The 109,248-nt window shown below is 46.3% G+C and overlaps 4 protein-coding genes across 8 annotated transcripts; 3 read left to right on the forward strand and 1 right to left on the reverse strand.

Moving 5' to 3' along the window:
* The first annotated feature begins 5,637 nt into the window (after nt 1-5,637).
* On the forward strand, nt 5,638-14,959 carry TUBB3 (tubulin beta 3 class III). Its single transcript, XM_073659213.1, has 4 exons — nt 5,638-5,785; nt 11,540-11,648; nt 12,099-12,209; nt 13,172-14,959. The coding sequence occupies exons 1-4, from the start codon at nt 5,729-5,731 to the stop codon at nt 14,242-14,244; spliced, it is 1,350 nt and encodes a 449-aa protein (XP_073515314.1). The 5' UTR covers nt 5,638-5,728; the 3' UTR covers nt 14,245-14,959.
* Nucleotides 14,960-37,402: 22,443 nt separating this feature from the next.
* On the forward strand, nt 37,403-50,967 carry DEF8 (differentially expressed in FDCP 8 homolog). Of its 2 annotated transcripts, XM_073659215.1 has the most exons (12): nt 37,403-37,604; nt 39,615-39,737; nt 41,086-41,183; nt 41,286-41,435; nt 41,889-42,030; nt 42,435-42,599; nt 43,758-43,885; nt 45,449-45,562; nt 45,773-45,853; nt 45,935-46,075; nt 49,870-49,979; nt 50,213-50,967. In XM_073659215.1, the coding sequence occupies exons 2-12, from the start codon at nt 39,626-39,628 to the stop codon at nt 50,310-50,312; spliced, it is 1,341 nt and encodes a 446-aa protein (XP_073515316.1). In that variant the 5' UTR covers nt 37,403-37,604; nt 39,615-39,625; the 3' UTR covers nt 50,313-50,967. The 2 variants fall into 2 exon arrangements, with proteins under 2 accessions (XP_073515316.1, XP_073515317.1); XM_073659216.1 differs by lacking the exon at nt 45,773-45,853.
* Nucleotides 50,968-53,335: 2,368 nt separating this feature from the next.
* On the forward strand, nt 53,336-75,282 carry LOC141174342 (mitochondrial inner membrane m-AAA protease component AFG3L1-like). 2 transcript variants are annotated; one of them, XM_073659217.1, is made up of 17 exons: nt 53,336-53,432; nt 57,146-57,420; nt 58,691-58,778; nt 59,959-60,050; nt 60,676-60,825; nt 61,293-61,361; nt 62,076-62,200; nt 62,424-62,694; nt 65,044-65,181; nt 65,271-65,424; nt 65,586-65,693; nt 66,306-66,431; nt 66,524-66,634; nt 66,869-66,984; nt 67,618-67,818; nt 73,222-73,416; nt 74,532-75,282. In XM_073659217.1, exons 2-17 carry the CDS (start codon nt 57,322-57,324, stop codon nt 74,733-74,735), a joined length of 2,247 nt encoding a protein of 748 aa, XP_073515318.1. In that variant the 5' UTR covers nt 53,336-53,432; nt 57,146-57,321; the 3' UTR covers nt 74,736-75,282. The 2 variants fall into 2 exon arrangements, with proteins under 2 accessions (XP_073515318.1, XP_073515319.1); XM_073659218.1 differs by lacking the exons at nt 53,336-53,432; nt 57,146-57,420 and adding an exon at nt 57,536-57,852.
* Nucleotides 75,283-94,912: 19,630 nt separating this feature from the next.
* DBNDD1 (dysbindin domain containing 1) lies at nt 94,913-108,983 on the reverse strand. Of its 3 annotated transcripts, none has more exons than XM_073659221.1 (4): nt 108,720-108,983; nt 96,600-96,752; nt 96,007-96,147; nt 94,913-95,132 (listed from the first exon to the last, which is right to left on the reverse strand). In XM_073659221.1, exons 1-4 carry the CDS (start codon nt 108,832-108,834, stop codon nt 94,975-94,977), a joined length of 567 nt encoding a protein of 188 aa, XP_073515322.1. In that variant the 5' UTR covers nt 108,835-108,983; the 3' UTR covers nt 94,913-94,974. The 3 variants fall into 3 exon arrangements, with proteins under 3 accessions (XP_073515322.1, XP_073515320.1, XP_073515321.1); XM_073659219.1 differs by having other exon boundaries at nt 108,736-108,920; XM_073659220.1 differs by lacking the exon at nt 96,600-96,752 and having other exon boundaries at nt 108,736-108,921.
* Nucleotides 108,984-109,248: the final 265 nt, after the last annotated feature.

Below are 109,248 nucleotides of genomic sequence, written 5' to 3' on the forward strand. Positions count from 1 at the left end.
TCCCTATTCCCACTGACCGAGGACTGAGAGCGGTCATTCCTTCCTAATACCTGGCCGAGGACTGAGAGCGGCCACCTCCCCTTGTATATAGTTGCGCTTTTTAAGGCGCCCCCTACTGGTTTTATAGGAAACTACAAGAGACTGTCGCACTTTACCCGGTCACAGGTTGCACCGTGGCCGGAGGTACAAGAGTATTTATAATGAAAAGTTTTATGATGTTTATATGTTTTATATGTTTATGATGTTAAAAAAAAAAAATTGTATGTTTTATGTTTTTGCTCTTTTACAGCCCGAGGACGTGCTGTGATTTACCAGGGGGGAATGTAGCACCCTGAGGATTCGGCTGCTACAGGGGTATTGCACCTCAAGCCAGAGGTGTGATATTCCACTCCCGGGTAAGGATGGAGTGTGGAACTGAGCTCAGTAAGCTGCATACACTACATACATCCCATTTCCGGGGGACAGATCGACGGTACTCCCACCAGTTTATGTGCAGGTACGACAGTGTCTGTCCCTGGCTGGAGTGGGAGGGGGGTGGAACATCCCAGTAGTGTAGGGGCAGATAGGGGGAGCAGTCTGGGTAAGGCTAGGAGCTCATTGGGTGCTGGTCACCTGAGCTCACACATAGAGGGAGTATATAAGGTGGGCACCATCTTAGGACAGGGTCAGTCAGTCAGTCAGTCAGCTAGTCTTTGTAGAGCAAGAGGTGCAGAGCAGAGAAGCTCAGCCAGGAGGGCTGACAGGGAGCTGTGGCTCCGGCTGGGCCCAGCTCCAAGGCCAAGTCTGCAGAGAGAGAGAGGAGAAAAGAAGGACCCAGAGAGGGGTAGAAGAAAGAACCCCAAGATCCCTGAATAAGGACAAAAGGGTGAAGGGTTGGCGCACAAGGGTACCGGATCCCAAGCTGGCAGAGGCCAAAGCACACCTTAGCCAGGAACCGGAGGTCGTGGACAGGATCTGCCACGACCCTCACCAAATCCACTAGGAAGGCACACCGAGCATAGGGTCAGGGGACCCAGAAGGGGTCCAACCAACAAGAGACCCGAGGGAGCCGGACATAAGTGGATCCCTGGTGGGAATGGCCAGTAGAAAGGGAAGTCAGAAAGGAGCTCAGGACCACGCTCCAGAATTGCTTGGGGGTTGGCCGAGTCCAGGACCTGGTGGACGCAGCACGGCTCGGGTGGTCACTCCAGGCCAGAGTGACCAAAAGGAACATCAGTAAGTAAAAAACCCCTGAACTGCACAGCCCGACTCTGAGTCTTCTTGCTTAACTCTCCTGCACCTTCACAACCACCATCCTCTACATCTGACCCCCTGAGGCTATACCCCTCCCGTTGGGGGTTATACTACCACAGCTGCACACATACCACCAGCCTCAGCGGACCCTTCTGCAGCGGCGGCCTTTTGACCGCAAATCAACGGGTGGCGTAGTCGACACTAAGAACATCTAACAACATCTGCAAAGACTGCCGCACACTGAGTTTGACACCCTGGGCACGGACCGGGTCGCCGCCACTCGGAGACTACAACCCCCATCTGATCCGGCTCCGGGTGTCCCCAAACAGCACTGGCCCAGGGGGCGCGTCACATGCATTTCACTTGTTAAAGACTAAACTTCAGACAGAAAGGCCCACAAACAAACAGCAACTGAAAACCACTGCAGTGAAGGCCTGGCAGAGCATCAAAAAGGAGGAAACACAGCGTCTGGTGATGTCCATGAGTTCAAGACTTCAGGCAGTCATTTCTAACAAAGTGTTTTCAACCAAGTACTAGAAATGAACATTTTATTTACAATTATTTAATCTGTCCAATTACTTTTGGTCCCTTTAAAAACAGGGTGGCACATGTTAAGGAGCTGAAACTCCTAAACCCTTCATCCAATTTTAATGTGGATACCCTCAAATGAAAGCTGAAAGTCTGAACTTCAACTGCATCTGAATTGTTTTGTTTAAAATTCATTGTGGCAATGTCTAGAACCAAAATGAGAAAAATGTTGTCTCTGTCCAAATATATATGGATCTAACTGTATATATATATATGTACAGTACAGACCAAAAGTTTGGACACACCTTCTCATTTAAAGATTTTTCTGTATTTTCATGACTACGAAAATTGTACATTCACACTGAAGGCATAAAATCTATGAATTAACACATGTGGAATTATATACTTAACAAAAAAGTGTGAAACAACTGAAAATATGTCTTATATTCTAGGTTCTTCAAAGTAGCCACCTTTTGTTTTGATGACTGCTTTGCACACTCTTGGCATTCTCTTGATGAGCTTCAAGAGGTAGTCACCGGAAATGGTCTTCCAACAATCTTGAAGGAGTTCCCAGAGATGCTTAGCACTTGTTGGCCCTTTTGCCTTCACTCTGTGGTCCAGCTCACCCCAAACCATCTCGACTGGGTTCAGGTCTGCTGACTGTGGAGGCCAGGTCATCTGGCGTAGGACCCCATCACTCTCCTACTTGGTCAAATAGCCCTTACACAGCCTGGAGGTGTGTTTGGGGTCATTGTCCTGTTGAAAAATAAATGATGGTTGAACTAAATGCAAACCGGATGGAATAGCATGCCGCTGCAAGATGCTGTGGTAGCCATGCTGGTTCAGTATGCCTTCAATTTTGAATAAATCCCAAACAGTGTCACCAGCAAAGCACCCCCACACCATCACACCTCCTCCTCCATGCTTCACGGTGGGAACCAGGCATGTGTAGAGTCCATCCGTTCACCTTTTCTGTGTCGCACAAGGGCACGTTGGTTGGAACCAAAGATCTCAAATTTGGACTCATCAGACCAAAGCACAGATTTCCACTGGTCTAATGTCCATTCCTTTTGTTCTTTAGCCCAAACAAGTCTCTTCTGCTTGTTGCCTGTCCTTAGCAGTGGTTTCCTAGCAGCTATTTTACCATGAAGGCCTGCTGCACAAAGTCTCCTCTTAACAGTTGTTGAAGAACTGTGTCTGCTGCTAGAACTCTGTGTGGCATTGACCTGGTCTCTAATCAGAGCTGCTGTTAACCTGTGATTTCTGAGGCTGGTGACTCGGATAAACTTATCCTCAGAAGCAGAGGTGACTCTCGGTCTTCCTTTCCTGGGGTGGTCCTCATGTGAGCTAGTTTCTTTGCAGCGCTTGATGGTTTTTGCAACTGCACTTGGGGACACTTTCAAAGTTTGCCCAATTTTTCGAACTGACTAACCTTCATTTCTTAAAGTAATGATGGCCACTCATTTTTCTTTACTTAGCTGCTTTTTTCTTGCCATAATACAAATTCTAACAGTTTATTCAGTAGGACTTTCAGCTGTGTATACCTGACTTCTGCACAACACAACTGATGGTCCCAACCCCATTTATAAGGCAAGAAATCCCACTTATTAAACATGACAGGGCACACCTGTGAAGTGAAAACCATTTCCGGTGACTACCTCTTGAAGCTCATCAAGAGAATGCCAAGAGTGTGCAAAGCAGTCATCAAAGCAAAAGGTGGCTATTTTGAAGAACCTAGAATATAAGACATATTTTCAGTTGTTTCACACTTTTTTGTTAAGTATATAATTCCACATATGTTAATTCATAGTTTTGATGCCTTCAGTGTGAATGTACAATTTTCAAAGTCATGAAAATACAGAAAAATCTTTAAATGAGAAGGTGTGTCCAAACTTTTGGTCTGTACTGTATATATATATAGATAGCCTTGCAGCGCTGGGGTCCTGGGTTCAAATCCCACCAAGGACAACATCTGCAAGGAGTTTGTATGTTCGCCCTGTGTTTGTGTGGGTTTCCTCCGGGTTCTCCGGTTTCCTCCCACACTCCAAACTGATGGGGAATCTAGATTGTGAGCCCTAATGGGGACAGTGCCCATAATGTCTGTAAATGGTCTGAATTGTAAAGCGCTGCAGAATATGTTGGCGCTATATAAATAAAAAGATTATATATATATATATATACTCATATACATATATATATATATGAATATATTAGAGCACTGGCCGCACCCTATTGGTAATTTATTTCTTTGTATATATATATATATATATACACGCACACACACATCTGCTGGAGAAAGGTTCTCATATGGACCGAAATGTCATTATGGGCTAGTAGGTGATTTTCTAATTTTTCACATTGACGTGCGCCTCTATTTTATATATATATATATAATATATATATATATTATATATATAATATATATATATATATATATATATATATATATATATATATATATATAGTTTTAGATTAAAATGATCTCTGTACAACCCTCCAGTGTCTGTATATCAGACCCTTAAACGGGTTGTTCACTTTCAAATCAATTTCTCCTCCGGCTGCAGTTATATATGTGTATATATATATATATATATATATATATATATATATATATATAAAAGCGCATCGTACTCACCTACCCTGGATCCACTGGTGAGTCTTCGCTGCCGCTCCCGGTGTCTGGCATTGGCTGTGCCGCTTACGTCACCTTGGCTGCCAATCAGTGAGAGGAAAAGTCCAAGTGGCTGTTGGCCCAAACTTCTATTCATACTGGCATCCCAGCTTGTATTACCCTCCGGGCATACATATTGTGTGCCATCTATCTGCCTTGGTGCATGTGTGTTAGATCTATTGCAAGGACTTGCAGCAGATCTACAACAGGTTGGCAAATGGTCACCCATGGCGCAATGATGTTATGCTCACACTGAAGTCACAAAATGACCCAAAAACGGAGATTCTGCCATTTATATTATTTATTTTTATTTTTTTTTCATTTTGGCGTCTAAATAGACCATACGCTGCAGGCTGAACTTTATAGGTTAACAAACATGGCAGACCAGGGGACCATCAGTAGGTCACTGACTGGCTTGACAATGCAATCGGCATCCTATTTCCGACCTCAAACACTAAGGGTATGTTCACACTGAGTTTTTTTTAAGTCTTTTGGACCGGATCTGCTCTGAAAATGCCCGAAAAACGCTCAAAAAATGCTTCAAAGTGTCGTCCTATTCATTTCAATTGAAAAAAAAACCACCTTGCTGTCATAGGGTCAGTCTATTGGTCATTTGTAATTAGCTTCAGGTTTGGAAAAACACAAAAAAAAGTGAGTGGACCATTCGTCAGGTGCTCCATACTTTGCAACTGAAGTCAATGAGAAAGCTGCAAAAACTGAGTTTTCTATTGGAAACCGCTCCTTCTTTGGGACATTTTTGGAGTTTTTTTGTAACTTTTTGATTGGCCGGGGTCTAGTTTGGAGCGTTTTCTATCACAGAAATGACCTGCACTATTTTTTTTTTCGTTTTTATTGAACCTCAAGAGGAAAAAAAAAAATCTCAAAACACTAAATAGATGAACAATAAAATTGGATTTTACTATAGAAATGACTAGGAAGAGTTATTTAGCATATTTTTATTTTTCAGGCGATTATTTAAAAAAAAATCCTAAAAAAATCCATATGCACGTATTTTTAGGGGTTAAACTGCTGCAGTATACTGTGGCAGTGCAAGTTCCAGCAAGCCCCCTCTGCCTACATTACAGGAGCGCGCACAGTTAGAGCCTATGGAGGAGGAGCTGGGCGTGTCGTGCGCGTCCCCGCCGCCGGTGCTGATGCTGCAGAGATGTTGCGGCGTGTCGCAGGCGGCTTGTGATTGGCTGCTGGGATCGATGACATCACGCAGCTGCCTATAAAAAGATCCGTTTGCGCTGCCACCTCCTCCAGTGCCCGCATCCCAAACAGACCTGAGCCAGCATGAGGGAGATTGTGCACATCCAGGCCGGCCAGTGCGGCAACCAGATCGGGGCCAAGGTAGGTGCCCATTGTTGCAGCCTGGCTTATATATTATATTACTGTGCAATTATAAAGTTCATTTTTCCAGCTTTGCATTGATTAGCCCTGCACATGCCACCCTAGTTCTACCCCTGCTAACCATTAGTTTTTGCATTCTTATTTTTTGCATCTATTGCACTGGCTCCACCTGCCAATAATATCCCTACAGATCACCCAGGAAATAGAATATTTTTTTGTAAAAAGTCAATGCCCCTCTATGTCCTTGAACCTTTTATTCTGCACCCAGGGTGCCTAATAATTAAGATTAGGGACCCTAGGCGCAGAATTGTGAGTGATGGGCACGACACCAATTTGCAGTATTGGGCTCCTGGTGTCTGTGTCATGTCTGTGTCACCAGACGGCGATCAGATGTTGGGTGGGCGCAGCGGTTGAAGCAGCCCATTGCTGCAAAACCACACCCATCACTGCAGCATGGGAACAAAGGGTGAAGTGGGTATGGCAGCAGGATGGGGGGCATTAGATGGAAGGGAGTGGGGGGCATTGCTTAGGCGCTGCGAGTAATTAGTGCATTTAAATGGCAAATGTAATGCAATCCTTTCTATTCCCAGCACAACGGCACTGCATCTATAATGGGATGATGATCATCATACACTATTTCCTTTCCAACAAAGCCCCTCTTTGTTTTGGGGGGTCCTCCGTTTCATTCACTCATTCATTTACAGGCCTTTGCTATTGATTTCAATGGAACTTGCTCCATCCATTAAATTTGTTGTCCGGGAAGGCAGCTAAAGGGTTAACGCATTTCACTCCCGTTCATGAGCCGAAGCGTGTAAATCCTGTTTTAATTAAAGGGATCTGCAGGCAAAAGGGAGGTGTCATCACCATCAAAAGCAGAACGGATAGGAGGGGAGGGAGGGGATGAGATGTTGGCGATTAGGACCAGGATGTGTCCTGGGATGGATTAAGCCGACACCAGAGGACAACGCAGCAATTTTTTCCATATGAAAATGACAGCATTGTCCAAATTTTAACCCGTGCATTGCTGGACCGGCGTGTTCGTGCATTGTTCGGCTATACAGGACCACTCCCCAACCCCCCTGTTCCTGCAGCAGCAGTGTAGGGAGGTGATGTCATCGACAGGCCTTAATTATAATACCCTCCTAGCAGACAAAGAATGGGCTGCCCAGAAGACCTACATGGTGTAGTGATGTCACTTGCAGTGATGTCACGTCTGGTGTGGAGACAGACAGATGCTTTGATCACCCTGTGGACATTCTCCGCAGACATCAGCAGGTCCCAGGAGTCAGAAGATGACAATTTTAACTCCTGCAGCAGGTCTTTTTATTGTCACCGGGGGATGGGGGAGCAGGACGGAGCAGATGTCACCAGACATTAGGCTTATTAGATTAATTACACAGCGCAACAGTTTGTGCAGAGCTTTACAATGTCTGACGGCACAATGGCCACGGGATGGACAAGGTGATGGACACTAGCTGACTTCTAAGACGTGAGAACATATATGGGAAGGATTTAATTTTGGATCTACCTAGTGGGTGCAGTATAATATAATAAATTATCCTATATAACAAAGTGATCAAAATATTAAGGAATTTAAAAAAATAAAATTAATGAGAAAATGCAATAAAAAAATGCTCCCAACTAGCTTTAACACCACTTTGGTGCTCCCTTCCAGTCTTTGATAATTTCCTGCAGTGGTCTCATGCTGTACTTAAATCCACTTCAAAATTTGCAGTGAATCTGCAACAGATTTTTCTTGGTTGCAGTTTACGATTCATTTGTTTACATATAGCTGTACAGGTCTTTGTCCCCCCAATAAAAATGACACCTTTTTTTCAGAGATCCAATGTTCCAATCATGAGAAATCTAATGTAGAAGCCACATGCAAATAAGGCTGGAAGTGCACTTGGGTCGTGTCAGTGTATTTGGCCTGCTTCTTCATTGACACATCCCCAGTGCACTTCCAGCCTGATTTGCATGTGACTTCCAAGCTAGATTTCTCATCACTGGCACATCTGATCTCTACAAAAAAGGTATGGTTTTGATTAGGGGGGGCAGCAGTTCCACTACGTCCATATATAAAAAATGTGTTGACAGCCTCTTTAAGTCTCCTTAAAGGGCTGGTTGATAAGTCCAAATTTTATAAAAGGGCAGATAAATGTAAGCTCTCGGCGCATAAAGACAGAATTTTTTTTCTTTATCTTTCTAGCAGTCATCTTATTAAAGAGCACTTCAGTCAGCTGCACCCCAATTTATCATGACTGATAACAGAGAACAATAGAAAGCAAAAAAAAAAGGGACAGAGGGTCCGAGGGATGTGATGAACAATCGCTGCTTTGTTTTATGTACTAACCATATTGCACATTAAATAGGCCTCCTTTGTAGTTATGACTTGTAATGGATTATTGCAGCGTCCGGAGAGGTTACGGGGTGTGGGGGGCTATAATCCTGAAGGATTTGCTTCCTTTGATTTTTGTCTGATCACTGTAATTTCAGTTCCTTTCATCGTTCCTCTTTGTCATGATATTTTCGCCTCCTCCTCTGGCAGGGTGCTCCACCCTCCCATCCTCGCCCCCTCGCCATGGAATGTGCTTGCAGGGTGTTGCCAGCACGGAGGCCTGGCTTATGGCTTTGTTGCTTTTTTCTATAATAACCCAGTGATTTCCCCGCAGACAAAGGACGCAGAACCCTGTCTGGTTTAGATAGTCACTGACCTCAGGGTCTATGATGGGTCACGCCAGGTTATGCCCCACGTTGTGAATCTCAGAACAATAATGCCACCATGTGCTTTGCAAAGTGATGATCAACAGTCAGCTTATCTAATTTTTTTTAATAACTATATCTATTGTTCTCTGTTATCAGCCCATTCAGGCTGAGAGGACGGCTGTGATGTTTGCTAATGAGATGAGTAGTAAAAAAACAAAAAAATCTTTGGGATAGAAATTTTACCTTCCTTAGGATCAGTACAAAGGACAGCTCCATCTGTGGATACAGCTCATATAGGAGTCAAAGATAAAGATCTGCATATGTTAGCTGGGTATATACAAGTCCTATCGTCCTCTGTAGCTGCTGAACTACAAGTCCCATCATGCGAGGCGGCTTGTGTATATACTATAGATATGTACAGTCATGGCCGAAAGTTTTGAGAATGACACCAAAATGATATTTTCACGTGATCTGCTGGCCTCTGGTTTTTATTAGTGTTTGTCTGATGTTTATATCACATACAGAAATATAATTGCAATCATATTATGAGTACCAATAGGTTATATTGACAGTTAGAATGAGTTAATGCAGCAAGTCAATATTTGCAGTGTTGCCCCTTCTTCTTCAAGACCTCTGTAATTCTCCCTGGCATGCTCTCAATCAACTTTTGGACCAAATCCTGACTGATAGCAGTCCATTCTTGCATAATCAATGCTTGCATTTTGCCAGAATTTGTTGGTTTTTGTTTGTCCATCCATCTCTTGATGATTGACCACAAGTTCTCAAGGGGATTAAGATCTGGGGAGTTTCCAGGCCATGGACCCAAAATCTCTGTTTTGTTCCATGAGCCATTTAGTTATCACCTTTGCTTTATGGCAAGGTGCTCCATCATGCTGGAAAAGGCATTTTTGGGCACCAAACTGCTCTTGGACGGTTGGGAGAAGTTGCTCTTGGAGGACATTCTGGTACCATTCTTTATTCATGGCTGTGCTTTTAGGCAAGACTGTGAGTGAGCCGATTCCCTTGGCTGAGAAGCAACCCCACACATGAATGGTTTCAGGATGCTTTACAGTTGGCATGAGACAAGACTGGTGGTAGTTCTCACCTCTTCTTCTCCGAATAAGCTGTTTTCCCGATGTCCCAAACAATCGAAAAGGGGATTCATCAGAGAAAATGACTTTGCCCCAGTCCTCAGCAGTCCACTACCTGTACCTTTTGCAGAATATCAGTCGGTCCCTGATGTTTTTTCTGGAGAGAAGTGGCTTCTTTGCTGCCCTCCTTGAAACCAGCCCTTGCTCAAAGAGTCTCCGCCTCACAGTGCGTGCAGAAGCACTCACACCAGCCTGCTGCCATTCCTGAGCAAGCTCGGCACTGCTGGTAGTCCGATCCCGCAGCTGAAACAGTTTTAAGATACGGTCCTGGCGCTTGCTGGTCTTTCTTGGGCGCCCTGGAGCCTTTTTGACAACAATGGAAGCTCTCTCTTTGAAGTTCTTGATGATGCGATAGATTGTTGACTGAGGTGCAATCTTTGTAGCTGCGATACTCTTCCCTGTTAGGCCATTTTTGTGCAATGCAATGATGGCTGCACGTGTTTCTTTAGAGATAACCATGGTTAACTGAAGAGAAACAATGATACCAAGAACCAGCCTCCTTTTAAAGTGTCCAGTGATGTCATTCTTACGTAATCATGACTGATTGATCGCCAGCCCTGTCCTCATCAACACCCACACCTGTGTTAATGGATCAATCACTAAAACTATGTTAGCTGCTCCTTTTAAGGCAGGACTGCAATGATGTTGAAATGTGTTTTGGGGGTTAAAGTTCATTTTCTGGGCAAATATTGACTTTGCAAGTACAGTAATTGCTGTTAAGCTGATCACTCTTTGACATTCAGGAGTATATGCAAATTGCCATTACAAAAAATGAAGCAGTAAACTTTGGAAAAATTACTATTTGTCTCATTCTCAATACTTTTGGCCATGACTGTAGTATCCTATCATGTATAAAACACAATTGCCATAAATCACAGCTGATGTGGACCCACTGATCCCATCAGGTGGGGTAGATTTGGACCCACCACTCTTATCAGGTGTTGTGGATTTGGACTCACTGATCCCATAAGGTGTGGTAGATGTGGACCCATCAGGTGTGGAAGATGTGGACCCATCAGTCCCATCAGGTGTGGAAGATGTGGACCCATCAGGTGGGGTAGATTTGGACCCACCAGTCCCATTGGGAGGGGTAGATGTGGACGCATCGGGAAGGGTAGATGTGGACGCATCGGGAGGGGTAGATGTGGACGCATCGGGAAGGGTAGATGTGGACCCATCGGGAGGGGTAGATGTGGACCCATCGGGAGGGGTAGATGTGGACCCATCGGGAGGGGTAGATGTGGACCCATCGGGAGGGGTAGATGTGGACCCATCGGGAGGGGTAGATGTGGACCCATCGGGAGGGGTAGATGTGGAAGATGTGGACCTGTCAGGTGTGGAAGATGTGGACACATCAGTCCCATCAGGTTTGGTAGATGTGGACCCATCAGGTGTGATAGATGTGGACCCACCAGTCTCATCATATACAAAGATTGTGGACATACAAGTCTACCATGGTTGAATTGGTATACGTTGTGACTGGTTACATTTACTATGAGCGGTTCCTGGGCTATAGGACAAGCAGGAGAACACAGCATCTGCATCTTCAGCGTAGCTACATATGACACTGTTATCGATGGGAGGGATGTGTGTCCTGACTTATGGTCCCAGCTGCTTCCCAGAAGGGGCCCCTCATGTCAGTTTAAATTTTCATCTGTAAAATCTGTACTGCCTGAGGGGGCAATTAACCCACCCTGCCCTTCTCCAGCGCTCGCCTGCTGTCATGTCAAGTATCTGATTGCACAAAACTCACACCCTGTCCTCCATCTGTACAATGAAGCTTTACATTGGTTCTGAACACTTTTTTTTTGGTCTCCAAACTGGTATCTCGTACACCCATGGCAGCCATGTGTAGTGCTGCATCTGAGTTGTCTCCTTTGTTCTACTTTGTCCCCAGTTCTGGGAAGTGATCAGCGATGAACATGGAATTGACCCTACCGGAAACTACGTTGGGGACTCGGATCTGCAGCTGGAGAGGATCAGTGTCTATTACAATGAGGCTTCCTGTAAGTGCCTTCAGCCCATATGTATTACATTGTGTTTCTAATTACTTGTCCAAAATTATTCTATAAAAGTTGTCCATGGTCTCTATACTCGAACAAATCTGAGTCTGCCAATTGGATGAAGGGAATAAGACGCCGCCAATAATTTATCTCCCCTAACAACAAAAGGGTCGGGCATGTTGAAATCCATCTGCCTGTTCCCTCCTTCAGTTAGACCTAGCCAATGGGATTCGTATTGGCTGTCGTAATCAGTGCAGGACTGCTTACCCTTATTTAATATCTATAGGGCCTTTTTAACCTTTTGTTGATACATAGACAAAGTTGCACTCTTTGGTTGTTAGTAATTATAATTCTATTCTCTCCTACGATGGGAGAAGAAACTTAATAAAAAGTTACAGGACACTAAATTCTAGAAATGATCACCTAACGCTATGCCACATTTCTTCTTTTCAGCACACAAGTACGTGCCTAGAGCCATCTTGGTGGATCTGGAACCAGGGACCATGGACAGCGTCCGCTCTGGAGCTTTTGGACACCTTTTCCGGCCAGATAACTTCATTTTTGGTATCCGGAAGTTTGTAATCACAATTTATTCTGGGATTTGGAAGGCTGATACGTCACTCCAAGAGCTTGCTTGACTTTTTAAATGTAGCAGGCAGAGGACTAGGGACACACCGTGTTCCTGTTCTTCTACTTTAGTTGCACACACGTCATTTACCTTTGCATTTCAACCATGTCATTTGTAGCCTTGTATATGCAATTATTGCTGCTGTCAGTACAGATGGTGTCCACACCCTTTACCCGTCATGTTTTTAGATCATCCAGCTCAGGGAAACTAGCATTAAAAGGGGTGTTCTGGTTCTTCTTCCCCAGCTGCATTTTTTTAGCGCTTTACTCACCCTTCCCAGGTCTACGGTTGATCCCTGTATATGTTAAGGTCTGTAGCGCTGCAGCCAAGAAGTAAAATCAGTGGCTCAGCCCGAGTTGATTGCTGAGCTCACTGATTGGCTGTTGAAGTGATGTTAGCGCTGCAGACAATAATAGACACCGGAAGCAGCGGCTGAGACCCAGGGAGGGTGAGTAAAGCACAGTTTGTTTTTCTAGAACAAACTCCAGCCGGGGGACAAAGGATTTCTGAAACTGGGAGAACCCTTTTAACACCGGTTGTATGCTTTAGGCAGCGGACGGCGAAGCAATTGCTCCCAAATGTCGCCCATTTACATTCACATGTGGCCAAGTTTGCGTATATTCTAAAATGGATGAGAGGAGAAAACCATTGCAAGACACCTCTGGAGGCGACTTATCTCTATAAAAACTGGATGGAGCATGTTGCAAGTCATTATGCCCAACCTTTGTTTCCCCATACACTTTATGGCTGTTCTCATTGAAATTCATGTAATGTTTAAGATGTTCTTAGGTCGGCATTTAAATCCCAAAAGTAGATGGCACCAGACCTTATAATTAGCCATGTCTCATATCAGATCACTCCTATAATCTCACACCTTTGTCATCTTTTTCCTTCTTAGGACAAAGCGGTGCCGGTAACAACTGGGCAAAGGGTCACTACACAGAAGGGGCTGAATTAGTGGACTCTGTGCTAGACGTGGTGAGGAAGGAATGTGAAAACTGTGATTGTCTTCAAGGCTTCCAGCTCACACATTCCCTGGGCGGCGGTACCGGCTCTGGCATGGGCACCCTCCTCATCAGTAAAGTCAGGGAGGAATACCCTGACAGAATCATGAACACTTTTAGCGTAGTCCCTTCTCCGAAGGTGTCCGACACAGTGGTTGAACCATACAATGCAACTCTGTCCATCCATCAGCTGGTGGAGAATACCGACGAGACCTACTGTATTGACAATGAGGCTTTATACGACATCTGCTTCCGCACCCTTAAACTGGCCACTCCAACCTATGGAGACCTCAACCACCTTGTCAGCGCCACAATGAGTGGAGTAACCACTTCTCTGAGGTTCCCTGGACAGCTTAACGCTGATCTCCGCAAACTGGCCGTCAACATGGTGCCCTTCCCTCGCCTCCACTTCTTCATGCCCGGCTTCGCTCCTCTGACTGCCCGTGGTAGCCAGCAATACCGAGCACTGACTGTTCCAGAACTCACTCAACAGATGTTCGATGCCAAGAACATGATGGCAGCCTGCGATCCACGCCACGGACGGTACCTGACAGTGGCTACCGTGTTCCGTGGGCGCATGTCAATGAAGGAAGTAGATGAGCAGATGCTGGCCATCCAGAGCAAGAACAGCAGCTACTTTGTGGAATGGATCCCCAATAATGTAAAAGTCGCCGTCTGTGACATCCCACCGCGTGGCCTCAAGATGTCTTCCACCTTCATTGGCAACAGCACAGCCATCCAAGAGCTCTTCAAACGCATCTCCGAGCAATTCACTGCCATGTTCCGGCGTAAGGCTTTCTTGCACTGGTACACAGGAGAGGGTATGGACGAAATGGAGTTTACAGAGGCCGAGAGCAACATGAATGACCTGGTATCTGAGTACCAGCAGTACCAGGACGCCACAGCAGAGGAAGAAGGTGAGATGTATGAAGACGATGAAGAGGAATCGGAAGCTCAAGGAAAGTAAGAAGCTCATCCTGGAGCCGGAGACATCGATTAGTGCCCCCCTTTTTCCCTCTTGAGGTTTAGAAATCCCACTCATACTGCATCATGTGTCGCTTCTGAGTTAGGATTATAGTACCGGTCAGGATCCATCTCCCTTATTTATTTAGATCTCCGCTGCCAAAGGAACCTGCAGGATTGAATGTTCAAAAGCACGTTATTTGCTGACGCAAAAATGGAGATTGAATGTGCAACAACATGTTATTTGCTGATGCAAACATGGAGCTTTCTGCTGGCAGAGTCCTGTAATATATTGTGCATGGTGTACATCACTTTGCAGGCACTTCTGCAGCAGGGAAACAAATGTTAAGGGTGTCGTAGGAACAAATTCAAGAAAAGTTTAAAAAAAAAAAAAAAAAAATGAAGGTGATGATGTCTAGATAGAGTCGGGACAGTGGAATACAAAAAGCTGAAAGAAACTGAAAGAAATGAACGAGTCTTGGTGAAGTGCATGTACAGGGTTAGGGAATTACATACATGGAGGGAGATGTCCCGAGAGAGAATCTTAAGTGTTGTGAAACTCTAGCAGCTGAGACGCAGGATTTACTCCGTGTCTTATCATCTTTCTCTTGTACCGTCTGATTTTTATTTTTTTTTTTATTTTTTAACGTGCTCTTATTTTTATGTCGGTTTTATTGGATTATTTATTTTTAAATAAATAAACTTCCTGCTGTCCAACATGTGAGCGTGAGACTCTTAATGTAATTATAGAACAGGCCGCCATGTGTTCTCCCTTAATAGTCTGGGTAATGTATAATATCAGATCTGCCCCCAGGATCATTCATCTCGTCTGTCATCAGAGGCCAATGTCAGACAAGCAGAAATTAGAAACTTGTGAAGAAACCATTTAGGAGCCTTCTGATGAGCAAGTTCAATAAAGGCGCCCTTGTACTGAGTGCACGACCCAATGTGAATACACAGAAATACACTGTATTGAAGAGAGTATGTGACCCCCTTCACATTACACCTATAGGAGCTTCTCTGACCTCCCATAGACATTAATATGGAGTCGCTCCTCTGCAGATATAACATCTCCCGTTCTTCTGGGAAGACTTTCTACGAGATTTTGGAGGCGTCTGTGGGAATTTTTGCTCCTTCACCCAGAAGAGCATTTGTGAGGTCAGACCCAGATGTTGGAGGAGAGGTCGGGCTCACAATCTCCATTCATCACAAAGGTGTTGGGGATGAGGTCCAGGCTCTGTGCGGCTAGCCATGTTCTTCAACCAACCATGTCTGTGTAAGGCGATGGACATACTGCCCATGTTCCCCCTTGAAGACACGTATATTATTATAATGTGTATTGTGACGTGCGTTATTAGTGACTGCATTGTAGATTGACTGATAGTAGGGAAAATTATGAGTAAATGATTGGGACTAGCCCACAGTGGGAGGGGCTAAAGTGCAGGGACAAAGACAGTTTCCTGTAAGGAAGTCAGATAGGGCCCAACGTGCAAGAGAAGCAAACCTATGGTCTGACCAGTCACCAGAGCCGCATGATGTGGGTGGAGACCGAGGCAGTGGATAGCGAGATCCGGAGTAGGAAAAGGGACAGAAGTGATGCATTGGAGATGTGTCCTGGCAGTACGGCCCCGAGTTTACAATTCAGAGAAGTAAAGGGCCAGGACAGAACAGTGAATGTGAGACGAAGAGAGTGCCCCGGGCAGGAGTTCCAAGGTGTCAGCAAACAGGGAAGATAAGCAGGGGTGGACTAAGAGTAGCCAGGGCCCCAGGCAGTTTAGAAGGCGCCCCCCCCCCCACCTCCCGGGTACCTGATGTGTCACGTGACATGTCACATGACCCCCTTTGATAAATCATGTAATAGGTCATGTGAGCAACACACAGGTAGTTTGGTGCATATCTGTAGATGGAAAAAAGCAGATAGCGCACATTTTTTCCTTGTGTACAGCATTATACATAACATAGAGTTATACAAAATAGAGCAGGAGTGGGAGATCAATTTTCCCAAGAGGCCACATGAGAGACCGTGATTGTTGTGGAGGCCGTACCAATAGGCTGAAATTCATTGTGCTCAATATTAATATATTAATTATAATTATTTGTTTACATTAATTGTATAACTTAATATTGAGTACTATATGCTGACATCCCCCTATATACAGTATGAACCCCCCATAGCTGGTTATATACAGTATGAGCCCCTCCTATAGCTGGTTATATACAGTGTGAACCCCCCTATAGCTGGTTATATACAGTATGATCCCCCCCTATAGCTGGTTATACACAGTATGAGCCCCCATAGCTGGATATATATATATATATATATATATATATATATATATATATAATTAAAAAAATAAACACAACACATACTCACCTCGTTCCTGTACCCCCGACGCTGTGCTCCAGACGGTACCCGGGGCCATTCCCGCTCTGCCTGACGTCATGAGGCAGGGCGGGCCCAGCATCTGCGCGCGATGGAGACAACATGTGTCCGTGGTGGCCGGCTAGGAGAGGCTGCGTCGTGACGTGAGTGGGCATAACTGTTAAATAGACCCACCCGCGCTGTGTATGCTGGGTCCGCTCGCCTGATGTCATGCGGCAGGGTGGGATCAGCATCATTCAAGCCGCCTGTGGCCGTGGGCCCGTGGCGGTGACAACACATGGGATTGTGAATTATAATGGGGGCAATTCATGGGCCCCCCGGAGCGTCAGGCCCCAGGCAGTAGCCCAGATTGCCCTCATTATAATCCGTCTTTGAAGATAAGTACCGGCTATAGTGGCAAACTATGATGATGAATCACCATTCATCATTTTCATTCATACGGGCATTGTGATGTATTACTGATTAACACATCTTCTAAATCTACATTGGGACTTGTACTCGGCCATTTTTAGATTCAAACATGTCTGCACACAGAGGAATATGGAAGATTTGGAGAGGCAGGTTACATTACAGAGGAAGACCTATGAAAGGGAGAGGAAGGAATGTACTCAGTGACAGAAAAAGCATCCCAATGAGAAGCAATATGGCTGACAAGAGTATCAGTCAGACAGCTATTTCATGTTCTTTAAATTTAAAGAGAGCCTGTCGCGTTAAACGTGTTGTCTAATCTGCAGGTAGAGAGAGTATAGCAGAGGCCGGGCCTGTTCAGTGACTAACAATCTTCCCTGTATGCACTGACATAAGTGTCAATCACTAAGTAAGACCGCCCACTGGACTTCTAAGCATAGATCTCAGAAAAAAGCTGCCTCTAGAGATTATTTTAAATAAAAGGGAGAGTTACTAGTGTGAGACATGTAATGACTGACGGTCTACTCTCCTGATCTACATGCCTCACACTGGTAATGTCTCCTTTCAATTATAATAAGCTCTGGAGGCAGAACCTCAGGGAGATCTATGTCCGGCCCATAGATCTTAAAAGCTCATTTACATATTAAAATGTGGATTTCTCTGAAATAAAACATTGGATCACAGATATTAAGGTATCATTTTATTCCATTTTCTATTACCTGCAGCCCCATATAGACGGCTTAGGAGGGTTGATCCTACTGACAGATTCCCTTTAAGGAGTCGGACATGGACCTCGAGGAACTTTCCATTTTTTCCTTGCACTTCACATCAGTACAATTCCTGTCCCAAATTAAGCTACTGGCCCTCTACACATTATCTTTGTTTTCCCATCTTCATAGATGGATATTGTTTGATAGAGCTTGCAAATATAAGCCCTTTTGCTTACCTCGTTAAAATATTAACACTTTTCTTTTGTTTACAGCTGGTTTCTTAGGTGACAGATCACCACTGCTGGCTACACATGCACAGTGTTTACAAGCTTATTTTTATAAAGCTTGTAAGCGCTGCTTTGAAGCTGGCAAGGACCACTGCAGTGAGCTGCTATATCCTAATACTTCCAGCATCAGGGCAGTTCTTACAGGCTAGATAACAGCGGTGGTCGGTCTCCAAGGCAACAAACTGTAAACAAAATGAAAAGTGTTAATATCTTGAATGGCTGTAAATTTTAATAAACAGTAAATTGCAAAATTGCTTCTTTTTACGAGCACTATCCAACAATATCTTATCTACTAAGATGGGGGATAACCCTTTAAAGCAAAACAGGGAATATCTAGTATTACATGAAGTGGCACTGAACTGAATGGGGGTCCTGAACAAAAATGTAATAGTTTGCATTCACAATTCTATCCAAATGGAAGAAGGATCATTGATATCAGACTAGTGGGGGGTCTGATTCCTGGCACCCCAACCAATCAGTTTAGCTGTTGGACAGATGTAAAAAGTGATTGGAGCTGAAATAGAACAGCTCCATACCCTGTGTAGTGGCCATTTTTGGGTATTGCAGTTTATTTCCTATTGAAATGAATCTGATCTGACCTGAAGTACCGAGAATGGCCACTACACAGTGTACGGCGCTGTGCTGTCCTGGCTTTGTACAATGTGTACAGTCATGGCCAAAAGTATTGAGAATGAGACAAATAGTAATTTTTCCAAAGTTTACTGCTTCATTTTTTGTAATGGCAATTTGCATATACTCCAGAATGTCAAAGAGTGATCAGCTTAACAGCAATTACTGTACTTGCAAAGTCAATATTTGCCCAGAAAATGAACTTTAACCCCCAAAACACATTTCAACATCATTGCAGTCCTGCCTTAAAAGGAGCAGCTAACATCGTTTTAGTGATTGATCCATTAACACAGGTGTGGGTGTTGATGAGGACAGGGCTGGCGATCAATCAGTCATGATTAAGTAAGAATGACATCACTGGACACTTTAAAAGGAGGCTGGTTCTTGGTATCATTGTTTCTCTTCAGTTAACCATGGTTATCTCTAAAGAAACGCGTGCAGCCATCATTGCACTGCACAAAAATGGCCTAACAGGGAAGAGTATCGCAGCTACAAAGATTGCACCTCAGTCAACAATCTATCGCATCATCAAGAACTTTCAACAAAATGTACTTTTCAGGTTATCCCCCCTGTACCCTCCCTTATCTTCCCGTCCTTTGAGGCCCACACAGTCAGACTCTACCGGCCCTTCTCCCTGCGAGTGGCGGTTGTCTATCGCCCCCCAGGTCCCCCCCGTCAATTCCTGGATCACTTTGCTGCCTGGCTTACAAATTTTCTATCCTGCGACATCCCCACAATAATCATGGGAGACTTTAACATCCCAATTGGCGATCCTCTTTCCCCATCTGCCACGCATCTTTTATCATTAACCTCCTCCTTCGGCCTTTCACAGCTTGCTAATTCTCCTACACATGAGGACGGGAACACATTGGACCTGATCTTCTCCCGGCTTTGCTCAGTACATGACTTTACTAACTCTCCCCTTCCACTCTCTGACCATAATCTTCTTTCATTCTCTGTCAAGAACTGTGACTCTACTCAAGACACTCCCACCGTCCACACTTATAGAAATTTACGCGCCATTAACACCCAGAAATTTATAAAAAGGTTGCAATCATCATTGGCCCCAATCTCCTCCCTCTTATGTCCCGAATCTGCATTGAAGCATTATAACAAAATAATGCTATGCGCCCTGGATGAAGCCGCACCTCCTACACAAAGAACAATTCGGCATAGACGGCGACAACCCTGGCACACGCCTCAAACACGTCTTCTCCAGAGGTACTCCAGGTGCGCTGAACGGCTGTGGAGAAAATCAAATCTGCCCGAAGATTTCCTCCACTATAAATTTATGCTGAAAACATATAACTCTGCCCTTCACCTCTCCAAACAAACCTACTTTAACAACCTCATCATCTCACTTTCCAATAATCCTAAACGACTCTTTGACACGTTTCATTCTCTCCTCAATCAAACAGCACAGGCCCCGACCACCAACCTCAGCGCTGACGATCTGGCTAACTATTTCAAAGAAAAAATTGACCATATCCGACAGGAAATTTTCTCCCAATCCCCAAATGTTATGCATGCTCCCCCCCACCACATTGTATCTTGCTCATTTTCTGACTTCGAACCAGTCACGGAAGATGAAGTGATCAGGCTCCTTGCATCTTCTCGCCCTACCACCTGCACCAGCGACCCTATTCCCTCACATCTCCTTCAGTCCCTTGCTCCAGCTGTCACCTCTCACCTAACAAAAATTTTCAACCTTTCCCTCTCATCTGGTATCTTTCCCTCTTCTTTTAAACACGCCAGCATACAACCATTACTTAAAAAACCATCCCTCGACCAGAACTGCACGGCCAACTACAGACCTGTTTCCAATCTTCCCTTTATCTCTAAACTCCTGGAACGCCTGGTCCACTCCCGTCTAATCCGCTATCTCTCAGACAACTCTCTTCTTGACCCTTTACAATCTGGTTTCCGCTTTTTACATTCTACTGAAACTGCCCTCACTAAAGTCTCTAATGATCTACTAACAGCTAAATCTAATGGTCACTACTCCCTGCTGATTCTCCTGGATCTCTCTGCAGCATTCGACACTGTGGATCACCAGCTCCTCCTCACTATGCTCCGCACTATTGGCCTCAAGGACACGGTTCTCTCCTGGTTCTCCTCTTATCTCTCTGACCGCTCCTTCTCTGTGTCTTTTGCCGGCTCCTCCTCCTCCCTACTTCCTCTTACTGTCGGGGTTCCTCAAGGATCAGTCCTCGGCCCCCTTCTTTTCTCCTTATACACCGCTCCTATTGGACAAACAATCAGTAGATTCGGTTTTCAGTACCATCTCTATGCTGATGACACCCAATTATACACCTCTGCTCCGGACATCACCCCTGCATTACTACAAAAGACCAGTGATTGTCTTTCTGCTGTGTCTAACATTATGTCCTCCCTCTACCTAAAACTGAATCTGTCAAAAACTGAACTACTCGTCTTTCCTCCCTCCATTAATCTACCTGTGCCCGATATTGCCATCTCCGTTTGTGGCTCAACCATTACTCCCCAGCTACAAGCCCGCTGTCTTGGGGTCATTTTTGATTCAGATCTTTCTTTCACTCCTCACATCAAATCACTCGCTCGTTCATGTCATCTACACCTCAAAAACATCTCAAGAATCAGGACTTTTCTCACCTTTGACTCGGCAAAAACTCTTACTGTCGCTCTTATTCATTCTCGTCTTGACTATTGCAACGCTCTACTAATCGGTCTCCCTCTTACTAAACTCTCCCCTCTCCAATCCGTCCTGAACGCAGCAGCCAGGATCATATTCCTCGCCAACCGCTACTCAGATGCCTCTTCCCTGTGCCAGTCATTGCATTGGTTGCCCATCCAATATAGAGTTCGTTTTAAACTTATCACGCTTACCCACAAAGCTCTCCATGCTTCAGTACCCCCCTACATCTCCTCCCTTGTCTCAGTCTACCACCCTACACGTGCCCTCCGTTCTGCAAATGACTTGAAACTAAAATCCTCCATAATCCGAACTTCCCACTCCCGTCTCCAAGATTTCTCGCGTGCTGCGCCAATTCTCTGGAATGCACTACCCAGGACAGTTCGATTAATTCCCAATACCCACAGTTTCAAGCGAACCCTAAAAACACATTTCTTTAGACTGGCGTATCACCTAAACACACTCTGTCCATCCCAGCTTTCCCCCATATTAAAATCTTCTTCAACTTCGGGTTCAAACCAACCATGCACATAAAAGCCTCTGTCAGGACTGCACACATACTGGCTGGCGACCAGTCCATGTATTATTATTTATCCTATTCAGTATATCAAGGCTGCATTATACAATATATGTACTTTTTACCTTTTGTGTCTCCCCCACTTCCTCATAGACTGTAAGCTCGCGAGCAGGGCCCTCACTCCGTTCGATATGAGATATGCTTATTCTGTATTGTCTGTATAAGTCCCCCCTAAAATTTGTAAAGTGCTGCGGAATATGTTGGCGCTATAAAAATAAACTATTATTATTATTATTATAAGAACTTCAAGGAGAGAGCTTCCATTGTTGTCAAAAAGGCTCCAGGGCGCCCAAGAAAGACCAGCAAGCGCCAGGACCGTATCTTAAAACTGTTTCAGCTGCGGGATCGGACTACCAGCAGTGCCGAGCTTGCTCAGGAATGGCAGCAGGCTGGTGTGAGTGCTTCTGCACGCACTGTGAGGCGGAGACTCTTTGAGCAAGGGCTGGTTTCAAGGAGGGCAGCAAAGAAGCCACTTCTCTCCAGAAAAAACATCAGGGACCGACTGATATTCTGCAAAAGGTACAGGGAGTGGACTGCTGAGGACTGGGGCAAAGTCATTTTCCCTGATGAATCCCCTTTTCGATTGTTTGGGAGATCTGGAAAACAGCTTATTCGGAGAAGAAGAGGTGAGCGCTACCATCAGTCTTGTCTCATGCCAACTGTAAAGCATCCTGAAACCATTCATGTGTGGGGTTGCTTCTCAGCCAAGGGAATCGGCTCACTCACAGTCTTGCCTAAAAACACAGCCATGAATAAAGAATGGTACCAGAATGTCCTCCAAGAGCAACTTCTCCCAACCGTCCAAGAGCAGTTTGGCGCCCAAAAATGCCTTTTCCAGCATAATGGAGCACCTTGCCATAAAGCAAAGGTGATAACTAAATGGCTCATGGAACAAAACATAGAGATTTTGGGTCCATGGCATGGAAATTCCCCAGATCTTAATCCTATTGAGAACTTGTGGTCAATCATCAAGAGACAGGTGGACAAACAAAAACCAACAAATTCTGGCAAAATGCAAGCATTGATTATGCAAGAATGGACTGCTATCAGTCAGGATTTGGTCCAAAAGTTGATTGAGAGCATGCCAGGGAGAATTACAGAGGTCTTGAAGAAGAAGGGGCAACACTGCAAATATTGACTTGCTGCATTAACTCATTCTAACTGTCAATATAACCTATTGGTACTCATAATATGATTGCAATTATATTTCTGTATGTGATATAAACATCAGACAAACACTAATAAAAACCAAAGGCCAGCAGATCATGTGAAAATATAATTTTGGTGTCATTTTCAAAACTTTTGGCCTTGACTGTACTTCAGCTGAAAACAGCTGATAGGTGGGGGTATTAAGTGTCGGACCTCCACCGATCTGATATTGATGACTTATTCTAAAGATAGGTCATTATTATTGTAAGCCTAGATAAAGGCCTTTAAGAACCCCCTCATTAACTAAGAGTATGTTATTGTATATGAAAATATTTTTCTTATCCTAGATAACCCCTTTAAGGGGTCATCTATTTTGCAACCCAACGTGCATAATTTTTAACATTTTAAATTTCCAGTTGACTGAATCAAGGAGCAATAACGAATAGAGAATTCTCACTTTGCTGTAATACATCAGGCAGAACGTATTTAATGTTCTCTCGCAAAAAGATCACATAGTTCAATATGGCTACGGATGTCAACAAGGGTCTGGGTGGGGGGATCTAGGTGGAGACCCTGATATAAAGCGTTTGCATAAACTAAACAATACATGACAATGTCATCTTTTTTTTTTTTTTTTTAAAGGGAAATTCCTAAGGATAATCTATGTAATTCTAAAATTTTACTATAATTACATCCTTATGACTGTAAATCTCAAATCATTTACAATGCAGGATGCTGTTAACTAAATCAGCCTAAAAGATGCAGGAGGAGCCTCAGAAGTCTTAATAACGTAAGTCCCGTGCGCAAGTATCAGCCTTACATAAGCAATGATGTGGCAAGAGTAATATGTGAAAGGGGCTGACTTACTTCTTATTTCCATAGCTAAGCCAGTCCCCTTCTCTGCCTATGCATCAAATAAGCAGTCAGCCAGCCCCCTTCATATACTGCTCAAGTTACGTGTCAACAGTGGAGACCCTTTGCTGTATTAAGCATCTGGGACTTGGGACGAAGCAGTTACTAAGGAAACTGGGTTAGTTATTCAAATTTTGTGGATATCTAGCAGAGCCCAGTAATGTAGCAGGGTTGAGTAGGTCATTGTACTGGTGTAGCAGAGGCCAGTGATGTAGCAGAGTAGAGAAGGTCAGAGCGCTCAGTGCAGTGTAAGAAGATGGACGTGTTGTGTTACACGCACGCCGCTAGGTTCAGATAGGGGCAAGACGGGTTTTATGAATTCTTTGGAATCCTGGGGGCACCGTTACTCAGGGCGACCATAGGTTGCAGCTTCTCTCAGGCACATGATAGATTCAATTGCTGACCAGACACATCTCTTTTTCAACAGTTTAGCAGTGGAATTTAATCTGAAGCACGGCCAGTGCAATTCAGGGATATTACAGCAAAAATCTTCACTACAGTACAGTCTGAGTTTCTTGAGCAACCGGCTCCTGTAACAATACAGTAGTTTCTTCACAAGGCACAGTATTATAGTCTCTTCAGTAGCATAATTCAGCATAGATTAGATCTCTTAGCAGCACAATTCTATGCATACACAACCACAGGCTTTTCCTTCACAAGGACACAATAGTACACAGCATTCTTTATCCTGCATGGAGATGGAGGGGGGAGGGTTTGATGAGGGAGATGATCCCTGTGACACAATTCCTTCCAGTCCTTATCTTCCTGCCCAATAATGCTCTGCACTGTTAGTTCAGGGATTTTATCTGACCTGTGTTTATTTTCTCTCCTGATCTGAATCCTGTTCAGTTGCCTTCTGTCAGATACAGATAACACAACACCTTTCTCTTTGGCTTCAGCCAGACTACAATAATAAGTTCCCCACAATCCCCCTGAGGCTCTGCTAAAACACTACCTGTCTCCTGTGACTGTATTAACCCCTCTAGTTGCTGGATGCTTCTGAAGCACAACACTTCTTGACTCCTGTGCTTGTGTTATTTGTAACAGTTGCTGGATGCTTTTGAAGCAACAACACTACTTCTGCATGTCACAGTTGCCCAAGTTCCCCCTTGAAGACACGTGTATTGTTATAATGCATTTTAATGAGTGATGTGTGACATATGTTATCAGTAATAGAGTAGCAGTCTGCTCAGCACTAAGTAGTTGCTAGGTACAGTTAAAGTTAATGGCTGGGACTAGCCCAGAGTGGGAGGAGCTAAAACATAGGGACTAAGGCAGCTTCCTGTCAGGAGGGCAGATAGGACCCAGCGTGCAGCAGAAGCAGACCTATGGTCTGACCAGCAAGCAGAGTGTAACATACCTGGCGGCGCCCTTGCATGGTGGTCCATCTCCCACTGTGCAAGAGCGCGCACTTGATCTCCGTCCAGAATGTCTCTCTGGCTTCCCTCCATGCTGTCTGTTTGTGTCTGTTTCTGCTGCTTAAGGGCGGCGCCCAATCACTTCCTGCTTTTTGTACCTGCTGTGGGTCACACCCCTTGTGCGTCCTCAGCCTATTGCTGTCTGTCACCTGGTATATAACCCAGCTGCTCCAATCAATCCCCTGAGCATTGTGTTTCATTCAGTGTGTGCTTGCACTCTGAAGGTGCCAGGTCCCGTTCTGTGTTTCTCTTGTCTGCCTATCCTGGAGGCTGTATTTCCAGGCCTGTCTGAACACGCTCCTAGCCTGTTCCTCCCGCCTTCTAGGGGCCGATTACCTAGACCCGCTCCTGTATCTTGTCTGTCCTGTCTGAACACGCTCCTTGCCTGTTCGTCCCGCCTCTCTGGGGGCCGTATTCCCAGACCCGCTCCTGTATCCCGCTGCAGTGTCGGTCTCTTCCGTACACTCAGTTCCAGTCTGAACTCTCTCCTATCCTTTACCTGTTTTGCCTCTATGTCCGTTCCTTTCCTTTTTCTGCAGAGTCTGAACTCGTTCCTAACTCCTGCTTGTTGTCTCTGTACTCCCGTTTGTGAGTTTGTGGTCCACTTGCTACTTCACTGCAATTACCCTGTGGGTATCTGGCTCTGCCTTTCCCTTCCTGTCTGTTCCGTGTGAACAGAGCCCTGTCCGTCCTGCTCTGACTCCTTGCTCACTGCTCCGGCAGCCTTGCTCCGCTCTGACCCTTTTGCTCACTGCTCCGGCAGCCTTGCTCCGCTCTGACCCTTTTGCTCACTGCTCCAGCAGCCTTGCTCCGCTCTGACCCTTTTGCTCACTGCTCCGGCAGTCTCGCTCCGCTCTTATCCTTTTGCTCACTGCTCCGGCAGTCTTGCTCTGACTCCTTGCTCACTGCTCCAGGCGGCCTCGTCCTGCTCTGACTCCTTGCTCACTGCTCCGGCAGTCTCGCTCAGCTCTGACGCTTTGCTCACCGCTCCTGGCGGTCTCGTCCTGCTCTGCTCTTGCTCACCGCTCCAGGCGGTCTCGTCCTGCTCTGCTCTTGCTCACCGCTCCAGGCGGTCTCGTCCTGCTCTGCTCTTGCTCACCGCTCCAGGCGGTCTCGTCCTGCTCTGCTCTTGCTCACCGCTCCAGGCGTTCTCGTCCTGCCCTGCTCTTGCTCACCGCTCCAGGCGGTCTCGTCCTGCCCTGCTCTTGCTCACCGCTCCAGGCGGTCTCGTCCTGCCCTGCTCTTGCTCACCGCTCCGGGCGGTCTCGTCCTGCCCTGCTCTCGCTCACCTCTCTGGGCGGTCTCACTCTGGTGTGTTTGTCCGCCACATCTGTGGTTCTGTTCCAGAGTCCCAGTGTGTACTGGGTCCTATCCCGCCTGTGTTCCTACCTGCTAGTGCCTTCCTGTCTGCACTCTAGCCGTGCTTGCCTGTACCCCCCTGCCTGCATACCCGCCTGCCTGCATACCAGTCGTGCCTGCCTATTCCCACCAGTCTGTGTGCCAGCCTAACCAGTCTGTTCCTGTATTCCCCTGTGTGGGTCAACAGCCGTGTCCGGGGTCTGTCCTGGAGTAGCACCTGGTCCCTCTGCTCGGTTCCTCCTTGGTGCACTGGCGTCGTATGCCGTCGTGCGACCCTGGTCGGATCGGGTGAATACCTAGTTACGCCCCTCCAGGCATTCACTCTCCGGCACGGTCCAGTGGAATCACACGCACACGCCGCTCAGCCCGGGCGTGTGCATTACACAGAGCTGCATGAAGTGGGTGTCACTGAAGTGAGAGGAGACCGAGATAACGGAAAAGTGATAGAAGGAGTGAGTGATTCTCTGGAGACGGGATATGGGGTAGGAGGCCTAGCGGGACAGTCCCGAGTTCGCAAGCCATAGAAGTAATGGGACGAATTGAGGCAGAGAACGCGAGATGAAGAGAGCGCCCTGTGTGGTAGGTCTGAGGCGTCGGCAAGCAGAGAAACTAAGTAAAGTCCATAGTGGCAGAAGTAGCTCCCCTATGAGGAAAAGGATGCAGAATTAGGACTCTCGCTTACTGTATGGCAGTGCCATTATTGGGGACGAGGGACGCTCCCAAAGCACAGTGCTGGGTTGTGGCGAAGGCAGAGGAACTGAGGCAGAACTGTGCGAGTTTAGGATGTAAAGAAAGAATGTGTATCAAGATGTTTTAAGTGGTGGTCTCCTTCATTGAACTCTATAACATCCGGTCCTGGCCAGCCTAAGTCACCGGCACCATGCGGCCTGCACGGACTAAGCGCCCAAGTAGATAAAGTCCACACACCCAGTCAGCACCTCCATTTTCATGTAGTGTGCCAGGGTGTGAAACAAGAGTACCTCGCCCACGGCTACCGCCACGTGCCATGTTACACTAGTCTCGCAACAGAAAAAACTGAATAATTCATGGAAGACTTGAGTTACATGGAAGTTCACAACCACGACGTGGTCTAAAATGGTGTTGAGAAAAACCTCTGAGATGGTGGTTAGTGGTGCAGCACGAAAAGGAGGACCCACTCATCATGGGTGTAGAAGAAGGGCACAAAGAACCATCCAGCCTTCCAGAAGTTTCACCTACCGAAGGGAGTGTCCTACCAGGAAACACCAGCCTACAGTGAGTGATGGCCGTCTAAGGAGAGTGAGGTGGAAGGAAAAGGTCCACCCATTCACCTGTGATCAGGGAAAACGGACAGACATATTCGAAAGCCGCTATCTATCAACCCAAATTTCAGTTCTCATTTTTTTGTTTTATAATTGGAAAAGTAAGCAACGATGTGATTGGTCACTACACTCCCCATTGACCAATTTTGGTTGAAATCCACTGCCGTAAACGAGGCTGAAAACGCAAAACTGAAATGAACGCCAAAGTTGTCACCAAGAGACGTATTCCTGGTTCTCCTGTCCGGCACGTGCCTAATACCATCCCCCCTTACAGTCTATTTGAGGCTCAGTAATTGATAAATGACCTGATCCAATTTAGTATAAATCCTCCTAATTGTCTGTCTGTCCCGTGACACGGCCCGAGATGGGAACTGCCGCAAGATGAGCGCACGGCTCACATATTTTAAGTCACGCACCGGCCATGTACAGAGCTGAAAGAAAATACAGAAATAGTAGAGCGCTCTGTAAGAAAATAAAGGAGGAGGTGAGCTGTGACATCACCTATTGTGAATGGTGGATCCTGTGTTATCTACTGTATATAGGGGTGTTATCAGTCATTGTACAGGAGGAGGAGGTGAGCTGTGACATCACCTATTGTGAATGGTGGATTCTGTGTTATCTACTGTATATAGAGGTGTTATCAGTCATTGTACAGGAGGAGGAGCAGGTGAGCTGTGACATCGCCTATTGTGAATGGGGGATCCGGTATTATCTACTGTATATAGAGGTGTTATCAGTCATTGTACAGGAGGGAGAGGAGGTGAGCTGTGACATCACCTATTGTGAATGGGGGATCCGGTATTATCTACTGTATATAGAGATGTTATCAGTCATTGTACAGGAGGAGGTGAGCTGTGACATCACCTTTTGTGAATGGTGAATCCTGTGTTTTCTACTGTACATAGAGGTGTTATCAGTCATTGTACAGGAGGAGGAGGTGAGCTGTGACATTGCCTATTGTGAATGATGTGTCCTGTGTTATCTACAGTATATAGAGGTGTTATCAGTCATTGTACAGGGGGAGGAGGAGGTGAGCTGTGATATCACCTATTGTGAATAGTGGATCCTGTGTTATCTACTGTATATAGAGGTGTTATCAGTGATTGTACAGGAGGAGGAGGTGAGCTGTGACGTCACCTATTGTGAAAGGTGGATCCTGTAATCCAGCTCATCCTATGCATGATGAAACTGAAGCCTCAGTATGCTGCGAGGGAAGCTGAACATATTCACTTCAGTGGTGCATGGCATTCGAGAATAAGCTGATATTCCTCTGTGATATCCTACATTTCTCAGTAGGCAGCAGCTTCCTAGAAGTATGTCTTGAAAGAAAAAATGTTTCAGCAAAACTACGTGCACCTCTGCTTATTCTAGCTCCATCTGTGCAAGAGTTTTATGGTTAGACCACATTCACACGTTCAGTATTTGGTCAGCATTTTACATCAGTATTTGTAGCCAAACCCCGTCCATAACACGTTCACAGCAGAGAGAGGCACAGAGCGGTTATAACCTACGGTGGGGTACAGACCATGTCTCCAGCAAAATGGTCACTGACAACACCCCACAGGACCCGCCGTATACCGGAAACACACCACAGGACCCGCAATATACCGGAAACACCCCACAGGACCCGCCGAATACCGGAAACACCCCACAGGACCCGCCGAATACCGGAAACACACCACAGGACCCGCCGTATACCGGTAACACCTCACAGGACCCGCCGTATACCGGGAACACCCCACAGGACCCGCCGTATACCGGGAACACCCCACAGGACACGCCGTATACCGGGAACACCCCACAGGACCCGCCGTATACCGGGAACACCCCACAGGACCCGCCGTATACCGGTAACACCTCACAGGACCCGCCGTATACCGGGAACACACCACAGGACCCGCCGTATACCGGGAACACCCCACAGGACCCGCCGTATACCGGGAACACCTCACAGGACACGCCGTATACCGGGAACACCCCACAGGACCCGTCGTATACCGGGAACACCCCACAGGACCCGCCGTATACCGGAAACACCCCACAGGACCCTCCATATACCGGGAACACCCCACAGGACCCGCCTATACCGGAAACAACTCACAGGACCCGCCGTATACCGGGAACACCTCACAGGACCCGCCGTATACCGGGAACACCCCACAGGACCCGCCGTATACCGGGAACACCCCACAGGACCCGCCGCATACTGAGAACACCCCACAGGACCCGCCGTATACCGGAAACACCCCACAGGACCCGCCGTATACCGGAAACACCCCACAGGACCCGCCGAATACCGGAAACACCCCACAGGACCCGCCGAATACTGGAAACACCCCACAGTACCCGCCATATACCGGAAACACCCCACAGGACCCGCCGTATACCGGGAACACACCACAGGACCCGCCATATACAGGTAACACCTCACAGGACCCGCCGTATACCGGGAACACCTCACAGGACACGCCGTATACCGGGAACACCCCACAGGACCCGCCGTATACCGGGAACACCCCACAGGACCCACCGTATACCGGAAACACCTCACAGGACCCGCCGTATACCGGGAACACCTCACAGGACCCGCCGTATACCGGGAACACCCCACAGGACCCGCCGTATACCGGGAACACCCCACAGGACCCGCCGTATACCGGGAACACCCCACAGGACCCGCCGCATACTGAGAACACCCCACAGGACCCGCTGTACACCGGAAACACCTCACAGGACCCTCCGTATACCGGGAATACCTCACAGGACCCGCCATATACCGGGAAAACCCCACAGGACCCGCCGTATACCGAGAACACCCCACAGAACCCGCCGTATACCGGAAACACCCCACAGGACCCGCCGAATACCGGAAACACCCCACAGAACCCGCCATATACCGGAAACACCCCACAGAACCCGCCGTATACCGGGAACACACCACAGGACCCGCCGTATACCGGTAACACCTCACAGGACCCGCCGTATACCGGGAACACCCCACAGGACCCGCCGTATACCGGGAACACCCCACAGGACCCGCCGTATACCGGGAACACCCCACAGGACCCGCCGTATACCGGGAACACCCCACAGGACCCGCCGCATACTGAGAACACCCCACAGGACCCGCTGTACACCGGAAACACCTCACAGGACCCTCCGTATACCGGGAATACCTCACAGGACCCGCCATATACCGGGAAAACCCCACAGGACCCGCCGTATACCGAGAACACCCCACAGAACCCGCCGTATACCGGAAACACTCCACATGACCCGCCGTATACCTGGACACCCCACAGGACCCGCCATATACCAGGAACATCCCACAGAACGCGACGTATACCGGTAACACCTCACAGGACCTGCCGTATACCGGTAACACCTCACAGGACCTGCCGTATACCGGGAACACCTCACAGGACCTGCCGTATACCGGGAACACCTCACAGGACCTGCCGTATACCGGGAACACCTCACAGGACCTGCCGTATACCGGGAACACCCCACAGGACCCGCTGTATACCAGAAACACCCCACAGGACCCGCCGTATACCGGAAACACCCCACAGGACCCGCCGTATACCGGTAACACCTCACAGGACCCGCCGTATACTGGAAACACCTCACAGGACCCGCCGTATACCGGAAGCACGCCACAGGACCAGCCGTATATCGGAAATACCCCACAGGACCCGCCGTACACCGGAAACACCTCACAGGACCCTCCGTACACCGGGAATACCTCACAGGACCCGCCGTATACCGGGAAAACCCCACAGGACCCGCCATATACCGAGAACACCCCACAGAACCCGCCGTATACCGGAAACACTCCACATGACCCGCCGTATAAATGGACACCCCACAGGACCCGCCGTATACCGGAAACACCCTACAGGACCCGCCGTATACCAGGAACACCCCACAGAACCCGCCGTACACCGGTAACACCTCACAGGACCTGCCGTATACCGGGAACACCTCACAGGACCTGCCGTATACCGGGAATACCTCACAGGACCCGCCGTATACCGCGAACACCCCCACAGGACCCGCCGTATACCGCGAACACCGCACAGGACCCGCTGTATACCAGAAACACCCCACAGGACCCGCCGTATACCGGTAACACCTCACAGGACCCGCCGTATACCGGGAACACCTCACAGGACCCGCCGTATACCGGAAACATCTCACAGGACCCGCCGTATACCGGGAACACCCCACAGAACCCGCCGTATACCAGAAACATCTCACAGGACCCGCCGTATACCGGGAACACCCCACAGGACCCGCCGTATACCGGAAACACCCCACAGGACCCGCCATATACCAGAAACACCCCACAGGACCCGCCGTATACCGGAAACACCCCACAGGACCAGCCGTATACCAGAAACATCTCACAGGACCCGCCATATACTGGGAACACCCCACAGGACCTGCCATATACCGAAAACACCCCACAGGACCCGCCATATACCGGAAACACCCCACAGGACCCACCGTATACCGGAAACACCCCACAGGACCCACCGTATACCGGGAACACCCCACAGGACCCGCCGTATACCGGTAACACCCCACAGGACCCGCCATATACTGGAAACACCCCACAGGACCTGCCATATACCGGAAACACCTCACAGGACCCGCCGTATACCAGGAACACCTCACAGGACCCGCCGTATACCGGAAACATCTCACAGGACCCGTCGTATACCGGGAACACCCCACAGGACCCGCCATATACTGGAAACACCCCACAGGACCTGCCATATACCGGAAACACCTCACAGGACCCGCCGTATACCAGGAACACCTCACAGGACCCGCCGTATACCGGAAACATCTCACAGGACCCGCCGTATACCGGAAACATCTCACAGGACCCGTCGTATACCGGGAACACCCCACAGGACCCGCCGTATACTGGAAACACCCCACAGGACCCGCCGTATACAGGAAACACCCCACAGGACCCGCCGTATACCGGTAACACCTCACAGGACCCTCCATATACCGGGAACACCCCACAGGACCCGCTGTATACCGGGAACACCCCACAGGACTCGCCGTATACCGATAACACCTCACAGGACCCGCCGTATACCGGGAACACACCACAGGACCCGCCGTATACCTGAAACACCTCACAGGACCCGCCGTATACCGGGAACACCCCACAGGACTCGCCGTATACCGATAACACCTCACAGGACCCGCCGTATACCGGGAACACCCCACAGGACCCGCCGTATACCGGAAACACCTCACAGGACCCGCCGTATACCGGAAACACCTCACAGGACCCGCTGTATACCGGGAACACCCCACAGGACTCGCCGTATACCGATAACACCTCACAGGACCCGCCGTATACCGGGAACACCCCACAGGACCCGCCGTATACCGGAAACACCTCAAAGGACCCGCCGTATACCGGGAATACCTCACAGGACCCGCCATATACCGGGAAAACCCCACAGGACCCGCCGTATACCGAGAACACCCCACAGAACCCGCCGTATACCGGAAACACCCCACAGGACCCGCCGAATACCGGAAACACCCCACAGAACCCGCCATATACCGGGAACACACCACAGGACCCGCCGTATACCGGTAACACCTCACAGGACCCGCCGTATACCGGGAACACCCCACAGTACCCGCCGTATACCGGAAACAGCCCACAGGACCCGCCGTATACCGGGAACACCCCACAGGACCCGCCGCATACTGAGAACACCCCACAGGACCCGTCGTATACCGGTAACACCTCACAGGACCCGCCGTATACCGGGAACACACCACAGGACCCGCCGTATACCGGTAACACCTCACAGGACCCGCCGTATACCGGGAACACCCCACAGGACCCGCCATATACCGGGAACACCTCACAGGACACGCCGTATACCGGGAACACCCCACAGGACCCGCCGTATACCGGGAACACCCCACAGGACCCGTCGTATACCGGAAACACCCCACAGGACCCTCCATATACCGGGAACACCCCACAGGACCCGCCTATACCGGAAACAACTCACATGACCCGCCGTATACCGGGAACACCTCACAGGACCCGCCGTATACCGGGAACACCCCACAGGACCCGCCGTATACCGGAAACACCCCACAGGACCCGCCGCATACTGAGAACACCCCACAGGACCCGCCGTATACCGGAAACACCCCACAGGACCCGCCGTATACCGGAAACACCCCACAGGACCCGCCGAATACCGGAAACACCCCACAGGACCCGCCGAATACTGGAAACACCCCAGAGTACCCGCCATATACCGGAAACACCCCACAGGACCCGCCGCATACAGGTAACACCTCACAGGACCCGCCGTATACCGGGAACACCTCACAGGACACGCCGTATACCGGGAACACCCCACAGGACCCGCCGTATACCGGAAACACCCCACAGGACTCGCCGTATACCGGAAACACCTCACAGGACCCGCCGTATACCGGGAACACCTCACAGGACCCGCCGTATACCGGGAACACCCCACAGGACCCGCCGTATACCGGGAACACCCCACAGGACCCGCCGTATACCAGGAACACCCCACAGGACCCGCCGCATACCGGGAACACCCCACAGGACCCGCCGCATACTGAGAACACCCCACAGGACCCGCTGTACACCGGAAACACCTCACAGGACCCTCCGTATACCGGGAATACCTCACAGGACCCGCCATATACCGGGAAAACCCCACAGGACCCGCCGTATACCGAGAACACCCCACAGAACCCGCCGTATACCGGAAACACTCCACATGACCCGCCGTATACCTGGACACCCCACAGGACCCGCCATATACCAGGAACATCCCACAGAACGCGACGTATACCGGTAACACCCTTCAGGACCTGCCGTATACCGGTAACACCTCACAGGACCTGCCGTATACCGGGAACACCTCACAGGACCTGCCGTATACCGGGAACACCTCACAGGACCTGCCGTATACCGGGAACACCCCACAGGACCCGCTGTATACCAGAAACACCCCACAGGACCCGCCGTATACCGGAAACACCCCACAGGACCCGCCGTATACCGGTAACACCTCACAGGACCCGCCGTATACTGGAAACAACTCACAGGACCCGCCGTATACCGGAAGCACCCCACAGGACCAGCCGTATATCGGAAACACCCCACAGGACCCGCCGTACACCGGAAACACCTCACAGGACCCTCCGTACACCGGGAATACCTCACAGGACCCGTCGTATACCGGGAAAACCCCACAGGACCCGCCATATACCGGAAACACCCTACAGGACCCGCCGTATACCAGGAGCACCCCACAGAACCCGCCGTACACCGGTAACACCTCACAGGACCTGCCGTATACCGGGAACACCTCACAGGACCTGCCGTATACCGGGAATACCTCACAGGACCCGCCGTATACCGCGAACACCCCCACAGGACCCGCCGTATACCGGGAACACCGCACAGGACCCGCTGTATACCAGAAACACCTCACAGGACCCGCCGTATACCGGTAACACCTCACAGGACCCGCCGTATACCGGGAACACCTCACAGGACCCGCCGTATACCGGAAACATCTCACAGGACCCGCCGTATACCGGGAACACCCCACAGAACCCGCCGTATACCAGAAACATCTCACAGGACCCGCCGTATACCGGGAACACCCCACAGGACCCGCCGTATACCGGAAACACCCCACAGGACCCGCCATATACCAGAAACACCCCACAGGACCCGCCGTATACCGGAAGCACCCCACAGGACCAGCGTATACCAGAAACATCTGACAGGACCCGCCATATACTGGGAACACCCCACAGGACCTGCCATATACTGGAAACACCCCACAGGACCCGCCATATACCGGAAACACCCCACAGACCCGCCGTATACCGGAAACACCCCACAGGACCCACCGTATACCGGGAACACCCCACAGGACCCGCCGTATACCGGTAACACCCCACAGGACCCGCCATATACTGGAAACACCCCACAGGACCTGCCATATACCGGAAACACCTCACAGGACCCGCCGTATACCAGGAACACCTCACAGGACCCGCCGTATACCGGAAACATCTCACAGGACCCGTCGTATACCGGGAACACCCCACAGGACCCGCCGTATACTGGAAACACCCCACAGGACCTGCCATATACCGGAAACACCTCACAGGACCCGCCGTATACCAGGAACACCTCACAGGACCCGCCGTATACCGGAAACATCTCACAGGACCCGCCGTATACCGGAAACATCTCACAGGACCCGTCGTATACCGGGAACACCCCACAGGACCCGCCGTATACTGGAAACACCCCACAGGACCCGCTGTATACAGGAAACACCCCACAGGACCCGCCGTATACCGGTAACACCTCACAGGACCCTCCATATACCGGGAACACCCCACAGGACCCGCTGTATACCGGGAACACCCCACAGGACTCGCCGTATACTGATAACACCTCACAGGACCCGCCGTATACCGGGAACACACCACAGGACCCGCCGTATACCGGAAACACCTCACAGGACCCGCCGTATACCGGGAACACCCCACAGGACTCGCCGTATACCGATAACACCTCACAGGACCCGCCGTATACCGGGAACACCCCACAGGACCCGCCGTATACCGGAAACACCTCACAGGACCCGCCGTATACCGGAAACACCTCACAGGACCCGCTGTATACCGGGAACACCCCACAGGACTCGCCGTATACCGATAACACCTCACAGGACCCGCCGTATACCGGGAACACCCCACAGGACCCGCCGTATACCGGAAACACCTCACAGGACCCGCCGTATACCGGAAACACCTCACAGGACCCGCCGTATACCGAAAACACCTCACAGGACCCTCCGTATACCGGAAACACCTCACAGGACCCTCCGTATACCGGAAACACCTCACAGGACCCGCCGTATACCGGAAACACCTCACAGGACTCGCCGTATACCGATAACACCTCAAAGGACCCTCCGTATACCGGAAACACCTCACAGGACCCGTCGTATACCGGAAACACCTCACAGGACCCGCCGTATACCGGGAACACCCCACCAGATCCTGGTATGAGGGCATCACTTTCTTAGGATGCTGCATAAAAAATATTGAACCCCCAAAAACTGCTTTTTATTATTACACGTCTATATAATATGTGTAATACACATGTGAGGCGACATTCTGCTCTCCTGGCCCGGGGAGGACACCGTGCGGCCGCTACAAGGAGCCGAAAGAGCCGGAGAGTCCCCGGAGGAGGCGGCTCATCCCTGCAGGGAGCGGCCTGCAGTGCCCGCATCCTGCCGCCAGAGGGCAGCCCGCCACCACAGAGGCGGAGCCTCCAGCGTCTGATGACTGAGCCCGGTGCTAGCGCTGGTGGCCCCGCCCCGTCTGACAACCGGAGACACCGGCACTGGGGGGACAGTGGTCACCGGGCCGGCAGGAGCACCGGGGGAAGGCCGCTCCTGCACGGGGAGGCCTCAGCGTGACGGGACATGCCGAGGTGAGCGCTGGAGGAGCTGTGTACAACAGACGGGAGGTATAAGGGGTGACAGAGGGGGGATATAGGGGGTAACAGGGTGTCATCGGGTAGTATGGGGTAACCTGGTTTAATATAGGGTGTTATAGTTTAATATGTGGTGTCATGGTGTAATATAGGGTCTAGGATGGGGGTAATTGGGTAATGTAGTGTGTAATATGGGGTGTCATTGAGGAGTACAGGGTCACCTGGTTAATATGGGTTGTAATGGGGTAATATATGATATACTCTGGGGTGTTATTGGGTAATAATATGGGGTGTTATTGGGTAATAATATGGGGCGTTATTGGGTAATAATATGGGGCGTTATTGGGTAATAATATGGGGCGTTATTGGGTAATAATATGGGGCGTTATTGGGTAATCTGGGATGTCGGTGGATAATATTGGGTGTCATGGTGTAATATAGGGTGTAGGATGGGGGTAATGGGGCAATATAGGGTATAATTTGGGGTGTTATTGGGTAATATAGGGTGTAATGGGATAATATAGCGTGTAATATGGGGTGTCATGGAGTAGTACAGTGTCACCTGGATAATATAGGGTGTTATGGGTTAATATGGGTTGTAATGGGGTAATATATGGTGTGATATGGGGTGGCATGGAATAATCTTGGGTGTACTATGGGGTGTTATTGGGTAATCTGGGATGTCAGGGTGTAATCTGGGGTGTTAAAGCAAAAGAAGAAAAAGGTCCGCTTCACTTCCTCAGACATCAGGAGCAGGGAGCAGCCGGCGGTGCCCAGGAGATTAGAAGGAGAAAACAACAAGGAGCGATCCAGCATCTAGAAGTCTTTAACATCAATAATATTTTATTGGAGAAATATTTTAAAAAACACATGCACAGAAGTCACAGCCCCCACGGGGGGAGAGGGTGTACAGACGCGTTTCAGACCTTATGGTGTGATAGGGGGCACCTTGTTGCCAGTGGCAGTCGCTGTGCCCCCGCTATATCTTGCATTATATATAAGGACACTTCTTACTATTTATAGGGAATGTATCGGATTATTACAATCCACCATCGGATTATTTCCGCTGGATTCTGTTATTTTCTGGCTACAGATCAGCGAATCGCATGGTAACTAATGGATTTGGTTCTGGATTTCCTGAAAACTTCAGAATCAACAGAATCCAACATTTTCAGGATTCAGCTTGTTGGTGTCCAGGATGACGCCATTTTTTTTTGGGGACTGGATACCTCCGTTAATGGACAGTGAGGCGATTCATACCGCCTGGTGGTTTTCGAGTTGGAGCTCATTGCGAAAAAAAATTGTCAACATTTGCAGCAGTTTTACGCCAATTCTCTGGGGCAAACGGCTTGATAAATCGGGTGCAAAGCATAATAGAAAGTTGTGAAACCTTTCATACGGCCACCATGTACTGTAGACCTATGTACATAATGCTGGAAAACCCCTATACCGGGATGTGCGGGATTTTTCAGAAAAAGTAACAAACAGAAGCAAATGTGCTGAATTAATAAAAAAAAAAAAAAAAGTCCCCAACCATGAACAGTCCTCCAACAATCCCTGCCAGTCAGTGTCAGCAATGGCATCACATACATGACCACTGCAGCTTGAGGCTAGTGATTGGCTGCAGCGGTCCTGTGAAAGTATGTCTTGGAACCACTGGAGTGACAGTGCGTAATGTTTTTTTTCTTCTTTATTACAATTTCTGCTATTAGGATACTTTTTTTTAAATTTTGGACAACCACTCTTTTCCATCCCCATTACTGGGGAAGGTGCATCGTCCCAGCTGCTGCAGAACCTCAACATCCTCAGAAGTTGAGCTTTGAGTATAGGGACACTGAACGATTTTGGGTGGTATTCTCCTTTGCAAATGTATTTTATTATGATAGTACTAGGATTCTATACCTTACCCAGCAGTGGGGGCTGTAGACTATAGTGCATAGATGTTGCCTGACCCTATAAGATGCATGTCCTGCCTGGGGTATATATGGTGTTGGTCCTGTCTTGCAGTGTGACTGGATATGGAATACAATGACAAGCTGGCCCGCTTCCGTCAGGGTCATCTTAACCCTTTCAACAAGACAAGAGAGGAGGAAAATCCCCAGGAGGACAGAGAGCAGGAGCCTTCGAAGGGTTCGTATTTCAGGAATGAGATATTAATGAGAGCCTGACCTTCTCCGAAATAAGCAAGCATAACTAGTCCTTCAGGATGGGGGTCGCACATAATGCTCAGCGCGCGTCAGGGGGAGTCTGTAGGGCCTTTATCAAGCCATAGAAAAAAGAGCATGTATGCATATTTCTCGTTTTTGCTATGGTTGATCAAGGCCCTGCGCAGCCGAAACGTTGTGATTTTTCCGCACTAATAAAGGAGGATGTCTGGTGCCTTGGTTCCTGGATTTCTCTTAAATTGTCAGTTTTGTCAGATCAGCTGTTTCTCAATTATGTCTGATGTCTTGGACAACAAATAATGAGGGAAATTTACCAAGCTAAGTGCACAATTTGTATCAAAAAACTGTCTCGCTAACACGTTTTTGATCAATGTTTTTTTTTTTAAAAAAATAACAGTAAAATGAATGAGATTCCTAAAATCTCATTCACACAGTGCTTTTTTTTCCTTGCGGTTTTCAACCTGCGGTGTGTTTTTACTGTAGTTTTCACAATTGAGATTAAAATGGTTACCACCCCAAAAAAAAAACAACTGATAAAACCTCATCAAAAACACACAAAAAGTACGCTGTGATTTTCTAGACCAAGCCTGCAAAAAAAACACACACAACAAAAGCTATATGTGAACAAACTTTTAACACTTTTTGATGCATTGTAAATTTTTTATTTCACTTTGATCGACAAAGGGTGTATAGAGGGGTATGGTTTTGCAGAAAAAGGGCCTCATATGCACGACCTATGCAGCAAAATTGTGCCAAAATTCTGTTGCAAATTTCTGGCACAATGTGAGTCTGAAGATGCAACAAATTTATCATCTACTGTGATGAACTTTGGATATTTTAAAACTGTTTAATCTTAGTTTGCACTGACTATAAATTAGACTGTTTCAGTAAATCTTCCCCATGTGCCCACATCTCCCACAGGGATATTACCCAACTTTCCCAAACTTCTGAATGGCAAATCTGTCTATTTATATAGCCACATATCACTCCCTTCATAATGACATTCTCAGACAGCGGAGTCACTAAAGATTCAAAGGGCCCTGGTCCAGCGGCCACATCAGTATTCCTGGTGCGATGTTATCGTTGCAGCCTGATGTGCATTGAGCCGGCAAATCAAAAGGTGCCAGGGATGCCGGCAGGTAGGAGGCAGTTTGCAGGGCTCCTGTCTGGTGGCCGCTGGACTAGGGTCCTGAGAATTTATTTCCTTATCTCTAGGGGACACCAATTTTGTCCGGCCATAGGTCTGACACCTTCTGAGCGTCACCAATTTTTTCCGGCCATAGGTCTCACACCTTTCTTCCCCTTTTTTTCAGGATCTCCCCCAGGATCTCCTCTGCGTGTACCAGAATTCCAGTACCCGGAGCGAGTGATGGATTTGGGTGTCTCTGAAGATCATTTCTCCCGGCCGGTGGTGAGAAGGGCACCTTACATTCTGCAAGGGTGCAGCATTATAAAGCTTATATATATTTAAGACACAACGGGTGTAATATCCGTCTTCCTTTACGGATTAAAGGGCCTCTTTCTGGCATCCGACATCCAGCAGTTGAGACAGGCGATTGAGGAGTGTAAGCAGGTGATCCTGGAGCTGCCCGAACAGTCGGACAAGCAGAAGGACGCAGTGGTCAGACTCATTCATCTCCGACTTAAGCTGCAGGAGCTGAAGGTAAGAAGTCGTTTTGCTGCTACTTCTCTCACCTAGTTACACTGCGTTGTGCCCACTGGTGGATGCGTACACTCAGGAAGTGGCCACAGACAGGTGCGTACACTCAGGAAGTGGCCACAGACAGGTGCGTACACTCAGGAAGTGGCCACAGACAGGTGCGTACACTCAGGAAGTGGCCACAGACAGGTGCGTACACTCAGGAAGTGGCCACAGACAGGTGCGTACACTCAGGGAGGTGGCCACAGACAGGTGCGTACACTCAGGAAGGGGCCACAGACAGTTGCATGCCTCGGCATCTGTCTACCAAAGGGACCCATTGTAAAAAAACACAAACTTGTTTATCTAGCCTAAGACACTTTTAAATAATTTTTAGACCAGAAGAAATACTGCGTGTGAACAATTCCTCATGATCGCCCTCTCGGCTCCACAATTCACCTTTCTTACATTCTCCAGGACCCCCACGAGGACGAGCCGAATATGCGCATTATATTAGAACATCGATTCTACAAGGAGAAGAGTAAAAGCGTAAAACAAGTGTGTGACAAGTGCAGCACGTTTATATGGGGCCTGATCCAGACCTGGTACACCTGTACAGGTGAGGACATTGCCAGGCCACAGTCATAGGGAGGCCATTTTGTTTTTTGCATTCGCTAAAGGTAAATTCATACCAATGTTTTGTCATAAACACATCGGGGGCACTGATCTTGGTGGCTCTGCTTCAGACAAACTAAAAGTTGAATGACCCCCTTTTACTCCTCCCACCCCTCCCCTACTGTCCCAATAGTGATGGCGGGTCCTCCCCCCATTGTCTCAGTAGTGACGGCGGGACCTCCCCCCATTGTCCCAGTAGTGATTGCGGGTCCTCCCCCCCCCCCCCCCGCTGTCCCGGCGGTGGCGGCGGGTCCCCCCCCCCGCTGTCCCGTCGGTGACTGCAGGTGAACTGATCATATCTTCTAGTACGCTCATCTCCACCAGCATTCACACTTTCTTATTTTTCAGGTTGTTACTATCGATGTCACAGCAAATGTCTGAATCTCATTACCAAACCCTGCGTCAGATCAAAAGTCAGTCATCAGTCGGAGTACGAGCTAACCATTTGCCCAGAGACAGGACTGGACAGTCAGGATTACCGCTGTGCCGAGTGCAGGGCGCCCATCTCACTACGTAAGTGCAGGTCCATCACAAAGACAAAATGTGATTTCTGTTCTTAGTATGTGACATCACGGTGAATGCATCGCACCCGACGGGAGTTATAGTGTCTAGATGTCAAGATTTAAAGGGCTATTCCAAAAATCAAACTTGCTGATTGCTAGAGGTCCTACCAGGTGATTCCAAAATTGCTGTCACATAATGGAGCGAAAGTGCACGTGCTCCACCTCCCCTTCATTCATTGTCTGTGGGACTGCAGAGCCCCGGTCTCGGACTCACTGGGGGTCCCAGTATCAGTCAAACCTTCAGCAATCAGCAAGTTATCCCCTGTCCTGAAGATAGGGGATGACTTCTGATTTGGGGGATAACCCTTTAAAGGCCATTGTTCGCATGCACATGTATTTCTATATACGCTACAGCCGCCACATGTAATCAGCAATGACGGAGAAGAATCCTGTTATGACCGATGGAATATATTTCCTCAGTCCCATAACAGTAGCACTAATCACTGGGGATCGTTAGTTATTAGCAAAGCGAAGAAGACTTTGTGAGAAAGGGCCGAGTCTGTGGGTGATGAGATCCATCATTATTCAGCTTACAGGTGAAGCTAGAAAGCTCCGATTATATGTAACTACGTTTTATCTTTCCACATGGTAAACTGCAGGATACTAACGACCCATTAAACCAGCGCCAATCAGTGACTTGCCAGCAGATCGGGGACTGTTCCACGGCCGACGAACATTCTGCGCGCACAGAACAATCGTTATCATTGCGGACCATCAAGTTCTCGGCAGCACATGTCCTGTTTACATGGGACAATGTGTTGCCGATAATTCAGATTTTTTTTTTTTTTTAAGCTGAGGGGACGGTGTATGACATGGGAGTTCTTTACATTTCCATTTCATGTCTCCCGTCCCTATTTTGCAATCATCCATACAACAGCTACCTAAAAAACATGCAGATGTGGGTCCCATTTTTTCGATTGGAGCAGATAAGCGTCTGCCAGACAGATTTGGCACCACTCTTCCCCTGGATTTTGCAGGTTAAGCTCTTTGCTGTGATTTTCTGAATGGCTCTGTAGCCTTTTCAGCAGCTCTTCGTTCCGTGCAGTATGATGGTTTGCTGTAAACATCACTATTCTGGCTTTGCGTTTACTTTTTGTTCTTGTTGCAGGAGCCGTCCCCAGCGAGGCGCGGCAGTGCGATTACACGGGGCAGTATTACTGCAGCAATTGTCACTGGAACGATCTGGCCGTCATCCCAGCTCGTGTTATTCACAACTGGGACTTTGAACCACGCAAGGTAGGCTTGGATTGCATCTCTGGCACATCTCCGCTGGGATCTGTCTTCATCCCATTATTAAAAGAAAAAAATGCCATAGATGATAGTGTATGCCAGATGGGACACCCTAAATTCTGGGGACTCTCCAGGGATAGACCCAAAAATACACCCATGGTCCTGTGTCCCCCAATGAAGCGATAAAGAAATAACTAGACATCTCTGGGTGTCACGGGTGTGTCATAGGTGACAGACAGTCACCCTGCAGTTGGTTGCAGGAGATCTCTACGTTTGGTATTACAGACATTTTCTTAGATTAGAGTCTGTCTCTAGGACCTAGCGGCTACCTCCCTCTAGCTAATTAGCTCCCTGGCCTGGGTGTATAAATACCTGGTGTGTCTGAGAGGGAGATGCCGGCGATATTCATTACTACTTGTGAAGGCTTAGCTGCCGCAGTACTTCGTCCTCTCTGGATCTTGAGGCCGTGTGCGCATTTGTCTGGAGTAGTCTAAAGCTAAGCAATCCCCCCTGTTTGTCTACCCTTGTTGTCTATAGTGTTTAGTGGGGATCGACTAGTGCTCATCTCTTCCCTTCCTTAGCCATATGACAGTAAAAGACAGGTTGAGGCACGCGTGCGGCGACTGGTGAAGAGCCAATACAGGGAAGTTAGGGGAGACAGGGTGACGCTACATCAACCTAGGAGGTCTCCACTTCCCCCTTTCCCTAGAGTCTGGACTCCCTTTCCCTCTTCCCTTTGTGTTGGACTTAGTCTTTCCCACACCTTGTGTGACACTGGGGGTCCGACTGTCTGTTATGACCACCAGCGATCCTATAGGACAATAGCCGAGCACTGTAATCTGCTTTCTCCACAAGGCTCATAGACAATAAACGGAGTGGATGTCGGCCACTCTATTGAAGGGGATAACTTGTTATTTTGAGAATAACACTTTAAGCATGATCAGCTTTAACTGTATGACTTGGAGCACTGCTGGCACTTTATTTATTGGGGGTCCTTGCTCAGAGACCCCAACAAACATACAAGAGAGTCTGAACCCATTGGTGGGATCTGCTGATAATCTTTTATGTAATGAGGGGTGGGGGTCCGAATTTACTCCCAATAGGAGATGTTGAAGAAGTGAAATCGGCCATGATGGACTGCGGCATTTATTTTGATCCTGCTGGAGATCGGCTGCTGTCACAGGGGTCCAGCAGCTGATTATTCCCATCATGTATGCTTTGCCGAGCCGAGCGTGCACGTTTATCATGTCAGCTGACATGTATGGCAAGCTTATAGGGCTATTTCCAAATTGGGGAACCTATTGATTTCAAGAACAGGGCTCTATGATGCCCTGTCGGAATAGAGAGGTTGCTTGTCTGCTTTATTCATTGACTATGGGAAAAAGCAGAGTAATACACTCCGCCATTTCCAGCAGTCCCATAGCAAATTTCAAATCGGTATCCCAGCACCAGCAATCGGACCCCCAAACTATCACCTATCCCTTACCTTAGAATACAAGGATCGTGACTTATACATTTTCCCTTTATGGTCAGTGAATTTAGACCCTAAAAGTGCAATCTCCCCCCCAGGTCTCCCGCTGCACCATGCGCTACCTGGCCCTGATGCTGGGACGTCCTGTGCTGAGGCTGCGGGAAATTAACCCTTTGCTGTTTAACTACGTGGAAGAGCTGGTAGAGATTCGGGTAAGAGCTGAGCTGATATATCCAGGCTTACATTATGGATCAATAGCAATTTTGAGCAAATTATTACTGTGTTTTCCATATATATATATATTTGTTTATGCACAATTATTTCTATATTAATTTGTATCAATAGCAATTTGCAGAATATCTTTCTGGTGATTGATCGCTTTATTTATTTTTTTTAATTCCGCCATCTTGTCCCCTGCATAGAAGTTACGTCAGGATATCCTCCTTATGAAGCCGTACTTCATCACTTGTAAAGAAGCGATGGAGGCGCGATTGTTGCTACAGGTCAGGATGTCAGTTAAGATAACATTGTACCATGTGATTTTATTTATTTTTTTTCTATTTATCGCCATCTTCTTCTCACAGCTCCAGGATCGGCAGCATTTTGTGGAGAACGATGACATGTATTCCCTGCAGGATCTTCTGGATGTCAGCAGCGGACGGCTGGGCGCCTCGCTCACGGACATACACACCATGTTTGCTAAGCACATTAAGCTGGACTGTGAGGTGGGCTGTCAATGGTGGTCACATATGCACATTGTTCTCAGTTGTTGTCTATGGGAGTTATGGAAACCAATGATGGCGCGGCAGCTGCACGCTCGGCCACTGCGTCATACAGCCAGCAATGGTGGGGGGTCCCAATAGTCGGACCGGTACCAACCTGTCTGCAGGTGAAAATGTTAGCAGAAAATTTGTTTAAAGACTATGTACACCATTGAAAGGATCTTTTTATCGTTCTTTTGCTTTCTGAATGTTAAAAGTTAAGCAAAATTCCAAATAGGGTTTATTAAAAAAAAATTACCATTTTGCTGCTGCAGATGTCTGTAAGTCCTGTATCTAGCTGGGTGATCTGCAAAAATGGTACAAATCAGAGTTTTTGGTTCTGACAGTTCTCTCTTCTCTCAGTGTTAGAGATAGCAGCAGGAAGGGGGAAAATCTCCACAGTGTTGAGAGGGGAGAAAGTATCTTCAGCCTCAGAGAGGGCAGAGAAAATGGATATTAGCAAAAGAAGAAAGCACATGAAGAGGAAACAAGTGCATGATAGACGCTGTACTGATATATCCGCTAATAAGGATAGCATAGATTCTCACATCCAGCCTATTTTACTGGGAGACACACAGATCTCCCATCCAGCCAATATTACTGGGAGAGACACACAGCTCACATTCAGCCTATATTACTGGGAGAAACACACATATCTCACATCCAGCCTATATTACTGGGAGAGACACACAGCTCACAGTCAGCCTATATTACTGGGAGAAACACACAGAGCTCACATTCAGCCTATATTACTGGGTGAAACACACAGAGCTCACATTCAGCCTATATTACTGGGAGACACAAAGCAATTACATCCAGCCTATATTACTTAGAGACACACAGATCTCACATCCAGCCTATATTACTGGGAGAGATACACAGAACTCACACTCAGCTCATATTACTGGGAGAAACACACAGAGCTCACATCCAGCCTATATTACTGGGAGAGAGACAGAGAGCTCACATTCAGCCCTATATTACTGAGCGAGACATATATCTCGCATTCAGCCTATATTACTGGGAGACACACAGCAATCACATCCAGCCTATATTACTGGGAGACACACAGCAATCACATCCAGCCTATATTACTGGGAGACACACAGCAATCACATCCAGCCTATATTACTGGGAGACACACAGATCTCCCATCCACCCTATATTACTGGGAGAGATACACAGAGCTCACATCCAGCCTATATTACTGGGAGACACACAGCAATCACATCCAGCCTATATTACTGGGAGACACACAGATCTCCCAGCCTATATTACTGGGAGAGATACACAGAGCTCACATCCAGCCTATATTACTGGGAGACATACAGATCTCACATTCAGCCTATATTACTGGGAGAGACACACAGAACTCACACTCAGCTCATATTACTGGGAGAAACACACAGAGCTCACATCCAGCCTATATTACTGGGAGAGAGACAGAGAGCTCACATTCAGCCCTATATTACTGAGAGAGACATATATCTCGCATTCAGCCTATATTACTGGGAGACACACAGCAATCACATCCAGCCTATATTACTGGGAGACACACAGCAATCACATCCAGCCTATATTACTGGGAGACACACAGATCTCCCATCCACCCTATATTACTGGGAGAGATACACAGAGCTCACATCCAGCCTATATTACTGGGAGACACACAGCAATCACATCCAGCCTATATTACTGGGAGACACACAGATCTCCCAGCCTATATTACTGGGAGAGATACACAGAGCTCACATCCAGCCTATATTACTGGGAGACATACAGATCTCACATTCAGCCTATATTACTGGGAGAGACACACAGAGCTCACATCATATCTATATAACTGGGAGAGACACACAGATCTCACATCCAGCCTACATTACTGGGAGAGACACAGATCTCACATCCAGCCTATATTACTGGGAGAAACACACAAAGCTCACATCCAGCCTATATTACTGGGAGAGACACACAGACCTCACATCCAGCCTATATTACTGGGAGAGACACACAGACCTCACATCCAGCCTATATTACTGGGAGAGACACACAGACCTTACATCCAGCGTATATTACTGGGAGAGACGCACAGAACTCACATCCAGACTATATTACTGGGAAAGACACAGATCTCACATCCAGCCTATATTACTGGGAGAGACACAGATCTCACATCCAGCCTATATTACTGGGGGAGACACACAGAGCTCACATCCAGACTATATTACTGGGAGAGACACACAGAGCTCACATTCAGCCTATATTACTGGGAGAGACACAGATCTCACATCCAGCCTATATTACTGGGAGAGACACAGATCTCACATCCAGCCTATATTACTGGGAGAGACACAGATCTCACATCCAGCCTATATTACTGGAGGAGACACACAGAGCTCACATCCAGCCTATATTACTGGGGGAGACACACAGAGCTCACATCCAGCCTATATTACTGGGGGAGACACAGAGCTCACATCCAGCCTATATTACTGGGAGAGACACACAGAGCTCACATCCAGCCTATATTACTGGGAGAGACACAGATCTCACATCCAGCCTATATTACTGGGAGAGACACAGATCTCACATCCAGCCTATATTACTGGGAGAGACACACAGAACTCACATCCAGCCTATATTACTGGGAGACACACAGAGCTCACATCCAGCCTATATTACTGGGAGAGACACACAGATCTCACATCCAGCCTATATTACTGGGAGAGACACACAGATCTCACATCCTGCCTATATTACTGGGAGAGACACACAGACCTTACATCCAGCCTATATTACTGGGAGAGACGCACAGACCTTACATCCAGCCTATATTACTGGGAGAAACACACAGAGCTCACATCCAGCCTATATTACTGGGAGAGACACACGGAGCTCACATCCAGCCTATATTACTGGGAGAAACACAGAGCTCACATCCAGCCTATATTACTGGGAGAGACACAGACCTTACATCCAGCCTATATTACTGGGAGAGACACACAGAGCTCACATCCAGCCTATATTACTGGGAGAGACACACAGAGCTCACATCCAGCCTATATTACTGGGAGAGACACAGACCTCACATCCAGCCTATATTACTGGGAGACACACAGAGCTCACATCCAGCCTATATTACTGGGAGAGACACACAGACCTCACATCCAGCCTATATTACTGGGAGAGACACACAGATCTCACATCCTGCCTATATTACTGTGAGAGATATATAGATCTCACATCCAGCCTATATTACTGATAGAGACACACAGACCTTACATCCAGTCTATATTACTGGGAGAGATGCACAGACCTTACATCCAGCCTATATTACTGGATGAGCTGCAAACTGCATGTCAAGGGGCTGAAAAGTAATGAAGGAATGAAGATTGCAGACTGAAACTAAGTGCAATTTTATTAACTAAAGTTAACCACTAACACATGTAAAATCATTTGTTTCATGTCAAAGGTGTCCATAGCTTTTAATGTCAACAAGTCAACTTACACTGGCTGCATTTTCATTTCTAGTATGGGATCAGTCAGTACAGACAGGGAAATAATAGAAATCAGCTTATTACCTTGTGAGAGTGCTTGTTTAGGGCCGCTGTAAAGGGTGGGAGTTGAGTGGGTCTTTAGCAAGCTTGGCTATTGCAAAGCAAAAGAAACCAGTTTGTCAGTGGCCTGGGGCCGGTGTAGATCTGGCTGATAAAGGGACAGGTCTTGTCATGTTCACCATGTGACCTTTACATTTGCAGCGCTGCCAGGCTAAGGGCTTCGTGTGTGAACTGTGCAAGGAAGGAGACATCTTATTCCCATTTGACAGCCACACATCTGTGTGCCAGGACTGTGCCGCTGTCTTCCACAGGTGAGATCCTTTATATGTCTCTGCATTATTGCAGATCTGTCATTTTTGCAAAAAACACCCAGAGAAATATTTCATTTTACATCCCCCATTGATTCAGGTTTAGGATCGGTTGGCCATATTTAGTCCCTATAGGTTTCTCTCTGCGTCTGCACAGTTCCTGTGACTACGTTTTGTATAGAGGTGACTTTTATATTCTGTTATTTCTTTTTAAATTGCTGATTTTTATATTCCAGGGATTGCTATTATGACAACTCGACAAGCTGCCCCCGCTGTATGAGGCTGAATCTCCGGAAACAGACACAGGAGCCTGGAGAGGATAAATGGCAGCAGTGAGAGAGAGCCTCACACTTGGGACAACTATGTACAGACAGAACTTTGGAAAGAACAATCTTAACACCTATGGATAAGAAGACGTTACCACGAGACATTCCAGACTAATAGACAGCGACCATTCCTGCAGGCGTTACTTGTGGGGAGGGTTGATATATAGGACTCGGTCCTATATCTTCTTCTTCTTGCTCCTACCTGCAAGCACTGCCATGGACAACGCAGGTTTATGACTACTCTACAGATCTCTCCCGCCTACTGTATATAACATGTACAGCCTCTGGCATCTCAAATAGGGATATTCAGTGCCTCGCTAAGTCTCTTCTCACTAAGGTGCTGGGGTCTTTTTCTTTTCCTATCCTGCACTTTAATTTTGCAAATTTTAAAAAGCCCTATGGGTTTGTACAGAAAGGGTTAATGCTGTGAACCTCCGCTCTTCACACCATTAGACTTTGGGGAAGAAAAGGGAAAAAAAAAACGTGCAAAATGCATGTCAGGGGGGGGGTCTGTACCGTATGGTGTTAACAGCAGGGGGTCTGCATATTATATCTGGAATATGGGCAATTATATGCAAGTATTAGATATTCAATCACTGAAAAACAAGTGGAATCCAAAAAAAAATCGGGGAGGGGGGAGCCAGAGGAACATTATTATTTATTAAGAGAATTATTGCTATTATTTATCCCCTTGTATATTAAAAATGATTTTGTCAATAAAATTGATGCTACTCAACACAATCGCTGTTTTTTTTTTAGAGTAATGATACAACCAATAACAAAAGAGATCTCGTTCTTTACACGCTAATCCATTTCTTATTACTACATGGTGGCAAAAAAAATGGATCAGTTTAAACAAACCAAATCTCTTGCTGATTTGTGTATACAGCTCCTATGCAGACGTATGTGCGCCCCTGGTAGGAGATTTCGAACAAACCTTAGATCCTGTTGTCACATGTTTCCATTTGTGCTCTCAAGGCCTGTTTTTAGACAAGCTGATAATCCGAAAAGTGAATCGGTTTCACACTGATTGTTGGCTTGTGTAAACATGCCGGCTATCACCGGATAAATGAGAAAACCTTTCTTTTGGTGGATGATTAATGCCAGCATTAAAAGTCATTGCTAAGGCTCATTCAGACGTATGGTCCGGTGTATCCAGTGATTAAAACTACCCTTATCTTATAATACTGTGTTGCTTTTCAGTGCAAAATCTGCATGTGGTGCAAAAGAAAGTTATAATTTTACTCTCTAACTGAAGTTACAATATTAGGAAGTTGTATCATCGCTGTGGTTTTACAAACCAGGAACTAAAGTATTGCCTTACAGGAACTTTTCATAGTAGCCACAGGAATGGATATTCACAGCTCAACCCAGTGAATCCGGCCAAGATGGTCGGATCATTGAAACTGGGATGGTGCACAGCAGAATAAAAGCGAATATCCTGCGCTCCAGACTTCCTTAATTTATTTAAAACTTAGTGGATGATATCTGCATTCAGTGAAGACAGATTTTTCCCATTACTGAAATAAATGACATTTGGTGCTTATAATGTTCTATGGAGAAAGTTAACTCGTATCAAAAGAATTTGCAGCAGAATATCAGTGTCACCTCTAGTTCCTCCTTACATAGAAATATAAAAGCACCAACTGTCATCTCCTTGCTCAGAAAAAACAGTCATCACTCAATGCACGTCATGTTTTTCCAAGGTTGGGTTGACACATTGCAAATTTAATGCCAATTTTACACACACAAAATCTGCAGCATTTTATAGCACCAGCAAAGTGGGTGAGTTTTAATTTAATTTTATTTATAGGCTGCATTTTTTTTTAAACCCCAAGAAAATTTACTTTTTTTTTAATCCTCAGCATGTCAATTCTTTGTACATAATCGGGGCAGATTTCGCTCTTTGAAATGGAAAGAGTGAAATCAACACCAAATCTGCAACAAAAAACCCCAGTAATATCTGCATGTAGTCAGCGACGTTTTTACTGTAGAAAAACTGTGAACCTAGCATAATACTGGGAACCCCGTAAATTAAAGGGGTTGTCGGTGTTCTAGTAAATGAAGCTGAGCAGCAATCAAAGATGAAAAATATGCAATGTGTGGTTCTGACAACGGCGTACAGGGATCTGTCATCGCAGGACAGGGATAATCAATGGCAAAAAATGGCTAAAGCAATTTATAAGTTCACGTAGACACCATGTAATACTGGACAACCCCATTCATAAAGCCCTCCTCCCCTCATACACAACACATGAAGAAAAGCAAGAGAATTACATTTAGGCCACGGCCCCACTATCCGTATTTGATCAGTATTTTTTCTCAGGAGTGGGTGATAAATGCAGAATTGGTGACTTGTTTCTATTATACCTTTTCACTAATTGTTCATCAACTGGTTTTGGCTCCCACTCCTGAGAAAAAATACTGACTGAATACTGACCAAATACTGATAGTGGGGCCGTGGCCTTAAACAGGACATTCTGTTAATGATGTGATTGCATAATTCATCCCTTGGCAGCAGAACATCAGGGAAGTCAGTCAGGGGGCCGACGTGCAGCTCTGAGAGTCACCATGCCCTGACCCCTACCCTCTATTTTTTACACATGCCAGTTTTGATGCATTATTTGTCATGATTTGCACCTCCCTCCATAAAATCAGTTTGTGTAAATTTTACTTCCCAACTCTCATTGAACAAAAAACTTGTTTCTAAATGTTTTCTGTGCCTGGGATCGGGATGTTGGGGCCTCCGGGTGTATGGGTCATCCATATCCCTGTTCTCCAGCTAAGGTTTGTTCTAAAGCAGACTTGGGCAAAGTGCGGCCCGCGGGCCACATTCGGCCCTCTGGCTGTTCCAGTCCGGCCCGTGGACCAAGACTGCCAAGGGGCTGATAACAGTGGCCCACGGGCCGCACTATGCCCTTCCCAGCTCACACACATGCCGTCACTGCCCGCCGTCACCGCTGTCTCAATCCGCGGTCTCAATCCGCTGTGAATGCATTGGTGGAGGAGGGGCTGCTACCTCGCTCTTCCATCAATCAGCATTAGAAACAGCTGACGCGATGGCGTCAGCCTGTGCACTGCGGAGAGTCAGTGCTTCTCAGACAGGAGCGCCAGGGGAACAGGGAGTGAGGTAAGTATATGCTGGACACAGGGGGGGCACTCTCATGCTGGACGAAGGGGGGGCTTTAATGCTGGACACAGGGGGGGTACTCTCAGGCTGAACACAGGGGGGCTCTCATGCTGGACACAGGGAGGCTCTCATGCTGGACACAGGGGGGGGCTCTCATGCTGGACACAGAGGGGCTCTCATGCTGGACACAGGGGGGGCTGTCATGCTGGAGACACTGGGAAGGGCTGTCATGCTGGACACAGGGGGGGCTGTCATGCTGGACACTGGGGAGGGCTGTCATGCTGGAGACACTGGGGGGCTCTCATGCTGGACAATAAGGAGGGCTGTCATGCTGGACACAGGGGTGCTCTCATACTGGAAACTGGGGGGCTTTAATGCTGGGCACTGGGAGGCTTTAATGCTGGACACTAAGTCGGGCTGTCATACTGGAAACTAGGGAGGGCTGTCATGCTGGACACTGGGGAGGCTCTTGGGCTCTCATACTGGACATGAGGGGGCTGTGTGGGGCTCATGCTGGACATGGGAGGGATGTGTGGGGCTCATGCTGGCCACGGGGGGGCTGTGTGGGGCTCATGCTGGACATGGGGGGGCTGTGTGGGGCTCATGCTGGACACAGTGGGGCTGTGTGGGGATCATGCAGGACACGGGTTGGCTGTGTGGGGCTCATGCTGAACACGGGCGGGGCTGTGTGGGGCTCATGGTGAACATGGGGGGGCTGTGTGGGGCTCATGCTGGCCTTGTGGGGCTGTGTGGGACTCATAATGGACATGGGGGGCTGTGTAGGGCTCATGCTGTATATAGAGAGGCTGTGTGGGGGCTCAAGCTGTATATAGGGGGATGTCAGCACACTTAATTCTGCTCAATATTAAGTTACACAATTCATATTTATGTAATCATTAATAATAATAATTAGAATTAATATGTTAATATTAATATTGAGCAGAATTAATTTCAGCCTATTGGTTCGGCCCTCCCCAACAGTCACAGTCTCTCATGTGGCCCCTCGGGAAAATTAATTGCCCACCCCTGTTCTAAAGTAAACTCTGCCTTACTCACCCTCCCCGGGACTAGCCCTGAGTCTCCTCTGCCCCAGGTGTCTGGAAGTCATGTAGACAGCACTGCAGCCAATCACTGAACGCACTGATTGGCTGCAGCACCGCAGACATGATTAACAGCATCAATGGGCACAGCAGCAGCGTCTCGGCTGGACCCGGGGAGGGTGAGTAAGTCTGGATGTCATGTCGACAGTGTTGAAGCCAATTACTGAACTCACTGATTGGCTGCAGCACCGAGGACATTAACAGGTAGGCCATGCTCACACGTTCAGTATTTGGTCAGTATTTTACATCAGTATTTTTAAACCAAAACCAGGAGTGGGTGAAAAATGTAGAAGTGGTGACGTGTTTCTATTATACTTTTCCTCTGATTGTTCCACTCCTGGTTTTGGCTTACAAATACTGATGTAAAATACTGACCAAATACTGAATGTAGAAAAAAAAAAATAAAAAAAATAAAAAATTCAGTCACAGGTGGTTTTAACTAGCTCTACCAGCCCATACATTGTAGGTTAAAAGCCCAAGCATAGACATATTGTCCATACAGGCTTACAGCCCAAGAGTGGCATATCCAGTGGTAGCGTAGCGTAGTTTCCCATCATACGAAGGTGACCTTGTTGTGGTTGATGGGCACACATAAATTGGCCAAATTATGCGCAAAAAACCTTCATTTTTCAAAGTGACATTAGTCTAGATACAATATTTCTTATATATTCATGTATGGAGTGCCGAAGTTCTTTTTGCAATTGAGATTACTCTTTTCTTCAGAGCACCCGAATAGACCAGTGAGCGACCCCTCTCTTTTTTTTCTATTAATCATTTTTGGGATCCCGCTCCTGGAGCATTGCAGCAGGTACGTGTTCACACTATTAGAAGTTTGACAGCCTTTTTTCTGACCATGTGTCCCTCCCATTCAGTCACAGGTGGTTTTAACTAGCTCTACCAGCCCATACATTGTAGGTTAAAAGCCCAAGCAGAGACATATTGTCCATACAGGCTTACAGCCCAAGAGTGGCATATCCAGTGGTAGCGTAGCGTAGTTTCCCATCATACGAAGGTGACCTTGTCGTGGTTGATGGGCACGCATAAATTGGCCAAATTATGCGCAAAAAACCTTCATTTTTCAAAGTGACATTAGTCTAGATACAATATTTCTTATATATTCATGTATGGAGTGCCGAAGTTCTTTTTGCAATTCAAATACTGAATGTGTGAATGTGGCCGTACCAACGTCAGAAACTCAGTGCTGGACCCGGGGAGGGTGTGTAAGGAACACACTCTTAAATTTATATTTATATGCAGGTGCATCTCACTAAATTAGAATATCATCAAAAAGTTAATTTATTTCAGTTCTTCAATACAAAAAGTGAAACTCATTATATAGAGTCATTACAAACAAAGTGATCTATTTCAAGTGTTTATTTCTGTTAATGTTGATGATTATGGCTTACAGCCAATGAAAACACAAGTCATTATCTCAGTAAATTAAAATAATTAACAAAAAAACACCTGCAATGGCTTCCTAAGCATTTAAAAAGCCCCCTTAGTCTGTTTCAGTAGGCTCCACAATCATGGGGAAGACTGCTGCCTTGACAGAAGTCCAGGAGGCAGTCATTGACACTCCACAAGGTCCCAGATTCTGGAGGAAGAGTGGAGAGGCCACAATCCAAGCTGCTGGAGGTCTAGTGTGAAGTTTCCACAATCAGTGATGGTTTGGGGAGCCATGTCATCTGCTGGTGTAGGTCCACTGTGTTTTATCAACACCAAAGTCAGCTCAGCCGTCTACCAGGACATTTTAGAGCATTTCATGCTTCCCTCTGCCGACAAGCTGTTTGGAGATGGAAATGTCATTCTCCAGCAGGACTTGGCACCTGTCCACACTGCCAAAAGTACCAATACCTGGTTTACACACAACAGCATCACTGTACTTGATTGGCAGCAAACTCGCCTGACCTTAACCCCATAGAGAATCTATTATAGAGAATCTATGGGGTATTGTCAAGAGGAAGATGAGAGACACCAGACCCAACAATGCAGACAAGCTGAAGGCTGCTATCAAAGCAACCTGGGCTTCCATAACACCTCAGCAGTGCCACAGGCTGATCGCCTCCATGCCACATTGCCGCATTGATGCAGTAATTGATGCAAAAGGAGCCCGACCAAGTATTGAGGGCATTTACTGAACATACATTTCAGTAGGACAACATTTCAGATTTTAAAAACATTTTTTAAGCTGTTATAAAGTATTCTAATTTACTGAGATAATGACTTTTGTGTTTTCATTGGCTGTAAGCCATAATCAACATTAACATAAAAACACCCGAAATAGATCACTCTGTTTGTAATGACTATATAATATATGAGGTTCACTTTTTGTATTGAAGAACTGAAATAAATTAACTTTTTGATGATATTCTAATTTAGTGAGATGCACCTGTATATATTTCTACGCACAAACTGCAACCGAGGGACGTAGGTTTTCCAAAACTAGAAAACCCCTTTATTGAGCCCCTGTTACTACATATACATATGTTAAACACTGGATTTATGACAATACTATCAGAACGAGATGTCATTTCTCACCTATAGAGACTTGGGAACCTAAAAATGTATACTAAATACCTAGGAACCAATAAGTCTATACTCTGTTCCTTTCAGGAAAACAATATGTGAAGGACACAGAAGGACCGGCTGTGAAGGCCCCCTTCAGTGTGCCCTATTGCTGCCTGCCCGGAATGCCGCTTTTCTATTGGCTGAAAGTTGACAGGCGCAGGTCGGAGTCCAGTCTGTACCAGTTTCAGTGACATTGCTTCAGCCTCATACAGTTGAGTGAGATGAGTGCCGGGCTCGGACGCCTGTTCTCCTCCGGGGTTGTGAGGTGTTGTCGGGCCGGCTGGTGGCGGGGTCTGTCATGCGGGGCTGGGGCCCGTCAGGTGAGGACTGTGCTGCGTGTGCCAGGCTTGTCAGAAGTCACCACAGCTCATCTATACATGTGCAAGGTCTTCCTGCTTTCACCACCTCTGCTTGCTGCCTTTGAATTGTGACCTTATTAATGTGCAGAGGCTGAAAGCCGGATACCTCTCACTGCTTAGGATCTGCTGCAATTGTATGGAGTCCTGACAGCCAGAACATTAAAGTGACACTTGACACATTGTAACAAACCCTCAGGAGAGGAGAGATCTGTGCTGAACTCACAAAAGAGCTATCTAGATTGGATGCAACTGTAGCAACCCCTCAGCTGTGCAATGGAGCGCCTGAAGATCTGACTCTCTAAGGAGAGGGTGTCCTGGTCTTAGCCTAAAAATGAGGATTTGGGGCCCCATTTTCAGCAAACGGTTGACTGGATTGACTGATGGGCTGTAAAGGTAACTGACAGCAAGCAGAGATATTAACAATGGCTGACGAGTCGCTGTCATGTCAGGGGAGCTTAGAGATGTCAGAATTTATCAGTGGGGGTTTCTATGGGCAGATAGAGTCTGAGTCTGTACCCCATCAGCCCCTCTTTTCCACGGGGAGCTGAGCGCAAAGCCCTTCTGGTCTCTTCTACTCCTTTTGTTTCAGAGATCGATACAGGGGTCACAGCACCCGGACCCCCACTGATCAAAATTTCTGAAATGTTAGTTACACTTTTCACTTGTTTACAGCTCGTTGCCTAGGAGACCGACCACCGCTGCTGTCTAGCTTGTAAGCACTAAGAAACAACCGTGCTCTCCAGTGATCCTGTTCAGCTTCACTTACAAGCTCAGTAGAGAAGAGCTTGTAAGCAATGCACATGTTCTGTTGTCTAGCAACAGCGGTGGTCGGTCGCCAAGGCAACGAGCTGAAAAGTGTAAATATGTAAAAAAAATACTGCAGATTTTCATAAGCCGTAAATTACTTGTATTTTACTATCTATTTATGAAGGTGGGAATTAACCCTTTAAGAATAGAAAACCAAAGTGCAGTGGTGGTTTCTGGCCGCTGCTATAAGGGAACTAATTCTTCTTTTCATTGTTACCCCCTTATTTATTTTACTCACTTATATAGTGCCATCAATTGCACAGCACTTTATAGACATTATGGGCACTGTCCCCATTGGGGCACACAATCTACATTCCCTATAAGTATGTCTTTGGAGTGTGGGAGGAAACCGGAGAACCCGGAGGAAAAAACCCACACAAACACAGGGAGAATATACAAACTCCCTTGTTCTTTTCTGTTGCAGTCTTTGAGAGGAAGCCTGGCATTCCATCAGTATCACCAATGGAGGCCATCACCAATGTTATCATTCACAGGCTCTAAACCTTATAGAGGTATGTAAATGCCGCTGCTATTAACAAGGAAAATAAACTTTAAAGGGGATGTGCAAAATAAAAAAAAAAAAATAATAAAAAACTTGTGTTGCCATATATTATAGCTGAATCCTTTTGAAGTTAATGGGGTTGTCCACTACTTATTATCCCCCTTCCCCAATATATCCCCTCCTGGGGCCCATAAATGTTTTTCTAATTACCTTCTGTTGCAGTTACTGTCTGTGAGCGGCGCTATCACTGGCCGCTCACAGGCATCACGTGACCCCCGGCTGTAGCCGGCTGTGACATCCGCTGACGTCACAACAAGTTCCGGCTGCAGCCGAGGGTCCCTCTTCTGCATTCCACCGGTGGCTGCTGGGTTGTGGGTGGGGTTACCCCACACATCACACCCAGCATCCACCGCGCGCTCTCCCTCTCCTCTTTCACTGGGAAAGTGCGCGGTGGATGCTGGGTGTGACGCGGGGGGTAACCCCACCCACAACCCAGCAGCCACAGTGGGGACCCCAGCGCTGAGTCACGCCTCACTTGTCGTGATGCCTGTGAGCGGCCACCGATACGCCTCTCTCAGGCAGAACCTGCAACAGAAGGTATTTACAAAGACACTTATGGGCCCCGGGGTAATACATTGGGGGCATATTAAAAAGTTGTGGCCAACTTCTTTAAAATACTGCACACAACCTGCAGGCTGGTGTAGCGCTGTGTTTGGGGAAAAAAAAGCAGATTTTATACATTGTCTTAAGTGTACCTATTATTTTATTTCTAATTTAATATCTGTTAGCTTCCCAACATGTCATCCCTACATGTGCCTGTATACAAAGCATTGTACAGGCTCAATAGAAAGTCTTCACTCTTTGTTTGGGCTCATAAACTTTCTGTTGAAACAATTCACTGCACTGCAAGAAGTCAGCGATTCTTCATGCTGAGCATTTTTTTTAGCAATTGGCAGGGGGTCTCAGGACCCTGACACCTACTGATTGCCAGGACACATAAGGAAGGGAGCAGATAATAAATAAAATGATAGGTACCCTTTAATCTCGGACAATCCCTTTAACATTGATCTTGTACATAGCTTCAAGAAGAGACTTGGATGTAATCATCTCTTCCTTTGCTGCCGGATGCCAGGTTGTATGACTGCACTGTTGCTTTTTTTTTCTCTCCTTTAATGTGATGTTCATTACAGACAAAGAATCGGGTTCACCAGGCAACGGCGGGAACAACAGTAAAAAGGATGGAAGTAGGAAAGAGCCCGGCTGGTGGAAGAGAGTGCAGAAGGTGTGTCAGAGTCCATCTGTCGATATCCAAAATACCCCACATAGACCTGCACAGGTAGCAGTCACCCAGATGTGTCTGCCGGCCCTTCCCATGAACAGGAACACTGATACAGAAGGGTAGATCTAATACAAGTCCCCTCCCCCACCCTTTTTCTGTAGGAAAGCTGCACTGTGGCGGTCCAACCACACGGGCCACCACTGGTCACAAAGATGGGCTTGGTGTCCCCCAATTGTATGCAATATTAGTCACTACATTCTGTGTTTACGAGACTGCTTGCAGGCATTGAATGGAGACTTGACCACCACTTTAATCCATGGGAGACATGGGATTCCCAGCGATCATATCATTTGCCACCTTCTCTGTGGAAAGGTGATAAATGTTCATGGTCCAGTCCCTTTAAGCATCTGCCACGTGGGTCAGATCCATCCCTGTAGGAATATACACAAGGCTTCCAAACCTATAAATGAAAATGTGATTTCTTATTATTTGGCCTCTGGTTATTGTTGATTAAAACCAAAATGATGGAGAAGGATTTAGTTTTAACAATGCCATGGGCGAACGCTCCAGGTAATCGGCCTCATCTCTGCAAATATTAACATTTGTTCCTCCTGATTTGTCACTACAGGGCGAATTCCCATGGGATGATAAAGATTTCCGCAGCCTTATGTTCCTCGGAGCCGGACTGGTCACCGGATTTGCCGTTTTTTACCTTCGAGACTCCGGAAAGGAAATTAGTTGGAAGGAGTTTGTCCATCTCTACCTGGAAAGAGGGCTGGTAGGTATCGTCGAATACGGCGAGTCTTGCTCTAGTGAGATGTGGGCAGGTTGATGTATTTATCTACTATCATCCATAGGGAAGTTCATGGAGATAAGCAGCTGCTTATATATAGCGCCACTTATCTCCAGAGGAGATAAAGACTTAGACAACATAAAATCAATCCTGTGTGATCCTTGGTTTGTGCTGCCACATCGCAGGTTTGATTTTTGGCAGATCTCATGGGATTTTCCGGGATCCACCAATAAATATCTGACCTTATTTATGTTAAATAGGGGCCATAATTATTGTAGACTGCTGATTTATCAAGAAACCTTTGTCTTGGTTGCGCCATCATCTCTCATGACTGGTTCAGGCATCAACAAAAGGAGAGATAAGGGGATGCCGGACACCTTCTTATCTTTGGAGATACATTTTTACCTGTCAAATTTAGTCTTGATTTTTATTTCTTTTTCTATTCTTTGCAGGTTGGTCGACTAGAAATTGTGAATAAGCAATATGTGAGAGTGATTCCTGCGCACGGGGTCTCCTATGAGGTAAGGACACCCATCATCCACCCTGCCGCTGATGGCAAGTTCCCAGCTGTAGCATTCACCGCTCTGCTTCCAGCATGTGCAGCGGATTTTATTAGTTTGTCTTTGTATCATCCCAATTCCTAAAATGTTAGGAAGCTGTAAAAGGAAAAATCCGACGAACACCCCGGACTGAGGATTAGCGAGAATCTGACATCAGACAAGAACGGGATAACATTCTTCTCCCAAAGGGCACAGTCAGACGGCCGTATGAATCAGAGCGAGAGCAAAACGCGGTGTGCGACCCGATCCCGAATGTGACAACTTCATTGTATTTTTATGCAGCTGTCACGTTCAGTTCGGAAGAGCCGCCGGCCAGTCCATGCACTGCGTTCCAATTTATAAGGCTGTCTGACTGCGCACAAAACTCCAGCGATTGTCTCCTCACTTCCCAGACGTTTACAGACTGTTGTAAAAAGAAGAGACACGGCCCGGGCAGTATTGAGAAGTGTCGCTGCCGTCAATTTCTAAATTAGTTAATTTTTTCAAGTGAAATGGAAAAATGTCCAATATTGAACTTCTGATCTGCTGTGAATAAAATATGGCGATAAGAGATTTCTAAATCATTGTTTTCTTTACATTTTACTCAGCGGCCTAACTTTTTTTAGGCGTTGTGGTTGTATATACATTGTAGAAAAGTATATGAAATATCATGTTTCATCCTTTTGTAACTGTCAGGCACAAGCTTGGTTTAATATTGGCAGCGTGGACAGCTTTGAGCGCAATCTGGAGATGGCACAGCAGGATCTGGGGATCGAACCGGCTGATCGTATCAATGTCCTATACAGCACCGAGAGCGATGGGTGGGTTCGTAGATTGGATACAAAATGGGGGAAAAAAGCTACATCACGTCTATTTAAATGATAAATGATGATGAATTCTTATAACGAAAGCTTCAGTGTGCCCCCTTCTTCACATGGCTGATAACAGAAAGCAATAGATAACATAAAAAAGCTATGTGGTTCTATATGAATAAAGGATTGCATTGCTTTTTTTTCTTACCTATGTCTTTGCTTGTTTTTGCAGGTCTTTCCTGATGAGCCTCATTCCCTCACTACTCATCGTAGGATACATAATTTATAGCCTGCGCAGAGGTATTATGGGCTCTGTCCGAGGAGGGAAAAGCGGTGGAATTTTTGGCATCGGGGAGACAACCGCCAAGATGATGAAAGGAAACATCAATGTCAAGTTTCGTGATGTGGCCGGATGCGAAGAGGCAAAATTGGAGATAATGGAATTTGTGAATTTTCTCAAAAATCCCAAACAATATCACGATTTGGGGGCGAAGATACCCCGGGTAAGAGAGCGTGGAGAAGTGGGAATTTTACGAGATGGGCATTGCATCCATTTTCTATTACACAGGTTACAGCAGGGTAGTCTCTGCTATGTTTTAGATTTCAAGTGTGTGTTTTTTCCCATTTTCCTTTCAACACTAAATACAGAGATTGTTGGGAAGGATCTTATCCAATTCTTTAATATTGAGGCTATACACATTAGATGGCTGTCGGCTGAACGATGCTTTCTCTGATCGCTTGTCCAACAGTCATCTCAACTGACTCTCCCATACACCTGAGCGCTCATTCTGCCAAGCATTCCTGTGTTCTCTGACTGACAGATCGGACGGCACTTTATGTCCGGAAGGACAATGCGATCAGCAGTCTGAAATTGGATATGCCCAATCGGCATCTCCCCCAAACATCAGTCGGCAGGTGCCCCTATTTACATTAGACCGAACCTGTTGATATCGGTGGAATCAGACGACATTAGTCTAATGCAGAGGTCCCCAACCGCCGGTCCGCGGATCAGGACCGGGCCGTTGGGGTTTTTCAGCCGGTCCGCGGCACCGCCACAGACAATCACTAAACATTGACAGTGTGCTCTGGTCTGCGGTGGCTCAGAGCACACTGTGTGGGGTGGATGCTGCCCGCTGTTCTAGACTCCCGCAGGGTAGACCTGTAGAGGACCTGTGATGACATCAAGGTACATAACTGTGATGTCACCACAGGTCCTGAAGCAGGATGAAGCAGGGGCGGAACTACCGCCCGTGCAGCCGGTTCATTGAACGGGGGCCCCGAGGGAGAGGGGGCCCCTCCAGCAGGGCCGCCATCAGGGCATGACTGCCCTGACTCCAGTATGGGGCCCGGCCGGTAGGAGCCCCCTCGGAGCCCCCTCTTGTGCGTCTCTCTCCTCATGGGGCCCCCGGCCCCATGCAAAGCGCCGGGTCCAGGACATCTCATAATTCCTCTGACTTCCGGTCATGTGACGGCGCCGTCACATGACCGGAAGGCAGGAGAACCTGGTGTCAGCGATTTGGACGAGCGCCAGGATTCTGCAGGGATCGCATGGGGGTAAGTATAACAAGTTTTATTTTTTTTTAAATACAATTAACTAGGAGTGGGGGGAATGGGAGATGCACATGGGGGGGAGGGGAGAGATGAGAGATGCACATGGGGGGGAGGGGAGAGATGAGAGATGCACATGGGGGGGAGGGGAGAGATGCACATGGGGGGGAGGGGAGAGATGCACATGGGGGGGAGGGGAGAGATGCACATGGGGGGGGCAGGGGAGAGATGAGAGATGCACATGGGGGGGAGGGGAGAGATGCACATGGGGGGGGCAGGGGAGAGATGAGAGATGCACATGGGGGGGAGGGGAGAGATGCACATGGGGGGGAGGGGAGAGATGCACATGGGGGGGGCAGGGGAGATATGAGAGATGCACATGGGGGGGAGGGGAGAGATGAGAGATGCACATGGGGGGAGGGGAGAGATGAGAGATGCACGGGGGGTGGATGAGAGATGCACGGGGGGTGAGCTGCACATGGGGGGGTGAGAGATGCACATGGGGGGGGGGGTTATGTTTACATAACTTTGTTGCCTTATGAAGGGCGGGGGGGGCCCCCAAAAATTTCTTGCACAGGGGCCCACTACAGTCTGTGTCCGCCCCTGGGATGAAGTAAATGCAGCTGAACAGCAGCTGTCAGGACAGCTGCCCTGTCCTGCTGCAGGGCGTGATGGGGCCTCAGTGATGCGGCTCCTGGCACAGCACATTATGTGGGGCTCCTGGCATAGCTCCTGGCGGGGACCTGGTCTACACTATATGATAAGTATGCACTAAACTCCAAATCCCTCCATTGCCCCGCCCACCCCACCCCCTCCTTGCTGGGCCATGGAAAAATGATCTTGCTTCAAGCCGGTCCCTGGTGCAAAAAAGGTTGGGGACCACTGGTCTAATGTGTAGATTAGTGGCGTCCATTTCTTCGCACTCCTGCGATCACCATATCCTGTTCATTATGTATACGGGATGGTACTGACAAGGACCTCAGGGCCTGTTTTACACTGGCTGATATAAGGGTCGTTCGTCTGGTAAAACAATTTAGCAAGTTTGTTCTTGGCAGCACATGTAAGCAGGAGATGTGCTGCCGATCACATGATAGTGTACGTGCACAGAACGATCCTATTAACCATTGTCCTGCACATAGAAGTGAGGTCAGCCTGTCTACACGAGCTATTAAATGATTGCTGTAAAATCTACATGTCTCCCACTACTTTATCCCACCCTAACAGAAGGCAGCTTAACAGGCTACACAGGTTGCCTTTAAGAAATAGCCAAGGATACACCATTTTCTTTCTGCTAACTTGAATAGGGAGCAATGCTCACCGGACCCCCAGGCACCGGCAAGACCCTCCTTGCGAAGGCGACTGCTGGAGAAGCCAATGTTCCGTTTATAACCGTGAATGGATCAGAGTTCCTGGAAATGTTTGTCGGAGTTGGCCCAGCCAGAGTATGTATATAACGAGGTGATGCCACGGGCCCCTCCACATCCTTATTGTTTCTATACTAGATCTGGCCTTTTATATCTTTATCCTGTAGGTGCGGGACATGTTTGTGTTGGCTCGCAAGAACGCTCCATGTATTCTCTTTATCGATGAGATCGATGCTGTCGGCAGGAAACGAGGACAAGGGAACTTCGGGGGGCACAGTGAGCAAGAAAACACCTTAAACCAGCTGCTAGTAGAGATGGATGGTGAGTACTGATCACAGAGAGCTGCAGCCATGGCAGAGGGGCCAGAACTGGAGGTCTACAACACTTGGGGAGCCTCAGGATAAGGACCACTGATCGTCCAGACATCTCTGATATCTCATTGCTCTGTTGTGTTTTTTTTTTTGTTTGTTTTTTTGCTGTAGGTTTTAACTCCGACACAAATGTGGTCGTCTTGGCCGGCACCAACCGCGCAGATATACTGGATCCCGCTTTGATGAGACCTGGGCGATTTGATCGGCAAATCTTCATTGGTAGGTCGTAAGTCATGAAGAAATTGTATTACGGGGATTGTCCCATAAACTACATCATCACCTATTAAAAAGATGTAAGTATATGAGAATTAGGGGTATAACTGCGGGGACCCCCAACTATCACAAAAATTGGGGTTTCAAATGTATATGTGAGCATGACTGACCACCGCCACTCCAGGAGAGATTGTGACACGTGTCATGGTCGCATATGGTACTGCAATTCACTGATTCCAAAAACAACCGTCACATATAAGAAGGCCATAATTACCAATTCTAATGCACCGCAGAATACAGCAAGACCCCCATGATAACAGGTTGAGGCAGCAGAGGTGTAAAATGCTGATTAACACCCACTCGCACAACCATCATCGCACAGGTACGTGTAGTGCACCATGCTCGCATTACGTGTGTGTGTATATATATATATATATATATATATATATATATATATATATATATATATATATATATATATATATAGTTTTTTTTGTATTTAAAGAAAAAAATTATTACTTTTTACAATGGGACTCCATGGGAAATGTTTGCCTTTATACTTTTTTATTAGTCATGGTTGTTATAAAGAGTTTTTGTCCTATTCTTTTCTTTCTATAGGTCCCCCTGATATAAAAGGAAGAGCCTCTATTTTTAAGGTTCACCTGCGTCCTTTGAAGTTGCCCGAGAACTTCAGTAAGGATGACCTGTCTCGGAAGTTGTCGGCTCTAACTCCAGGCTTTACAGGTGAGGATTACCCCGATATTGTCCTAGAGATACAATGATCAGCTCATCTCTGCTTCTTCCTGCCCTGTGACGTCTTATGCCCCTTATCTCAGGTGCTGATATCGCCAATGTCTGTAACGAGGCAGCTCTGATCGCAGCGAGACACCTGAATGAGTATGTGCTAGAGAAGCACTTTGAGAAGGCAATTGAACGCGTCATTGGAGGTGAGAACATTGGAGGTTACAGCTTTTATATCCCATTCAGCGAGTGTAGTATTGTAGTGTAATGTGCAGTACAGGTGCGGACTCCTCATAGCTGTGCTGGTTACCTTGTGTACATACATCAAGGATAAACTGTAGGACAAGGATGCATGATTGTGCTTTACTCTTTGCTCTGTGCCTTACGTTTCAGTACTTTACCCTTTCTAAGATTCATTACATTAGACCCTTCTGCTTTAGGACTGGAGAAAAAGACTCAGGTCCTTCAGCCAGATGAGAAGCGGACCGTGGCGTACCATGAGGCTGGACATGCGGTGGTTGGCTGGTTCTTGGAACATGCAGACCCTCTTCTCAAGGTGACGTATAAATAGAAACCATTACATAATTACTTTGTCACTTGCCACAAAATTTTGCTTTAAAATTGTCCACTGCAGGTTGACAGAGTTTTTGCTGCTTGGAACGAGTCGCTTCTTGTGGTCTCACAGTGAAAAAAAATTTGAGTTTGATTCATGACTCAGAACAAAAACAGACATGTCTCCTCTTTTTTTTTTTTTTTTTTTTTTGGACATTAAAGGCCCGATTCATCAAGACTAGAGTAGTGCTCGTCACTTAATAAATTTGGCCCATCTTCTCTGTGGTGTGCGCCGTGCCAATCAGGGATAGGAGTAGCATTTCTGCCCTACCAAACGCCGTCACTTTGATGAATTGGACGGGCAGACGCCTCCTCCTCAGTGCCACCCATTACAGCAGATCAGATTTATCCTGGTGTGAAATCACTAAAGTCGAAAATTGTTAAAGTTGCGCTAAAATTAGCAACTTTTCAAAGCTTTTATTCCGCTTTTCTGGCGTAAAAGCTTTGATGAATCGACCCATAAGGCTTAGATGCATTGTATAAGTTTGTGTCCTTTACGGCTCATTTCACAATGTAGGTGAATGATATAAATGGTGAGCACAAGTGCACAATATATCCTCATTTCTTCCACATCCAGGTATCGATCATTCCTCGAGGGAAAGGCTTAGGTTATGCACAATACCTCCCAAAAGAGCAATATCTATACACCAAGGAACAACTATTTGACCGTATGTGTATGATGCTGGGGGGCCGCGTGGCGGAACAGATCTTCTTTGGTCGCATCACAACCGGAGCACAGGACGACCTGAAAAAGGTCACACAGACGGCTTATGCACAGGTCAGAGGAAACAAAATGCTACATTTTACAAAATCATTTTTTTCCACCTTATCACTAAAAGAAGATTTTGGGTACTCACCATAAAATCCCTTTCTTGGAGCCTTCATTGAGGGACACAGGAAACCATGGGTGTATGCTGCTGCCACCAGGAGGCTCACACTAGGCAAAAAATAAAGTTAGGTCCTCAGTAGTATAAAGCCCCCAACTGGCAGGAAGGTAATCTGTTAGTGTGAAAGCAGTAGGAGAAGCAACGAGAATTCAACCTCAAACATTAACACACAACCAAACCTAGCACATAAATGAAACTAGGGTGGGAGCTGTGTCCCCCAATTATGGCTCTGAGAAAGGGATTTTACAGTGAGTGCCCAAAATCCTCCTTGCTCTATCGCTTCATTGGGGGACACAAAAAGAGACATATCCAGATCAGGTCGGGTGACAGACAACTGCTGCCTGTAGAACCTTCCTGCCCGGCTCGCATCAGCCTCTAGAATTTGGAAAAGTTATGGACAGAGGACCAGGTAGCGGCCTTGCAGAGCTGTGTCGCAGAGGCCAGGTGACGAATGGCTCAGGGGGTCCCCACAGCACGGGTGGAGTGAGCCTTCACTCCCGGTGGGGGCGGTGTATCTTTGACTCGATACGCCTCCAGTATGGCAAGGCAAATCCAACGATCGATAGTGGCACAGGACAGGGCTGTGGAGTCAGTAAGCCAAACCTCCGACTCCTCAATTTCCATGACTATGACTCCGACTCCCTCATACATGGCTCATGTTTAAGTGATAAATTTACAGTAGCACAGATTCATCTCAGCTAAAAGTCTAGACCCTTAGATCAGGAATAGGACAGACATTTATAGGACATTTCATAACTTTACCAAATTCTTATGAAAAAATATTCCCCACATTCTGCATTGAATTACTGTATCCAATTTATTATATATTTTAGGAGTCGGAGTTGGTCCATTTTATTCCGACTCCACGACTCCGACGCCCACAGCCCTGGCACAGAAGACAGGTAGTCCTCTGCTATGACCATCAGGGATCACGAGCAAAGAGTTAGAGTATCTGAAGGATCCTGTTTTTGAGAGGTAAATGGCTCAGAGCCCTCACAAGATCCAACTTGTGGAGGGACTGTTCCAGAGGATGGGATGGAGACAGGCAGAAGGACAGAAGAATGATGTCCTCGGTAAGGTGGAAGAAAGACACCACTTTGGAAAGAAATCAAAGCACCGGTCGAAGGACCACCTTGTCCTGATGGAGGACAAGGAGAGGAGAGCGGCATGAGATAGCTGCCAGTTTCGGAGACTCGCCTGATAGGTGTCGGAACAAGGAAGGAAACCTTCCAGGAAAGAAAGGAGAGGACAATGTCTCTTATGGGTTCAAACGGAGGAACCTGGAGAACACTCCAGACTAGGTAAAGGTCCCATGGGTCCACGGAAGGACGATATGGAGAAACCGAATGTGCAACTCCCTGCACGAAGGTCTTGACCTGAGATCAGGAGGCCAGGTTTCTTTGGAACAAAATCGAGAAAGCAGAGGCCTGGCCTTTGAGGGAACTGAGAGATAATCCGGACTCCAAGCCGGACTGAAGAAATTGCAGGAGAGACGGGAGAGTAAATGACATGGGGTCCACCTGGTTGGTTTCGCAACTGCGAAAGAAGGCCTGCCATGTACGATGGTATATGCAGGAGGACGAGAGTTTTATTGTCTTGATCATGGTCTGAATGACCTGAATGCAGAAACCTACATACCTGAGGACTGCGGCCTCTAGAGCTATGCCATTAAATTGAGAGACCATGAATGTGATCCGGCAGTTACCGTGGGTTTTCTGCGTGGAGGTTGACTGTCTCTGCTTACCAGGCTCTCTTGGACCAGTCCGAGGCCACAAGGATGACCGGTAATCCTTCTGCCTTGATCTTCTTGATGAATCTAGGTATCAAGGGTAGAGTTGGGAATAGATACAGAAGGTCGAATTGGGATTAGGCAAGAACCAGGGCGTCGACACTGATCGCTAAGGGATCGCGGGAACTGGATAGGAAGCGGGCAACCTTACTTTTTGGTTCTGGAGGCCATCAGGTCGACTTCGGATGTGTCCCACTTTTTGCAGATTTGGACCTCTGGGTTCAAAGAACACTCGCTCGAGGAGAGACGCTCGTGTGTTAGGAAGTCGGCGGCCCAGTTGTCCATGTTGGGTATGTGTATTGCTGAGGTTGCCGTAACCCACTGCTCTGCCCAAGACAGGATCCGAGAAACTTCCGACATGATCACTTTGCTCCGCGTTCCGGCCTGATAGTTGATGTATGCCACAGCCCTGGCATTGTCGGATTGAATCCATACTGGGCGACCCGCTAGCTGGTCGTGCCAGTGAAGGAGAGAGGGTTAGATGGCTCTGAGCTCCAGAATGTTGATGGGAAGCGAGGACTTTCGGATGTCCTAGCGGCCTTGAACTGTGTGCCAGTGGAATATTGCCCCCCCCATCCGAGAAGACTGGCGTCCATCTTTACAATCTGCCAGTGTAGTTGAAGGAATAATCTTCCTCGCCGAATGGAAGGCGAGAGGCGCCACCACAGTAGAGACTGTTTTACTCGCGGGGGTAGGAGGATGGGCCAGTCCAGGGAAAGGGGATCCTTCTCTTCCCAGGCTGACAATACGGCCAACTGGAAGGGGCGTGCATGGAACTGTGCAAAGGGGACTGCTTCTATGGTGGCAATAATCTTGCTCGGGACACTCCTGCAGAGCCGAATGAGGTAGGACGAGAAGCACCTGAGGGAGCGAATCCCAAGCAGGAGAGCGGAGACCTTTTTGTTGGCCAGCCTAGGTAAGTAAGTGTATCAAGAGGGATCTGGAGACTCGCAGTTCAGGTAGGACAGAGCCTTGGTCAGAAGGCCGTCTAGATATGGGGTTACCAGAATCCATCTGGGGTGTAGAATTGCAATGACTGCTGCCATGAACTTGGTAAAGACCCTGGGCGCTAAGGCTAAACCGAACAGAAGGGCTGTTAATTGGTAGTTGGTACCGTGGACTGCGAATCAGAAGAATCTCTGATGAGGAGGTCATATTGGGATGTGAAGATAAGCATCTTGGATGTCCACTGAGCAGAGGAATTCCTCGGGTTCCATGGAGGCTATCACTGAACGGAGGGACTCCATTCTGAAGTGACTTATTCGGACCTGCTTGTTCAGAAGCCTGAGGTCCAGGATAGGGCGAAAAGGTTTGAATAAAAACCTGAGAAGCGCTCTTAAGCGGGAACAATGACACCTGTTTGAAGTAGTGAAAAGATGGCCTGAAAAAAAACCAAAACAAAAACAGGAACCTGAGATGGGTCTAAAGGGAGATGAGATTTGAAGACGTGATAATGGGGGGGAGAGAAGAAAATTCTATTTTGTAGCCGGAGAAGATGATCTCTCTGACCCAGGCATCCTCAATTCTCTAAAGAGAAGGAGACAGCCACCCACCCACCCTGAGACTGGATTCTCGGGTGTGGACGGCCTGTCATGCAGATGAAAATCTGTTAGATCTGGAGAATGCTTATTTGGCTTGAAGGCCATACGAGAGCCAGGAGGGGGCTGGCTTGAAGGACAGCCTTTTCCTTTCCTGATGAACTGTTCCCGTCCGGATAAGGACCCTGAGTATGCAAAATGCCGAAAGGAACGGAACTGAAGACCACGTCTTCTGGTGGGGAGACGCTTGGGCTTTGGGGAAGAGAGGTACTCTTACCGCCAGTGGCATCAGAGATGATTTGATATAATTTGGTTCCAAAAAGGCGCGACCCCTGGAAAGGAAGACTGGTGAGAGACTACTTGGAAGTCATGTTTGCGTTCCAGGCCTTGAGCCGCATTGCGAATGGCAATGACATTTCTGGCTGATAGAGCTGAGCGAGTGGTGCCGTCTAAGAATGCGCAAAGCAGATACTTTCCTGCTTGGGCGATTTTGTCTGCCAGGTCCGCTAACTCGTCAGATGGATACTATGCCCTGACACAGCTTTGCCCAGGCAGAGACTGCCTTGGCAACCCACATAGAGGCAAAAACACGGCCTCGAAGGCTGACTTAGCTAGAGATTCGACGTGCCTGTCTGTGGGATCCTTCAGAGAGGCACCGTCAGGGAGCGAGTGGATGATGCTGATGGACAGCCGGGAGACTGGGGGGAGTATTGAGGGTAAGCACAACAGACAACTCTCTCTTTTTAAGGTGACCAGGGCAGAAGGGATACACTATCTCCAAACTTTTCCTTTTCTGGAAACGTTTATCTGGGTGTTCCCATTCTGCAGAGAACACTCCATCAAATTCTTTGTGGTTGGAGAACATCCGCTTGGGGCGTTTTTTTGTTTTTTTTTATAAAGAAAACCGAGGTCTCTGTGGGGGGAGGCTCATCTTCCTTGACTCCTGAGAGTCTGATTGATAGGTGTTTATCAGGTTGTCCATCATGTACTGTAGATTGGAAGTCTAGTCTGAGTCTATTTCGGGGTCCAACCCAGGGCTGCCTCTGGGGAGGAGGAGTGAGACATGGAAGCAATCCTGGATGATGTAGAGGGTGAAGGGGATACAGACATGGTGCTGGAGTGCGTCCACTTCCTGGACCTTATGCATGATGTGCCATAGCTACGTGCATCTGATCCATCCCGGGAAACTATCGGAGCAACTGGGGCGGTTGGTTGATCAGGACCTCTACCAAGGACTGGGATACCTTGTTAGGCCGACTACTGAGTGAGAGAGAGCTGCAGCCCACTTGGGAGGAAGGGGGGTACGCTCTCAACACTGGTTGATGGGGGGGCTCCTGTGAGGCCTGGGACTGCCTCACATTTGTTGTGTCTGCTCGCTGAGAGAAGGAAGGAAGGATGGGTACCTGTCCCGTCGTGGTCCCGATTATTTCTTCACAGAACAGAAGGATGGCATTAGGGGCTCCGGGGAAGGGGATCCTGGAATTGGCTACATCTTCTTCCCGTCACTATCTCGTTATGATGGACTAGTGGGCTGGGGCAGGGTGACAAGGACGAGACAAGCTTGAAGTGTTGGGTGGGTGGTGGGGGGGGGGGGGTCCTGCCTTGCAGACCAGAGACGGTATGATGTAGATCAGACCCCACTGTTCTCTTGGTCTCTTAGGTGGGAAGACAGAATGAGCGGTTACAGAATCTGAAAAACAAATGGAGATGATTAATAACACACAACAAGGGAATCTAAGATAGAAAGTGGTCTGAGCGCAGACCTGTATCTGCCTCCTAGTGACACGAAGCTAAAACTGAATAGCTTCCTGCCAGTTAGGTCCTCCTCAGCAGGGTACACCCACTAACTAGTGGCAGCAGCATACACCCATGGTTACATGTGTCCCCCCTAATGAAGTGATAGTAATTTCTCTAATTTTTTTTTTTTTTTTTTTTACTGGCTGGGTGTTTCTGGTTTGTCCTTACAGATAGTGACCTTTGGAATGAGCAAGAAGCTGGGTCAGGTGTCTTTTGACCTTGGACGTCAAGGGGAAATGATTGCAGATAGACCGTATAGTGAAGCGACCGCCGAGCTCATCGACCAGGAGGCCAGAGACCTCATCAACTCTGCTTACGAGAGAACCGTGGAGCTGATTACTCAGTGCAAGGAGCAGGTGGAAAAGGTAAAGGCATTCCGGGGTCTGTGCATTCAACATGACTGCATTCAGAGGGTCGTCTAGGTTCCTAAATGGCCCTGTATATATTACGTCAGTGTAATCTGCTAATTTATAAGCTTTCAGACGAGCCCTCGAAGGTGTACGGCCTCCATAAACCATGCACACTCCTCTCACTACCAAGCTATCACTATCCGGAGATGACTTAACAGGAAGGGAAGGATTCATTGAGACCATGTTCCCACATAGTAAAAACATGGTGATTTTTTTTTTTTATTTTTTTTTTTTAATAAAGGGGCTGAATATCTTCTCTATTTTTAACTTCTTAAGCAAATGGCTGTGATTTCAAGGAAATGCAAGTGTTTAAAAGCACTATTGAACTGGGGGGGGGTTTTTGGGGGACGCATTTTTCTTACCTCTAAAGGTTTTTATGAGGAGCCTTAAAATTAGAATTCCTGCATTTTTGTGCTAAAAAAATGCATCAAATCTACCTCAAAAGGGGGAAAAGGCGTAAAAAAAAAACAAGGAAAAGCACAATAACCGGAGCAGATTACTATTGCTTATTTTGCTGCGGACACCTGGCACTGTGCACACAGGCTTTCAAGGAGTTTTTAAAGCGGAGGCTAACTTAGAGTTTCTGCTCCGAAAACTCAGCAAAAAGACTCCATGTGCACGTAGTTATTCCACACATGGCATCATGTTCTTTGGACAGATTTGACTCCTTTTTTTTTATCAGTTTTTAGTTCTTTATCTCTAGGATTCTGCATTTTCACATAAGTTTTTTTCAGTTTCCACACCAAAAAAAAAAAAAAAAAACCGTTCTACGGCGGCCTTTAAAGCCATAGTGGCATTTGTTTTCATGAAGTCACATTTACTTTTATTTAACTATTAAACACAGACTATTTTCTGCACGAAAAAAAGGCAAGGAAAAAAATGCAGAGTTTTCGCTTTGTGGGAACATGGCCTAATAGGACATGGCCTAATAGGACATGGCCTAATAGGACGAGTTAGGGAGAATCTTTGTTTTCGGGGTGTAATAATTCTGTCCATGATACACCATACATAATACATCAATCTACCTGGAAATACAAGAAATAAGTTGCATTTTTTTCTGCCATCAACAGGTTGGGAAGTTGTTGCTGGAGAAAGAAGTCTTGGAAAAATCAGACATGATCGACTTGTTGGGTCCGAGGCCCTTCCCGGAGAAGTCTTCTTACGAGGAGTTTGTAGAAGGGACGGGTAGTTTTGAAGAGGACACGTTATTACCTGAAGGGTTAAAAGACTGGAACCAAGAGAACATTGAAGAGCGTGACACAACGAAGCAGTAACCCCGCACTTGCCTCTTTCTCCGGGGTGGACCTTTGAGTATATTACTCGGCTAATAAGGCGCAATCTCAGGGAAGACTACCAAGAAAACAACAAAGGGCCAATTTTCTTCCATTTTTCAACTCCGTCAGTGCCTCAGCGACAGCCAGGGAGTACGGGATCCAGTGGGAGTACAACAGCGGGGGGTCGGACCTAATTCTTGCTCCTCCACTTGTGTACATTATTGGTGAGGTCACTGCTCCGCTCTCAGGGTGCAGACCCCATAGGGTGGGAGCAGACCCTATAGGGTGGGTGCAGGTTTAGGGGGAGTAATGACTAACCAACATGGCTCATAGAGGGTCCCTACTTACTCTACAGCTCCGGTCAGTAGGGGGCGCTGCCGGTGGATGTCTGCTCAGTTCTGCTGAATGTGTCTTGTAGGTAACGATGACATTTTACAGGATTGATGCATTTTATTTTATTATTGGAGGTGCCAGGAGCCAAAACGGTGTCACTTCCGTATGTAGTCCCTGTATTTTTAAATAGACGATAAATCAGAATATTTATAAATGATGATTTTGTTTTTTTTTTTCACCCCAGCGAAATCGCTCCAAAGTGCTGGCCACTAGGTGTCTCCCTTCTGTCTAACTTATTGTCCACTGACTGACAAGTGTAATCCGTCTCCAGCAGAGGCAGGGTACAGAAAGTAAGGGGCGCGTCTTTGTCCCTACAAGAAGTTGAGGGCTGGGCTTTGTTTTTCTACAAGAAGTGGGGACGGGTCTCTGTCTCTACAAGAAGTTGGAGTTGGTCTTTGTCTCTACAGGAAGTGGGGCGGGGCTCTGTCTCTTCAGGAAGGGAGTAGACTGAAAGTCCCAGCACCTATAGTGCAGACAGAACAGCCTACTAATAACAGCGCTACTCCTGATCCTGAGGCTGTTGTTGCTATTGCTGCTCAGCCCCATTCACTTCAAAGGAGTGGAGTTGCAATACCAGACTGAACCCATGGTCAGGGGTGACACTGTTTCTGAACATAAGCACTCATGTTTTTTCTGATTATGGACAATCCCTTTAAGTACCCAGAGAGCAGCATTGCATCCTCAAGGGGTTTATGTTATAGTTCCTGCTGGAATGGTAATAACATTATACCGTGGCCTCTTTGAGAAGTGCTAATTTTCCAAGCCAGAATTGTACTCTGAACTTTTGTCACATCCCGTCGCCCACTAGTCCTGGCTGTTCTGAGAAAGCATACTGCTCACTAAGTGGCGCCAGTGAGCACAGGAGAAGGCGCGTATCTGTCACAGTGACTGGTTTACAATGGCCGCCGTGTATCACCAGCGCAACAGTGATATTCAGCACTGGTTAGAAATGACAACTGAACCTCCAGGGAGAGACACCAGGTGATGTCCGCGCACCGCAGAGCTGAGAATAGGAAGCATCATGCAGTTATGAGGTGTTGGTGCTGCCACGTGGGGCGCGTGATTATCACTCCACATAGGGTTAATTAGGATTGTGGTAAGAGAACAAGTCAGTAATGAAAACCAGACGCCTCTTCTGTGCCGGGAGACTCCTGATCTCACATTCTCCAAGATGTGTTGATTACTGCTAATAAAGTATTGATTGTAATATAATATAATCCGTCATCTGCCTCATATTGTGGTTTGATGCGAGGAGCGGTGGTGGAATAAGAGGTGCGACATGTGCCGAGACGCTGAAAATAAGGGAAAGCAATCCCACATGTGCGATACAAGTATTATACGCCAAAGCTGCACTCACTATTCTGCTGGTACATACATTACATTACTGATCCTGAGTTACATCCTGTATTATACTCCAGAGCTGCACTCACTATTCTGCTGGTGCAGTCACTGTGTACATACATTACATTACTGATCCTGAGTTACATCCTGTATTATACTCCAGAGCTGCACTCACTATTCTGCTGGTGCAGTCACTGTGTACATACATTACATTACTGATCCTGAGTTACATCCTGTATTATACTCCAGAGCTGCACTCACTATTCTGCTGGTGCAGTCACTGTGTACATACATTACTGATCCTGAGTTACATCCTGTATTATACTCCAGAGCTGCATTCACTATTCTGCTGGTACAGTCACTGTGTACATACATTACATTACTTACCCTTTGCTGATCCTGAATTACATCCTGTATTATACTCCAGATCTGCACTCACTATTCTGCTGGTGCAGTCACTGTGTACATACATTACATCTGTATTTTACAGCAGAATTGTGAATGCTGCTCTAGAGTATAATGTATATCTGATTGCATTCTTATGGACAAAGGGAGCTCTTCCTTTTATCCCAATATTCCCCTATTGTGGCTGCTTGCTTTTAGCCGAGTTGCATTAATGAAGGAAGAGGGGGGGATGGGTAATAAACCTCCTAGGAGGCAGGGATAATTTGCCCACCCAGCGCGGGTCCCTCGGGCCTCATGCTTCTCATGCTGGAGCCCCTGGGTGCAGTGAATAACACATAGGACCCTTCTCTGCACTCTCCGCTTTGTAAGGAGAGCAGTTTCCTCGGTTGTGCTGTCGCTCGGCCCCTTCTTCTCCTGTTGAGTCCTCCATTAATAAATCATCCCTTCCCTTCGGAAGCCGGAATCGTCCTCTGCTCACAACGCGACCACTAATTATTTATAAGACCCAATTGCTCGTCTTTTTATTATTTCTGTGTGGCTGAGCGGGTACAATGGAGAATATTCCCAGCTTTCACCGCATCAGTAGTGGGGCAGGGAAGAGCGGCTCACAACAGAAGCATTGTGCAGACGTCTATCGCCATTCGACACCAATGATTTATGCGCTGTTAATTCGCCCACAAAGCTTTTATATAACGCGACACTTCCAAACTTGTCACTGAAAGGTGCCAAGTCTTCCCGGATGGAGACCGCGAGGGGTCTGCGGTGATACATAGCGCTAACTAGACCAGCAGCATATCAACTCTACGATATGGCGGTACAAGATTTCCCACACAGCGTGCATTCAGGCACCAAATATTAGAAGCAGATGGATAATGTCAAAAAATTTTTTATTATTTATTTATTTTTTTTATGCAGGTGGCGCCACTCCTGTCCGTTGACCAAGTCTGGTATTGCAGCTCAATGTAATAAAATTGTGCTGCAGTACAAGTTACAGCCTATATGCACAAGAGTGATGCTATTACAAAAAAAAACTCGGACAACCCCTCTGTTTGAATATGTTTCTAAATGGATGCCATTAAAGGATATGGACATTTTTTTGAATTGTGTATGCTTTACTGGCGCTCCCAATTAATATTTTAGGTGGTGCCCTTCACTCTTTCGTTCATGTTTATAGTCCACTAGTGTTCCTGCTCATTTCAGGCTCCAGATTGAGCTGACTGAGAATCTATCAGTGGAGCTTGTTTTGACATGGAGTTTGTAACTCTCTTATCTGCCTGTTTTTGATCTTCCCTAGCTGATTTTTGAGCTGGTTATAAATCAGCTGCGAGGAGCTCAGGAAAACTTTTCTGTCTGAACAAGCTTACTGTCGGATTCTCAGTTAACTCATTCTGCAGCCGGCAATTTTTAAGCCGAACGATGCAAAATTTTTAATGACACCTAATTGAAAAACTAATTATTAGCCAAATTTACATGCATTTAAGTAAGAAAATCACCTCTGAAAGTATCTATATCTTGTAAACTTGCTGAGGGGCTTTGCAAAAGTGGTCATCGCTATAGGACTGAATGAGGGAGGTCCCTTTAACCACTTCAAGTGGTGCACAATCAGGTGCCCCCCCATTTATCTAGAATATCCTGATACTGTCCTATGTGCTGCATCATGGTTGTGCAACTTGTGTCTCTTACCCGCAGGAAATAAACCCTATTTTTGATAGGTCTTTATAGTTTACCCATCAGAAATAATCAGTAGCTCCAAGGATATAGAGCGATGCCCGAGCCTGGGTATCTGAGAAAGCCAAGTAACCCCCCGGGCATATAAAAAACACCAGTGCTGGCCATGGCACAGATTTTGCAATGGGATCCACATTTTATAGCTTGTGAACCATTTGGGATATATGGCACCTATCTAATTACTAATTGCTATCGAGCTGTGCCCTAAGCCGCGCTCTATAGGTCTGCCATGCCATCTGGCGCCCGGCGTATGGCATTCTTTTTTCTGCAGCTCCGCACCCTTCCCTGCTGCCAAAATCTGCTTCAAATATATATATATATATATATTAGTACAGACCAAAAGTTTGGACACACCTTCTCATTTAAAGATTTTTCTGTCTTTTCATGACTATGAAAATTGTACATTCACACTGAAGGCATCAAAACTATGAATTAACACATGTGGAATTAAATTATATACTTAACAAAAAAGTGTGAAATAACTGAAAATATGTCTTATATTCTAGGTTCTTCAAAGTAGCCACCTTTTGCTTTGATGACTGCTTTGCACACTCTTGGCATTCTCTTGATGAGCTTCAAGAGGTAGTCACCGGAAATGGTTTTCACTTCACTGGTGTGCCCTGTCAGGTTTAATAAGTGGGATTTAATCGCAGGTTAACAGCAGCTCAGATTAGAGACCGGGTCAATGCCACACAGAGTTCTAGCAGCAGACACATCTCTTCAACAACTGTTAAGAGGAGACTTTGTGCAGCAGGCCTTCATGGTAAAATAGCTGCTAGGAAACCACTGCTAAGGACAGGCAACAAGCAGAAGAGACTTGTTTGGGCTAAAGAACACAAGGAATGGACATTAGACCAGTGGAAATCTGTGCTTTGGTCTGATGAGTCCAAATTTGAGATCTTTGGTTCCAACCACCGTGTCTTTGTGCGACGCAGAAAAGGTGAACGGATGGACTCTACATGCCTGGTTCCCACTGTGAAGCATGGAGGAGGAGGTGTGATGGTGTTGGGGTGCGTTGCTGGTCACACTGTTGGGGATTTATTCAAAATTGAAGGCATACTGAACCAGCATGGCTACCACAGCATCTTGCAGCGGCATGCTATTCCATCCGGTTTGCGTTCAGTTGGACCATCATTTATTTTTCATCAGGACAATGACCCCAAACACACCTCCAGGCTGTGTAAGGGCTATTTGACCAAGAAGGAGAGTGATGGGGTGCTACGCCAGATGACCTGGCCTCCACAGTCACCAGACCTGAACCCAATCGAGTTGGTTTGGGGTGAGCTGGACCGCAGAGTGAAGGCAAAAGGGCCAACAAGTGCTAAGCATCTCTGGGAACTCCTTCAAGATTGTTGGACTACCTCTTGAAGCTCATCAAGAGAATGCCAAGAGTGTGCAAAGCAGTCATCAAAGCAAAAGGTGGCTACTTGGAAGAACCTAGAATATAAGACATATTTTCAGTTGTTTCACACTTTTTTGTTAAGTATATAATTCCACATGTGTTAATTCATAGTTTTGATGCCTTCAATGTGAATGTACAATTTTCATAGTCATGAAAATACAGAAAAATCTTTAAATGAGAAGGTGTGTCCAAACTTTTGGTCTGTACTGTATATGATTTGCTGTGCGCCCCATGGATTTTTAATCCAACATCATTTCAGCAGCAGGCAAAAACAACTCCAAAAAGGTCAGATTGACGCAAATCCATAATCCCTGCGGAGAAGCTGTGGGAAATGCGTCAGCACCAGGAGTAATGGAACCACGTGTGCCTCGAAAGCTTCATACAGGCCCTGAAAGTAGCAGCCGGCAGATGGACAATTACTCCTAACATCCTGACATTTGGTTTTCCGGCTGCAGATTGGATGTGGGTTCAGCGTTCTGTAAGGCTCATGAGTTATTAACCTCTGCTGGTGCTTAAAGGGCAACTCCGCCTCTACAGATGGTTTATTATGGATTACTGGAGATTATAAAACGAATAGGAAGTGAATGAGTGAGCAACCTCTGGACAGAACAGGAGCAAAAAAATAAATTAAGGCTATGTTCACACATCATGGTTTTTTTTAGCGTGTTTTGATGCAGTTTTTTTATGCAAAATTTCAGCTGCATTTTGTAGTACCAGCAAAGTCTATGAGAAACCACAATTCTCTGTTGACACATCATGTTTTTTTGTGCATATTTTGTGCCTTGCATGTGTTTTTTGGAAAATAGAGCATGTCACTTCTTTCTTCATTTTTTTACCCATTAGAAGTAATGGGTGGTGAGTGAAAAAAATGCATTAAAAACGCACCAAAATTTGTATCAGCGTTTTTTTCAGCTTTTTTGATGCCAAAATAGAATGGGGTTCTTTTTTTTCACAAAACTTTATGTACATGTATAAAAAGAAAAAAAAGGACAGAAAACTGACGCCCAAAAAAACATGATGTGTGAACATAGCCTAAAAGTCCCAATTTATGGAATGGAAGTAAAATGATCCCTCTTACAGCGCAGAAGGGCACAAGTGGCGAGGTCGGGGTGGGCGCTACAGGAGGTGCACCAATGGATTTTCATTGGAAAAGGTAAAATTTGTTGCACATTAGTGATATGGAAAATTGCAGAATTGTGAGCAGGGTATGTCTTGGAAAGGTTTATTCCATAGAAGATTGGAAGGAAACCTCTAGACTAGAGCAGTAGATTGCAAGCCTTGGAGCCAATCCCCGGCTATGATTTGCGTAGTAGTGAGCTGGAGTCGAGCACCACTGATGATCAGAAGCCAGTAGATGACAATCAGCGTATAAAAAAACTCATCCAAAAATACTTGGATGATTTTTTTTCTTCCGTTTTTTTTTTTAGAGCAAACAGTATAAGACTATTTACAGTTCCCTATGTTAAAGAATTGCAATGTATCCGTAAAATACGAGTTCTAAATATATGTTCCGTTTGGGACCCATAGACTTGAATGAGCGATTCATCCGACCCACGGAAGAAACTAGATTCTTTCCACATGCAGATTCAATCATTGAAAAAATCTCATTGCCCCATTGAATAAAACTAGGCCGAGTGTTGTCTGTTTTTTTTACCGAAAATACGCTGGTGTGAACCTTGTCCTGGCAGAAGTGTTTCATATGAGGATTCTCTTCTTTAGGCTCCTTCACTCATCCATTTTTTTTCTCATGCGCAAAAAAACAGTCCGAGTGTCAACAGAGTTTGGTCAAAGTGTTTTCTTGGATGAAAAAAAAAAAAGACGAAGGTTTCTCCAGCTTCTCCTATAAAACAGTCGAACAGTACACGGATGGCATCCAATATTTTCACGGACTCATAGACTTGCATTGGCAAGTTTGATCCGATACTCGGACGAGTCTCTGCGTTTCTGATCCGAGGGAAAAATGGGACATCTTTCAGACGCCCGTGCACCATTTCGGCTATATTTTACACCACTATGAGCCGTAAATAATAACGAATCTGGTGGGCTGTAATAAGAGATGCCCCCCTTCTGCTAACTTCCATCCGCTTATCAAAAAGCTATCAGAGCTGTCGAAAAAAACACAAAAGATTTGCAACATTTTTGCGCAACTAAACATTTCACAAAAAAATATGACTTTTTTCTCCAGCTTTTTGGCGAAAAGTGCTTGAGGAATCTGCTTCTGTCCACAGCTTGAGTCTGCAGAGTGCAATACCACACAAAGCCTGCAGATTAAGGAGGCGCTGTTTTTGAAAGTTAGCAACCATGTTTTTAGAATCCCGGACAACCATTTTTGGTTGTGATACAGTATTATAATTATTTATTAATGGGTTCGCTGCCTATTACTAATAAATAATTTGGAACAAGATCCGGTTCCGATGTCGTTGTTCTCCAGGATTATTATATCACACAGTTACCTGGATGAATATAGACGATAATTCTCCATATTCCTGACTAGTCCCCTGTCCATCATTCACTCTCCAGGTCCACCATATCCGGCCGGCATGTTATTGACGCGCCCCTGGGGCCGTGGGGTACTCGGTGCTGGGCCAGTCGATGTTGGGGGATGTCACGGTGGCAGTGACCCGGCCCGTGGCCCGTGGCCCCTGGCGGTCAAATAATTAAAGGAAAAGTAAAAGGGGAATAAAGTTTTTAGAGATAATGTTCGTGACGCCACCTGTAGTATGCGGCTATATGGGGCCGACGCTGCGGTGCAGATCCTCTGGAGCTGATGGTGACACAGCAGAGTTGGTTCAGCTCTCCACAGGCAGAGCTAAGCTCCAGGGCAGTATATGAAGACTTGTTGAAGTAGATGTTGCTGTGTAGTGCAGGGCTGGTAATGGCGCAGCAATTATTCAAGGACACAGTGGGGTGCAGTCTTCAGGTTTTACTCACAGTTCTTAAGTTCTCCAAGTTACAGTTACGGGTGTGTAACCGCCCACGTCGTCCTGTGTCCTCCGGGGTAGGGATCCAGCAATCTCTCAGGTATCTCAGGAGCACTTGGACGGAACCCCGTTCTATGTACCTTTCCTGGTTGTCTCACTGCACTGGCTCTCACCCTCCTGCCCTACACCTCACAATCAGTATCCCAAGCCAGTGGCCCCGGGCCTTGTCAGACGACTTGCAATCCCCTGGACCCTATGTGGCCACCTTTTCAGCGATGTAATTGTGGATTTTGGCTGCAACACCTTGAAAATGCAGCAGCCTCCGGTTGGCTAGCTGAGCCTGGTTGTTCTCCACTAGTTTGGGGCTGGTCCCCTTCTGCAGCCTGATCCCTCCACGTCAGTGAGAATTCGGGCGCACGGGTGGCATCCTACACGCGCCGTGCCCCTGGGATCCCTTCTGCCCCACTGGAACCTTTCCCACTGCTCCCGTCTTCTCTCCTCACTCTCCTCCTGGGCCTCTCTCACTAGACCTGCCTCCTCTCTCCCTTTCCTTTCTCTCCTGAGCGGAGCTCCTTCTGAGCTCCCAGTCCCAACTGCCTCTCCTCTGAACCTGAACCTCAGAGCTCTTTCTAGATGTTTCTATCTGTCTTTTATACTCTTTCTGTCTTTGCTCCACTGATCTTCTTCCTCCACCGACCTCCTCTACCTAGTTCCACCCTCCAGCTAGGGACCAGGGACTGTGCTCTCCCTTAGGAGCAATCTCGCCCTTCCCTACTGAAGTGGAGTGCATTGTGTGTGGGTCCCGGGTAGTACTCCGTCCTTACCTGAGAGTGGGGTACCACACCTCTTTGTAAGATGCAGTACCTCTGTGGCAACAGGACCCGCAGGGGCGCCACATTATAATCTACAACTGCAGAATGGACGATGGCCGCCACAACAATCTGCTTTTCTGATGGTGATAATTTAGGATATTTCTTCACCGAAGAATATTTGGTGTAGATCAGTCATTGGTCCCAGTCCTGTTCTCAGTCATAGGCCAAGGCCCCACTATCAGTATTTGGTCAGTATCTTTTCTCAGGAGTGGGAGACAAAACCAGGAGGGGTTGATAATGACGGAGAAGTGATACTGCTGTTGTTATCTAACCGCCCAGAACATATCTCACAACTGGACATAATCCAGCTGTACAGCTGTAAGAACCGCTTGGTTCTAGAGAATAACTCTAGGGACGGGGCACTGCGGCTGTAATGCGATGGGGGTACTGCGGCTGTAATGTGATGGGGCACTGCGCCTGTAATGTGATGGGGCACTGCACCTGTAATGTGATGGGGCACTGCACCTGTAATGTGATGGGGCACTGCGGCCGTAATGTGATTGGGGCACTGTGGCAATATGTGATGGGGCACTGTGGCTGTAATGTGATAGGGGCACTGCGGCTGTACGTGATGGGGCACTGCGGCTGTAATGTGATAGGGGCACTGCGGCTGTATGCGATGGGGCACTGGGGCTGTATGCGATGGGGCACTGCGGCTGTGATGGGGGCTGCAGCTGTAATCTGATGGGGCACTGCGGCTGTAATGTGACAGGGCGCTGCGGCTGTAACGTGACGGGGCGCTGCGGCTGTAAGGTGACGGGGCGCTGCGGCTGTAACGTAACGGGGCGCTGCGGCTGTAAGATGACGGGGCGCTGCGGCAGTAACGTGAGGGATTACTCTGGCTTGGAGTATGATGTTTAAGTCCCTTTTACCCCATCTGGTGTACACTATATGGGATTGAACGATCGTCTATACAATCATCCACATACAGTTTGCATATTGTCAGCAGCACATCCCATTTATTTGGAGAGTCACGCTGCTGACAACGATTGACGTTGGGTGACAACCCTATGTAAGCTATAATGGCTGCCATTACTGGCTATTATATTATGTCCCCCCCTATAGTATAAATCTTGATGGGCGCCCTATAATTATAACTTCCCAGACCTCAATCTTCTTGCATTTTGTGATATCGCATCATGAGGGAATTCAGATTTCATTGCTGCCAACATAATTCTGTGCCGACTCCAAGATCTGTAAGACTTGAAGTTTCTCATTCAGTTCCCCGTGAACAGAAGTGACCTGGATATTTTAATCTAAGAAAGCAGAAGGTAGCTAAATTTGGATCTGAAAGTGCAATCTGTTTAAGAAACTGCAGCATGAAGTGGAAGCTACTGATGAGGGAAGATGGTGTCTTCTGCGGAGAGACGGATTATTACTGTGTGTATAAATCCTCCGATCGCGGGGATATAACAGCACAAATCGTCAGGACATGCGTGGTCCATAAAGGGGCTGTCTGTATTTGTTCTGTTATGGTTAACTAACCCCTTAAGGCAGTGATGTCATACTCAAACACACGGAGGGCCAAAATGAAAAACTTGGACAAAGTCGCGGGCCAACCAGTATACAGTATAATGGGCCTCACATAGTCCTCCATAGAGAATAATGGGCCCCACATAGTCCTCCATACAGAAAAATGGGCCCAACATAGTCCTCCATACAGTATAATGGGCCCCACATAGTCCTCCATACAGAAAAATGGCCCAACATAGTCCTCCATATAGAATAGTGGGCCCCACACAGTCCTCCATACAGAATAATGGGCTCCACATAGTCCCCCATACAGTATAATGGGCCCCACATAGTCCTCCATACAGAATAATGGGCCCCACACAGTCCTCCATACAGAATAATGGGTCTCACATTGTCCTCCATACAGAATAATGGGCCCCACATAGTCATCCATACAGTATAATGGGCCCCACATAGTCATCCATACAGGAAAATGGGCCCCACATAGTCATCCATACAGTATAATGGGCCCCACATAGTCCTCCATACAGAATAATGGGCCCCACATAGTCCTCCATACAGAATAATGGGCCCCATATAGTCCTCAATACAGTATAATGAACCCACCCCACACAGTCCTCCATATAGCATAATGGGCCCTACCTAGTCCTCCATACAGTATAATGGGCCCCACATAGTCCTCTATACAGTATAATGGGCCCCACATAGTACTCCATGCACTATAATGGGCCCCACATAGTCCTCCATACAGTATAATGTGCCCCACATAGTCCTCCATACAGTATAATGGGTCTCATATTGTCCTACATAAAGAATAATGGGCCCCACATAGTCCTCCATGCAGAATAATGGCCCCACATAGTCCTCCATACAGTATAATGGGCCTCATATACTCCTCTATACAGTATAATGGGCCCTACATAGTCCTCTATACTGAATAATGGACCCCACATAGTCCTCCATACAGAATAATGGTTTCCACATAGTTCTCCATACAGAATAAGAGGCCTCACATAGTCCTCCATACAGAATAATGTGCCCCACATAGTCCTCCATACAGAATAATGGGCTCCACATTGTCCTCCATACAGAATAATGGGCCTCACATAGTCCTCCATACAGAATAATGGGCTCCACATTGTCCTCCATACAGAATAATGGGCCCCACATAGTCATCCATACAGTATAATGGGCCCTACATAGTCATCCATACAGAATAATGGGCCCCACGTAGTCCTCCATACAGAATAATGGGCCCCACATAGTTCTCCATACAGTATAATGAAGCCCACACAGTCCTCCATACAGCATAATGGGCCCCACATAGTCCTCCATACAGTATAATGGGCCCTACATAGTCCTCCATACAATATAATGGGCCCCACATAGTCCTCCATACACAATAATGGGCCCCACATAGTCCTCCATACACTATAATGGGTCTCATATTGTCCTCCATAAAGAATAATGGGCCCCACATAGTCCTCCATGCAGAATAATGGCCCTACATAGTCCTCCATACAGTATAATGGGCCCCACATAGTCCTCCATACAGTATAATGGGCCCCACATAGTCCTCCATACACAATAATGGGCCCCACATAGTCCTCCATACAGTATAATGTGTCTCACATTGTCCTCCATAAAGAATAATGGGCCCCACATAGTCCTACATGCAGAATAATGGCCCCACATAATCCTACATACAATATAATGGGCCCCACATAGTCCTCCATACAGTATAATGGGCCCCACATAGTCCTCCATACAGTATAATGGGCCCCACATAGTCCTCTATACAGTAATACAGTATAATGGACCCCACATACTCCTCTATACAGTAAAATGGGCCCTACATAGTCCTCTACACTGAATAATGAGCCCCACATAGTCCTCCATACAGTATAATGGGCCGCACGAAGTCCTCCATACAGTATAATGGGCCCCACATAGTCCTCCATACAGTATAATGGGCCCCACATAGTCCTCCATACAGTGTAATGGGTCCCACATAGTCCTCTATACAGTATAATGGGCCCCACATAGTCCTCCATACAGTATAATGGGCCCTACATAGTCCTCCATACAATATAATGGGCCCCACATAGTCCTCCATACACAATAATGGGCCCCACATAGTCCTCCATACACTATAATGGGTCTCATATTGTCCTCCATAAAGAATAATGGGCCCCACATAGTCCTCCATGCAGAATAATGGCCCTACATAGTCCTCCATACAGTATAATGGGCCCCACATAGTCCTCCATACAGTATAATGGGCCCCACATAGTCCTCCATACACAATAATGGGCCCCACATAGTCCTCCATACAGTATAATGTGTCTCACATTGTCCTCCATAAAGAATAATGGGCCCCACATAGTCCTACATGCAGAATAATGGCCCCACATAATCCTACATACAATATAATGGGCCCCACATAGTCCTCCATACAGTATAATGGGCCCCACATAGTCCTCCATACAGTATAATGGGCCCCACATAGTCCTCTATACAGTAATACAGTATAATGGACCCCACATACTCCTCTATACAGTAAAATGGGCCCTACATAGTCCTCTACACTGAATAATGAGCCCCACATAGTCCTCCATACAGTATAATGGGCCGCACGAAGTCCTCCATACAGTATAATGGGCCCCACATAGTCCTCCATACAGTATAATGGGCCCCACATAGTCCTCCATACAGTGTAATGGGTCCCACATAGTCCTCTATACAGTATAATGGGCCCCACATAGTCCTCCATACTGTATAATGGGCCCCACATAGTCCTCTATACAGTATAATGGGCTCCACATAGTCCTCTATACAGTATAATGGCCCCCACATAGTCCTCCATACAGTATAATGGACCCCACATACGCCTCCATACAGTATAATGGGCCCCACATAGTCCTCCATACAGTATAATGGGCCCCACATAGTCCTCCATACAGTATAATGGGCCCCACGTAGTCCTCCATACAGTATAATGGGCCCCACATAATCCTCCATACAGTATAATGGGCCCCACATAGTTCTCCATACAGTATAATGGGCCCCACGTAGTCCTCCATACAGTATAATGGGCCCCACATAGTCCTCCATATAGTATAATGGGCCCCACATAGTCCTCCATACAGTGTAATGGGCCCCACATAGTCCTCTATACAGTATAATGGGCCCCACATAGTCCTCCATACAGAATGGCCCCATATAGTCCTCTATACAATATAATGGGCCCCACAGAGTCCTCCATATAGTATAATGGGCCCCACATAGTCCTCCATACAGTATAATGGGCCCCACATAGTCCTCCATACAGTATAATGGGCCCCACATAGTCCTCCATACAGTATAATGGGCCCCACATAGTCCTCCATACAGTGTAATGGGCCCCACATAGTCCTCTATACAGTATAATGGGCCCCACATAGTCCTCCATACAGAATAATGGCCCCATATAGTCCTCTATACAATATAATGGGCCCCACAGAGTCCTCCATATAGTATAATGGGCCCCACATAGTCCTCCATACAGTATAATGGGCCCCACATAGTCCTCTATACAGTATAATGGGCCCCACATAGTCTTTCATACAGTATAATGGGCCCACATAGTCCTCTATACAGAATAATGGCACCACATAGTTCTCCATACAGAATAATGGCCCCCACATAGTCCTCCATACAGTATAATGACCCCACATAGTTCTCCATACAGAATAATGGCCCCACATAGTGCTCCATACAGTATAATGGCCCCACATAGTCCTCCACACAGAATAATGGCCCCACATAGTCCTCCATACAGAATAATGGTCCCACATAGTTCTCCATACAGAATAATGGCCTCACATAGTCCTCCATACAGTATAATGGGCCCCACATAGTCCTCGATACAGAATAATGTCCCCACATAGTCCTCCATACAGTATAATGGCCCCACATAGTCCTCCATACAGTATAATGGACCCCACGTAGTCCTCCATACAGTATAATGGGCCCCACATAGTCCTCCATACAGTATAATGGGCCCCACATAGTCCTCCATACAGTGTAATGGGCCCCACATAGTCCTCTATACAATATAATGGGCCCCACATAGTCCTCCATGCAGAATAATGGCCCCATATAGTCCTCCATACAGTATAATGGGCCCCACAGAGTCCTCCATATAGTATAATGGGCCCCACATAGTCCTCCATAGAGTATAATGGGCCCCACATAGTCCTCTATACAGTATAATGGGCCCCACATAGTCCTTCATACAGTATAATGGGCCCACATAGTCCTCTATACAGAATAATGGCACCACATAGTTCTCCATACAGAATAATGGGCCCCACATAGTCCTCCATACAGTATAATGGGCCCCACATAGTCCTCCATACAGTATAATGACCCCACATAGTTCTCCATACAGAATAATGGCCCCACATAGTGTTCCATACAGTATAATGGCCCCACATAGTCCTCCACACAGAATAATGGCCCCACATAGTCCTCCATACAGAATAATGGTCCCACATAGTCCTCCATACAGAATAATGGCCTCACATAGTCCTCCATACAGTATAATGGGCCCCACATAGTCCTCGATACAGAATAATGTCCCCACATAGTCCTCCATACAGTATAATGGCCCCACATAGTCCTCCATACAGAATATTGGGCCCCACATAGTCCTCCATACAGTATAATGGCCCACATAGTCCTCCATACAGAATATTGGGCCCCACATAGTCCTCAATACAGTATAATGGGTCCCACATAGTCCCCCATACAGTATAATGGCCCCACATAGTCCTCCATACAGAATATTGGGCCCCACATAGTACTCCATACAGTATAATGTCCTCCATACAGAATATTAGGCACCACATAGTCCTCCATACAGTATATTGGGCTCCACATAGTCCTCTATACAGTATAATGGCCCCCACATAGTCCTCCATACAGGATAATGGACCCCACATACTCCTCCATACCGTGTAATGGGCCACACATAGTCCTCCATACAGAATACTGGGCCCCACACAGTACTCCATACAGAATAATGGCCCCGCATAGGGTTGTTGGTTTTGGTGTCAGGGGCCAAATAAAACCAACCTGCGGGCTAGATTTGGCCCATGGGCCAGAGTTTGACATGTATGCCTTAAGAACTGGGCAATTTTTCATTTTTGCACTTTCATTTTTTCCTTCCTTTCTTCTAAGAGCCATAATTTTTTTCCGTCCACATAGCTGAACAAGGGCTTGTATTTTTCATGGGATGAGTTGTAGTTTTGAATGACACTATTCATTTTACCATAACAATGTACCGAAAAATTGGGGGAAAAAAATCAAAAAGTGGGGTAAAATGGTGATCAAAACTGCAATTCTTCCATGTTTTTGGGAGTTTTGTTTTACGGTGTTCCGTGTGCGAAAAATGAGCTGCATCATGATTCTCCAGGTCCGTACGATTTCTTGGATACCAAACTTGTATAAGATTTTTTTTTTACATTTTCGTGGCAAAAAAAATCAACAAAGAATTTTTGGCTTGGTCGCCATTTTCTTAGATGCGCAACTTTTTTATTTTTCCTGCAATGGAGCTGTGTGAGGGATTGTTTTTTTCTGCATTGCAAACTGTAGTTTTTTTATACCAGTTTTGGTATACATACTTTTTGATCACTTTTGACTGCTTTTGGGGCAGGTGTAGTGACCGAAAAATGTCAATTTTAGCGTTTCTATTTTTTATTTTTCACTTTACTGTACGGGTTTATTTTATTTTATTTATAAATCAGACATTTACGCATGCGGCAATCATGAATAAGTTTACTTTTTTAGTTTTTTTATTTATTTTTGGAAGGGAAATGGTGGTGATTAAAAGTTATATATATTTTTAAAAACTTTTTTAATTTAAATTTTATTTTTTAGTCTTCCTGGGGAACATGAACCTGCGATTGTTTGATAATTTGTTCTATATACTGCCTGCTCCATACACCCGGACCTGACGTATGACATACATGTACGTTACACGTTGGGAAGGGTATTAAGGGCTTGTCCGTCTTAGACAACCCTTATTTATATGTCCTGCTAGGGAATATTAATGGCCTGGTACACTTTTATTATCCAGAGCAGCTACAAATATGTGTCTCAGTCTGGAGGACCCAACTTGCCCATGGGTTACATCGTCATTTTTATGAAAACCATGTAATACTTCATTTCTCCAGCGGAGGTGCTACAGAGAAATTGAGCACTTACTAAAGTTTCTCTTAGGTGCTACTGATGGATGAATGTGGGGTGTCATGTGGCAGATCCAACCTTGAGGTCAGGTTGCTTTTCCTTTGTGTAATGGTAGACACAGATAAGAAGCCAAAGGGGTGTAAATATGGGAGTAGCAGACAAGACTGACATGAAACGGTGGGTGACCAGGTGACCAAATGACTATGGCAGCAACTTCCTGTCCTCAGTTACAGCAGGAAGAGCAGCTCTGAAGCACAAACTGCTGTAACAAGTGAAACCTCACGCTGAATAAGAGAACAGGAAAGTTGATGAGCACATGAAAGTTTTATTATATGGCCGGAGAGACGAGATGTTCTGTGTACACGACGTAACTATAAACTGTATTAATATCTCTGGGTGATGAGGTTTATAAAAAATGCATTATGCTTTTAAAGAGACAGTGTAGCAATCATCAATGGAAAAAGTCATTACTGGACCTAATTATCGGCGTGTTTCACATCAATATGATCAAAGATGGCGGGCTTTGTGTGCATATATGGTGGTAATGGTTGAGAATCATTTAATTGTGGCTCTAATGAAAATCATGTAACTATCTGCACCATCATCCTGTTGATTTTGTGCATGAGTGTGCCTCTATGTAGCAAAGCTGCAGTGTAATGCATTGGGGAGGGAAATGCAGCTGTCTGAGGCTGAAAACAATTTTCTTACATGTAAAATAAAAAAATATCAAGCAAATAAGCTTGATGAAAAATCCATCATTTTCAGTATGCAGCTCCCATGCAGAGCGATGCGTCTCAATGGTAACAAACTACAGACAAACCCTGTGTAGTCTGATTCTGCAGCCGTACTCCCTTGCATTTTAGCTCTCCTTAAGGAATACCACCCCCCCAAATGGTCAGGGATCTACTAATTCAGGAGGTGGTAATTATGGAGGACAGCGACATGGTCTTCAGCTCCCACTCTAGATTGCATGGTCTCTATTTTTTTTACTGCAGCCAATAATATATATCTATACTTATCAAGTCTCCAGGAAAAAAATGAGAGATCTAACGACCTTTCTGAAAAGGTCTCAGATCTGCAGGAAAAAAGGAGAGATCTCCCGATCTCTCTGAAAAGGTGGCAAGTCTCCTGGGAAAAAAGAAGAGATCTCCCAATGTCTCTGAAAAGGTGGCAAATCTCTCGGAAAAAAGGAGAGATCTCCCGACCTCTCTGAAAAGGTGGCTAGTCTCCTGGGAAAAAAGAAGAGATCTCTCAATCTCTCTGAAAAAGTGGCAAATCTACAGGAAAAAAAGGAGAGATCTCCCGATCTCTCTGAAAAGGTGGCAAGTCTCCTGGGAAAAAAGAAGAGATCTCCCAATGTCTCTGAAAAGGTGGCAAATCTCTCGGAAAAAAGGAGAGATCTCCCGACCTCTCTGAAAAGGTGGCTAGTCTCCTGGGAAAAAAGAAGAGATCTCTCAATCTCTCTGAAAAAGTGGCAAATCTACAGGAAAAAAAGGAGAGATCTCCCGATCTCTCTGAAAAGGTGGCAAGTCTCCTGGGAAAAAAGAAGAGATCTCCCAATGTCTCTGAAAAGGTGGCAAATCTCTCGGAAAAAAGGAGAGATCTCCCGACCTCTCTGAAAAGGTGGCTAGTCTCCTGGGAAAAAAGAAGAGATCTCTCAATCTCTCTGAAAAAGTGGCAAATCTACAGGAAAAAAAGGAGAGATCTCCCGATCTCTCTGAAAAGGTGGCAAGTCTCCTGGGAAAAAAGAAGAGATCTCCCAATGTCTCTGAAAAGGTGGCAAATCTCTCGGAAAAAAGGAGAGATCTCCCGACCTCTCTGAAAAGGTGGCTAGTCTCCTGGGAAAAAAGAAGAGATCTCTCAATCTCTCTGAAAAAGTGGCAAATCTACAGGAAAAAAAGGAGAGATCTCCCGACCTCTCTGAAAAGGTGGCAAATCTACAGAAAAAAAGGAGAGATCTCACGACCTCTCTGAAAAGGTGGCAAATCTCCAGGAAAAAAGAAGAGATCTCTCGACCTCTCTGGAAAGGTGGCAAGTCTCCTGGGAAAAACTGAAAGATCTCTTGACCTCTCTGAAAAGGTGACAAGTCTCCAGGAAAAAAGGAGAGATCTACTGACCTCGCTGAAAAGGTGGCAAATCTCCAGGGAAAAAAGGGAGAGATCTCCTGACCTCTCTGAAAAGGTGGCAAGTCTCCAGGAAAAAAGAAGAGATCTCCCAACCTCTCTGATTAGGTTGCAAGTCTCTTGTAAAAAAATGAAAGATTTCCTGACCTCTCTGAAAAGGTGGCAAGTCTCCTGGGAAAAAAGAAGAGATCTCCTGACCTCTCTGAAGAGCTGGAACTGCAGAAACCTACCACAAGGCAACACTCATAAGACTTAGCCCCGGCGGGAATGGTTCAAGAAAGGGAGTGACCTTAGAAAAGAAGGGTGAGTCTATGCCAATGTGAAAAAAATGTGCCAAGTATGTAACTATCCTAAGGCCGCATACACCACAGGTGTACTTAGTTGTGGATAATTAGGAGACTTAGTCATCATTCATGTGGCTCAGGAAGATTTTAATGCATCATGTCGCGAGCAACAGAACCAATTTGTAACTATCATGACAACCCTTAAGTGCCAGAAAAGCCCTCGCGGGGGCTAAAATCCCAATGCTGTGGGGTGCAGCCACATCATCATAAAGTGCAAAAGTGTCACCAAAAGTAACAAAACAAAAGTGGTCACCGGAAAACACACACATTGTAACGCTGCTTCTGCGAGACGATGGAACAACTACATGATAAATGAAGGGCTTGTGCACTGCAACTCCCCATCAAAGTGCTCCACAGTAAAGGGTTTGGTGACCCCCATGAGTGATGTGGATGGAGGTGGACTTTAAGGCGGCGAAAGGGGGGAGGGACATTCTGTGCTTATGAAAGACGTTATGTTAATTGGAGTCTGCTCCGAAAATGTCCCCCTCTCTTCCTCATTCATTGTACATTCATGTAGCAGCTGGTAACTCATTAACAAGTGCTGGTACTGCCCAAGGTAGAGTCCCAAGCATCTCCGAGCACCAGGTAGGACCTCTACATGGACTGAATGGCAGTCTGTCATGGCTACTATACTGGGGCTCTCCAATATATTCATTCTACAGCTGGTAGTGTTCTGGCATCCTACATTCCAGGTACTCTGCTTCTACCAAGTCTCCAGTCCTTCTTCAGTCTTATGAGTAGATGATGTCCATCCAAGCTCCATGACTGATAGGTTTCTACCAAGTCCCAAACTAAGACTCTACTGAGTTGCATGTGCTGAGCAGGCCCCGTCTATCACCCCAGAAGGTAGTAGCAGTACTAAGATGGTCCCTATTGAGTTGGTTAATGCAGTTTTGCAAGCTATGGTCTTGGCACTTTCTATGGTCCAATCCCTGATATGGATGATTTGGAGGGCAGCAGGGACCATCTTGGGTGGGTGGGGTGTGGGGTAAAGGCTTTCCTATTGTTAGTTCTCTTTGGATCTCTCTGCAGCGAGGTACGTGTTCAGCAGTCCTCCTTGCAGCTCTGAGTCGCTGAGATGTTTCTTCTCCCTTTCAGCTCTTGACCGAGTCCAAGACGGAGAACGCAGATACCCGGCTCTGGGAAGTGGAGGTAATTGCAGACCTGCGTGTGAGAAAGTGATATCATAAAAGAAGGAATCCCCCTTTATATGGAACCCGAGCAATGTCCCTGATCCCTGAACAAGGTCGTGAGAGTGGAAATAACATCATAGACATTCAGGACACGCTCACACTCCGACTGGAATGGTTTTATGAAAGGCTGATTAGCCCTGGGATAGAGCCGGCGTGTCTGGAATAGTGGTCATTAATCTTAATCTGCTCAATTTCCCAGCTTTCTATTCTCTTACCATTCCTGTTGCAGAATTTAAAGGGGGTGCAAAGTTTAAAAAACAATAAGTCTTGACCCAAACTCCACAGCCTAATATATGACTATGAGGAGGTTGAGTTCAAGTTGGAGGACTCTCGGCTGGCCTGGACATCATGGTCCAGTGAATATCGGACATGTGATACCGATAAACACTTCTAACATGCACAATTGAACCAAAACATCTACTGTAGTTTGGATGTTTTGATTGGGGGGTCAAAAGGCATTTTGTGGATGCCCACAGCTATGACTAAAATGGACCTCTTCTTGTGTACAACAACCCAACTCACCAAGCCAGGAAGACTATGTGTTATTTCCCCCATCTACTATCGAAAATCTTTGGCTTAATTCCTTACAATAATATTGTAGGGTGGGAATCACCCTGGGCGGGCCCCGCTGTCTTCAGGGACCCCAAAGCTGTTGTATGAGCTGCCTTTATGATACTCTACTCTAAGAGTGATCCATACATGCCATCAGCCCTTTGGAACCAGCTATTTCAGAGAAGTTGGTGGCGACAGGACCTTAGAACTGCATCATGGATTATGTAGCGTCAAACTCTACCAATTTCCCTCCATGAAATTTGATTTTCACCGCAGCACTCCTCATCACATACCTGGAGGGGGATCATTGTGCAGGTTTTCATCATCTGAGTCGGCAAACACTTCTGCCAGTTCCTGGTCAGACATATCTGTGAGCTCTGTCAGATCCAGCAGATCAAAGTGCACTTCAAGAGAGGAGACGCTGCTTAGTGGTTCTACAGAAAGAAAAAGAAGGACATTGTGTGGAAATTGTGGAAAAGTGCAATTTGGAAGGAACTCACAAAAAGCTTCATATGCATAGGGATTTGCATACACAGAGGTTATATTTTAAGGAGTGCATTAATTTTGGTTCTGGCCATTGCAAAACTTCCTAACCTAGAAGATAGATAGACAGACACCCAGGGGCGTAGCTTTAAAGCACGGTTTCCCAACCAGTGCCTATGACCTTTGCAAAACTACAACTGATACACCCATGATAGGAGTTGTAGTTTCAAAACAAGTGAGAAATATCTACGACGTGACCACCTATCTTAGAAGAGATCTTTACAAGTCGCTGGAAATATTTGGCACCATATTGGGCATCCCAGGACCGTGATCTCTGGTTAGAATAATGAATGGTCCTGGTGGTAGGACAATTTGGCTCACCCAATAGGGTGGAGATACTCACGTCTTCTTTCTGTGACTTGCAGGAGGCTTGTCGTAGGAGCCAGGACTCCTAATTCCTCCTCAGCCACAATAGGTTGTTGAGGTTCTTTTACAGTCACCTCAGCAGGGGCACCAGGGTGAGAGCCAACCTCACTCGCTGATTCTCTGGTCCGCTCTGCGTAGGAAGAATAGCATGTGTTACTAGTGGTAGATCAGTTTTACCATATTGTCTGTAAATTCTAAATTTCAGGTAAAATTGTGTTGTAATGTTTGCACTGTGGTTCCACGGTGCAGAAGACACACAATCTATGTCTCTCCTACCTTTCCATTCATTAATGATCAAGTGCCACCCAGGAGAACGATAAGATTAGCAGGATATACCTTACCCTTATATTAACATGGTATGGCAAGAATATATCAAACGCAGAGTAGAAAGGGCCCCACAAGCAAAATAGGACCCTTTTTTTGTTGCAAAGAGCACCCAGCTCACAGATGTGCCCATTCCCAGGCTTTAAAGAGCAGATCGACCCCTTGGATGCGAGACATCTATTGGGGAATAATTGGGTCAACCCAACATAAAGCCTTCCTGCTCCAGAGTAATTACATAAGACGCCTTTATGGTATATAAAAATGGCCTCCATTACGATGGACCATGGAAGATGGGCATTTACAAAATCCAGACCTATATTGGACCTGTACTGTCACGATCCCTGACGATCTAATGCATATATGTCATACTCTGGCCAGTGGGCAAAATCTGGCCCGCAGGGTGGTTTTATTTGGCCCATCATACCAGAACCACCACCCCTATGTGGACCATGTGGGAACCAATATTCTGTATCGAGGACTATGTGTGGTTATTATTCTGTGTGGTGGACTATGTGGGACTATTATTCTATATGGTGGACTATGTGAGGCTATTATTCTGTATGGAGGACTATGTGGGGCTATTATTCTGTATGGTGGACTATGTGGGGCCATTATTTTGTATGGAGGACTATGTGGGGACCATTATTCTGTATGGAGGACTATGTGGGGCCATTATTCTGTATGGAGGACTATGTGGGGCCATTATTCTGTATGGAGGACTATGTGGGGCCCATTATTCTGCACGGAGGACTATGTGGGGCCTATTATTCTGTATGGAGGACTATGTGGGGCCATTATTCTGTATGGTGGACTATGTGGGGCCATTATTTAGTATGGAGGACTATGTGGGGACCATTATACTGTATGCAGGACTATGTGGGGACCATTATTCTGTATGGAGGACTATGTGGGGCCATTATTCTGTATGGAGGACTATGTGGGGACCATTATTCTGTATGGAGGACTATATGGGGCCATTATTCTGTATGGAGGACAATGTGGGGTAAATTATTCTGTATGGAAGACTATGTGGGGCCATTATTCTGTATGGAGGAGTATGTTGGGACCATTATACTGTATGGAGTACTATGTGGGGCCCATTATACTGTATGGAGGACTATGTGTTGGCCATTATATTTTATGGAGGACTATGTGGGGTCCATTATACTGTATGGAAGAATATGTGAGGCCCATTATTCAGTATGGAGGACTATGTTGGGCCCATTATTCTGCATGGAGGACTATGTAGGGCCCATTATTCAGTATGGAGGACTATGTGGGGCCCATTATACTGTATGGAGTACTATGTGGGGCCCATTATTCTGCATGGAGGACTATGTAGGGACCATTATCCTGCATGGAGGACTATGTAGGGCCCATTATACTGTATGGAGGACTATGTGGGGCCCATTATACTGTATACTGGTGGCCCGCGACTTTGTCCAAGTTTTTCATTTTGGCCCTCTGTGTGTTTTTTTGAGTTTGACATCCCTGACCTAATGCCACTATTCATCTTAGTGGGCATTATTGCTCCCACGATGGTCATCATCATAATATGGAGCATTTTATATTAGCTAGATATGGATACTATTATTGACATATTTATTAATTTCCGTTATTAGGGACAGTCATAGGTCGGGGACCAGTGATCTAGATAATGGTAGACATTGTTGGAAATAATCAAGGCCATATTACATTTCAACAGGTAATATTTTCTGAAATCTCTTGCCAATTAATTCTCACTATACAGAAAAAAAATGCCAAATCATGGGTATTACTGCCCAGCCCAGGCTGTAAATGGCTCCTGGCAATTTTTTTAATGCTGGACATGATCAAAGACATCATCACTGTGGCACAGAAGACTCTCATTTATAATGTATTTTGAAATGAGATATAAGAGAATTAAATCCGAAAATGTAAAAAAAAAAAGTTTGAAGAGTCGACTCAGTGGTTACGATTACCTTTTAGCATTGTGCTCATGGGTTTTGACTAGGAACAGATTAATTGAAAGCTCTTTTAATGCAGTATAATCATCTGTGTGCAAAAGTTTAGTTACAGCATAAACTTTCCCAGTGAACGTTATAGTAAAAACACAAGTCAAACACAAACCACTGGGAACATTAAGTTTGTCATGGAACTTTCCACAGTCTAACTCAACTGTGTCGACGAGCCCTGAGGCTGGGTACACGCTGTAATTACCATGTTATGGCCTATTCTCCAAGTACCTTACCTAAAATTAACTTGTAATTAATGGATCTGTAGCAAGAGTGCAGGCCATGATCACAAGAAAGTATTCTATATTAATATTATTATTTTTATATACCCCCTAGAGCCATTCCTTCAAGTTTTGCAGTTAAAGGGATTCTCCATTTTGGAAAATCCCAACTACTGTTGGCAATAAATGCTCAATTTCCCTGCAGCGCCTCCAGAGGGGACACCAAGTATTGCCCATACAAACAAATGGGTTGAAACGCTCTTTCAGCTCTAGAGATGAGAATCATGAACGAAGGACTCCCAACTATTTAACTATTTCTATGATTTTTTGGACCCTTTTAATATAACCAGTACATTCCCCACCACCATCATACACATGCACAGGGTTGGGGAATGAGTTGCAGACAAAGCAAATGTCATCAATTTATTAGTACAGCTTAGTAGGTTCCAGGGACATTAAAAAAATATTGCATTGAGGCACAAACCGACACGTTTCAGACATACCATGACAGTTCTATGTCCGAAACGTGTCGGTTTTTACCCTGAAGCAGTATTTTTAGTGTACCTGTAACATTTTAATCTGTACTAATACATTTCTGACGTTTTATATCCAAACAGCTGGATACTGTCATTTGCTTTGTCTGCCAAGCAGGGGCTTTTACCTTTCGTGCCGAGGATCTTCACAGCCAATCTACGGGAGCTGGAGAACTTTGTACTTATCTAGGGAAACGAGTTGACTTTCTGGTATTTTTTGGGGATTGAAGAAGACCAGATGTGCTTGATATTGTGCTCAATTATCTGCCTTAACCCTGAGTCAGGTGCAATAGGCGCACACATTTTTGTTCCCCCCTTCTCTACAAGGCGGCAGGGGATCTCGCCCTTCCCAGTACCTTCCTATCTTTAGGTGCCGCTCGAAATCCCCCCACTCAGTTTTACCGCCGTCCTTGTGTGACCCCTGTAGCCTCTCAGGCTATTGCGTCTGAAGCTTCTCACTTTTGATGGTTCGTACTTTCTGGGTTTTTTTTCATCACAATTAATTATTTTGCTTGTTTTATGAATGAATAATGCAAAGTTTGTGGATATTTCGTAGAAATAAGTAGGGTTTTCCTACAAATAATAGGGTTTTCTTAGAAATGGCTTCTCAGGCACATTGCGCCCGAACACGTAATCATAATAATCTCTGATATGATAATATGATCTGCCACCCTTGTTTTTATCTCTGCCAATGTGTTTCTTCTGCTGAATCGGTGAGAACTTGACTCCAGTAGCATCTAAGTGCCTTACAATTAATTTTTTTTCCTAATTTTAATCTATGTCCTGAAAACTGGAGGCTGTTTGGAGGTAGTTGTGAAATTTGGCTTTTTGTTTTATTACATTTATGGTTATTAAATGTTTTTTTTTGCATCTCATTTTGTGTACTGTTTTTTAATATGTCCATATGAAGGTCACTGATTACTTTTCGAGCTCAGAAATTGAGATAATTAGATATTCTAGGCGGTTTTCTAACCTGTGCCTGTCAGGTGCACGGCACCGGAACTACGGAGTGTCAGAGGTGTGCCCAATGGAGGGTTAAAGGGGTTACCCATTACCATAACTGATTTTTTTATATATATATATATATATATATATATATACTGTACAGACCAAAAGTTTGGACACACCTTCTCATTTAAAGATTTTTCTGTATTTTCATGACTTTGAAAATTGTACATTCACACTGAAGGCATCAAAACTATGAATTAACGCATGTGGAATTATATACTTAACAAAAAAGTGTGAAACAACTGAAAATATGTCTTATATTCTAGGTTCTTCAAAGTAGCCACCTTTTGCTTTGATGACTGCTTTGCACACTCTTGGCATTCTCTTGATGAGCTTCAAGAGGTAGTCACCGGAAATAGTCTTCACTTCACAGGTGTGCCCTGTCAGGTTTAATAAGTGGGATTTCTAGCCTTATAAATGGGGTTGGGACCATCAGTTGTGTTGTGCAGAAGTCAGGTGGATACACAGCTGATAGTCCTACTGAATAGACTGTTAGAATTTGTATTATGGCAAGAAAAAAGCAGCTAAATAAAGAAAAACGAATGGCCATCATTACTTTAAGAAATGAAGGTCAGTCAGTGCGAGAAATTGGGCAAACTTTGAAAGTGTCCTCAAGTGCAGTTGCTAAAACCATCAAGCGCTACAAAGAAACTGGCTCACATGAGGACCACCCCAGGAAAGGAAGACCAAGAGTCACCTCTGCTTCTGAGGATAAGTTTATCCGAGTCACCAGCCTCAGAAATCGCAGGTTAACAGCGTCTCAGATTAGAGGCCAGGTCAATGCCACACAGAGTTCTAGCAGCAGACACATCTAAACAACAACTGTTAAGAGGAGACTTTGTGCAGCAAGCCTTCATGGTAAAATAGCTGCTAGGAAACCACTGCTAAGGACAGGCAACAAGCAGAAGAGACTTGTTTGGGCTAAAGAACATAAGGAATGAACATTAGACCAGTGGAAATCTGTGCTTTGGTCTGATGAGTTCAAATTTGAGATCTTTGGTTCCAACCACCGTGTCTGTGCGTTGCAGAAAAGGTGAAAGGATGGACTCTACATGCCTGGTTCCCACCGTGAAGCATGGAGGGGGAGGTATGATGGTGTGGGGGTGCTTTGCTGGTGACACGGTTGGGGATTTATTCAAAATTGAAGGCATACTGAACCAGCATGGCTACCACAGCAACATGCAGCGGCATGCTATTCCATCCGGTTTGCGTTTAATTCGACCATCATTTATTTTTCAACAGGACAATGACCCCAAACACACCTCCAGGCTGTGTAAGGGCTATTTGACCAAGAAAGAGAGTGATGGGGTGCTACACCAGATGACCTGGCCTCCACAGTCACCAGACCTGAACCCAATCGAGATGGTTTGGGGTGAGCTGGACCGCAGAGTGAAGGCAAAAGGGCCAACCAGTGCTAAGCATCTCTGGGAACTCCTTCAAGATTGTTGGAAGACCATTTCCGGTGACTACCTCTTGAAGCTCATCAAGAGAATGCCAAGAGTGTGCAAAGCAGTCATCAAAGCAAAAGGTGGCTACTTTGAAGAACCTAGAATATAAGACATATTTTCAGTTGTTTCACACTTTTGTGTTAAGTATATAATTCCACATGTGTTAATTCATAGTTTTGATGCCTTCAGTGTGAATGTACAATTTTCAAAGTCATGAAAATACAGAAAAATCTTTAAATGAGAAGGTGTGTCCAAACTTTTGGTCTGTACTGTATATATATATATATATATATATATATATATATATATATATATATATATAAATTTTGCTCCTATGTGTCTCTAATGATATTTATACTCTTATTTTAGTAGTCTTTACCTGTTATCATGCTTTTCCTCTTTGCTGGCTGCAGCTCTGAGGCAGACATAGATAACTTTCTCTTCCCTGACTTCCTGTGCTCTATTACAACAGGTTCCATCATGCATGGCAGTGGCCTGTAACCAGCACCTACCACACCCACTCAAAACCCCACCCAAATCCCACCCAAACCCTCCCTCCCCTATCTTCAATCTGCAGCTTCCTATTAGTGCCAGTCCAAGTCCCTACTGCTGATGAGCAGGGATCACATCAATGTCACCTGCACCCAGCACTGCACACAGCCATGGTAGTAAAGCTTTACCTGTTCCCCTTACTTGCAAAGTATATACTAAACTATATATAGTGCAATATGTCAGTATTGTCATATTGATGATCTATTGTGTGGATTAGGTCATCAATATCCTGTGGGATGAACAACCCCGTTAAAAAGACATTTCCAAGTTTGGAAGGTATCACCCTATTAGTGCACACGACCATATTTTTGGTCTGATTGACTTCCATTAAAAAAAAAATGGATCGCACTCAGATCAATGTTATTCAATGGGGTTGTGCAGAAGAACTATGTTTTTCACTAACTGAATCTGCATGTGAAAAAGGGAGAAAGGATGCACAATTTTCGTCTTATATCTGATGCGAAAAAAATCAGATGCCATACAGAGCCACAGTACAGCACAGATCTGAAAAGAGCCCCATGTGATTGAAGAGATGGTCGATCCTTTACGCTACCCCTCTAAGTAGAAAACCCCTTTAAGAATAAACAATGCTCAAAAAAATAAAGGGAACACTTAAACAACAGAATATAACTCCAAGTAAATCAAACTTCTGTCAAATCAAACTATCCACTTAGGAAGCAACACTGATTGACAATCAATTGCACATGCTGTTGTGCAAATGGAATAGACAATTGTTAGGAGGACGGTTGCAAACAACTTTATTATAATGGAACGCAACTGACCCCGGGGTCCGCGATGCAGCCTGGTGGACTGCTGCCGAACACTTTCCGGGTGAAAAGGAAAGCAACCAACTTAAATGATAAACCCTTCCGTGTTACTGCACACAGGAACGGGTATAGCAATTCGCACTATCTCCGTTAGCAGCACAAGAGATATGCGGTGAAAAACTATCTGTAGTCCTGTTACAGCACAGGGACTACACTGGCGGAACTAGGATGCGTGTGTGACTACGCCGACGGGTACACGTGCCTCCAGCCGGCGTGCTACCGGACTGAAGGGTACTACTCCACGTGGCTGACAGGCGATAGCCGTGGATAGGACGTCTGCAGGCTGCTCGGGGTGTTATCGGACCCCTTTTGCAGAGCCAGACTGCTAGACGAAGCTACCTGCCTATTTCCACTAGCCTGCCTATTTCCACTACACCTGCCTATGGAAACTAAGTGGAACACAGTCGTCCACACAACAGCATCACTTGCTCAATGATCAGAGCGCGCCACCATGTTTATAGGCGGGCCTTTTAAAGACTAAGCCCTGCCCACCGTCGCACCATTGGTGATGCCACCCGTGGACCAATCAGGCGGTGCCAGGTCACCGGGTCAGGTGCTTGCCAAACCACCAATCACGGTCCGCCAGGTCACGGGCATGCTCAGTGCGGCGAATCCTGGACTTAGACTCCAAGAGCCCTGTCTCCCTCCGCAACCTATGCTTAACATTGCTAGGCACAAATACCCGAGAGACAATCGGTGCATCTCGTGGACCAGGTAGGTGTTGAGGCTGATGGCGATGCTGAGCATCATCAACCCCGGCTGGACCAGAATAGGAGACCATAGAAGGTTCTGGACCCATTTCGAATCCAGCAACAGCCCGGCGCCTAACACAATAGATGGAAATTGTTGGCAATTATCAAGATACCCTCAATAAAGGAGTGGTTCTGCAGGTGGGGACCACAGACCACATCTCAGTACCAATGCTTTCTGGCTGATGTTTTGGTCACTTTTGAATGTTTGTTGTGCTTTCACACTCGTGGTAGCATGAGACGGACTCTACAACCCACAGAAGTTGCTCAGGTAATGCAGCTCATCCAGGATGGCACATCATTGCGAGCAAGAAGGTTTGCTGTCTATCAGCGTAGTGTCCAGGGGCTGGAGGCGCTACCAAGAGACAGACCAGTACACCAGGAGATGTGGAGGGAGCCATAGGAGGACAACAACCCAGCAGCAGGACCGCTACCTCCACCTTTGTGCAAGGAGGAACAGGAGGAGCACTGGCAGAGCCCTGCAAAATGACCTCCAGCAGGCCACAAATGTGCATGTGTCTGCACAAACTGTTATAAAACCGACTCCATGAGGCTGGTATGAGGGCCAAATGTCCACAGATGGGGGTTGTGCTCACAGCCCAACACCGTGCAGGACACTTGGCATTTGCCACAGAACACCAGGATTGGCAAAGTCGCCACTGGCGCCCTGTGCTCTTCACAGATGAAAGCAGATTCACACTGAGCATATGTGACAGACGTGACAGAGTCTGGAGACGCCGTGGAGAGCGATCTGCTGCCTGCAACATCCTTCAGCATGACCGGTTTGGCAGTGGGTCGGTAATGGTGTGGGGTGGCATTTCTTTGGAGGGCCACACAGCCCTCCATGTGCTCTCCAGAGGTAGCCTGACTGCCATTAGGTACCGAGATGAGATCCTCAGACCCCTTGTGAGACCATATACTGGTACGGTTGGCCCTGGGTTCCTCCTAATGCAGGACAATGCCAGACCTCATGTGGCTGGAGTGTGTCAGCAGTTCCTGCAAGATGAAGGCATTGAAGCTATGGACTGGCCCGCCCGTTCCCCAGACCTGAATCCGATTGAGCACATCTAGGACATCATGTCTTGCTCCATCCACCAACGTCACGTTGCACCACAGACTGTCCAGGAGTTGGCGGATGCTTTAGTCCAGGTCTGGGAGGAGATCCCACTGGAGACTATCCGCAACCTCATCAGGAGCATGCCCAGGCGTTGTAGGGAGGTCATACAGGCACGTGGAGGCCACACACAATACTGAGCCTCATTTTGACTTGTTTTAAAGGACATTACATGAAAGTTGGATCAGCCTGTAGTGTGTTTTTCCACTTTAATTTTGGGGGTGACTCCAAATGCAGGCCTCCATTGGTTAATAAATTTGATTTCCATTGATGATTTGTGTGATTTTGTTGTCAGCACATTCAACTTTGTACAGAACAAAGTATTCAATGAGAATATTTAATTCATTCAGATCTAGGATGTGTTATTTGAGTGTTCCCTTTATTTTTTTGAGCAGTGTATATGGAATTACAAGGCCTGTAGCGTACGTCAGTGAGCAGAATGGCTGCAATTAATAATGTATGTGATGAAGTGCTCAACGCTATATTCTGACATCACTTATCCATTTCGTGTCTTGTACCATAAATTTATGGCCAATACGGTCATATACAGTTCCCATCCAGGGGTCCAAATTTTGCAGGAAGTTGAGTCTTCAGTAGAAGACCCCCAAAATTTGGACAGGTACTTGGCCATTGATTATTATTGTAATCCACCCTTTAAACAATACAGTAGAGTATGACAATTAATGCAGTCCCCCCGACATATATATTACCCAAAGCCTTGCCCAACTCAGTCACTATAACTTATATCCCCCCTATCATCCTGATTTCTTTGGAAAGTCATCTTTAGCAGACCCCCCAAATGTCTAGTATATCCCGAAGAGCATGGTGGCATTACAACATGGTTGTAGTTGTAAACTATTTATAAAATTGACTTTAGCAATGGTGAACAACCGGCCCCTTTCCTGCATAATGGGATTTGTAGTTCCACAGCTAAACATCCACCTGGGGTAAAGATTTCATCAAATGTGGATTTTATTCCAATTGTGGATCTCCTTCTATCTAGAATGATATCAGTCCATAAAAAAGTAAGACGGTCATGGGAACTATGGAAATAATAGGAGTATAAATAGATAATAGGAAAAACAACCTGTGGGAAAAGGAAGTCTCCAGGGAAAAGGGCTGTGTACTAAATATAGGGATGTGGAGGGGCCTAAAAGTGTCCCCAGGATTTGCAGAATGCAGGAAATAACAGGATAGTAACTCTCCATCACTGGGAGAGGAAGCCATATGTCAGTATATATGTAACCGAGCATACAATGCATCCTATAGACTTTAGGCAGTAACCCTATAAGTGCCTGTTAAACCTATAATTTGCATTCAGCACCATGCAAACCTGCCTCACTCGTGAATGCGACAATGATCGATACCCATCCTTAAAAGCAATGACTTGCACTGATGCTGCACTTGGCACAAGTAGTTACTGAGATTTATGGATGCGGTGATGCTTTCCCCAGAGGGTGATGACACTTAGATGAAATGCCATGTGACTCTCAACATGCCACCCTCCAGAGACAAGCGCCGCTGTGCTACCACTGGTATCAGCAGACAGAGCGTTCATTATAATAAGGCTTCCTGTGTTATTGTGATTGGGACTGGCAAGTGCTACGGGGCCCTGTCATTTAGATATGAAAAGCGGGGTAACGGAGGGGTAATAAACCAAATGCAAAATACAGAAATGAATTTAAAAAAATAAATAAAATAATAAATAAATAACACAAAATAAGCAGGGTATCAGAGGGGCAATTAAGGTTCGGTAATAAACCAAATGGAAAATACAAAAATTAATTTAAAAAGATAAATAAATAAAAATAAATAAATAAATAACACAAAATAAGCCGGGTATCTGAGAGAGATTTAAAATTCTGTAATAAAACAAATGCAAAATACAGAAATTAATGTAAAAAATAATAAAAAATAAATAACACAAAATAAGATGGTTAAAGGAGGGGCATTTAAGGTTCGGTAATAAAACAAATGCAAAATACAGAAATTAATTAAAAATAATAATACATAAAAATAAAAAAATAAACAAATAACACAAAATAAGCCGAGTAAAGTAGGGGCATTTAAGTTTCAGTAATAAAACAAATGCAAAATACAGAAATTAATTTAAAAAAATAATACATAAAAAATAAATAACACAAAATAAGTCGGGTAATGGTGGGGCATTTAAGGTTCGGTAATAAAACATATGCAAAATACAGAAATGAATTAAAATAAATAACAGAAACTAAGCCGGGTAATGGTGGGGCATTTAAGGTTTGGTAATAAAACATATGCAAAATACAGAAATTAATTAAAATAAATAAATAAATAACGCAAAATAAGCCGGGTAACAACGGGGCATTTAAGGTTCGGTAAGAAAACAAATGCAAAATACATAAATGAATTAAATAAAATAAATAAATAAAAAATAAATAAAAAATATAAAACACTAAATAAAAATGCAAAAATATATAAAAATAAAATAAATATAAATGTAGAATGACAAAACGACCACGATGCACATAAATCTTGCAACGTACTTAGGTATTATGGCATTTTCTACATTTCCTGCAATTCAGTTTAGATTTAGATCCCTATGCAATTAATGGAAGAAGAGGTTTTTTTTATTATCAGCCTAGATTATGCACCCCATCTTTCCCCTCCCCCATGCTGCCTACCCCAGCTCTACTGATGTCTACCAGGCTCTTCTCTGGGGATTACAGCAATGGCTTTACAGCTTTGCAAACTTAAACTAAGCGCCTGGTTATTGGAGGGGGGATCGCTGGTGTCTGTCTGCGCCCTCCCTGTGTATGTGATTGTCTCATAATTTCAGGACTGTATTACAGTTCTTCTGCAGCTGTTCTCCTTCTGCTACTACAAAGAAAATACTCAGCATTCCCGGGTCCTGTTTTTAGCCCCTTCCCCTTTCACCAAGCCTAAATTGTGATTTTTTTGTGTCTACATTATATTCATAGTTTCATCTTGTAACTTCTGCACTTTTAATTTAAAACTTTGTTGCAATAGATAATACTTCTTAATGCATATAAAACCTCTGAGACTAGGGATCATTTCACACTTGCATAAGGAGGGGATGCAATTATATTTGCAAATGGTTTTTTTTCTGTAATATATATGGTATAATGTACCTGCTAAGGGTCCATATAAAGCATATGTTTGATGCTGGGATGCCCAGTGCATTAATATTGCCAGTGCAATGCAGTACTGTCCACACACTGCAAGTCACAGCATCCCAACTCCCTACTTTACAGACCCATCAAGACACAATCATCTGACATCAGATCCCAAAAGTAGGGACCACCCCTGGCTCCTTGGACACATAACCTTGCCAGTCACTCACCTGAGGGACCAGGCCCTTTTTGGGGCTCCATCCAGATACTGAATCAGGGGTTGCACCCTCCTTCTGTTGAGCAGGAATAGATGGGGCATAGGGCAGCATCAGATACAGCCTCCTCCCTGCAGCAAGCAGCAGGCTGGAGGATCTGCACCACAGACACACATCCCCAAGTTGGGAGCCTCACTGATAACTGAGCCTTGCATTGCAAATGAGCAGACAGAGGGAGTGAGAGGGGAGGGCTGGGATGTGTCTCAGGGTGTCAGAGCTTGTGAGTGTGTGTGCATGAGTGTGCAATGTAGGAGACCACTGGCAAGGAGCCCAGACTGGTGAGGTTGGCTGAGGATGTCAACCCCATCAGAGCAGATGCTGCAGGTCTCTGCAGACAGAATACCTGACTATAAGCTGCACCTTGTGGCGGGTGCGCTGGCTACCTGCAATAATCCTTAAAATTACATACATTCATTTATTTATGGGAAAGCTGGGTTATAATCAATATGACATCTTTTACTTGCGGGA

Source organism: Phyllobates terribilis, unplaced genomic scaffold (assembly GCF_046119375.1).
Source record: "Phyllobates terribilis strain yellow unplaced genomic scaffold, ASM4611937v1 Scaffold_13__5_contigs__length_258822181, whole genome shotgun sequence".
In the NCBI taxonomy this organism is placed as follows: domain Eukaryota; kingdom Metazoa; phylum Chordata; class Amphibia; order Anura; family Dendrobatidae; genus Phyllobates; species Phyllobates terribilis.

What these genes read in the sequence shown, in the direction of transcription:
- TUBB3 (XM_073659213.1), top strand. Translation starts at nt 5,729, where the DNA reads ATGAGGGAGATTGTGCACATCCAGGCCGGCCAGTGCGGCAACCAGATC. An exon ending in GCAACCAGATCGGGGCCAAG is followed by an intron (nt 5,786 to 11,539) that starts GTAGGTGCCCAT and finishes CTTTGTCCCCAG; the next exon opens with TTCTGGGAAGTGATCAGCGA. An exon ending in CTATTACAATGAGGCTTCCT is followed by an intron (nt 11,649 to 12,098) that starts GTAAGTGCCTTC and finishes TCTTCTTTTCAG; the next exon opens with CACACAAGTACGTGCCTAGA.
- DEF8 (XM_073659215.1), top strand. Translation starts at nt 39,626, where the DNA reads ATGGAATACAATGACAAGCTGGCCCGCTTCCGTCAGGGTCATCTTAAC. An exon ending in ACATTAAGCTGGACTGTGAG is followed by an intron (nt 46,076 to 49,869) that starts GTGGGCTGTCAA and finishes TTACATTTGCAG; the next exon opens with CGCTGCCAGGCTAAGGGCTT. An exon ending in TGTGCCGCTGTCTTCCACAG is followed by an intron (nt 49,980 to 50,212) that starts GTGAGATCCTTT and finishes TTTATATTCCAG; the next exon opens with GGATTGCTATTATGACAACT.
- LOC141174342 (XM_073659217.1), top strand. Translation starts at nt 57,322, where the DNA reads ATGAGTGCCGGGCTCGGACGCCTGTTCTCCTCCGGGGTTGTGAGGTGT. An exon ending in GCGGGGCTGGGGCCCGTCAG is followed by an intron (nt 57,421 to 58,690) that starts GTGAGGACTGTG and finishes TTTCTGTTGCAG; the next exon opens with TCTTTGAGAGGAAGCCTGGC. An exon ending in GCTGCTAGTAGAGATGGATG is followed by an intron (nt 65,425 to 65,585) that starts GTGAGTACTGAT and finishes TTTTTGCTGTAG; the next exon opens with GTTTTAACTCCGACACAAAT.
- DBNDD1 (XM_073659221.1), bottom strand. Translation starts at nt 108,834, where the DNA reads ATGCTGCCCTATGCCCCATCTATTCCTGCTCAACAGAAGGAGGGTGCA. An exon ending in TCAGGTGAGTGACTGGCAAG is followed by an intron (nt 96,753 to 108,719) that starts GTTATGTGTCCA and finishes CTTCCTACGCAG; the next exon opens with AGCGGACCAGAGAATCAGCG. An exon ending in GCACAATGATCCCCCTCCAG is followed by an intron (nt 95,133 to 96,006) that starts GTATGTGATGAG and finishes TCTCACACGCAG; the next exon opens with GTCTGCAATTACCTCCACTT.